General features: G+C 47.1%; 1 protein-coding gene across 2 annotated transcripts; it reads right to left on the bottom strand.

Moving 5' to 3' along the window:
• Positions 1–2,157: 2,157 nt before the first annotated feature.
• On the bottom strand, positions 2,158–103,672 carry TSPAN5 (tetraspanin 5). 2 transcript variants are annotated; one of them, XM_038769227.1, is made up of 8 exons: positions 103,585–103,672; positions 19,659–19,709; positions 17,048–17,194; positions 15,039–15,209; positions 9,061–9,122; positions 4,731–4,778; positions 4,482–4,598; positions 2,158–2,751 (listed from the first exon to the last, which is right to left on the bottom strand). In XM_038769227.1, the coding sequence occupies exons 1-8, from the start codon at positions 103,663–103,665 to the stop codon at positions 2,733–2,735; spliced, it is 696 nt and encodes a 231-aa protein (XP_038625155.1). In that variant the 5' UTR covers positions 103,666–103,672; the 3' UTR covers positions 2,158–2,732. The 2 variants fall into 2 exon arrangements, with proteins under 2 accessions (XP_038625155.1, XP_038625154.1); XM_038769226.1 differs by having other exon boundaries at positions 9,061–9,186.
• Between the last annotated feature and the right edge of the window lie 18,221 nt (positions 103,673–121,893).

The following is a 121,893-nucleotide window of genomic DNA, read 5'->3' on the forward strand; positions in this document are numbered from 1 at the left end:
TTACAAGGTGATCAGGTTGTCCCACGGGGGGCTCACCGTCTTCATCCCCATTTTCCAGAGGAGGGAACTGAGGCCCAGAGAAATGACTTGCCCAGTCACCCAGCTGACAATTGGTGGAGCCGGGATTTGAACCCACGACCCCTGACTCCAAAGCCCGGGCTCTTTTCCACTGAGCCACGCGGCTTCCCACTCGAGTCGGACACAGTCCCCGTCCCACGTGGGGCTCACGGTCTCCATCCCCGTGTGACAGATGAGGTGGTCGAGGCCCAGAGAAGTGACGTGACTCGCCCGAGGTCACGCAGCAGACAAAGGGGGCAGAGTCAGGATTAGAACTCAGGTCTTTCTGACTCTTAAGCCGGGCTGCTTCCGCAATTCGACCAATTTCCACCCAGGTACTCTCAGCAGAGCGCTCTGCACACTTTAGGCAGCTGATAATAATACTAATGATGATGGTATTTGTTCAGCGCTTACTATGTGCAAAGCACTGATAGGACCGCTGCCCTTCCTGCCCTACTCCCAGCCCCCGAAAGCAAGCTGAAGGAAGACAGGATCCCGGGGTCGGGTGGAACCAGCTTTATTACCCAGGGCCTCTAGACAAACACCTTCCACTTGTAAAAAAAGAACCGGTGGTTTAAAAACAGAAACTCACTCGCCTCCGCGGGCCTCGATTCTGCATCGGCCGAATTCCCCAAATCGGGTCGGGTGGAGGACCAGTTAAGAAACGGAAAAGACCAAAGTGCAACTGGAGATCCCAAGTTCTCCCGAAGACCGATCGACGCCAAGCCGGAGCCGGTGTTGGGATCCCCGAAACCATCCCGCCGGGCCGACGCCTCCTTCCCGTGACCCTCCCTTCCCTCGCGCGCCCCGAACGCGGATCAAGACGCCACCTGAGAGATGGAAGCGAAGGCCGGCCCCAGCCCCGGGGCCCCGCGGGAGTGGAAGATGGGCTCTGGGGGTCAGAGGCCATTGCGGTCATCCCCCTGGCCCAGCCCGCGGGCCCTGAAGGAGTGGGAAAAGGGCTCTATCAACCCCCTGCCAAAGCCCGAGGGCCCTGCAGGAGTGGGAAAAGGGCTCTGGCGGTCGGATCCCATTGCGGTCGTTCCCCTGGCCCAGCCCGCGGGCCCTGAAGGAGCGGGAAAAGGGCTCTGGGATCAGATGTCATAGCAATCAACCCCGTGCCGAAGCCTGAGGGCCCTGCAGGAGTGGGAAAAGGGCTCTGGGGGTCAGATCCCATTGCGGTCATCCCCCTGGCCCAGCCCGCGGGCCCTGAAGGAGCGGGAAAAGGGCTCTGGGGTCAGATGTCATGGCAATCAACCCCCTGCCAAAGCCTGAGGGCCCTGCAGGAGTGGGAAAAGGGCTCTGGGGGTCAGATCCCATTGCGGTCATCCCCCTGGCCCAGCCCGCAGGCCCTGAAGGAGCGGGAAAAGGGGCTCTGGGGGTCAGATCCCATTGCGGTCATCCCCCTGGCCCAGCCCGCGGGCCCTGAAAGAGCGGGAAAAGGGGCTCTGGGGTCAGATGCCATTGCGGTCATCCCCCTGGCCCAGGCCGCGGGCCCTGAAAGAGCGGGAAAAGGGCTCTGGGGTCAGACGTCATGGCAGTCAACCCCCTGCCGAAGAAGCCCAAGGGCCCTGCAGGAGCGGGAAAAGGGCTCTGGGGTCAGACGTCATGGCAGTCATCCCCCTGCCCAGCCCTCGGGCTTCACTCCCATGGGGGCAGTCTGGCGTCCGCAAGCAAGCGAGGTTTCTCTCCTCCCGACTGGACGGCTAATCCTGGACTGTGATTGACTCCACTCGGAGCGGGGGAACGGGATTGGGGTGGGAGGCGGGAGGGGAGGGGCCCTCTTGCTGGAACAGTTTCCCCCTGAAACTCCAAGGGCAGGAACCCCGCCTCGCCCCAGGTGGGTGCCTGTGAATAAATAACGGGGTGTTAGGAGGCCCTTTGGGCACGGCTGGTGCCGGGGGCACCTAGACGCTTCCAGGATTGAAATTCACAGTTCATGCAGAGAAGAAGATTGTAAAAAAAAGGAAGAGAAAAAAGGAAAGCCAAATTTTTAGCCGGAAAAGAACACCTCCGAAAAGAAATGGGAAAACCGGATCCCAGCCAGAGCCTTCTCCAGAGAAGTCCCCACCTCTCCCCCCACCCCAACCATGCCCTCCCATCCCAGTGGTCCAAGAGCTTCCAGGGAATCCGGCCAACGGTCCGGAAGGCCTAGGCGGCCACCGCGGCCCTCATCCGCATCCCGCCGGCACCTCGGCGGTCCCGGGCGCCGGCTCGGAGGCCTCCCCGAAGGAGGCCGTGTCCCGCCACGTCCCGGGTGGGAAACCGGCTTCGGCGGCTCGGCGCCAGTCCCAAAAGTCTCCCCCTCCCGCCCGTCCCCTCGTCCGAGTCGAAGGTCTCAGGTCCGGGCCCCCCGAGGCGGAGGGATCCGGATGGCTCCGCTCCCGGTCAGCCTGTCCGTCCCCGGGGGGAGGGGATGGCGACCCCCGTCCTGCCGAGGGATCCCACCGTGGAGGAGGAAGAGGCGGCCAGAGCGGGCAGGCGGCCGGCACCGGGAATCCCGTGGGCCGCTCCTCCTTCCCGTCGGGGCCCAGGAGAGGTCCGCGGCTGAGAGGTCCGGGGCGGGCGAGGCGGGGGGTCGGTCGGTCGGGAGGCCCGGGGTCTCGTCGGGCGGGCGAGGCAGTAGGTCTACCAGCTGGCTCGGACCGCCTCGATGTCGCTCACCAAGTTCTGGGCTAAGCAGATTCCGAAGATCTGCGGGAGGAGAGAGGGGGGCACGTAGTTCATCAGCAGGGTTTAGCCGCGGGCCGGCCTTGGGCCCGTCTGGTGGTCCATGGCAAGAGAAGCAGCGTGGCCTAGTGGCTACAGCCATTGTCGGGTAGGGACCGTCTCTATATGTTGCCGACTTGTACTTCCCAAGCGTTTAGTACAGCGCTCTGCACACAGCAAGAGCTCAATAAACACGATGGAATGGATAAGTACGATTGAATGAATGAAACAAATGAATATGAGCCCGTTGTCGGGTAGGGACCGTCTCTTTCTGTTGCCGACTTGTACTTCCCAAGTGCTTAGTACAGCGCTCTGCACAAGTAGGCGCTCAATAAATATGGCTGAATGGATAAGTACGATTGAATGAATGAAACGAATGTGAGTCCGTTGTCGGGTAGGGACTGTCTCTGTATGTTGCCGACTTGTACTTCCCAAGCGCTTAGTCCAGTGCTCTGCACACAGTAAGTGCTCAATAAATACGACAACGGATAAGTACGATTGAATGAATGAAACAAATGAATGTGAGCCTGTTGTTGGGTAGGGACCATCTCTGTAGGTTGCCGACTTGTACTTCCCAAGTGCTTAGTCCAGTGCTCTGCATAGTAACTGCTCAATAAATACGATTGAATGGATAAGTACGATTGAATGAATGAAACAAATGAATGTGAGCCCGTTGTCGGGTAGGGACTGTCTCTGTAGGTTGCCGACTCGTACTTCCCAAGCACTTAGTACAGCGCTCTGCACATAGTAAGCGCTCAATAAATATGATTGAATGGGTAAGTATGATTGAATGAATGAAATGGATGAATGTGAGCCCGTTGTCGGGTGGGGACCGTCTCTGTAGGTTGCTGACTTGTACTTCCCAAGTGCTTAGTACAGTGCTCTGCACACAGTAGGCGCTCAAGAAATACGACTGAATGGGTAAATACAATTGAATGAATTAAATGAATGAATGTGAGCCTGTTGTTGGGTAGGGACCGTCCCTGTATGTTGCCGACTCGTACTTCCCAAGCGCTTAGTACAGTGCTCTGCACACAGTAAGCACTCAATAAATATGACTGAATGGATAAGTAGAATTGAATGAATGAAATGAATGAATGTGAGCCCGTTGTCGGGTAGGGACCGTCACTGTAGGTTGCAGACTTGTACTTCCCAAGCACTTAGTACAGTGCTCTGCACACAGCAAGTGCTCAATAAATAAGATTGAATGGGTAAGTACGATTGAATGAATGAAATGGATGAATGTGAGCCCATTGTCGGGTAGGGACCGTCTCTGTAGGTTGCCGACTCGTACTTCCCAAGCGCTTAGTACAGTGCTCTGCACACAGCAAGCGCTCAGTAAATACGATTGAATGGGTAAGTACGATTGAATGAATGAAACAAATGAATGAATGACTGCACGCAGTAAGTCAATCAGTCATTCAATTGTATTTATTGAGCGCTTACTATGTGCAGAGCACTGTACTAAGCGCTTGGGAAGTACAAATTGGCAACATATAGAGGCAGTCCCTACCCAACAGTGGGCTCACAGTCTAGAAGGGGGAGACAGAGAACAAAACCAAACATACTAACAAAATAAAATAAATAGAATAGGTATGTACAAGATAAAGTAATAAATATGTACAAACATACATATATACAGTAAGTGCTCAATAAATACGACAATGAATGGATGAATGAAAGGGGCCTCCCTCTTCCCCCTCCGGGGGACTGACCTGCAGCAAGGCGATGCCGATGAAGACCCCGGCCACGATGGTGAGGTTGTCCTGAAGCCACTTCTCAAACTGGGGCACGCAGCCTTTCGTGTAGATGACCATCTGCTGGTCCACCTCCTACGCACAGGGAGAGAGGGGCCACGGGGGCCGAGGCCCGGGATCGCTCAGCATCCGGGGAGATCCCGGGGGCGGGCGGGAGGGCCGGCTTCGCCCCGGACGGAGCCCGGGAAAAAAAATAAATCCACCTACCGGTTTCTGCCGGGCGTCGTAGCCGCACTGCGTGTTGATGACATCTTCCTGACGGGCAGAGCAGAGACAAGATCAGGCCCCCATCGCTACGGCTCGTGGGGATCGTGGGAAAGTGGGGGGCTCACCAGGACTGGTGTTTCATTCATTCATTCATTCAATCGTATTAATTAATAATAATAATAATAATAATGATGGCATTTGTTAAGCGCTTACTATGTGCAAAACACTGTTCTAAGCGCTGGGGAGGATACAAGGTGATCAGGTTGTCCCACGTGGGGCTCTCAGTCTTCATCCCCATGTTACAGATGAGGTCACTGAGGCCCAGAGAAGTGAAATGACTTGCCCAAAGTCACACAGCTGACAATTGGTTCTATTTATTTTATTTTGTTACTATTTATTTTGTTAGTATGTTTGGTTTTGTTCTCTGTCTCCCCCTTTTAGACTGTGAGCCCACTGTTGGGTAGGGACCGTCTCTATAGGTTGCCAATTTGGACTTCCCAAGCGCTTAGTACAGTGCTCTGCACATAGTAAGCGCTCAATAAATACAATTGATGATGATGATGATGATTTATTTATTTTATTTTGTTAGTACGTCTGGTTTGGTTTTGTTCTCTGTCTCCCCCTTTTAGGCCGTGAGCCCGCTGTTGGGTAGGGACCGTCTCTAGATGTTGCCAACTTGGACTTCCCAAGCGCTTAGTCCAGTGCTCTGCACACAGGAAGCGCTCGATAAATACGATTGATGATGATGATGATGATGATGGTGGAGCGCTTACTGTGTGCAGAGCACTGGACTAAGCGCTTGGGAAGGCCAAGTTGGCAACATCTAGAGACGGTCCCTACCCGACAGCGGGCTCACAGGCTAGAAGGGGGAGACGGACAGCAAAACAAAACATATTAACAAAGTAAAATAGAATAAATATGTACAAATAAAATAGAGTAATAAATCCGTACAAACATATATACATATATACAGGTGCTGTGGGGAGGGGAAGGAGGTAAGGCGGTGTTTGTGAAGAAGCAGCGTGGCTCAGTGGGGAGAGCCCGGGCTTTGGAGTCAGAGCTCACGGGTTCAAATCCCGGCTCCGCTGGGTGACTTTGGGCGAGTCACTTCTCTGGGCCTCAGTTCCCTCATCTGGAAAATGGGGATGAAGACTGGGAGCCCCCCCGTGGGACAACCTCATCGCCTTGTAACCTCCCCGGCGCTGAGAACAGGGCTTTGCACAGAGTAAGCGCTTGATAAATGCCGTAAAAAAAAAAGTAGCGGTGTTCATTAAGCTCTCACTGGACGCCAGGCACTGTACTAAGCGCTGGGGTGGAAACCAGCAAATCGGGTCGGACACGGTCCCCGTCGTGGGGCTCGCAGTCTCCATCCCCATTTTACAGATGCCCTGAGAAGTGAAGTGACTTGCAGGCGAGTGGCGGAGGAGGATTAGAACCCATGACCTTCTGGCTCCCAGGCCCGGGCTCTATCTATTAGGCCACGCTGCTGGGCGCTCAGCACAGCGGGACACCGGAGGGGCTGCTCCGCTCTGCCTCTAGCCTGGGGTTTCTTCATTTATTTATTCATTTCTAGTCCTGTCTGTCTCCTTGTCTAGACTGTAAGGAGGCAGCGTGGCGCCATGGAAAGAGCCCGGGCTTGGGAGTCAGAGGTCATGGGTTCAAATCCCGGCTCCACCAATTGTCAGCTGTGTAACAAATACCATCAATATTATCAAGTCGCTTCACGTCTTTGTGTCTCTGTTTCCTCCACTGTAAAATGGGGATGAAGACTGTGAGCCCCATGTGGGACAACCTGATTATTTTGGATCTCCCCCAGTGCTGAGAACAGTGCTTGGCACACAGTAAGCGCTTAACAAATACCATTATTATTATCACCATTATTACTAAGTCGCTTCATGTCTTTTTTCCTCAGTTTCCTCAACTGTAAAATGGGGATGGAGACTGTGAGCCCCATGTGGGACAACCTGATTATCTTGGCTCTCCCCCACTGCTGAGAACTGTGTAACTTAGAACTTAGTTCCAACTCAGAACCCAGAATACAGTAAGCGCTTAACAAATACCATTATTATTATCACCATTATTACTAAGTCGTTTCACGTCTTTTTTCCTCAGTTTCGTCAACTGTAAAATGGGGATGAAGACTGTGAGCCCCGTGTGGGACAACCTGATTATCTTGGCTCTCCCCCACTGCTTAGAACAGTGTATCTTAGAACTTGGTTCTAACTTAGAAACCAGAACACATTAAGCGCTTAACAAACACCATTATTATTATCATCATTAAGTCACTTCACGTCTTTGTGCCTCAGTTTCCTCAACTGTAAAATGGGGATGAAGACTGTGAGCCCCATGTGGGGCAACCTGATTATCTTGGCTCTCCCCCAGTGCTTAGAACAGGGTAACTTGGAACTTGGTCTAACTCAGAACCCAGAACACAGTAAGCGCTTAACAAATACCATTATTATTATCACCATTATTACTAAGTCGCTTCACGTCTTTTTTCCTCAGTTTCCTCAACTGTAAAATGGGGATGAAGACTGTGAGCCCCGTGTGGGACAACCTGATTATCTTGGCTCTCCCCCAGTGCTTAGAACAGTGTAACTTGGAACTTGGTTCTAACTTAGAACCCAGGACACATTAAGTGCTTAATACCATTATTATTATCATCATTACTAAGTCGCTTCACGTCTTTGTTCCTCAGTTTCCTCAACTGTAAAATGGGGATGGAGACTGTGAGCCCCGTGTGGGACAACCTGATTATCTTGGCTCTCCCCCATTGCTTAGAACAGTGTAACTTAGAACTTGGTTCTAACTAAGAACTCAGAACACAGTAAGCGCTTAACAAATACCATTATTATTATCACCATTATTACTAAGTCGCTTCACGTCTTTGTTCCTCAGTTTCCTCAACTGTCAAATGGGGATGAAGACTGTGAGCCCCGTGTGGGACAACCTGATTATCTTGGCTCTCCCCCAGTGCTTAGAACAGTGTAACTTGGAACTTGGTTCTAACTTAGAACCCAGGACACATTAAGTGCTTAATACCATTATTATTATCATCATTACTAAGTCGCTTCACGACTTTGTTCCTCAGTTTCCTCAACTGTAAAATGGGGATGAAGACTGTGAGCCCCGTGTAGGACAACCTGATTATCTTGGTTCTCCCCCAGTGCTTAGAACAGTGTAACTTAGAACTTAGTTCTAACTTAGAACCCAGGACACAGTAAGCGCTTAATGCCATTATTATTATCATCATTACTAAGTCGCTTTACGGCTTTGTGCCTCAGTTTCCTCAACTGTAAAATGGGGATGAAGACTGTGAGCCCCATGTGGAACAACCTGATTATCTTGGCTCTCCCCCAGTGCTTAGAACAGTGTAACTTAGAACTTGGTTCTAACTCAGAACCCAGAACACAGTAAGCGCTTAACGAATACCATTATTATTATCACCATTATTACTAAGTCGCTTCACGTCTTTTTTCCTCAGTTTCCTCAACTGTAAAATGGGGATGGAGACTGTGAGCCCCGTGTGGGGCAACCTGATTATCTTGGCTCTCCCCCATTGCTTAGAACAGTGTAACTTAGAACTTGGTTCTAACTCAGAACTCAGAACACAGTAAGTGCTTAACAAATACCATTATTATTATCACCATTATTACTAAGTCGCTTCACGTCTTTGTTCCTCAGTTTCCTCAACTGTCAAATGGGGATGAAGACTGTGAGCCCCGTGTGGGACAACCTGATTATCTTGGCTCTCCCCCAGTGCTTAGAACAGTGTAACTTGGAACTTGGTTCTAACTTAGAACCCAGGACACATTAAGTGCTTAATACCATTATTATTATCATCATTACTAAGTCGCTTCACGACTTTGTGCCTCAGTTTCTTCAACTGTAAAATGGGGATGAAGACTGTGAGCCCCGTGCGGGACAACCTGATTATCTTGGCTCTCCCCCAGTGCTTAGAACAGTGTAACTTAGAACTTGGTTCTAACTTAGAACCCAGAACACAGTAAGCGCTTAAGAAATACCATTACTATTATTATTATTATTATTATTATTATTCAGGACAGCCTTCCGGCTCCACAGATGGGAGCAGGGTCCCGGCTGGGCCGATAGGCCCTGTGCCAGTCAAGCCCGCGGAGTCCCTCGTCCCCTCAGAGCGGGCACCCGGGGCGGGAGGAGCGCAGAGTTGGCACCTTCCAACTCCGCCGCGAGCGCTCAGCGCAGTGCTCCGCACCCCGTAGGCGGTTGCCCGGCAACCAGACGGCGGACGCGCCCCTCCCCGATGGGAGCCCCCTCCGGGCCCGGGGCGAGGGCCGGCGCCCGCGCTTACCGCGGGGTCTTTGGTACAGCACGAGAAGGGCACACCGCAGCGCTCCCGGCTGGCGTTAGAATCTGTGCAATTGAAGTAAATATTTAGGTTCCAGTCATCGGCTCCAAAAGCCCCGCAACACTGCCACTAGAGCGAGAGAAACAATATCAGGGCACGGAGGACGCTTCGCCAGGACCCCCAGGACCACCAGGAACCGCCCCCCACCCCCTGACATCAACCACCCCCAAACTCATCCTCCCATTCAACGTTTCTTTCGAAGACCGAGAGCTCCTACACGGCGGTGACAGGGAGCTGCTCTTCCTTCATTCTTTCATTCAACTGTATTTATTGAGCACTCACTCTGTGCAGAGCACTCAACTAAGCGCTCGGAGACTATGATTCAGCAACGAGTAGAGATAACCAGGGAGCTGCTCTTCCTTCATTCTTTCATTCAATTGTATTTATTGAGCACTCACTGTGTGCAGAGCACTCAACTAAGCGCTCGGAGACTACGATTCAGCAACAAGTAGAGACAATCAGGGAGCTGCTCTTCATTCTTTCACTCAATCGTATTTATTGAGCGCTCACTGTGTGCAGAGCACTCAACTAAGCACTAGGAAACTACAATTTGGCAACGAGTAGAGACAACCAGGGAGCTGCTCTTCCTTCATTCTTTCATTCAATCGTATTTATTGAGCGCTCACTGTGTACAGAGCACTCAACTAAGCACTCGGAGACTATAATTCGGCAACAAGTAGAGACAACCAAGGAGCTGCTCTTCCTTCTTTCATTCAATTGTATTTATTGAGCACTGACTGTGTGCAGAGCACTCAACTAAGCACTAGGAAACTACAATTTGGCAACGAGTAGAGATAATCAGGGAGCTGCTCTTCCTTCATTCTTTCACTCAGTTGTATTTATTGAGCACTCACTCTGTGCAGAGCACTCAACTAAGCGCTCGGAGACTATGATTCAGCAACGAGTAGAGATAACCAGGGAGCTGCTCTTCCTTCATTCTTTCATTCAATTGTATTTATTGAGCACTCACTGTGTGCAGAGCACTCAACTAAGCGCTCGGAGACTACAATTCGGCAACGAGTAGAGACAACCAGGGAGCTGCTCTTCCTTCATTCTTTTATTCAATCGTATTTATTCAGCGCTCACTGTGTGCAGAGCACTCAACTAAGCACTAGGAAACTACGATTTGGCAACGAGTAGAGACAATCAGGGAGCTGCTCTTCATTCTTTCATTCAATTGTATTTATTGAGCACTCACTGTGTGCAGAGCACTCAACTAAGCGCTCGGAGACTACAATTCGGCAACGAGTAGAGACAATCAGGGAGCTGCTCTTCATTCTTTCATTCAATCGTATTTATTGAGCGCTCACTGTGTGCAGAGCACTCAACTAAGCACTAGGAGACTACAATTTGGCAACGAGTAGAGACAATCAGGGAGCTGCTCTTCCTTCATTCTTTCATTCAAACGTATTTATTGAGCGCTCACTGTGTGCAGAGCACTCAACTAAGCACTCGGAGACTACGATTCAGCAACAAGTAGAGACAATCAGGGAGCTGCTCTTCATTCTTTCACTCAATCGTATTTATTGAGCGCTCACTGTGTGCAGAGCACTCAACTAAGCACTAGGAAACTACAATTTGGCAACGAGTAGAGACAACCAGGGAGCTGCTCTTCCTTCATTCTTTCATTCAATCGTATTTATTGAGCGCTCACTGTGTGCAGAGCACTCAACTAAGCACTCGGAGACTATAATTCGGCAACAAGTAGAGACAACCAAGGAGCTGCTCTTCCTTCTTTCATTCAATCGTATTTATTGAGCACTGACTGTGTGCAGAGCACTCAACTAAGCACTAGGAAACTACAATTTGGCAACGAGTAGAGATAATCAGGGAGCTGCTCTTCCTTCATTCTTTCATTCAACTGTATTTATTGAGCACTCACTCTGTGCAGAGCACTCAACTAAGCGCTCGGAGACTATGATTCAGCAACGAGTAGAGATAACCAGGGAGCTGCTCTTCCTTCATTCTTTCATTCAATTGTATTTATTGAGCACTCACTGTGTGCAGAGCACTCAACTAAGCGCTCGGAGACTACAATTCGGCAACGAGTAGAGACAACCAGGGAGCTGCTCTTCCTTCATTCTTTTATTCAATCGTATTTATTCAGCGCTCACTGTGTGCAGAGCACTCAACTAAGCACTAGGAAACTACGATTTGGCAACGAGTAGAGACAATCAGGGAGCTGCTCTTCATTCTTTCATTCAATTGTATTTATTGAGCACTCACTGTGTGCAGAGCACTCAACTAAGCGCTCGGAGACTACAATTCGGCAACGAGTAGAGACAATCAGGGAGCTGCTCTTCATTCTTTCATTCAATCGTATTTATTGAGCGCTCACTGTGTGCAGAGCACTCAACTAAGCACTAGGAGACTACAATTTGGCAACGAGTAGAGACAATCAGGGAGCTGCTCTTCCTTCATTCTTTCATTCAAACGTATTTATTGAGCGCTCACTGTGTGCAGAGCACTCAACTAAGCACTAGGAGACTACAATTTGGCAACGAGTAGAGACAATCAGGGAACTGCTCTTCATTCTTTCATTCAATCGTATTTATTGAGCACTCACTGTGTGCAGAGCACTCAACTAAGCGCTCAGAGACTACAATTTGGCAACGAGTAGAGACAATCAGGGAGCTGCTCTTCCTTCATTCTTTCATTCAATCGTATTTATTGAGCGCTCACTATGTGCAGAGCACTGGACTAAGCGCTCGGAGACTACGATTTGGCAACGAGTAGGGACAATCAGGGAGCTGCTCTTCATTCTTTCATTCAATGGTATTTATTCTATTTATTTTATTTTGTTAATACGTTTTGTTTTGTTCTCTGTCTCCCCTTTCTAGACTGTGAGCCCACTGTTGGGTAGGGATCGTCTCTATATGTTGCCAACTTGTACTTCCCAAGCACTTAGTACAGTGCTTTGCACACAGTAAGCGCTCAATAAATACGATTAATGAATGAATGAATTTATTGAGTGCTCACTGTGTGCACAGCACCCAACTAAGTGCTTGGAGACTACAATTTGGCAACGAGTAGGGACAATCAGGGAGCTGCTCTTCCTTCATTCTTTCATTCAGTCGTATTTATTGAGCGCTCACTATGTGCAGAACACTGAACCAAGCGCTCGGAGACTACGATTTGGCAACGAGTAGGGACAATCAGGGAGCTGCTCTTCCTTCATTCTTTCATTCAGTCATATTTACTGAGCGCTCATGTGTGCAGAGCACTGGACTAAGCGCTCAGACACTACGATTCGGCAGCGAGTAGCGACAATCCCTACCCAACAACGGGCTCACAGTCTAGAAGGGCTCTTGGATAATAATGATAACTGCAACCGTTGCGGTATTTGCTAAGCGCTTACTCCGTGCCAGGCACTGTACTAAGCGCTGGGGCGGACGCAAGTCAATCGGGTTGGACATAGCCTGTCTCATCTGAGGCTCCTGGTCTCCATCCCCATTTTACAGGTGAGGTAACTGAGGCCCATAGACTGTAAGCCCGCTGTTGGGTAGGGACCGTCTCTATATGTTGCTAAATTGGACTTCCCAAGTGCTTAGTCCAGTGCTCTGCACACAGTAAGCGCTCAATAAATATTTGGTTTTGTTCTGTCTCCCCCTTTTAGACTGTGAGCCCACTGTTGGGTAGGGACTGTCTCTACATGTTGCCAACTTGGACTTCCCAAGCACTTAGTACAGTGCTCTGCACACAGTAAGCGCTCAATAAATACGATTGATTGATTGAGCCCCTTCCTTCCTCTCCCCCTCGTCCCCCTCCATCCCCCCATCTTACCTCCTTCCCTTCCCCACAGTACCTGTATATATGTTTGTACATATTTATTACTCTAGTTATTTATTTATTTTACTTGTACATACCTATTCTATTTATTTTATTTTGTTAGTATGTTTGGTTTTGTTCTCTGTCTCCCCCTTTTAGACTGCGAGCCCACTGTTGGGTAGGAACTGTCTCTATATGTGGCCAACTTGGACGTCCCAAGCGCTTAGTACAGTGCTCTGCACACAGTAAGTGCTCAATAAATACGATTGATTGATTGATTGAGCCCCTTCCTTCCTCTCCCCCTCGTCCCCCTCCATCCCCCCCATCTTACCTCCTTCCCTTCCCCACAGCACCTGTTTATATGTATATATGTTTGTACATATTTATTACTCTAGTTATTTTACTTGTACATACCTATTCTATTTATTTTATTTTGTTAGTATGCTTGGTTTTGTTCTCTGTCTCCCCCTTATAGACTGCAAGCACACCGCTGGGTAGGGACTGTCTCTATATGTGGCCAACTTGGACGTCCCAAGTGCTTAGTACAGTGCTCTGCACACAGGAAGCGCTCAATAAATACGATTGATTTATTGATTGACTTGCCCCAAGCCACACAGCAGACGAATGGTGGAGCCGGGATTAGATGCCATGACCTTTTGGCTCCCGGGCCCGGGCTCTAACCACTCCGCCACGCTGGATCTTTATTGCGCGCCGTCTGAAGCACCCGGCCCGGTGGTCTGGGCCCAGACTCCCCGTCCTCCCCGTCCCCAAGGAGCACAGGCCTCCCCGAGACACTTTTGGCCGTGGAAAACCGATTTATCTCCCCCTGAGCCCCTCTGGGCCCACCCACGCTCTCCCCCCAAAACGCCGACCCCTCGCCCGCTCGGCTCTCTCACTCAACGGCCAGGCGGCCCCGACTCATCCTCGGACGAACCTCCGCTTACCCCCCGACCTCGGCGGGGTCGACCTCCCATCCGCCGCCCCCATCTATATTCCTAATCAAATCAATCGATGGCATTGATTGAGCGCTCGCCAGGCACGGAATACCATACAAAGCGCTTGGGAGGGGACAGGAGAGCGAGCCGACTGTGTCTCCCCCTTCTAAAAACGATGGCATTTATTAAGCGCTTACTATGTGCCAAGCACTGTTCTAAGCGCTGGGGAGGTTGTCCCGGGGGGGCTCAAAATCTTAATCCCCATTTTACAGATGAGGTAGCTGAGGCCCAGAGAAGTGAAGTGACTTGCCCAAAGTCACCCAGCTGACAATTGGCGGAGCCGGGATTCGAACCCATAAACTCTGACTCCAAAGCCCGGGCTCTTCCCACTGAGCCACGCTGCTTCCTTCTAGACTGTGAGCCCACTGTTGGGTAGGGACCGTCTCTATATGTTGCCAACTTGTACTTCCCAAGTGCTTAGTACAGTGCTCAGCACACAGTAAGCACTCAATAAATACGATTGAATGAATGAATGAATGAATCCCCGCCCTCGAGGATCTTACAATCTTACAGCGTGGCCCGGGAACTGTCAGGATACCGAGAACCCCCGGGTGGAGTGGACCGAACACAGGCCTGAGAGTCAGAAGGTCATGGGTTCTAATCCTGCACTTATCTGCTGCATGACCTTGGGCAAGTCACTTCACTTCTCTGGGCCTCAGTTACCTCATCTGGAAAAGGGGGATCGAGACTGTGAGCTCCACGGGGGACGGGGACTGTGTCCAACCCGCCTTGTTCGGATCCGCCCCGGCGCTTTAGTACGGTGCCCGGCACATAGTAAGCGCCTAATAAATACCCCACTCACTCTTCTTACTATTATTGCTTGCGCAAATCACTAGCACCGAAAGGTCTCGGAAAACCCAGTGGAGTTTTAACTCTCCGATCATACAGCAAGGAAAGCCGGCCGGCCGACGGATGCTCACGACCCCCCGAGACTCCTTCCCGGCTCTCCCCTAGCTTCTCGCCCACCGGAGAGTGGCCGGAAGCAATTCCCGCCCCTCCTGGGCCAAGCCGGGACACAGAACGGGATAGAACAGTGCTTTGCACATAGTAAGCCCTTAATAAATGCCATTAAAAAAATAATAAAAAAAAGGATGGACACGGGCCGGGGCTGGCTCCTCCAGAGGCCGGGAGCTCGGGGGACGCGGGATTTCGACTTACGTATTCCTGGGTGAAGTCTATGAGGTTCTGCAAATCAATATCGTCCCTGTAGGCTCGGATGTTGTTGTTGATGAAGAAATACAGCTGGTCTTTGATCCAGTCTTTGAAGACAAACGCCAGGACCCCGGCCGTCAGCTCCAGGAAGAAAATAATGCCCAGGAACACAGAGAACTAGGACAGAACACACATGCGCGTGGACACAAACACACACAAGCAAACACACACACACGTGGAGAACAGTCAGGAGGGCAATTCTGCATATCCACGGATGCGGTGTCCTTCCCTTTCCTCACAAATGGCAAGGATTAAGCACTAACTCCGGGACAAGCACTGGTAATCATGTCCGACCCGGCCTCTGGCCCACGTGGTCCATGGGGGAGAGATATTGGGCATCGAACCCCCATTTTATGGATGGGAAAAGGGTGTTGGTGTTTCCCAAAACCTCAGTTAGGGTGGACACTGAGAGGGCCTAAAATAGCATATAAATTATATTAATAACTGTGGTATTTAAGTGCTTTCTGTGTGCCAAGTACCGTAGTAGGAGCTGAAGTAGATGAAAGATCACCAGGTCCCACATGAGGCTCACAGTCTTAGTCAGAAAGAGAAAAAAAGTCAGCATCGCTCAGTGGAAAGAACTTGCACTTCCCAAGCACTTAGTCCAGTGCTCTGCACACAATAAGCGCTCAATAAATACGATTGAATGACTGAATGAAAGAGCCCGGCCTTTCGAGTCAGAGGTCGTGGGTTCAATTCCTGGCCCCGCCAATTGTCAGTTCTGTGACTTTGGGCGCAGCGTGGCTCAGTGGAAAGAGCCCGGGCTTTGGAGTCAGAGGTCATGGGTTCGAATCCCGGCTCCGCCACATGTCTGCTGTGTGACCTTGGGCAAGTCACTTCACTTCTCTGGGCCTCAGTTACCTCATCTGTAAAACGGGGATGATGACTGTGAGCCCCAAGCAGGACAACCTGATCACTTTGTATTCCCCCCAGCGCTTACAGCAGTGCTTTGCACATAGTAAGCGCTTAATAAATGCTATCATTATTATTCACTTCTCTGGGCCTCAGTGACCTCATCTGTAAAATGGGGATTAAGACTGTGAGCCCCCCGTGGGACAACCTGATCACCTTTAGCCTTCCTAGCGCTTAGAACAGTGCTTTCTTCCTCTCCCCCTCCTCCCCCTCCCTATCCCCCCCATCTTACCTCCTTCCCCTCCCCACAGCACCTGTATATATGGATATATGTTTGTACGGATTTATTATTCTATTTATTTTACTTGTACATATTTATTCTATTTATTTTATTTTGTTAATATGTTTTGTTTTGTTGTCTGTCTCCCCTTTCTAGACTGTGAGCCCGCTGTTGGGTAGGGACCGTCTCTATATGTTGCCAACTTGGACTTCCCAAGCGTTTAGTACAGTGCTCTGCACACAGTAGGCACTCAATAAATACGATTGAATGAATGAATGCTTTGCACACAGTAAGCGCTTAACAAATGCCATTATTATTATTGTTATTAAAAGGGACTGAGTCCCCGTTCTGCAGATGAGGGGACTGAAGCTCAGAGAAGTGGAGTGGGCTTGCCCAAGGCCACTCAGCAGGTACCTGGAGGGGCTGGGATTCGAACCCAGGACCTCAGAGCGCCCAGGCCTGGACTCTTCCCGCTACCTTCCCGTACAGGGGAAGGAGCTACAGGGGGGCGGTCCTTCTGCCTCTGGGGTCGGGCTTTGGAGTCAGAGGTCATGGGTTCAAATCCCGGCTCCGCCAGTTGTCAGCTGGGTGACTTTGGGCAAGTCACTTCACTTCTCTGGGCCTCAGTTCCCTCCTCTGTCAAATGGGGATGAAGACTGTGAGGCCTCCAGGGGACAACCTGATCACCTTGTATCCTCCCCAGCGCCTAGAACAGCGCTTTGCACATAGTAAGCGCTTAATAAATGCCATTATTATTATTATTATTATCTCCACGATGGGTCCACCCCCTCCCCGCCGCGGCCCCCGGCCCCGCAATCCTTACAAACTTGAGCAGGAAGGTGTTCTCCCGCAGGGCGCCGATGCAGCCGGCAAATCCCAAGATGAACATCACCCCTCCGACAACCAGGAACAGCCAGACGGGGTCGAAGCCGCCCAGGTCGGTGATGGACGAGATGTTGGACAGCACACCCTGGGAGGCAAAACCCGTCCGGCCCCCCGTCACCGGGGAGCACCGGATACCCACCCCTGGCCCCCACCAGATTCACATCCCTCGCCCCGCAACTCTATAAATGCCATTATTATTATTAGTATAACTCTAGACTGTGAGCCCACTGTGGGCAGGGACTGTCATTCTTTGGTGCGGCATTGGACTTTCCCAAGCGCTCTGCACACAGTCAGCACTCAATAAATAAGATCAGATGAATGACTGAACACACCACATCCAGGGCATCGGGGTGGCATCCATTTTTTATTTTAATCAATCAATCAATCAGTCGTATTTATTGAGCGCTTACTGTGTGCAGAGCGCTGTGCTAAGCGCTTGGGAAGTCCAAGCTGGCAACATCTAGAGACAGTCCCTACCCAACAGCGGGCTCACAGTCTAGAAGGGGGAGACAGAGAACAAAACCAAACATACTAACAAAATAAAATAAAGAGAATAGATAGGTACAAGTAAAATAAATAGAGTACTAAATATGTACAAACATGTATACATATATACAGGTGCTGTGGGGAAGGGAAGGAGGTAAGATGGGGAGATGGAGAGGGGGACGAGGGGGAGAGGAAGGAAGGGGCTATTTTAATGGTATTTATTACGCACTTGCTATGTGCAAAGCACCGTTCTAAGCGCTGGAATGATGGTACTTATTAAGCGCTTACTATGTGCAAAGCACTGTTCTAAGCGCTGGGGTAGATACAAGGTAATCAGGTTGTCCCGCGAGGGGTTCACAGGCTTCATCCCCATTTGACAGATGAGGTCACCGAGGCACAGAGAAGTTAAGTGGCTTACCCAAGGTCACACAGCAGGCTAGTGGCAGAGCCAGGATTAGAACCCATGTCCTCTGACTCCCAAGCCCAGGCTCTTTCCACTGTGAGCCCGCTGTTGGGTAGGGACCGTCTCTATATGTTGCCGACTTGTACTTCCCAAGCGCTTAGTGCAGTGCTCTGCACACAGTAAGCGCTCAATAAATACAATTGAATGAATGAGCCACATCCATTCCACACCCACCTTCCTCGCTGCCTTCTCTACGCTAGAAATGGGCATTCAAGCGCTTAGTAATAATAATAATAATAATAATAATAATAATGGCATTTATTAAGCGCTTACTATGTGCAAAACACTGTTCTAAGCGCTGGGGAGGTTACAAGGTGATCAGGTTGTCCCACGGGGGGCTCACAGTCTTCATCCCCATTTTCCAGATGAGGGAACTGAGGCCCAGGGAAGTGAAATGACTTGCCCAAAGTCATACAGCTGACAAGTGGCAGAGTCAGGATTTGAACCCACGACCTCCGACTCCAAAGCCCGGGCTCTTTCCACTGAGCCACGCTGCTTCTCTGCACACACTCAATAAATACGACTGAATGAATTTGTCTTATTCTTCTCAGACCAGCTGGAGAATGCAAGCTCGTTATGGGCAGGGAACGTGTCTGCTAATTCTGTTGGCTTCTAATAATGGGGGTATCTGTTAAGCGCTTACTATGTGCCAGGCACTGTACTAAGCGCTGGGGTGGATACAGGCAAATGGGGCTGGACACAGTCCCTGTCTCATGGGGGGCTCACAGCCTCAATCAATAAATACACCTGACTGACAGACAGCAGGAGCCCAAAGCAGCCACGGGGCCTAGTGTTAAGAGCACGGGACAGAATCGGGAGACCTGGGTTCCAATCCTGGCTCTCCTACTCGGGAAGGAAGGAAGGAAAGGAAGGAAGGAAAGGAAGGAGAGGAAGGAAAGGACAGAGAGGAAGGAGAGGAAGGAAAGGAAGGAGAGGAAGGAAAGGACAGAGAGGAAGGAGAGGAAGGAAAGGAAGGAAAGGAAGGAACGGAAGGAGAGGAAGGAAAGGACAGAGAGGAAGGAGAGGAAGGAAAGGAAGGAAAGGAAGGAGAGGAAGGAAAGGAAGGAAAGGAAGGAGAGGAAGGAAAGGACAGAGAGGAAGGAGAGGAAGGAAAGGAAGGAGAGGAAGGAAAGGAAGGAAAGGAAGGAAAGGAAGGAGAGGAAGGAAAGGACAGAGAGGAAGGAGAGGAAGGAAAGGAAGGAGAGGAAGGAAAGGATGGAGAGGAAGGAGAGGAAGGAAAGGAAGGAAAGGAAGGAAAGGAAGGAGAGGAAGGAAAGGACAGAGAGGAAGGAGAGAAAGGAAAGGAAGGAAGGAGAGGAAAGGAAGGAAGGAGAGGAAGGAAGGAAAGGAAGGAGAGGAAGGAAAGGACAGAGAGGAAGGAAAGGAAGGAGAGGAAGGAAAGGAAGGAGAGGAAGGAAAGGACAGAGAGGAAGGAGAGGAAGGAAAGGAAGGAAGGAGAGGAAGGAAGGAAAGGAAGGAGAGGAAGGAAAGGACAGAGAGGAAGGAAAGGACAGAGAGGAAGGAAAGGACAGAGAGGAAGGAAAGGAAGGGCATTCCAGACCCTCACCCCAAAGTGCACATCTAATGCTTTTTGACTTACTTTTTCATTCCACGCCCACAGTCCAATTCCCAGAAACGCAATGCCCAAAAACTGAAAGACACAAAGAAATCAGCGTAAGAACAGTATAGTCACGGGGACACAGCCCAACATCTCTCCCCGGTGGTGATCCTCTCTCCCTTTTCCTGGACGAATGCTCCCAAATGAGCTGTGTGGAAAGACCTGGGAGAGCGGCCAGGGTCCTGGGCCAGAGTCGGCGGGGAATTATCAGGAATTGGGGAAGAGGAGACCCTGATACTGAGTCCCTTTGGGGTACAGGTGGCCCCATTTCATTCAATCTTCCTTTGTTCCTCCTCCCCATCGCTCCTGCTCCCTCCCTCTGCTCTACCCCTTCCCCTACACAAAGCACTTAATAATTATAATGATAATGATGGTATTTGTTCATTCATTCATTCATTCAATCGTATTGATTGAGCGCTTACTGTGTGCAGAGCACTGTACTAAGCGCTTGGGAAGTCCAAGTTGGCAACATCTAGAGACGGTCCCTACCCGACAGTGGGCTCACAGTCTAGAAGGGGGAGACAGAGAACAAACAAAACATATGAACAAAATAAAATAAATAGAATGAATATGTACAAATAAAATAGAGTAATAAATACGTACAAACATATTTACAGGTGACACACATACAAACACAAACAGACAAACAACACACCCAAACACACAGAGGTCAGATAAATGTGGTGTGGGGTGTACCAGAAAAGAAACTCCACAGTGTGCAAGCTAACCGTCAGCTGGAAAAAGAAACGTTGTTAATGTTTCCACCTTAACTAGTAAAATTCTTCACACGCACACCACACAAACACAAACACACACACACGGTTGATAAATGTGATATGGTGTGTATTAGGAAAAAAAAGGGTCACAACGTCCATGCTCATCATCAATGGGGAGGGGAGGGAAATATGGTTAAATCTGTCATCTTAGATTCCCGCAGAATTCTTCACAAAAAACACAGTCACATACTCATAGAGGGTAGAGTAAAAATAATTTTTAAAACTATGATATTTTTTAAGCACTTACTATGTGCCAAACACTGTTGTAAGCGCTGGGGTAGATACAAGGTAATCAGGTGGTCCCACGTGGGACTCACGGTCTTAATCCCCATTTTCCGAATGAGGTAACTGAGGCCCAGAGAAGTGAAGTGTTAAGCGCTTACTATGTGCAAAGCACTGTTCTAAGCGCTGGGGGAGATACAAGGTCATCAGGTTGTCCCAGGTGAGGGCTCACAGTCTTAATCCCCATTTTACAGATGAGGGAACTGAGGCCCAGAGAAGTGAAGTGACTCGCCCAAAGTCGCAAGGCAGACAAGTGGCGGAGCCGGGATTAGAACCCAGGACCTCTGACTCCCAAGTCCCTGCTCTTTCCACTGAGCCACGATGCTTCTCTGTGTATATTTGTAAGCAGCATGGCTTAAGCGGCTAGAGCAGCGTGGCTCAGTGGAAAGAGGCCAGGCTTTGGAGTCAGAGGTCATGGGTTCGAATCCCAGCTCCGCCACTTAGCTGTGTGACTTTGGGCATGTCACTTCACTTCTCTGGGCCTCAGTTCCCTCATCTGTAAAATGGGGATTAAGACAGTGAGCCCCCAGTGGGACAACCTGATCACCTTGTAACCTCTCCAGCGCTTAGAACAGTGCTTTGCACATAATAAGCGCTTAATAAATGCCATCATTATTATTATTAGAGCCCAGGCCTGGGCGTCAGAAGGACCTGGGTTCTAATTCCGGCTCTGCCGCTCGTCTGCTGTGTGGCCTCGGGCAAGTCACTTCACTTCTCCGGACCTCGGTTCCCTCATCTGTAAAATGAGGATTAAGCACTTAGTACAGTGCTCTGCACATAGTAAGCGCTCAATAAATACGATTGATGATGATGATTAAGACCGTGAACCCCATGTGGGAGAGAGGCTGTGCCCAACCTCATCAGCTTGTACCCACTCCAGCGCTTAGAACAAGAACAGAATTGGGAGACCTGGGTTCTAATCCTGGCTCTCCTACTCGGGAAGGAAGGAAGGAAAGGAAGGAAGGGTAATTCCTGGCAGGGTAAGCATTTAATAAATACCATAAAACAGGGCAAGTTTTCCTTTCAGTCGTATTTACTGAGTGCTTTTGTTGGGCAGAGAACTGTACTGAGCGCTTGGGAGAGTACAACAGAATTGACGGAGCAGGTAGAAACTCCTTCAGCTGCACCCTACATCTACACTTTCATCACTACCGCTCATTCATCTTGTGTGCCGAACACTGGGCTAAGCACTGAGGTAGATACAAGAAAATAAGATCAGCCCCAGTCCCAGGGACTCAGAAAAATAACAATAATTACGGTATTTGTTCAGCACTTATTACGCGTCAGGCACTGTAGAAGAGTAGGCATTTTATCCCCATTTTACCAAAGAGGAAACTGAGGCCCAGAGAGGGCACGTGACCTGCCCATGGTCACAGAGTAGAGCCAGGACTAGAATGCAGATCCCCTGACATTTCCAATCCTGCGCTCTTTCCACCAAGCCAAATAAATAATGATGTGTTTTGTTAAGCGCTTATTACGTGCAAACCACTGTTCTAAGTGCTGGGTGATCAGGTTGTCCCACGGTGGGGCTCACAGTCGTCATCCCCATTTTACAGATGAGGGAACTGAGGCCCAGAGAAGTGAAGTGACTTGCCCAAAGTCACACAGCTGACAACTGGCGGAGCAGGGATTTGAACCCATGACTCTATTTTTACTCTATTTATTTATTTATTTTATTTATTTCTACATAGCTGTTCTATTTTATTTTGTTAGTATGTTTGGTTTTGTTCTCTGTCTCCCCCTTTTAGACTGTGAGCCCACTGTTGGGTAGGGACTGTCTCTATATGTTGCCAATTTGTACTTCCCAAGCGCTTAGTACAGTGCTCTGCACATAGTAAGCGCTCAATAAATACGATTGATGATGATGATGATGACTCCCCTTCTTCCCTGGACGGATGGGAGGGAGTGGGAAGTAAAAAAACAGGCCTATTTCAGTGAGGGGAGAACTGAAGCCCCACAGAAGTCGAGTGACTTGTCCAAGGTCACACAGTTAACCGAAGGCAGAACTAAAAGGAGAATTCTGGTCTTCCGGCTCCTATGTATCTGTTCTTTCTACTACTACCAGCCTCGTTACAACAAGGACTTTTCACGAAGCCATGAGTACCACCCCCCCAATTCGGAGAACAGACGATATTCTCGGACTTGAGGTAATTAAAATTTTCATCGTTCTTCCACAAAACGAAACAAAAAAAGGAGAGGAAATGGTTCAAACAAAACCAGTAAGACTCGGGCAGCCAAACTCTAACAAAGGCGTTGTCTTAATTTGGAGCCAGAAAAAAAAAATCAATTCACTGCAGCAACGTTTGTTTTCGGTTCATCGGGGGCTATATAAATATCCACTGGTGTGGAATTTGTGTAATGTGTTTGCTTAAGAAACACGGTAAAAGATGATTATTGTAGATAAAATATCACAGTACCCAGAAAAACCTCCTTGGGAACAGTAGAGTGGCAAACCTCGGGGAGTAAGCCGTTGTTGGGTCGGGATCGTCTCTATATGTTGCCGACTTGTACTTCCCAAGCGCTTAGTACAGTGCTCTGCACACAGTAAGCGCTCAATAAATATGATTGAACGAACGAATGAATGAAAATCTCTCTCGCAACTGGGTACTTTCACCCTGGGAAGATGAACCCCAGAGGGATTCCCAATTCCCAGACTTCCCATACCCACACCTCCCAAATGGTAGGACCTTCCCAAATCAGCTCTGTCCCCCAAAACCTCTAGTTAAGACGGGAAGCCCCAGGAGGGACAGGGGATAATCCTGCATTGCGGAATACACTCTCTCACGCAAGATAAGCTTAGTAAGTAAGCTTAGTACAGTGCTAAGCGCTTAGTACAGTGCTCTGCACACAGTAAGCGCTCAATAAATACGATTGATTGATTGATTGATTGATTAGCGCTTAACAAGGACTGCTTAAAAAAAAAACCAAACACACACAGAAAACCGCCTCCTCCCAGCATGGCCTAGTGGCAAGAACCTGTGCTTGGGAGTCAAAGGTCATGGGTTCTAATCCCGGCTCCGCCGCTTGTCTGCTGTGTGACCTTGGGAAAGTCACTTCACTTCTCTGGGCCTCAGTTCCCTCACCTGTAAAATGGGGATTGAGACAGTAAGTCCCACGTGAGACAACCTGATTACCTTGTATCTAACCCAGCGCTCAGAACAGTGCTTGGCACACAGTAAGCGCTTAACAAATACCATCATCATCATCATCAATGGTATTTACTAAGCACTTGATTCATTCAATCGTATTTATTGAGCGCTTACTGTGTGCAGAGCACTGTACTAAGTGCTTGGCAACATCTAGAGACGGTCCCTACCCAACAACGGCTCACAGTCTAGAAGGGGGAGACAGACAACAAAACATGTGGACAGGTGTCAAGTCATCAGAATACTGTACTAAGCACTGTACTAAGCGCTTGGAGAGGACAATACAGCGGAGTTGGCAGACCCGACACCTGCCCACATCGAGTTTACAGTCTAGAGGACGAGCTGATCTCTGGGGAACGATCTCAGAGTCAGCCCAGCCTCGATCGGCAAGTTTATGGAAGGGGTAAAATGACCGATAAGGCGTTTAAGCGCTTATTATTCATTCATTCAATCGTATTTATTGAGTGCTTACTGTGTGCAGAGCACTGTACTAAGCGCTTGGAAAGTACAGCTCGGCAATAAAGAGAGGCAATCCCTGCCCACAACGGGCTTACAGTCTGGAAGCTTATATTGCGCCAAGCACTGTGGAAAGTACAGGGGAAGACCCAAGGCAATCAGATCGGACACCACGCCTGGCCCAACTGGGGCTCACAGTCAAAGGGGGAGGGAGAACCCCCATTTTACAGATGAAGGAACCGAGGCCCAAAGAAGTTAAGTGACTTGCCCGAGGTCACACAACAGGCATAATCCCTAACTCGAGGAATTTACCCCAGGCATGAACATAGAAGAATTAAGGGTCTGAGAAGCGATATCAATCATAAAAACATAAGGAAGAAAGAACCAGGAGACGTCCCATCGGGTGGATGACGGCACGACACGAATAAGATGGACTAATCCAGGAAGGCCTCCCGGAGGAGGTGTTTCAAAGGTGGGACGGGCCACACCGAAGAGGGAGGACTTTCCAGGAAAAGGAAGGGGGTTTCAGAAAACGCATCTGTCACTCCAGGTCACCATTCTGTGACTTATTCTGAAAGCGTAGACGTCCCAGGCTCCAGCATCGTCCGAGCCTGCCCACGGAAAACGGAACGGACTTCGTCGCAACCCAAAACATCGCCGCTAAACACGGAGAAGGAAAGAATTTGGTTTCTATAGAGCCCCCCACAAGCCACTAAGTATCAACTTGCTCTCGGATTCTCTCCAGGAGAAAATGAGTTTGGACAAATACGTCTCGTATACAACAGTTCAGGGCATAGACTCCTGGGAAACGAATTTACAAACAGGACTACGTCCAAAACCACTCAGAGCGTCACGGTAATCTGCCGGGTCTCCAAAGCAGAGAGCTTCTCCTTCCCGGCTTGGCTCCCTTTGTCCTCTGGAACTTTCCTTTCCTGTTTTAAGGAGCCTCTTGATGACTAAGTCGGAACCACCAGAACGAAGAGTGGTTAGACTTTATCCCTTCCAGACCTGAGGAGGGTGGCTTTGTTTCTTGCTTCTGAAGAAAAACCAGGCCTTGATCATTGCCCCAACATTTTAGTTCTGTACAAACTTAAATAACTCACATGTTCAATGTGTCACCAAATCCTGTCACAACGTCGCTGAAATCCACCCTTTCCTCTCCCTCTTAAACTGTTACCACGCTAATCCACGCACTCATCCTATCCTGCCTTGATTATCGCATCGGACTCGTTCTCACCTCCCTGCCCCCCGTCTCTCCCCACTCCAGTCCATACTTCATTCGGCTGCTCGGGTCATTTTTCTACAAAGTTTTCTACAAAGTCCATGTTTCCGCACGCCTCAGTGGTTGTCAATCCACCTCCACACCAAACGGAAAGCCGTTACCACTGACTCAAAAGCCCTCTATCACCTCGCCTCCTCCAACCTCACCTCTCTGATTTCTGATTACAATCCAGCCCACACACTTCACACCTCTAACGCCAACCCACTCGCTGTACCTCGATCTCATCTATCTCACCTCCTGCCTCTGGCCTGGTCACTCTCCCCACCTTCAAAGACTCCAAAACCCATCTCCTCCAAGAGGCCTTCCCTGACGAAACTCTCATTTCCTCCTGTCTCATCCCTTCTGCGTCGCCCTTGCGCTTGGATTTGTACACTTTATTCACCGCTCTCTCCTCCCCCCAGCATTTACGTATAGATCCATAATTTATTTATTTCGATTAGTATGTCCCCACAGTCTTCCCTTCTAGACTCCAAGAGCACTATGAGCAGGGAATGTGTCTACCAACTCTGTTGTGTTGTACCCTCCCCAAAAGTTCAGTACGGTGCTCTGCACACAGCAAATAATAATAATAATAATGGCATTTATTAAAGCACTGTTCTAAGCACCGGGGGGGGGGGGGGGGGGGGGGGGTTTACAAGGTGATCAGGTTGTCCCACGGGGGGCTCACAGTCTTCATCCCCATTTTACAGATGAGGAAACTGAGGCCCAGAGAAGTGAAGTGACTTGCCCAGAGTCACACAGCTGGCAATTGGTGGAGTCAGAAATTGAACCCATGACCTCTGACTGCAGAGCCCGGGCTCTTTCCACTGAGCCACGTTGCTTCTCTGATGAATGCTAAATAAATGCTAAGTAAATCAGATTGATTGCCCTGTGGAATCACAATGGTCAAGGTCTTGGTCCACCTTTTTCCGCTCTTTCCACTAAGCCACACTGCTTCTCTGATAAATGCTAAATAAATGCTAAGTAAATCAGACTGATTGCCTGGTGGAATCACAATGGTCAAGGTCTTGGTCCACCTTGTTCGCTCTTTCCACTGAGCCACGGTGCTTCTCTGATAAATGCTAAATAAATGCTAAGTTAATCGGATTGATTGCCTTGTGGAATCACAATGGTCAAGGTCTTGGTCCACCTTTTTCCCTCTTTCCACTGAGCCACGCTGCTTCTCTGATAAATGCTAAATAAATGCTAAGTAAATCAGATTGATTGCCTCGTGGAATCACAATGGTCAAGGTCTTTGTCCACCTTTTTCGCTCTTTCCACTGAGCCACGCTGCTTCTCTGATAAATGCTAAATAAATGCTAAGTAAATCAGATTGATTGCCCGGTGGAATCACAATGGTCAAGGTCTTGGTCCACCTTTTTCGCTCTTTCCACTGAGCCACGCTGCTTCTCTGATGAATGCTAAATAAATGCTAAGTAAATCAGATTGATTGCCCGGTGGAATCACAATGGTCAAGGTCTTGGTCCACCTTTTTCGCTCTTTCCACTGAGCCACGCTGCTTCTCTGATGAATGCTAAATAAATGCTAAGTAAATCAGATTGATTGCCTTGTGGAATCACAATGGTCAAGGTCTTTGTCCACCTTTTTCTCTGATCTTTCCCTCTGCCTAGGCCTGCTTCGCTAGTTTGGGTGGGCCTGATGACTCAGTTTGACTCAAATTGAGTAGCCAAGGTCACTCTCAGCCCAGCAAAATACAACATGATAAAACCACGCCCTTGAGCCAATCAAGCCCCTGGCCCTACTTTATCACCTTATCAAACAGGACTAATCAGCATTCCCCTCCCCACAGCACCTGTATATATGTTTGTACAGATTTATTACTCTATTTATTTTACCTGTACATATTTACTATTCTATTTATTTTGTTAATGATGTGCATCTAGCTTTACTTCTATTTATTCTGGTGACTTGACACCTGTCCACATGTTTTTGTTTTGTTGTCTTTCTCCCCCTTCTAGACTGTGAGCCAGCTGTTGGGTAGGGACCATCTGTATATGTTGCAAACTTGTACTTCCCAAGCGCTTAGTACAGTGCTCTGCACACAGTAAGCGCTCAATAAATATGATTGAATGAATGATCAGAAAACTCCCCCAGGGACTCACTACTTTCTATCCTAAAGTATTTCTCCTAGTGTATTGTTCTGATCATTATGAATGCTTTACTAATGGAATATAAAGAATCTCCGTATTGCTTGAAATTGAGCTGGCCTTGACTAGCGGGGGGAATCTCTGCCGCTCAACGCCGCTTAGAGAAGCAGCGTGGCCCAGTGGAAAGAGCCCGGGCTTTGGAGTCAGAGGTCGTGGGTTCAAATCCCGGCTCCGCTACTTGTCAGCCGTGGGACTTTGGGCAAGTCCCTTCACTTCTCTGAGCCTCAGTTCCCTCATCTGTAAAATGGGGAGTAAGAGTGTGAGCCCCCCGTGGGACAACCTGATCACCTTGTAACCTCCCCAGCGCTGAGAACAGTGTTTTGCACATAGTAAGCGCTTACTAAATGTCATTATTAATTATTAATCAACGCCTCCCTACTAATGCCAGATGAAGCACGAGTAATAATAAAACTTATCTCTGACATACCTTTTCAGAACAGTGCTTTGCACATACTAATAATAATAATGATGGCATTTATTAAGCGATTACTATGTGCAAAGCACTGTTCTAAGCGCTGGGGAGGTTACAAGGTGATCAGGTTGTCCCACTTGGGGCTCACAGTCTTAATCCCCATTTTTACAGATGAGGTAACTGAGGCCCAGAGAAGCTAAGTGACTTGCCCAAAGTCACACAGCTGACAAGCGGCGGAGCCAGGATTTGAACCCACGACCTCTGACTCCAAAGCCCGGGCTCTTTCCACTGAGCCACACTGCTTCTCTAGTCAGATGATTCTGATCAGAATCAAATGAAGAGAATGGGTTTAATGGTATTTTTGCATTCAGTCTGAGGAAGAAAAACTTTACAGACTCGGCGTTGTGTTCAGAAAAGGATAGCAATAATGGCATTTATTAAGCGCTTACTAGGAGAAGCAGCATGGCTCAGTGGAAAGAGCCCGGGCTTTGGAGTCAGAGGTCCATCATGATTTGTACTTCCCAAGCGCTAAGTACAGTGTTTGCACACAGTAAGCACTCAATAAACACGACTGAATGAATAAATGAATATTATTATTCTACTTTTCACAAGCTCTAGACAAGAAGCCTGTTGTTGGGTAAGGACCGTCTCTATATGCTGCCGATTTGTACTTCCCAAGCGCTTAGTACAGTGCTCTGCACACAGTAAGCGCTCAATAAATACGATAAATGTCAATGAGACATTTTAATGTCCATCTCCCCCGGTAGACCATCAGTTCCTTATTATAGGGATTGCCTCTCCCACCTCTGATGTATTGAACTCTCCCAAGTGCTTAATACAGTGCTCCGTACACAGCATTATGTGTTATTATTATTATATTAATAATTATTAATTATTATCAGTAGTAACAGTATTATTATCATTCAATAAATGCCATGGAAAGATTGCTAACAGAAAAGCAATAGTAGTGGTATTTGTTGAGCACTTGGAGGCCAAGCGCTGTACCAAGCGCCAGGGTAGATGAGATCATACAGTGCTCAGAAACCAAGGATTTCCTAATCCTATCCAATTCATTTGGGAACGCCAATCACAAGAAGAGGGAGACTAGAGGGAAGATATTAAAACAGCTTTCTCTCTCTCTCTCGAAAAACTTTACCATTTCAGCAAAATATTTCATTTAAGCTGGTTAACAGCGAGGAGATCCACTGGGAATCAAATCGCTGACAGCATACATCGTGTTCCTATAAAATGAAAGATGTAACAATGTGAAAGAAAAACGGGCTGGCAGGAATTTGATTAATCCCTACCCCACAGGGGGCTCACAGTCTAGAAGGGGGAGACAGAGAACAAAACAAAACATATTAACCAAATAAAATTATTAGACTCTGTACAAATAAAATAGAGTAATAAATACGTACAAACATATATACAGGTATATATTTATATATCTCTTCAATCCTTCTCTTCAATGCTAAGCACCCAAAGCAGTCAGGGAGAATATGTTAAAGGGATAAATGCACCCCCAAATAATACAGGTAAAAAGCAGACTTCAGAGTGGACATTTTAGAATAAATCAATAAACTAGTCAGTAGCCAATATCAACAGTCCATCGCCTCTCTAATAGCCCAGCATCGTCCAAACTGCTGTGTGAAGGCATTAGAGGAAAGTTAATGGAAATCTCAAGCTTTTCACAGAAAAAAAGAGGACAGGATTTCTGCCATCATATAAATCTGCAAGAGGCAAACAATTCAGGTCCAGGGCTAAAAACGTGGAGTGTTTTAACTGTTGCCTTTTAATGAGAGTCCTGAGTGTTCATTAAAATCACAGGGAATGACATCACATACTGAAGTTAATGTTGTGCCCATTAGACGCAAACTTTTATAACAATAAAGGCTCTGCCTCCCGTAGATGCTCAATCAATACTGCTAATCTAGAGCATTTAATAATAATAATAATAATAATAATAATGGTATTTGTTAAGCGCTTACTATGTGCAAAGCACTGTTCTAAGCGCTGGGGAAGTTACAAGGTGATCAGGTTGTCCCACGGGGGGGGCTCACAGTTTTAATCCCCATTTTACAGATGAGAGAAGTGAAGTGACTTGCCCAAAGTCACACAGTTAATGAGCACTCACACCCTCCTGAGGTAATTTTTGGTACTTGTTAAGCGCTTACTATGTGCCAGCCACTGTACTAAGCACTGAGTAGAGAGAAGGTAATCAGGTTAGACACAGTCCCTGTCCCACATAGGGTTCACCCTCTTAATCCCCATTTTATGGGCGGGATAACTGAGGCACAGAGAAGTGACATGGTAAAGAGCGGAAAAAAAAAAATCTCCAGGAAATCTACACTAAATCCTTCCTGCTGTCGTTGAATCTTATTTTCCCTCTTTCATTCAATCATATTTATTGAGCACTTACCGTGTGTAGAGCACTGTACTAAGCGCTTGGGAAGTACAAGTTGGCAACATATAAAGACGCTCTCTACCCAACAACAGGCTTACAGTCTAGAAGGGGGAGGCCGATAACAAAACAAAACATGTAGACAGGTGTCAAAATCGTCAGAACAAGTAGAATTAAAGCTATAATTATAATCCCTCTCAAGGGACCCTCCCAAAGCACTAGTAGTTTCAGCGACTTCCAAAATAAAAAGACAGATCTGGTAGGGAGAAAAAAAAGGAATATTTAGGCTTGGGAATTTCTTGATTGCTTTTTCATTTGCTAGCTGCAGTAAAAAAAATGTGAACGGCATTTGTTTATGGGTCACTCATTCATTCATTCAACCGTATTTATTGAGCGCTTACTGTGTGCAGAGCACTGTATTAAGTGCTTGGGAAGTACAAGTTGGCAGCATATAGAGACGGTCCCTACCACGGGCTCACAGGCTAGAAGGGGGAGACAGACAACAAAACAAAACAAATTAACAAAATAAAAGAAATAGAATAGTAAATATGTACAAGTAAAATATATAGAGTAATAAATCTGTACAAGCATATATACAGGTGCTGTGGGGAGGGGAAGGAGGTAGGGTGGGGGGGATGGGGAGGGGGAGAGGAAGGAGGGGCTCAGTGGAAAGAGCCTGGGCTTTGGAGTCAGAGGTCATGGGTTCAAATCCTGGCTCCGCCAATTGTCAGCTGTGTGACTCTGGGCAAGTCACTTCACTTCTCTGGGCCTCAGTTACCTCATCTGAAAAATGGGGATTAGGACTGTGAGCCCCCCGTGGGACAACCTGATCACCTCGTGACCTCCCCAGCGCTTAGAACAGTGCTTTGCACATAGTAAGCGCTTAATAAATGCCATTATTAAGGGGAGTTGGATGGCTCTATCTGAAAGAGATAGAGGGCAAGGTGGAGAGAGTTGAAGCTTAAAAACTCAAAAGAATAGTGCATTAACTCTTTCTGTTAACCACTGATCACAAAAAAATTCCCAACCGTTCCAAGCCTCCATCCCGTCTGAGCAGTACGTGCTGGCGTCTCTTCTTCTCCTTTTTTGTCACCCGTTTACCGAGTTATAAACTACACTTTCTTCTCCTGGTAAGTCGTTTTGATGCAAAGTTTCCGCACAGCAAATAAGCCCCTCTTCCCCTGGAAGCAGCATGGCGGAGTGGATAGAGCAAGGACCTGGGACTCAGAAAGTCGTGGGTTCTAATCCCGGCTCTGCCACTTGTCTGCTGTGTGACCTCGGGCAAGTCACTTGACTTCTCTGCCGTCAGTTCCCTCTTTGAAAATGGGGATTAAGACTGTGAGCCCCATGTGGGACAGGGACTGTGACCAACCTGATTTGTTTGTATCAATCAATCATATTTATTGAGCGCTTACTGTGTAAGCCCCACTTTTCCTCATCTCTCACTCCCTTCTGTTTTCCCCCTGACTTGCTCCCTTAATATTCCTCCCTCCCAGCCTCACATCGCTTATGCCCATATCTGACAAGCAGAAGCAGTGTGGCTCAGTGGAAAGAGCCCGGGCTTTGGAGTCAGAGGTCATGGGTTCAAATCCCGGCTCCGCCAATTATCAGCTGGGTGACTTTGGGCAAGTCACTTCACTTCTCTGGGCCTCAGTTCCCTCATCTGTAAAATGGGGATTAAGACTGTGAGCCCCTCATGGGGATGTAACCTCCCCATCGCTTAGAACAGTGCTTTGCACATAGTAAGTGCTTAATAAATGCTATCACTATTATTATTATATCTGTAACTTATTTATTTATATTAATGTCTGTCTCCCCGCTCTCCAGTCTGTAAATTTGTTGTGGACAGGGAATGCCTGTTTATTGTTAAATTGTACTCTCCTAAGCTCTTAGTACGGTGCTCTGCACACAGTAAACGCTCAATAAATAGGATTGATTGAATGAATGAATGAATGAACAAAACGTAGCATGGCCTAGAGGGTACACAGCACAGGCTTGGGAGTCAGAAGACCTGGGTTCATTCATTCAATCGTATTTATTGAGCGCTTACTGTGTGCAGAGCACTGGACTAAGCGCTTGGGAAGTCCAAGTCGGCAACATCTAGAGACGGTCCCCACCCAACAACGGGCTCACAGTCTAGAAGGGGGAGACAGACAACAAAACACGTGAACAAGCGTCAAGTCGTCAGAACAAATAGAATTAAAGTTAGATGTGCATCATTAACAAAATAAATAGAATAGTAAATATGTACAAGTAAAATAAATAGAGTAATAAATCTGTACAAACATCCAATTGCAGCTGCTGTGTGACTTCTCTTCTGCCATGCCTCGGTTACTTCATCTGTTATAATAACTTGCATTTGTTAAGCGCTTACTCTATGCCAAGCACTGTTCTAAGCGCTGAGGTAGATACAAGGTAATAGGGTCCCATCTAAGTAGGAGGGAGAATAGGGTCCCTTCCCCACAGTACCTGTATATATGTTTGTACATATTTATTACTCTATTTATTTTACTTGTACTTATCTATTCTATTTATTTTATTTTGTTAATATGTTTGGTTTTGTTCTCTGTCTCCCCCTTCTAGACTGTGAGCCCACTGTTGGGTAGGGACTGTCTCTATATGTTGCCAACTTGTACTTCCCAAGCGCTTAGTACAGTGCTCTGCACACAGTAAGCGCTCAATAAATACGATTGATTGATTGATTGATCCCCTATTTTGCGGATGAGAGAACTGTAAAATCGGGATGATGACTGAGAGTCCCATGTTGGACAAGCACTGTGTCCAACCTAATTATCTTGTATCTACCCCAGCGCTTAGTACAGTGTCTGACAGATAGTGCAAGCTTGTTATGGGCAGGGAACGTGTCTGCTAATTCTGTTGTATTGTCTCTCTTCAGTGCATAGCGCAGTGCTCTGCACATAGTAAGCGCTTAACGGACACCACAATCATCGCCATCTGCCCCCGTCCAGGGCCTAATCCAGGGCACCGCATGCCTTCGTGTCCAGAATTTTTATGCTACGCCTTTTTATTACATTTTCCATTCTACAATGGACTCCTAGAATATTAAGTATTTTATTATAAGCACCCGACTTTCATCCTCCACAGCTTCCCGAGGCCAAGTTCCACGGTTTGGCAGCAGCAGCCGTGTTCACGGGGACCCGGTAAAGAAAGCCGGTCAGCGGTGCTCCCATTCCTCTCTCCAGGAAAGAAACTCTCTTAGAACAGTGCTTTGCACATAGTAAGCGCTTAATAAATGCCATCATTATTATTATTTATTTTATTTTGTTAATATGTTTTGTTTTGTTGTCTGTCTCCCCCCTCTAGACTGTGAGGCCGCTGTTGGGTAGGGACCGTCTCTGTATGTTGCCAACTTGTACTTCCCAAGGGCTTAGTACGGTGCTCTGCACACAGTAAGCACTCAATAAATACGACAATGAATGAATGAATGAAATTATTATTATTGAAACATCCCCCACCCCCTGAAAAATTCCTCTCTTCTCCAACTCCTTCTCCACCCTCTCCATCTTATTCTTCTCTTCCCTCGTTCCTCTTTAATCCCTATCTGATCCCTCTGAAGGGTATTAATTACCCAGTCACAATGAAATTACACCACAACAAGGCCCTGCGCAACAAAGGCCAAAATGTGATTATCTTTTCATCTATTGTACAGCCGGCATTAGGACGCCGTAATTGCGTTATTCTGTACTTTCTGTTGCTGATGAAATGTATTTCTTTTTTATCCTCGGCTTAATGAACAGTGGGATAAGGGACACTAGTTCTAAGTGAATTGGAAACGTGGAACACATCCATAAGAATGGATCCTCCTGGATTCAAGGGCGACGGTGCAGAGACTCTAAAATTCCCACTTCCCAAGGTTGGAAGCCAGTAAGTCAGTCAATCAAATTTATCAAGTGTTTACTGTGTGCTGAACACTGAACTAAGCGCTTGGGAGAGTACAATAAAACAATAAACAGACACCAAACCCGATCTGCTGGCTCAAAGTTAGGTTCCATGAATGGCTAGAGGCCGGGCCCGGGAGTCAGAAGGTCATGGGTTCTAATTCCGGCTCCGACACTCGTCTGCTGGGTGACCTTGGGCAATTAGTACAGTGCTTTGCACATAATAAGCGCTTAATAAATGCCATCATTATTATTATTATTATTCTTGGGGCCTCAGTTCCCTCATCTGCAAAATGGAGATTGAGACTAGGAACCCCACGTGGGGCAGGAACTGTGTCCAACCGGATTTGCTTGTATCCACCCCGGCGCTTAGTACAGTGCCCGGCACATTGTAAGCGCTTAACAAATACCATAATCACTATTTATTATTCCAGCCAGAGGATTGCAAAATGAACCGAAAAACGCTGTTCACAAATTCAGAAGGCAATGTAAATGTTTGAGGATGATGTCTACCAACTCCGTTGTATTCTCCCAAACACTTAGTACAGCGCCTGACACATGGTGGGTGTTCAATAAATACCAAACTTCTGTCACCATAATGAATTCCACTTGTCTGGAGTAGAATAGGCTCGCAGTTTCACCCAGTGAAATCTAACAATCCTCTAGACTTTCAGCTCCATGGGGGCAGGGAACATGTCTAGCAAATCTGTTATATTGGACTCTCCCAAGAGCTTAATACGGGGCTTTGCACACAGCGAGCATTTAATAAATATTCATATATATATTTATATTAATAAATTTATTAATGTAGAGAAGCAGCGTGGGTCAGTGGAAAGAGCGCGGGGTTTGGAGTCAGAGGTCATGGGTTCAAATCCCAGCTCCGCCAATTGTCAGCTGTGTGACTTTGGGTAAGTCACTTCATTTCTCTGGGCCTCAGTTCCCTCATCTGTAATATGGGGATTAAGACTGTGAGCCCCCCTGTGGGACAACCTGATCACCTTGTAAGCTCTCCAGCGCTTAGAACAGTGCTTTGCACATAGTAAGCACTTAATAAATGCCATTATTATTATTATTAAATATCACTGATGATAGAGAAGCAGCATGGCTCAGTGGAAAGAGTACGGGTTTTGGAGTCAGGTCAGGTTCAAATCCCGGCTCTGCCAATTGTCAGCTGTGTGACTTTGGAGAAGTCACTTAACTTTTCTGGGCCTCAGTTCCCTCATCTGTAAAGTGGGGATTAAGACTGTGAGCCCCACGGGGGACAATCTGATCACCTTGTATCCCCCCAGTGCTTAGAACAGTGAACATAGTAAGCGCTTAACAAATACCATCATTATTATTATGATGATGATGACATCCTGAACTTATAATGAGCTCCATTTGTGGGGTAGACTAGGCTAGGAGTTTCACCCAGTGAGCTCTAGCAATCCTCAACACTGTCAGCTCCTTGTGGGCAAGGAACACGTCTACCAAATCTGTTGTATTTTACTCTCCCAGGCACCCAAGCGCTTAGTACAGTGCTCTGCACACAGTAAGCGCTCAATAAATATGATTGATTGCTATGTCCACAGCAGGCGCTCGATAAGTACCACATGTGGGACAGGGATTGTGTCGGACCCAATCGATTTGTATCCATCCCAGGCTTAGAACAGGGCCTGACACATAGAAAGCGCTTAACAAATACCATTTCTTTTTTTAAAAAAAAAAAGGAACCAGGAGGCTTTCCTTGTTTCCCCTCGCCTCTCGCTGAGCCTCAATGGAGGCATTTTGGGACAGACCCCCAAGTGTTCCCGGCCTCTCAGAAACAAAAGAACAATTCTCCGGCCTTGCAGAAGCTGTCACACAATCCCAGTTTTCCCATTACCCCGGGGGGCATCGGTTTCCTAGGTAACCTGAAAAACCCCCCACAAAAATGTCTAGCACATTTAATATGCAAATGAATGGGTCCCACCAGTCATATTTCACCCGCAGAAGAGGCCATAAGACATCCTCGCTTTCTCCCAAAGGCCCTGGGCAGGATTCGATTCGCGGCGATTGACGTCAGCCCTGATGTTTCCGCTTGGACCACGGACTTACCCAAATGCAAAATGCCAAGGACTTTGTTGTTACCGTCCATCAAGAGGAAAGTGGTTTGGGACCGACTCGAAGTCTAGCTGGCGGGATTCGGGCTCGTGACGGAGGGCTGAAAACTCACCCGCGCGAATCCTGAGCAGATTAGGCGGTTCAAATATTACAATTCTTCTAACAATGTTGATAATAATAATAGTATTTAAGTTCTTTCCCCAATGCCAAGTACGGTGCTAAGCCCTGACGTAGTTACGAGAAAACCAGAACTGAACCAATCCCTGGCGCAGGCTAAAGGAGAGGGAGAATGGATATTTATTGTTATTATTATTATATTAATATTCACTCATTCAATCGTATTTATTGAGCGCTTACTGTGTGCAGAGCGCTGTACTAATCGCTTGGGAAGTACAAGTTGGCAACGTATAGAGACGGTCCCTACCCAACAGTGGGCTCACAGTCTAGAAGGCTGTGATTATTATGATTATTATAATATGATTATTATGGTATTTCTCAAGCGCTTACTATGTGCCAAGCACTGTTCTAAGCGCTGGGGTAGACACAAAGTGATCAGGTTGTCCCACGTGGGGCTCACAGTCTTCATCCCCATTTTACAGATGAGGGAACTGAGGCACCGAGAAGCTAAGTGACTTGCCCAAAGGCACACAGCGGTCAAGAGAAGCAGCGTGGCTCAATGGAAAGAGCCCGGGCTTGGGAGGCAGGGGTCATGGGTTCAAATCCAGGCTCCGCCAACTGCCAGCTGTGTGACTTTGGGCAAGTCGCTTCACTTCTCTGAGCCTCCGTTCCCTCATCTGGAAAATGGGGATGAAGACTGTGAGCCCCACGTGGGACAACCTGATCACCTTGTATCCTCCCCAGTGCTTAGAACAGTGCTTGGCACATAATAATAATAATAATAATGATGGCATTTATTAAGCGCTTACTATGTGCAAAGCACATATTTACATATTTACATATTTATTACTCTATTTATTTATTTTACTTGTACATATCTATTCTATTTATTTTATTTTGTTAGTATGTTTGGTTTCGTTCTCCGTCTCCCCCTTTTAGACTGAGAGCCCACTGTTGGGTGGGGACTGTCTCTATATGTTGCCAACTTGGACTTCCCAAGCGCTTAGTACAGTGCTCTGCACACAGTAAGCGCTCAATAAATACGATTGATTGATTGATCAGGCCTCTAGACTGTAAGCTCATTGTGGGCAGAGAATGTGCTTGCTTACTGTTGTACTGCACTCTCCCAAGTGTTTAGTACAGTGCTCTGCACCTACGTGGCTCAGTGGAAAGAGCCCGGGCTTTGGAGTCAGAGTTCACGGGTTCGAATCCCGGCTTCGCCAATTAGCACTGTACTAAGTGCTTGGAGAGTAATAATAATAACTGTGGTATTTGTTAAATGTTTAGAACAGTGCTTGGCACATAGTAAGCACTTAACAAAAACCATCATTATTATGATTATTATGAATATTGACAATGCCAACTGCCCTAACAGAACTTACAATCTAATGGGGAAGGTGCCACAAACTGTCAAATATCAACTTGGTCTGTCAATCAATGGAATTTATTGAGCACCTACTGTGTGCAGAGCACTGTACTATACAATAGATATCTAACATCCAATATCCTTGTGCCAGGCATTGTTCTAAGCACTGGGGTAGATCCGAGATTGGACGCAGACCCTGTCCCACCTGGGGCTCCCGATCTTGATCCCCATTTTACAGATGAGGGAACTGAGGCACAGAGAAACGAAGTGACTTGTCCAAGGTCACACAGCAGAGAAGTGGCAGAGCCGAGATTAGAACCCAGGTCCTTCCGACTCCCAGGCCTGTGCTCAATAAATACGATTGATTGATGATTGATTGACTGATTGAAGAACATCAGTCCGTCAGGACCTGAGCCACAGAGAGGGCAGGATCCTGGCGAGCTGGGCGATAAAGACAGCGGGATTTCTGGCTCTCGGACCGCCGGACAAAGCCGGATTGTGCTTTCACGGGCCCCAGGGCCACTGGCATTCCTCACACTGCGCGGAGATGCCACCCGCCTCCACTTCTCCCCGGTCTTCCGTCCTGGGCGACGAGCGGGCCGCCTCCAGCCGACACGCAACTCGCCGTCTGAATCGGCCAGGCCGGGCTGGAGACAAAAACCTGGGCCATCTGGATCCCAGCGGGCCACGAAAATCACCGAACGAGAACGTGTTGGGAGTCTGCCCGAGGAACGCTCTCCGCTTCGTGATGCCCTTTAACCTCAACCGTTGGCCGAAGGGATTGGTCCTACTGGTTCCAAGTGCCCTGACCAACTGAAACCAATCAATCAATCAATGGTATTTACTGTGCGCTTGGTAGAGTGCAATGCAACAGAGTTAATAATAATAATAATGATCAATCAATGGTATTTATTTATTGAGAACTTACTGTGCACAGAGCACTATATTAAGCGCTTGGTAGAGTACAATGCAACAGAGTTAATAATAATAATAATAATAATGATCAAACAATCAATAATAATAATAATAATAATGGCATTTATTAAGCGCTTACTATGTGCAAAGCACTATTCTAAGCGCTGGGAAGGTTACAAGGTGATCAGGTTGTCCCACGGGGGGCTCACAGTTTCCATCCTTATTTTACAGATGAGGTAACTGAGGCACAGAGAAGTGAAGTGACTAGCCCAAAGTCACACAGCTGGCAATTGGCAGAGTCGGGATTCGAACTCATGACCTCTGACTCCCGTGTTCTTTCCACGGAGCCACGCTGCTTCTCTAAGGTCTTGCTCAGGTCTTGTAACAGACAGTGCAAGAACCCCTCGGTCTTCTAATAATAATTAGAATAATTATGGTATTTCTTAAGCGCTTACTACGGGTGAAGCACAGTTCTAAGCGCTGGGGGGAGGGATACAAGGTGATCAAGTTGTCCCACGTGGGGCTCACAGTCTTCATCCCCATTTTACAGATGAGGTAACTGAGGCACAGAGAAGTGACTTGCCCAAAGTCACACAGCTGACAATTGGCGGAGTCAGGATTAGAACCCATGACCTCGGACTCCCAAGCCCGGGCTCTTTCCACGGAGCCACGCTGCTTCTCTAGCAAGGCCGACCCTTCCATCTCTGGATGCCCTGGAGTAGTAGTATTTATTAGGCACTTATTGAGCACAGGGCACTGCACTGAGCGCTGGGGAAACACACCCATTTGGGGGAAATTGGATATGCCCTCCAAGGCACCCAAATTGAGAATAAGGGAGGGGAAACTTAAGACACTTAAGGAAGGATGAAACAATAAAAACACCGACACTGTAAAGAGACGAGGACATGAGAAACTGGGCACTGTGATTAGGTGGGAGGGCTTGTGTCCCAGCTAAACCAATTAGAAGGACCTGGGTTCTAATCCAGCTCTGCTACCTGCCTGCTGTGTGACTTCGGGCAAATCGCTTCACTTCTCTGGGCCTCAGTTACCTCCTCTGTAAAATGGGGGTGAAGAGCGGTAGCCCCCTGTGGGACAAGGGCTGTGTCCAGCCGGAGTAACTTGGATCCACCCCAGCGCTTAGAACAGTATTTGCCACATCATAAGCACCTTATTAGGTGCTTACTTATTTGTAAGTAATAAGTGATACTTATCATCATCATCATCAATCATATTTATTGAGCGCTTACTATGTGCAGAGCACTGTACTAAGCGCTTGGGAAGTACAAATTGGCAACATATAGAGACAGTCCCTACCCAACAGTGGGCTCAATTCATTCAATCGTATTTATTGAGCACTTACTGTTTATTTTACTTTTACATATCTGTTCTATTTATTTTATTTTGTTAGTATGTTTGGTTTTGTTCTCTGTCTCCCCCTTCTAGACTGTGAGCCCACTGTTGGGTAGGGACTGTCTCTATATGTTGCCAACTTGGACTTCCCAAGCGCATAGTACAGTGCTCTGCACACAGTAAGCGCTCAATAAATACGATTGATTGATTGATTGCTAAGCACTGTATTAAGCGCTTGGGAAGTACAAGTTGGCAACACATTAGTATTATTAGATACTTATTAGTATCACAGCAATTATTATTATTAAGGGAGGCTCACAGGCCAGAATCAAATTCAGGTACAATCATTAGTCTAGAGCCTATTGAACTTCCCTTTCCCCCGGTTCCCATTAGACACCATTTCCTCAGCATACAATCGCAAAGTCAGGGCGACTAGCACACCATTTTTTAAAAAAAATTCTTTGCGAAGCACCTGTTACTTCTCAGACACCACTGAGCTCTGGAGGAGATAAAAGATTATCCCGTTGGACACAGTCCATGTCCCACATGGGGCTTCAGGTCTTAATCCCCATTTCACAGATGAGGTAACTGAGGTACATAGTGGTTAAGTGACTTGCCTAAGGCCCCACAGCAGAGAAATGGCGGAAGCAGAATTAGAACCCAGGTCCTCCGACTGCCAGGCCTGTGGTCTTTTAGACTGTGAGCCCACTGTTGGGTAGGGACCGTCTCTATATGTTGCCAGCTTGTACTTCCCAAGCGCTTAGCACAGTGCTCTGCACACAGTAAGCACTCAATAAATACGATTGATTGATTGATTGGTCTACTCACTACACCATGATGCTTCACCATTAGACAGTTCACAGTCTACATCAGTGAGTCCACTGTTGGGTAGGGACCGTCTCTATGTGTTGCCAACTTGTATTTCCCAAGTGCTTAGTACAGTGCTCTGCACACAGGAAACGCTCAATAAATACGACTGATTGATTGATTGATTGAGATACACAGTAAATTCGAGGAAATGAAAACACGACTGAATGAATAAGGACCGTGAAAGGAGAGCTCATAGGGGCTTCTTAAGATAGGACTGGGATTTCAGGAAAACTGTGAATGAACAAGGGAATTTCCAAATCATCTCCTTCATTGCATGCATCCTAGAAAGTCCCTCTCTATTAAATCCACAACAATGGCACAGGGGGAGATCTAGTGAATTCCTTTAAGCTATCTACCCAAACTGCTCAAACCCACAATGTAGATTCCAGTAAAATAGCAGTCTACCTACCTCCCTCCCCCACCACAAAAACACCCAAAAAAATCAAATTTTCTTCAGGAAAATCATTTCAAAACAACACTGCCCATGAAGATCCACTTCACTTCTCTCTGCCTCAGTTTCTTCATCCTTAAAAAGGGGATTCAACACCTGTCTTCCCTAGGTTGTGAGCCCTACATGGAACAGAGACTGGTTCTGATCTAGTTATTTGTATCTATCCCAGTGCTTAGTACAGTACTTGGCACCTCTATCCCCCTCCTCCCCATCCCCTTACCTCCTTCCCCTCCCCACAGCACCTGTATATATGTATATGTGTTTGTACACATTTATTACTCTATTTATTTTACTTGTACATATTTATTCTATTTATTTTATTTTGTTAACACATTTTGTTTTGTTGTCTGTCTCCCCCTTCTAGACTGTGAACCCGCTGTCGGGTAGGGACCATCTCTATATGTTGCCAATTTGTACTTCCCAAGCGCTTAGTACAGTGCTCTGCACACAGTAAGCACTCAAAAAGTACGACTGAATGAATGAATGAATAAAGACCACAGTCACCTTTATCCTGGGAATAGTTTAGTTAGTGGAGGACTGAGCCAAGACTCCCGCAAGTAAGAAATATCACCATTATCACCAGTGGTATTTATTGAGCACCCATGTGCAGAGCACTATACTAGGTGCTGGGGAGTATACACACACACAACAGTAGTAAGGGAAACAGTCCTTGCACTCAATAATAATAATAATAGTGACGGCATTTATTAAGCACTTACTATGTGCAAAGCACTGTTCTAAGCACTGGGGAGGATACAAGGTGATCAGGTTGCCCCACGTGCGGCTCACAGTCTTAATCCTCATTTTACAGAGAGGAAACTGAGGCCCAGAGAAGTGAAGTGACTTACCCCAAGTCACCCAGCTGACGATTGGTGGAGCCGGGATTTGAACCCATGACCTCTGACTCCAGAGCCCGGGCTCTTTCCACTGAGCCACGCTGCTCCTCAATCAACTTGGAATCTCGTCAGGGATACAAACAAGTTACCAGCAGGCAAACGGGTAGTGGGTAAGAGAATAAGGCCAGTGCCAGTAGCGGTTGCGGCGGACAAAATCCCAACGAATTAGGAGAAGCAGCGTGGCTCAGTGGAAAGATCCCGGGCTTCGGAGTCAGAGGTCATGGGTTCAAATCCCGGCTCCGCCAATCGTCTGCTGTGTGACTTTGGGCAAGTCACTTCACTTCTCTGGGCCTCAGTTACCTCATCTGTAAAAGGGGGAATAAGACTGCGAGCCCCCTGTGGGACAACCTGATCACCTCACCAGCGCTTAGAACAGTGCTTTGCACATAGTAAGCGCCTAATAAATGCCATTAAAAAAAAAAACGAACATGCCTAGGATTGTGGCGGAAATCGAAAATGACCTTCCAGTTGGTTCCCGCCCTGGCCACTTTCCCAACCGCTAATGCTTCCGGAAGGACGTTAAAGCCTCTCTCTGCTCCCTAATCACTTTACGGAGGCCCCAACTTAACCACCTCTTAAGAAAGGCCTTCCTTCCTTCCGGAATCACTCCCGCCGCCCCTTCCTGAGGAACCACGGCTCTCGTCTCCCTTCCGCTGGCTCCTCCGATCCTTAGTTCTTCCCGACACAGCCAGGGAGAGGGCAGGAGAGGTGGTCGGCAGGAGAGCGGCCCAAGGTGTCGGCTGGGAAAGAGCCAGAGCCGTTGGCTTGGCTTCCGCAGAGGACTTTTAGACTGTGAGCCCACTGTTGGGTAGGGACTGTCTCTATATGTTGCCAACTTGTACTTCCCAAGCGCTTAGTACAGTGCCCTGCACACAGTAAGCGCTCAATAAATATGATTGATTGATTGATTGTTGGGTAGGGACTGTCTCTATATGTTGCCAACTTGTACTTCCCAAAGCGCTTAGTACAGTGTTCTGCACACAGTAGGCGCTCAATAAATACGATTGATTGATTGACTGCGGTGGCTTTGGCTGGCAGCGTCCCAGATGGGCAGAACGGAAGATGGAGCCGCGACACACTTTTCCACCCGCCGCCCTTCCGAAATGGAGAAGAGGGGGACACGGGCCTGGGCTGAGGAGAGATCGCTTGACCCTCCCGCAGCGACGGAGGAGAAAAGGCACCGTGGCCGCCCCCCAGATCAGTTCCGGGAAAGAGAATCCCCCCGCTTCTCCCAAATCCAGACCCTCGACCCTGGCTCAAACTCCAGAGGAGCAGCGCGGCCTAGCCGAAAGAGCGCGAGCCTGGCACTCAGAGGACCCGGGTTCTAATCTCAGCTCGATCCCATCTACCCCCACCCTTCTTTTTTTTTTTTAATGGTTTTTGTTAAGCACTTACTATGTGCCGGGTACTGTACTAAGTACTGGGGTAGATACAAGCTCATCAGGTTGGACACAGATCATTTAATTCTATTTGTTCTGATGATTTTGACACCTGTCTATATGTTTTGTTGTCTGTCTCCCCCTTCTAGACTGTGAGCCCGTTGTTGGGTACGGACCGTCTCTATATGTTGCCGACTTGTAGTTCCCAAGCGCTTAGTACAGTGCTCTGCACACAGTAAGCGTTCAATAAATACGATTGAATGAATGAATGAATACCACCACCATCATATGAATGAACGAATGCCGCGTGACCTTGGGCAAGTTACTTCTCCGGGCCTCCGCTCCCTCATCTGTCACATGGAAGTTAAACGCCGATTCTCCCTCCCTCTTCCACCGTGAGCCCTATGTGGGACGGGAACTGTGTCTGATCTGATCCACCTCAAGGTGTGTCACATTATAAAATCTTAACAAATACAGCAATTATTCTTCTTTTGGACATACATGCTACGGTGGGAAGAGGCGAAGAGAAACATAGGTTGAAGGGATTCCAATCGGGGAGGTCTTCCTCGTCTCTCTTCTCTCACTCCCTTCTGTGCCATCCTTGCATTTGTTTTGCACCCTTTATTCAGCCCCACAGTGCATATGTATGTATCCACAATCTAATTCATTTATATTAATGCTTGTCTCCCCATCCAGACTGTATGCTCATGGTGGTCAGGGAACACATCTCCCAACTCTTATATAGTACTCGCCCAAGTGCTTCAGTGCAAAGTTCTGTACACAGTAAGCACTCAATAAATATGATTGATTGATTGATTCCAGGCTGTTCTGAAAGTATTACCTTGAAGGTTCAGATTGACATTCTACAGTACATAAAGCGACTCATCTATCCCTCATCCCCCTCCTCAAATCACCACACCACAGCCCCAATTCCCCAATCTGCCAATCTTCCTTTTAAATCATCCCCTCAAAGAATTGTTCCCTGATCAATCCTGTCTGCTCAAGTCATTCCATTCCCCCCCCGCAAGAGGCACGTTTTAGTTTTTTTAATGGTCTTCGTTGGGCTTTTACTATGTGCCAGGCACTGTACTAAGCGCTGGGGTAGATACACACTAATCAAGTTGGACACAATCTCTGTCCCACATGGGGCTCACAGCAGGGACTTGGAAATCAGAAAGGCCTGGGTTCTCATCCTGCCTCCACCACTTCCCTGCTGGGTGACCTCAGGCAAGTCATTTGCTTCTCTGGGCCTCAGTTTCCTCATCTGTCAAATGGGGATTAAGACAATCCCATGTGGGGCAGGGACTCTGTCCAACCTGACTGTCTTGTACTTACTCTGGCGCTTAGTACAGTGCCTGGCACGTAGTAAGAGCCTGACAAATACCATTAACAACGACATTTTCCAGATGAGGTAACTGAGGCCCAGAGAAGTGAAGTGCGTTGCCCAAGGTCACACAGCAAACCTGGATGAAGAGGGAGTTGGCCGGAGGCCATCCGCCTCTTCTCCAGCTCCTTTTAGACTGTAAGCTCATCCTCTAGACTGTCAGCTCTTTGTGGGCAGGGAATGTGTCTGTATATTGTGGCCTTATCCTCTCCCAAGCGCTTCGTACAGTGCTCGAACACACAGTAAGCGCTCAATAAATCTGACTGAATGAACGAATGGAATGAACTGCGGGCGCTTTCCTTCCGATGACCGCTGACACCCTTAGGGCTCGAGGAAAGCCGGGTGGAAGTGAAGCGATTATAGCCCGTTTGGAAAAAGCAGTGATTGCTCAGACTGTTCGGATAAAGCCGCTTCCAAAACGTCAGAGACGTTTATTCCACCAATTCTGCTGCGCTGGGGAGGCTTTGTCGAAATGCTCTCATTTGTAAAGACTTTGGAAAAAGATGCAGGCCCAGCTCTCAGGAAGAGCCTGGGCCTGGGAATCAGAGGACCTGGGTTCTAATCCTGGCTCTGCCACGTGTCCGCTGTGTAACCCTGGGCAAGTCTCTCCACTTCTCTGGGCCTCAGTTCCCTCATCTGTAAAATGGGGATGGGAGCCCCATGTGGGACAGGGACTGTTTGACTTGTATCTACCCTAGCGCTTAGAACAGTGCTGGACACATAGTAAGCGCTTCACAACTACCACAATTATTATTATTATTTATTATTATTAGGTCCGAAAGGCAGCAGGCTTTCCCCTGGGGCTGGGAATCAGGGGACAGAAACCGGCAGAAGCCCAGTGGGGTGGAAATCCAGTTTGCCCTCCGACCCTTTGGATGGTGGGCCCCAGTACGGGACTGGGATTGAGTCTCGTGGGATTCTCTTGTGCTTCCCCCAGCGCTTGGCACAGCGTTTGGCTCCCGGTGAGCTTTTCATCATCGTCGCCGTATTTTGTTAAGTGCTTACTAGGTACCGGGCACTGTGCTAAGCACAAATTAATCAGGTGGGACACAGTCCCTGTCCCACCCGGGGCTCACAGTCTAAGGGGGAGGAATTGTTGGCATTCTGAGTCTCCCAGTCCTGTCTGCCCCTGCCCCGCTGGGAGACTCTATTTATTTATTTATTTTACTTGTACATATCTATTCTATTTATTTTATTTTGTTAGTATGTTTGGTTTTGTTCTCTGTCTCCCCCTTTTAGACTGTGAGCCCACTGTTGGGTAGGGACTGTCTCTATATGTTGCCAATTTGTACTTCCCAAGCGCTTAGTACAGTGCTCTGCACATAGGAAGTGCTCAATAAATACGATTGATGATGATGATGATGATGATGATGGGAGCCAGGAGTGCCAGGCTCCCTCCCTGCTTCCCCAAATTTCCCTGGAGGGGGGTCTGTGCTTCCCAAGCGCTTAGTACAGTGCTCTGCACACAGTAAGCGCTCAATAAATACGATTGATTGGTTGATTGATTGATTGATTGGAACTTCAGGGGGAGGGGACCCACCTCTCTACCCTCAGGCCCCCAGCAAGAGGCACTCAAGACAGAGCTGGCATCCAGGAGCCTTCTGTGTTTGTTGCTTTGTTATACTGTCCTCTCCCAAGAGCTTAGTCCAGTGCTCTGCATCATCAATCGTATTTATTTATTGAGCGCTTACTATGTGCAGAGCACTGTACTAAGCGCTTGGGAAGTACAAATTGGCAACATATAGAGACAGTCCCTACCAGTCCCGAGTCATTACAGAAAGAGCTCAATAAATACCCCTGAATGGTTGGATCCTCCCATCTCTCAGGTGGTCACGTCCCTTCACCTCAGTGAGTGCTGTTTACTAAGCACCTACCACGGAGGGGGAAAGCATTAATAATAATCATGACGGCATTTATTAAGTGCTTACTTTGTGCAAAGCACTGTTCTAAGCGCTGGGGAGGTTACAAGGTGATCAGGTTGTCCCACGTAGGACTCACAGTCTTCATCCCCATTTTACAGATGAGGTAACTGAGGCACAGAGAAGTGAAGTGACTTGCCCAAAGTCACACTGCTGACATGAACCCATGACCTCTAACTCCAAAGCCCGGACTTTTTCCACTGAGCCACACTGCTTCTCTAAGCATTGCACTAAGCGCCTGAGAGAGGGCTGCAGACACAATACCCACAACCACTAATAATAGTAATGGTATTTGTTAAGCACTTACTATGTGACAGGCACTGTACTAAGCGTTGGGGAGGATACAGAAAAATCGAGTTGGACACAGTCCCTGACCCATGTGGGGCTCAGAGACTCAATCCCCATTTTACAGTTGGGGGAACTGAGGCCCAGAGAAGTGAAGTGACTTTCCCAAACTCACCCGGCAGACAAGTGGCGGAGCCGGGATTAGACTCCATGGCCTTCTGAGTCCCAGGCCCGGGATCTAGCCACTATGCCATGCTGCTTTCCACTTTGCCATGCTGTTTCCTTAGTCATCAGGGCTCTCTCAAAATAATAATAACAATAATAATAATAATAATAATAATAATGGTATTAAGCGCTTACTATATGCAAAGCACTGTTCTAAGCACTGGGGAGGATACAAGGTGATCAGGTTGTCCCCAGGGGGGCTCTCAGTTTTCAGCCCCATTTTACAGAAGAGGGAACTGAGGCCCAGAGAGGTGAAGTGACTTGCCCAAAGTCACACAGCTGACAATTGGCGGAGCCGGGATTTGAACCCATGACCTCTGACTCCAAAGCCCGGGCTCTTTCCACTGAGCCACGCTGCTTCTCTAAAATCAATGTCTTCACCAGCCCATCGGCCAAGCGTTCTGATCGTCATTCAGTCAGTCCATTGTATTGATTGAGAGCTTACCATGTGCAGAGCACTGTATTAAGTGCTTGGGAGAGTACGATATAACAATCAGATACATTCCCTGCCCACAAGGAGCTTACAGTCGAGAGGGCACAACCCTGTTGTACTGTATTCCTCCAAATATTTAGTACAGGGTGATTTTAATTAAGCCTTAATGTGCCAGCCACGCACTGTACTAAGCGAGAAGGACCTTGGCCGGGCGGATAGAGCCCCGCACTGGGGCTCTAATATAAACAGTCGACTTCCGGACCGGAAGTCGGAAGGATTTAGGTTCTGATCCCAGCTCCGTCACTTGTCTGCCGTGGGACCTTGCCTCGGTTGCCTCATCTGTAAAATGGGGCTCAAGACTGTGAGCTCTATGTGGGACGGGGAATGGGTCCAACCTGATTATGTCCCAGCACTTAGAATGGTGTCTGGCACTTAGTAAGCACTTAAAAACCGTTATCATTATTACTATTATCATTATTATCACCACGAAGCACTAGGATAGATACAAGACCGTCAGACTCCCATGGGGTTCACAGTCTAAAGGGGAAGGAGAACTGGTAGTTCATTTATTCAATTCATTCAATCGTATTGTGCGAAGCACTGTACTAAGCGCTCAGTTCATCCCCATTTTACAGGGGAGGAACCTGAGGCACAGAGAAATCAACTTGGCCGAGGTCACCCAGCAGGGAAGTGCTAGAGCTGGGATTAGAGCCCAGGTCCTCTGCGTCTCAGGCCTGGCATTTTCTTACCCCTACTCTTTCCCCATCCCTGCCTTCAAGGAGTTTGCAGTCTAGCCAGCGACGGACACTAAAATAAATTATTGGTAGAGGAAAGCAACCAAGTAGAGAGATAAGGAAACCAAACTGCCTCGGAGACAGCGCTTCTGACAAGTCGACGCCTCTGGATTCAAACCAAACATCATAATTCCCCCTAAACAGGCACGTCTGACAGGATGCTTTGAAAAGAACCTCGTTCTGCACGTAACAAGTTTCCATTGTCTCACTTGAGCGGATCTGAGCATAAAACCCTGAGTATAAAGCCCGGGGAAAACAGTTGGATGATACTTCAAAGTAGCGTTTGGGAAGCAACAAAGATGAAAGTAATCTTGGAAGAACCTGGCAGCCCCTCGCAGGTCTATCAATAAACAGATTCAATTAAAGCCCCTCACAGCACAGAGCGGCTGGGAAAATCCTGTGTTTGGTTAAAAAAAAAAAACACGTCTCTCTGGGATCCGTGTATCAATGAGGGAAATGGGGGGCTCGGGATCTTGAGGTCTCGGATTCGGGGAGGTGTTTTTTTCCCAATAGTTTGGCGACCATTTAAGAGCAGCCCGAAAACGTGGATGGAAGGGGAGAGACACAGTCCTGCTGACATCTGTCTCTCCTAATCCTTGTTCTCCTCCTGTTGGGACTCTTCCCGATTCAATCGTATTTACTGAGCACTTACTGTGTGCAAAGCCCTATCCTAAGCGCTTGGGAGAGCACAATATAGCAGAGCTGGTAGACATGGGCCCTGCCTACAAGGAGTTTAAGCGTATTTCTGCCTTACATGAGAAGCAGCGTGGCTCAATGGAAAGGGCCTGAGCTTTGGAGTCAGAGGTCATGGGTTCAAATCCCGGCTCTGCCAACAATTGTCAGCTGTGTGACTTTGGGCAAGGCACTTAACTTCTCTGTGCCTCAGTTACCTCATCTGTAAAAAATGGGGATTAAGACTGCGAGCCCCCTGTGGGACAACCTGATCACCTTGTAACCTCCCCAGCGCTTAAAATGCCATTATTATTCTGCCCCAATTCTCTTATCAATCAATCAATCGATCGTATTTATTGAGTGCTTACTGTGTGCAGGGCACTCTACTAAGAGCTTGGGAGAGTATAACACAACAATATAACAGATACATTCCCTGCCCACAACAAGCTCACTGTCTAGAGGGGGAGATAGACATTAATATTCATAAATATATTACAGATATGGAAGTGCTGTGGGACTGTCAGGGAGGATGACTAAAGGGAGCAAGTCAGGGTGACGCAGAAGGGATAGGGCGAAGAGGAAATGAGGGTTTAGTCAGGGAAGGCCTCAGAGGAAATATGCCTTCAGTAAGGCTTTGAAACAAATAGGGCTTAGTAGAGTGCTTGCACACAAAAAATGCTTAATAAATACGATAGAATGAATGAATGAATTAATGGCTGGAAGACTACAGCACTACAGTATGACAGCCACGTTCCCAGCCTACAACGAGCTTACGTGCTAGAGGTGGAGACAGACATTAAAATAAATAAAATATGGATATTTACATAAGTGCTGTGGGGCTTGGGGGTAGGTGATTAATAAAGGGAGCAAGTCAGGGCAAAACAGAAGGGAGTGGGAGAAGAGGAAAGGCGGGCTTAGTCGGGGAAATCCTCTTAATAATAATAATAATTATGTTTTTTGTTAATTGCTTACTATGTCTAAGCGCTGGGGCAAGGTAATCGGAGAACACAGGAGAAGCAGCGTGGCTCAGGGGAAAGAACCCTGGGCTTTGGAGTCAGAGGTCATGGGTTCAAATCCCGGCTCCGCCAACTGTCAGCTGGGTGACTTTGGGCGAGTCACTTCACTTCTCTGTGCCTCAGTTCCCTCATCTGTAAAATGGGGATTAAAACTGTGAGCCCCCCGTGGGACAACCTGATCACCCTGTAAGCGCCCCGGCACTTAGAACAGTGCTTTGCACATCATCAATCATATTTATTGAGCGCTTACTGTGTGCAGAGCACTGTACTAAGCGCTTAGTAAGTGCACATAGTAAGTGCTTAACAAACACCATCACTATTATACCAAATACCATCATTATTATTATTATTAATCGGACTGTGTCCAACCCGATTAATAATAATAATAATGATGATGGTATTTGTTAAGCACTGAAGACAGTCCCTGTCCCATGTGGGGCTCACATTCTAAATCCCCATTTTAGAGATGAGGGAACTGAGGCATAGAGAAGTGCAGTGACTTGTCCAAGGTCACACAGCAACAAGTGGCAGAAGCGGGATGAGAATCCATGATCTTCTGACTCCCATGCGGTTCCAGGCTTGAGGCGATGTGCCTTCAATAAGGCTTCCCACCTCCAATTTTCATGTCTGTCATCCCCCACACTCATTTCTAAGTTCCTAAAGGGAAGGGACCAAGTCTACAAACTCTCCTGCATGCTCCCAATGACTGAAGACAGTGCTCTCCACAGAATAAAGTGCTCAACAAATACGACTGATTGACTTGGGAAGGCAGGAGGGGGCAACTGGGTTACACTCAGCTGTAGATGTGGGAAGAGCAAAATTCAGTTTCTGGACCTCCTGGCTTCACAAAGGCTCGGGTCAGACCAGGGAGAAAATTAGCATCCAAAAAGCCCTTAGAAATCCCCTTCCTTTCAGATGGAAATGATTTTCCTCCACCAATCTTTCTCCCAGCTTCATTGTTCCACTACTCGATTCTGGCCAATTAATCCATCAGTGGTATTTATTGAGCATTTGCTGTGGGCAGATTAATCGACCGTATTTATTGAGAGGTTACTGAGTGCAGAGCAGTAATGAATCAGTGGTGTTTATCGAGTGCTTGCAGCGCACAGACCCATCGAACTTATCAATGGTATTTATGGAGGCCTTTCTGTGTGCAGAGGACTGTACTAGGAATAATAATAATAATGATGGCATTTATTAAGTGTTTACTATATGCAAAGCACTGTTCTAAGCGTTGGGGAGGTTACAAGGTGATCAGGTTGTCCCACAGGGGCTCACAGTCTTCATCCCCACTTTACAGATGAGGTAACTGAGGCCCAGAGAAGTATTCGATTGAATGGATTGAATGAATGAATCCATTTATTCTGATGACTTGGCACCTGTTCACGTTTTGTTTTGTTGTTGCGTCTCCCCCTTCTAATAATAATAATAATGGCATTTGTTAAGCGCTTACTATGTGCAAAGCACTGTTCTAAGCGCTGGGGGGGAACAAGACGATCATGTTGTCCCACATGGGGCTCACATCTTCACCCCCATTTTACAGATGAGGGAACTGAGGCTCTGAGAAGTTAAGTGACTTGCCCAAGGTCACACAACAGACATGTGGCAGAGTCTAGACTGTGAACCCGCTGCTGGGTAGGGACCGTCTCTATATGCTGCCAACTTGTACTTCCCAAGCGTTTAGTACAGTGCTCTGCACACAGTAAGCGCTCAATAAATACGATTGAATGAATGAAAAGTGACTTGCCCAAAGTCATGCAGCTGACAATTGGTGGAGCCGGGATTTGAACCCATGACCTCTGACTCCAAAGCCCGGGCTCTTTCCACTGAGCCAAGCTGCTGCTCTGCTACTTGCTTCTTTTCTCCTAAGCATTTGGGAGAGTACAGTACAGAATTGGTAAATACATTCCCTGCTCACAAGGAACTGACAGTTTAGAGGGGGAGACGGACAATAAAATTAATTATGGATATGGATATAAGTGCCGTGGGGCTGAGTGTGGGGTGAACAGCAAGTGCTTTAAGGGTTCAAATCCAAATTCACAGGCCAAGGCCAGGGTGATTATAACAAATGTCACCTCCAAGGTGGCACACAGCAAGTGCTTTAATACCATTAAAAAAAACCAACAAAGATCCCTCTAATAATAATCGTAGATGGGGTACTGGTTAAGTGCTCACAGTACTAAACATTGGGGTAGATCATCATCATCATCAATCATATTTATTGAGCACTTACTGTGTGCAGAGCACTGTACTAAGCGCTTGGGAAGTACAAGTTGGGTAGATCCAAGATAATCAGATTAAAAACAGTCCCCGAGCGGGGCTCACAATCTAAGGAGGAGGCAGAAGAGGCATTAAATCCCCATTTTACAGATGAGGTAATCGAGTCACTATGAAGTTAAGTGACCTGCCCAAGGTCACAAAACAGGCACATGGAAGAAACGGGGATTAGAACCCAGGTCTTCTGACTCCCGGGCCCGGTCTCTTTAATACCACTATTATTATTATTGAGAAGCAGCGTGGCTCAGTGGAAAGAGCCCGAGCTTGGGAGTCAGAGGTCGTGAGTTCTAATCCCGGCTCCGCCACTTGTCAGTTGTGTGACTTGGGGCAAGTCACTTCACTTCTCTGTGCCTCAGTGACCTCATCCGTAAAATGGGGATTAAGACTGTGAGCCCCACATGGGACAGCCTGACGACCACGTATCCACCCCAGTGCTTAGAACAGTGCTTGACACATAAGTAAGCTCTTACCAAATGCCATCATTATTATTATTATTTTTATTATCACTAGGTCACGGTGCTCTCTGTCTCAACTTTAATAGCTCAGACACAGTTCGTCTCACATAATAATAATAATGATGGCATTTGTTAAGCACTTACTATGTGCCAAGCACTGTTCTAAGCACTAGGGAGGATACAAGGTGATCAGGTTGTCCCACGTGAAGCTCACAGTCTTCAACCCAATTTTACAGATGAGGGAACGGAGGCACAGAGAAGCTAAGTGACTTGCCCAAGGTCACACAGCTGACAGCGTGGCTCAGTGGAAAGAGCCTGGGCTTGGGAGTCGGAGGTCGGAGGTTCAAACCCCAGCTCTGCCAATTGTCAGCTGTGTGACTTTGGGCAAGTCATTTATCTTCTCTGTGCCTCGGTTATCTCATCCGTAAAATGGGGATGAAGACTTTGAGCCCCACGTGGGTCAACCTGATCACCTTGTAACCTCCCCAGTGCTTAGAACAGTGCTTTGCACATAGAGGCAGCGTGGCTCAGTGGAAAGAGCCCGGGCTCTGGAGTCAGAGGTCATGGGTTCAAATCCCGGCTCTGCCAATTGCCAGCTGTGTGACTTTGGGCAAGTCACAACTTCTCTGTGCCTCAGTTCCCTCATCTGTAAAATGGGGATGAAGACTGTGAGCCCCCCGTGGGACAACCTGATCACCTTGTAATCTCCCCAGCGCTTAGAACAGTGCTTTAATAATAATAATGGCATTTATTAAGCGCTTACTATGTGCAAAGCACTGCTTTGCACATAGTAAGCGCTTAATAAAATGCCATTAAAAAAAAACAAATGCCATCATCATCATTATTATTATTATTTATTGGCAGAGCTGGGATTTGAACCCACAACCTCTGACTCAGAAGCCCAGGCTCTTACCAAAGAGCCACGCTCGTAGGCCGCATGGGACTCCCCGTCTAGGGGGAGGAGAACAGGCATTGAATCCCCATTTTACAGATGAGCATACTGAGGTCCAGAGAAGGGAAATGACTTGCGCAAGGCCACACAAGCGTAGCACTGGGTCCCCTGACTCCCAGCCCTGGATTCTCTCCACTGGGCCACACTATCGGTCCCAGAAGTCACTTTTTTTTTTTTGGAGTCGCGATGCCTGTCAACCATCTTAAAAACTAGTTTCCCCAGGGAAGAGAGGATGAGGTTATTAGTGCAATAATCCAGTGCTACTTGAAAGAGGGCACATGAACGACTAATCCTAATTAGTCCTTAATGGAGGAGAGCTGTAAACATAAATTAATTAATCACTCTTGCTCCTAACCCTCTCCTGAGAAGGGAGGGCTCTTGAAGAGAGGATGAAGGAGAGGCAGCGTGGCTCGGTGGAAAGAGCCCGGGCTTTGGAGTCAGAGGTCATGGGTTCAAATCCCGGCTCCGCCACTTGTCAGCTGTGTGACTTTGGGCAAGCCACTTCACTTCTCTGGGCCCCAGTGACCTCATCTGGAAAATGGGGATTAAGACTGTGAGCCCCCCCATGGGACAACCTGCTCACCTTGTAACCTCCCCAGCACTTGGAACAGTGTAAGCACATGGTAAGCGCTTAAGAAATACCATTATTATTATTATTATTATTATTATTGATAGAGTGGAGAAGGTAGGGGAGGAGGGTGATTCCCCAGAAGCTCATGGGAAATTCGTGTCTAAAGCCCAGAACTCCCACATCCTCAGCTGGGACCTCTAATAATGATGCAAATAAGCCCTCTTTACCTCTGACCACAACTTAAGAATCGCAACGCAAAACCTGAATGTGACCGGAACGTAGATTTGGGCATTAAGTTTCTGAAATGCTCTCAAGTTTGCTGCTGGCCAAGCCATTTTGTTTTGCTTTTTTCCCCCCCTACGTTTCCGGCTCTTACCGAAGTCATGAACAGAGGCAGGATGCCGGCACTTGGAGGCGGGGAGGGTGGGATGAAGGGACAACCTAAAGAGCCATTTTTTCTTCATTCGCCAACAACTATTTCCGGTATTTAACTCCCCTCAGGGTTACATCTCCCAATTTGTGGGTTACACATTCGTTAAAGTCGACTGTGGGCCCGTTGTTGGGGAGGGACCATATATACGTTGCCGACTTGTACTTCCAAAGCGTTCAGTACAGTGCTCTGTACCCAGTAAGCGCTCAAGAAATACGATTGAATTAATTAAAAAGGTAGAAGTTTTCATTTTGCTTAAGCAGTATGGCCTAGTGGAAAGAGCAGGGGCCTGGAACTCATCAGACCTGGGTTCTAATGCCGGCTTCACCCCTTTCTTTTTGCGTGACCTTGAGTGGGTCACTAAACTTATCTGTGCCTCAAAATGGAAAATAAACAATTAGTCAATTGTATTTATTGAGCACTTACAGTGTGCAGAGCACAGTACTAAGTGCTTGGGAGAGTACGATCCAACAGTAAACAGATACATTCTACATTCCACAGTAAGTTTACAGTCTAGAGGACTGTATTACTAACTATTAATAATTACTACTAAAATACAATAGTATTTGTTAAGCACATACTACGTGCCAAGCATTTTTCTAAGCACTGGGGTAGATCATCAGGAAGGACACAGTCGCTCTCCCACATGGGGATCACGGTCTAAAGAGGAGGGAATCCCCATTTTACAGATGAAACAACTGAGATACAGTTAATCCCTGTTCTTCCTCCCCCTTAGACTGTGAGCCTCATGTGGGATGGGAACTCTGATCTGATTATCTAGTATCCGTCCACCCCGGTATTTAGTAAAGTGCTCAGTATATAGTCAGCGCTTAACAAATGCCACAGTGCTTATTATTAAAATCAAACTGGACTATTAAAAATAAGCACCGCATTTTTTAAACTGGACCAGTTACCGCTCCCTCAAATGAGGATGAGAATGGTATTTAAGCACTTACTATGTGCCATGGATGTCAATCAGAGGTATCAATCAGTGGCATTTATTGAGTACTTACTCTATACAAAGCACCATACTAAGTACCCGGGAGAGTATAGTATAGAATTGGTAGACATATTCCCTGCCCACAAGGGAAGCGAAGCATGTAAAACCTTTCAAGTAAATAAACCATGTTTTCACTGGAGAGGACCCAGAAATATGAAAATAGACAAGGTTTTAATGGCAGCAAAGAAACTCTCCTCCCTCCTCCTCGTATTTTCTCACAAAAATCATTACATTCCCACAGACACCCTAACACAGAGTCCCAAACTGGGGGGACAAAATCTAACATAACCCCCTTTCTAGACTGTAAGCCCGTTGTTGGGTAGGGACCGTCTCTAGATGTTGCCAACTTGTACTTCCCAAGCGCTTAGTACAGTGCTCTGCACGCAGTAAGCGCTCAATAAATACGATTGAATGAATGAATGAACTGCTTTGGGCAGACATTACAGAATAAATACCCCAGCTGATCTACAGAATTTACCAAGTTATATTTCTTCAGGACAACTCCAGCACCAGGAAAGATGGCAGGCTTGAATAAAATACATTTCACCGCCCATCAATTTCAAGCATAAGCTTGTCTCATTTGACATACGGAGCTAAATGGCTTCTTTCATATTCCCAGTTCTGAAACTCCCTTCTCTTGGGCCCCGGCTTACAGAAAGAAACACTGTCCATTTTAATGCCTTCCCATGCAAAGTACATTCCATTTGTTTTCATCTGAGAAACAAGATGAAATGGTTTCATCTTGTTCAAGTCCAGAAACCATTAATAAAACGCGACGATTTCTCTTGTGGTTCACGGTAAACCGCGGGAGTGGTTACTTAACGGAGAAAAACTTACTCTACACGGCATCCGAATGGTGAAAACTTATCCCGAGAATTCAGAAAAAAATATTCTTCAGTAAAGAATAATTGCGGAATTCAGAAACGCAGCCTGGTGTTTCCACGGGCCTGGGTGTTAAAGGACCTGGATTCTAATCCAGGCTCTGCCGCATAACTGCTGTGTGACCTGGGGCAAGTCACTTCACTTCTCTGTATCTCAGTTTCCTCAACTGTCAAATGGGGATTAAATCCTCCTTTCTCCAATTTGGACTGTGAGCCCCATGTGAGACAACCTGATAAGCGTGTATCTACCTCAGTGCTTATTACTCTATTTATTTTACTTGTACATATTCTATTTATTTGATTTTGTTAATATGTTTTGTTTTGTTGTCTGTCTCCCCCTTCTAGACTGTGAGCCCGCTGGTGGGTAGGGACCGTCTCTAGATGCTGCCGTCATATATACCTATATATATGTTTGTACATATTTATTACTCTATTTTACTTGTGCATATTAATTCTATTTATTTGATTTTGTTAATATGTTTTGTTTTGCTGTCTGTCTCCCCATTCTAGACTGTGAGCCCGCTGGTGGGTAGGGACCGTCTCTAGATGTTGCCAACTTGGACTTCCCAAGCGCTTAGTCCAGTGCTCTGCACAAAGTAAGCGCTCAATAAATACGATTGAATGAATGAATGAATGAACAGAGCTTGACGCATAGGAAATGCTTAACAAGTACCATTTTTTAAAAAAGTGCTTACTGTAGGCCAAACGCTGTGCTAAACCTAGGGTGGGTACAAGAAGCAGCGCGGCTCAGTGGAAAGAGCCCGGGCTTTGGAGTCAGAGGTCATGGGTTCTCTCCCCGGCTCCACCACTTGTCTGCTGTGTGACCTTGGGCCAGTCACTTCACTTCTCTGGGCCTCAGTTACCTTATCTGCAAAATGGGGATTAAGACTGTGAGCCCCCCTTGGGACAACCTGATCACCTTGTAATCTTCCCAGCGCTTAGAACAGTGCTTTGCATGTAGTAAGCGCTTAATAAATGCCATTATTATTATTATTATTATGGGTTCAAATTCCGGCTCCGCCAACTGTCAGCTGTGTGACTTTGGGCAAGTCCCTTAACTTCTCCATGCCTCAGTTACCCCATCTGTAAAATGGGGATTAAAACCGTGAGCCCCCCGTGGGACAACCTGATCACCTTGTAACCTCCCCAGCGCTTAGAACAGTGCTCTGCACATAGTAAGCGCTTAACAAATACCACCATTATTATTATTATTAGACACCTCTCCTGTTCCACATGGGGCTCACAGTCAAAGTTAAAGCTGCTGAAGGAAACCTGAATTTGTTCAAAACTTCAGTGGAGCACGTTTAGTTTATTTTTTTAAAGAAAAAACTTGGGTCATAAGCATTTAGAAACTGTGTTTTTGCACTTGTACAATCTTGTAATAACAGTGAGAAAAGGCAAACAAATTTGCAATAACATTTTCTCTCAAAACATCCTTATCTTTAATAAAAGTGTTTTGAAAGGCCACATTTTGCTTTTTTTTTTTAATGGCATTTATTAAGCGCTTACTATGTGCAGAGCACTGTTCTAAGCACTCTGCTCTTGCTTCCACCCTACAGGTGACACAGTCTGCCAGAGGCCAAGGAAAGGACATTTCAGACATATGACATGAGAAGCAGCGTGGCTTCGTGGAAAGAGCGCAGGCCTGACAGTCAAAAGACCTGGGTTCTAATCCAGCTCCATCATTTTGCCTGCCGTGTGACCTTGGGCAAATCGCTTCCCTTCTCTGGACCTCAGTTTCCTTACATTTGAAATGGGGATAAAATGCCTGTCCTCCCTCCCGCTTAGACTGTGAGCTGCGTGGGAGACAGAGCCGATATCTGATCTGATGCTATTTGCTCCAGTGCTTAGCACAGTACTTGCACTTATTGGGCGCTTAAAAGTAAGCGGAAAGAGCATGGGCCCGGGAATAAAAGGATCAGGGTTCTAATCCCGGCTCTACTGCTTACTTGCTGTGTGATTTTGGGCATGTTACTTCACTTCTCTGTGCCTCAGTTCCCTCATCTGTAAAATGGGGATTAAGACTGTGAGCCCATGTGGGAGAGAGACTGTGACCAATCTGATTATCTTGTATCTATCCCAGTGATTAGAACAATGCCTGGTACATAGTAAGCGCTTAATACAGCAATTATTATTATTATTATTACTAATAACGAATGACTGGGCACTCAGCCAGACCTGTGGAGGCATCAAGTTTGAAAGATTAAAAATTTAAAAAAATTTCCCTCTACATTATCCTTAAAGCCTCTTAATATGATTCAAGAAGCTACAAGCTCCTCAATCAATCAATTCTCACAGTAACACTTATTTTTTTTTTCTACCACTCCAAAAAAAAAAAGTATTAAGGGAATGTTTCTACCAAAATACTAGGGCTCCTCAAGAAAATTGGAAAGGCCTAAACTCCAACCTGATCCATAGACTATTTGGAGAGTACTACAAAAAAAAATGGAAGAAAAGGTACAGATAGCTCAGTAATAATAATGATAATAATAATGGTGGTATTTGTTAAGTGCTTACTATGTGCAAAGCACTGTTCCAAGCGCTGGGGAGGTTACAAGGTGATCAGGTTGTCCCACGTGGGGCTCACAATCTCAATCCCCATTTTACAGATGAGGTAACTGAGGCACAGAGAAGTTAAGTGACTTGCTCAAAGTCACATAGCTGATAAGTGGCAGAGCTGGGATTCAAACCCATGACCTCTGACCCCCAAGCCCGGGCTCTTTCCACTGAGCCACGCGGTACAGTGTGCTTAGTACAGTGCTCTGCACACAGTGAGCGCTCAGTAAATACCAGTGATTGACCAACTGTGTTCACCTGAGCAGATTTCCACATGTGAAGCAGTGCGGCTCAGTGGAAAGAGCCTGGGCTTTGGAGTCAGAGGTAATGGGTTCAAATCCCTGCTCCACCAACTGTCAGCTGTGTGACTTTGGGCAAGTCACTTCACTTCTCTGGGCCTCAGTTCCCTCATCTGTAAAATGGGGATGAAGACTTTGAGCCCCATGTGGGACAATCAGATTCATTCATTCATTCATTCAATCGTATTTACTGAGCACTTACTGAGTGCAGAGCACTGTACTAAGCGCTTGGGGAGTACAACCAGATCACCTTGTAACCTCCCCAGTGCTTAGAACAGTGCTTTGCACATAGTAAGCACTTAACAAATACCATCATTATTATGTGTGTTGTGATGTCGTAAAAATGTGTTGCCTCCATAATAATTGTAATACTTCACTGAATCCCCATTTTGCAGATGGGGCTGACAGAACACACAGGATATAATAATAACAATGTTGGCATTTGTTAAGCGCTTACTATGTGCAAAGTATTGTTATAAGCGCTGGGGGGGATACAAAGTGATCAGGTTGTCCCATGTGGGGCTCACAGTCAATCCCCATTTTACAGATGAGGTAACTGAGGCTCAGAGAAGTTAAATGACTTGCCCAAGGTCACACAGCAGACATATCTCCCTGCTACACCCACAGGCCCTCCACATAGCCCAGGAAAACTGTCTTTGTGGATGAATTGTACTTTCCAAGCGCTTAGTCCAGTGCTCTGCACACAGTAAGCGCTCAATAAATACGATTGAATGAATGAAAGGCCCAAAGGATTTGTTTTCCTAATGCCTCGCCCTAAGCAAACAAGGACGGAGGATTTCCCTGGAATGGGACCAGGCCCGGACCGGAGGAGGGGCATGGAATTCCCTTCCAGAAAAAATATCCAAAGGAAGACAAATAGCACATCTGAGCATTTGGAAAGGATGAAACGCCGGCGAGCCAAAGTGTGACCGCACCCCGAGCAACTCTCTTGCGTGAGAAAGTTGTCCATCTGGGAGACATTTGGGAGGGAGGAAACCAAGGGTTGGAATGATTAATCGCCCCAGAGGAGGTGCTTTCCCAATCAATCAATCGTATTTACTGAGTGCTTACTGTGTCCAAAGCACTGTACTGAGCGCTTGAGAAAGTTGTCCATCTGGGAGACATTTGGGAGGGAGGAAACCAAGGGTTGGAATGATTAATCGCCCCTGAGGAGGTGCTTTCCCAATCAATCAATCAATCAATCGTATTTATTGAGCGCTTACTGTGTGCAGAGCACTGTACTGAGCGCTTGAGAAAGTTGTCCATCTGGGAGACATTTGGGAGGGAGGAAACCGAGGGTTGGAATGATTAAGCACCCCAGAGGGGGTGCTTTCCCAATCAATCAATCAATCATATTTACTGAGCACTTACTGTGTGCAGAGCACTGTACTGAGCGCCTGGAAAGTACAAGATACCCACCGCCCGCTCCCATAGTCCTCTTTGCTTCCCCAAGGAATTGACCATTATTTTCTGGTGAGCTCAGTTCGGGTGGGGAGGCCCGAGACCCAGAAAGTCTGCTAATGATAAAGATAATTGTGGTATTTGTTAAGTACTCTCTACATGCACACGCCATTTCCAACCCCAGGAAGCTGGGCAGAACAATAATAATAATAATAATAATAATAATGGCATTTATTAAGCGCTTACTATGTGCAAAGCACTGTTCTAAGCGCTGGAGAGGTCACAAGGCGATCAGGTTGTCCCACGGGGGGCTCACAGTCTCCATCCCCATTTTCCAGATGAGGTCACTGAGGCCTAGAGAATAATAATGATAGCATTTATTAAGCGCTTACTAGGTGCAGGGCACAGTTCTCAGCGCTGGAGAGATTACAAGATGATCAGGTTGTCCCACGGGGGGCTCACAGTCTTCATGCCCATTTTCCAGATGAGGTCACTGAGGCCTAGAGAATAATAATGATGGCATTTATTAAGCGCTTACTAGGTGCAGGGCACAGTTCTCAGCGCTGGAGAGATTACAAGGTGATCAGGTTGTCCCACGGGGGGCTCACAGTCTTCATGCCCATTTTCCAGATGAGGTCACTGAGGCCCAGAGAATAATGATGATAGCATTTATTAAGCGCTTACTATGTGCAAAGCACTGTTCTAAGCACTGGGTCAGGGGTGTTTAATTGAGCACTTGCTATGTTCAGGGCACTGTACTAAGCATTTTCTAGACTGTGAGCCCACTGTTGGGTAGGGGCAGTCTCTATATGTTGCCAACTTGGACTTCCCAGGCGCTTAGTCCAGTGCTCTGCACACAGTAAGCGCTCAATAAATACGACTGGATTGAACTGAATGAATAAATACGATTGAATGAATTTGGGAGAGAACGTACGATTGATTGATTGATTGATTGATTAATTGGCCCAGCTGGTGTTAGACCCCAAGTCCTCTGCCACCCAGTCTCCTTCCACTACGCTCCTCCGTTAAGGCCAACCGAACCACTCAGATTCACCGCAGCCCCTATTTAATTCATCCATTCAGTCGTATTTATTGAGCGCTTACCGTGCGCAGAGCCCTGTACTAAGCGCTTGGGAAGTACAAGTCATTAAATTCAATGCATTTATTTAATTAATGAATTAATGATGGCCTTTGTTAAGCGCTTCCTAGGTGCAAAGCGCTGTTTATTTCCTTGCAAACTTGAAGCCCAGACTGGCTGGCCCGCAATTCTCCCGCAGGTGAAGGGATATGAGGCCGTTTGGTAGCGGGGAAATGCAGAAATAGAAAACCTTCCAGCTCAGGAAACTGAAATGCAAATGGCAATTACTTTCCAGGAAAATGAATCTCTCCCCGGCCTGCGAAAAGAATTGGGCCATTGTGTCGCTCCCTCAAGAGGAGGCCACAAAGGAGGGGTTCAGATTTGCTATTTTGGCTCCTTCAACCAGGATGCCGGTAACGGTTGCGGAGGGGTTAGCCTTGAGTGCAGGCTGCTACTGCCTCTGCTCCCTCAGCGAGGAAATAATAATAATAATAATAATAATAATAATGATAATAGCATTTGTTAAGCTCTTTCTTTAACGCAAAGCGCCTCGCACAGAGGTCTTAGGGGAGATGGCAGGGAAATAACCAGTGAGGGGAGGTCATAATAATAATAATTTTGGTATTTGGGAAGCAGCGTGGCTCAGTGGAAAGAGGCCGGGCTTTGGAGTCAGGGGTCACGGGTTCAAATCCCGCCTCTCCCGCTTGTCAGCTGGGTGACTTTGGGCAACCTACTGCGCTTCTCTGGGCCTCAGTTGCCTGCTCTGTAAAATGGGGGTGAAGACTGTGAGCCCCCCGTGGGACAACCTGATCACCCTGTAACCTCCCCAGTGCTTAGAACAGTGCTTTAATAATAATAATGATGGTATTTGTTAAGTGCTTACTATGTGCAAAGCACAGTTCTAAGCGCTGGGGAGGTTACAAGGTGATCAGGTTGTCCCACGGGGGGGCTCACAGTCTTAATCCCCATTTTACAGATGAGCCAACTGAGGCACGGAGAAGTTAAGTGACATGCTGAAAGTCACACAGCTGACAGTTGGCGGAGCCAGGATTTGAACCCATGACCTCTGACTCCAAAGCCCGGCCTCTTTCCACTGAGCCACGCTGCTTCTCCGCTTTGCACATAGTAAGCGCTTAATAAATGCCATCATTATTATTATTATTATTACAGTGCTTGGCAGATAGTAAGTACTGAACAAATACTACCCCAGTGCTTAGAACAGTGCTTTGCACATAGTAACAAATACCATCATTAATATTATTATTAAATACTACAATTATTATGATTATTGTTCAACTGCACTGTCCTGTGAAGAAATCAGGACCATCCAAACGTAGCAAGGTCATTTAAACTTTGGACGCTAACTCGGAAAAGTGTCCAGTCCAGGACCATTAAAAGCATCGGAGTAAAAAAATCAATCGCATTTATTGAGCGCTTACTGTGTGCAGAGCACTGTACTAAGCGCTTGGGAAGTACAAGTTGGCAACATTAGAGACAGTCCCTACCCAGCAGTGGGCTCACAGTCTAAAAGTCTAAAAAAGTCTAAAAAAAAAAAAAAAGTCTAAAAAAAGTCTAAAAAAGTGCTTAGAACAGTGCTTTGCACATAGTAAGCGCTTAATAAATGCCATTATTATTATTACTATTATTAGAAACTGACCCCTACTACGAGCTGGTACTTGGGGAGCCCGCTACTCTGCTAAACCCTCTGGTCTGAACCTTCCCCCAGCTGAGCCCAAGAGGTGTAGCTACAAAACCCGGCCAGCAGATTAGAGAATAACAATAATAATAATAATAATGGCATTTATTAAGCGCTTACTATGTGCAAAGCACTGTTCTAAGCGCTGGGGAGTTTACAAGGTGATCAGGTTGCCCCACGGGGGGCTCACAGTCTTAATCCCCATTTTACAGATGAGGTAACTGAGGCCTCATCGAAATCTAAATTTTATTAGACAGAGCAGAGGTCATTTTTGTGGTAGAAAAAAGAACGTCAATTCCTCATTCTCTCATGCCTCGTGTCTTCGAAGGCCGCTGAGCCGCTACTGGAAAAACACCGGGGCAGAGGCTTTAAAGAGAAGCAGCGTGGCTCAGTGGAAAGAGCCCGGGCTCGGGAGTCAGGGGTCGTGGGTTCTAATCCTTGCTCTGCCACTTTGCTGTGTGACTCTGGGCAAGTCGCTTAACTTCTCTGGGCCTCAGTTACCTCACATGGAAAATGGAGATGGAGACTGTGAGCCCCACGTAGGACAACCTGATCACCTTCTATCTACCTCAGCGCGTAGATTATGGTGCCAACTTGGACTTCCCAATCAATCGTATTTATTGAGCGCTTACTGTGTGCAGAGCACTGGACTAAGCGCTTGGGAAGTACAAGTTGGCAACATAAGCGCTTAGTCCAGTGCTCTGCACACAGTAAGCGCTCAATAAATACGATTGAATGAATGAATGAATGAATGAATGAATAGAACAGTGCTCGGCACATAGAAAGGGCTTAAAAATACCATCGTTATTATTATATTTAAATAAAAATCAAATAAAATAAATCTAAATTAAGTACCACAAAGTCGCCTAAAACCTGATTGTTCGGACTGCTCTGGACTAGATATGAACAGTTCCGGCGAAGCGGTATTGCGAAATTGGATAGAGCATGGGCTTGGCACTCGGAAGGACCTGGGTTCTAATCCTGGTTCTGCCATCTGTCTGCTGGGTGACCTTGGGCAACTCACTTCACTTCTCTGGGCCTTAGTTACCTCATCTGTAAAATGGGGATTATAAAACCGGGAGCCCATATGGGTTCAAACTGATTATCCACCCCAGCACTTAGTCCAGTGCCTGGCACAGGCTCAGGGGAAAGAGCTTGGGCTTTGGAGTCAGAGGTCATGGGTTCAAATCCCGGCTCCATCAACTGTCAGCTGTGTGACTTTGGGCAAGTCACTTCACTTCTCTGGGCCTCAGTTCCCTCATCTGTAAAATGGGGATTAAGACTGGGAGCCCCCCGTGGGACAACTTGATCACTTGTAACCTCCCCAGCGCTTAGAACAGTGCTTTGCATGTAGTAAGCGCTTAATAAATGCCAGCATTATTATTATTATTATACCACAGGGGAAGCAGCGTGGCTCAGTGGAACGAGCCCGGGCTTTGGAGTCAGAGGTCATCGGTTCAAATCCCGGCTCCGCCACTTGTCAAGCTGGGTGACTTTGGGCAAGTCACTTCACTTCTCTGGGCCTCAGTTCCCTCATCTGTAAAATGGGGATGAAGACTGTGAGCCCCCCGTGGGACAACCTGATCACCTTGTAACCTCCCCAGCGCTTAGAACAGTGCTTTGCACATAGGAAGCGCTTAATAAACGCCATCATCGTTATTATTATTATAACAAAATGCCCCAAAGCACCTACACCCTCAAGCTTAACGTTTCCAATGTGCAGTTGGCAATAGGCACTTTTTTTTTTTATTTACAAAAGAGGACCATCTACAAGTCACATATGGAATCCATATGAGCCTCATTCCAAAGCAGACGAGTCATACGTAATAAATAGCCGAGTTTCCCCTGCAGCTCATGGAACACGGCTGGTCGTCGGCTGGGCTGAGCCAGAAGTGTTAGGAACCAAACGGGAGGGAAGGGAAATCTTCGGAATTTGGAAACGGGGGTAATACACGTGTCAAGCCGCAAACACAAGCGAAACACTGATTTTGCTTCAACGCGGTGTGCAAATGTGAAACAGATTCACCCTCCCTCTTCTCCTTCTAAGCTCCTGCATCCCTGATCCAGCATGCAGGGGGAAGAAACCTCAAAGACTCAATCAGTCATATCTATTTTATTTATTTTATTTTGTTAGTATGTTTGGTTTTGTTCTCCGTCTCCCCCTTTTAGACTGTGAGCCCACTGTTGGGTAGGGACTGTCTCTATACGTTGCCAATTTGTACTTCCCAAGCGCTTAGTCCAGTGCTCTGCACACAGTAAGCGCTCAATAAATACGATTGATGATGATGATGATTTATTGAGCGCTTACTGTGTGCAGAGCACTGTACTAAGCGCTTGGGAAGTACAAGTTGGCACCATATAGAGACGGTCCCTACCCAACAGTGGGCTCACAGTCTAAAAGGGGGAGACGGAGAACAAAACCAAACATACTAACAAAATAAAATAAATAGAATAGATATGTACAAGTAAAATAGAGTAATAAATATGTACAGACATATATACATATATACAGGTGCTGTGGGGAAGGGAAGGAGGTAAGATGGGGGGGATGGAGAGGGGGACTCCTGGCGCTTATACAGTTCATGACTTCCAACAAATCTGGGTGCTCAGGTGGACTTCCCATTAACCGGAAAACTACAGTCAGGGCAAGCTAACGCTCAACCAGGTCGCTTGAGATGGCCGGGAGAATCAAAAAACTCATTTTCCATTGGGTGGGCGGGCACTTTCCCAAATGATTTAACCCACCAAACCACCCAACTTGTACTTCCCAAGCGCTTAGTACAGTGCTCTGCACACAGTAAGCACTCAATAAATACGACTGACGGATTGATTTTCCCTTTAAACGTCCTCTGTTCAACTCAGTGGGGTTTTTTTACGGTATTTAAGCGCTATGTGCTCAACACTGTTCTGATAATAATAATAATAATGGCATTTGTTAAGCGCTTACTATGTGCAAAGCACTGTTCTAAGCGCTGGGGGGGATACAAGGTGATCAGGTTGTCCCGCGTGGGGCTCACAGTCGTCATCCCCATTTTACAGATGAGGTCACTGAGGCTCCGAGAAGTTAAGTGACTTGCCCAAGGTCACACAGCAGACATGTGGCGGAGCCGGGATTCGAACCCATGACCTCTGACTCCAAAGCCCGGGCTCTTTCCATTGAGCCATGCTAATCACTGGGATAGATGCAATAATAATGTGTGATATTTGTTAAACGCTTAGTATGCGCTAGGCGCCGGGGTGGATCCGAGCAAATCGGGTTGGACACGGTCTCTGTCCCACGGTCTTCATGTCCGTTTTACAGACACGGTGATGGGCCCAGAGAAGTTAAGCGATTGGCCCAAAGTCACACAGCAGCTATGTGGCAAAGCCGGGATTAGAACTCAGGTCCTTCCCCCAGACCCGTGCTCTATCCATGAGGCCACGCTGCTTCTTAGGTTAGACACCGTCCCTGTCCTGCATGGAGCTCACAGTCTAAGTAAGAGGGATGACAGAAGAACCGAGGCACGGAGAAGTGAAGTGACTTGCCTAAGGTCACACGGCACACAACTGTCAGAGCTGGGACTGGAACCCAGGTCCTTTGGCTCCTAGGCCCCTGTTCTTTCCACTAGATCACACTAGATCTAGTGTGGCTCAGTGGAAAGAGCCCGGGCTTTGGAGTCAGAGGTCATGGGTTCGAATACCGGATCTGCCAATTGTCAGCTGTGTGACTTTGGGCAAGTCACTTGACTTCTCTGTGCCTCAGTTCCCTCATCTGTACAATGGGGATGAAGACTGTGAGCCCCCTGTGGGACAACCTGATCGCCTTGTAACCTCCCTGGCGCTTAGAACAGTGCTTTGCATATAGTAAGCGCTTAATAAATGCCATTAATAATAGTAATAATAATAATAATAAATCTAGTGTTCTTTCCACTAGATCACACTGCTTCTTTTCAGGGAGTTCCCTGAAGAAACGCTTCTTGCCTTTAAGGTGCTGATAAGCAGAAATTCACGTGGGACAACCTGATCGCTTTGTAACCTCCGCAGCGCTTAGAACAGTGCTTTGCACATAGTAAGCGCTTAATAAATGTCATTAATAATAATTATAATAGATCTAGTGTTCTTTCCATTAGATCACACTGCTTCTTTTCAGGGAATTCCCTGAAGAAACGCTTCTTGCCTTTAAGGTGCTGATAAGCAGAAATTCACATGGGACAACCTGATTGCCTTGTAACCTCCCCAATGCTTAGAACAGTGCTTTGCACATAGTAAGTGCTTAATAAATGCCATTAATAATAATAATAATAATAATAATAAATCTAGTGTTCTTTCCACTAGATCACACTGCTTCTTTTCAGGGAGTTCCCTGAAAGAAACGCTTCTTGCCTTCAAGGTGCTGATAAGCAGAAATTCACGTGGGACAACCTGATCGCCTTGTAACCTCCCCAGCGCTTACAACAGTGCTTTGCACATAGTAAGCACTTAATAAATGCTATCAATAATAATAATAATAATAACAGACCTAGTGTTCTTTCCACTAGATCACACCGCTTCTTTTCAGGGAGTTTCCTGAAAGAAACGCTTCTTGCCTTTAAGGTGCTGATGAGCAGAAATTCACGTGGGACAACCTGATTGCCTTGTAACCTCCCCAGCGCTTAGAACAGTGATTTGCACATAGTAAGTGCTTAATAAATGCCATTTATAATAATAATAATAATAGATCTAGTGTTCTTTCCACTAGATCACACTGCTTCTTTTCAGGGAGTTCCCTGAAAGAAACGCTTCTTGCCTTTAAGGTGCTGATAAGCAGAAATTCATGTGGGACAACCTGATTGCTTTGTAACCTCCCCAGCGCTTGGAACAGTGCTTTGCACATAGTGAGCACTTAATAAATGCCATTATTATTATTAATTATTATTATTATTAATAATAATAATAGATATAGTGTTCTTTCCACTAGATCACACTGCTTCTTTTCAGGGCATTCCCTGAAGAAACGCTTCTTGCCTTTAAGGTGCTGATAAGCAGAAATTCACGCGAGGCGACGGTTTAAGTCAAAATGAAACGAGTCAGCCGGTTACCCCTGATCCGCACCTGGTACGTCTGATCGCTAGATAGTGTGTTTGTTCTGGTTTATAAGTTTCAAAATTTCGAAAGATCGCGTTATACAGTCAAGCCTTAATCATTCTGGAGGCAGAAAGCAGCAGTAAAAATACTAAAATAAAAAACAGTATTTGTTAGGCACTTCCTATGCGTCAAGCACTGTACTAAACGATGGAGCCGATACAAGATAATCGGGGAGGACAGTTCTCATCATATAGAGGCCTCTATATGTTGCCAACTTGTACTTCCCAAGCGCTTAGTACAGTGCTCTGCACATAGTAAGCACTCAATAAATACGATTGATGATGATGATGATGTTGTACGGTTTGGTGGAAAGAGCTCAGGACTGTGATTCCCAACTCTGCCCCCGGGGCCTCCTGTGTGACCTTGGGCAAGTTAGTTAATAATAATGATGGCATTTATTAAGCACTTACTATGTGCTAAGCCCTGTTCTAAGCACTGGAGAGATTACAAGGTGATCAAGTTGTCCCACATGGGGCTCACAGTCTTAATCCCCATTTTTACAGATGAGGTAACTGAGGCCCAGAGAAGTGAAGTGACTTGCTTCATTCAATGAATGAATGAATATTATCTCCTCAATCAATCAATCAATCGTATTTATTGAGCATTTACTGTGTGCAGAGCACTGTACTAAGTGCTTGGGAAGTACAAGTTGGCAACATATAGAGGCCTCTCTAAAATTTGACCATCCCCTACTCCAAAAAAGCATTAGTTCCCTTATTCCTCAGGCTTAAGGTAATAAAGATTGAATTTTAAAACTCTGCTTTCTATTTCTTCATTGAACAATAGGGTGGTTTTTCCCCTCCCCTTCTAGATCCTTGGGGGCAAGGATATTAGATGTTAGATATCTACTGAATTTTAAAACTCTGTTTTCTATTTGTTCATTTAACAATAGGGCGGTTTTTCCAGCCCCTTCTAGATCCTTGGGGACAAGGATATTGGATGTTAGATATCTATTGGATAGTACAGTGCTCTGCACACAATAGGCGCTCAATAAATTCCATTGATTGACAGACCAATTTGATATTTGACAGTTTGAGTCATTTACTTTCCCCATTCGATTGTAAGTTCTGTTAGAGCAGTTGGCATTAAGTCAATATTCATCATCATAATAATAATAATGATGGTATTTGTTACGCTCTTACTATGTGCCAAGCACTGTTCTAAGCACAGGGGTAGAAACAAGGTAATCCGGTTGTCTCACGTGAGGCTCACACTCTTCATCCCCATTCTACAGATGAGGGAACTGAGGCACAGAGAAGTGAAGTGACTGACCCAAAGTCACATAGCAGACAAGTGGCGGAGCCAGGATTAGAACCCATGACCTCTGACTCCCAAGCCTGGGCTCTTTCCACTGAGCCACGCTACTTCTCATCATCTTTACTGAATGCTTATTGTGTGCAGAGCACTGTACTAAGCACTTGGGAGAGCACAATACAACAGCATCATCATCAGTGGTATTTATTGAGTTCTTACTGTGGGCAGAGCATTCATTCATTCATTCATTCGTATTTATTGAGTGCTTACTGTGTGTACAGCACTATACTAAGCGCTTGGGAAGTACAAAACAGCAACATATAGAGATGGTCCCTACCCAACAATAGATATATACACATCAAAACAAGTAAACTGGCACCCATAGAAATAGAATTATAGATATGTACATATACAATGTTAATAATAATGGTGGCATTTGTTAAGCTCTTAATATGTGTGAAGCACTGTTCAGAGTGCTGGGGGGGGATACAAGGTGATCAGGTTGTCCCACGCGGGGCTCACAGTCCCAATCCCCATCTTACAGATGAGGTAATTGAGGCACAGAGACGTGAAGCGACCTGCCCAAAGTCACACAGCTGACAAGTGGCGGAGCCGGGATTAGAACCCATGACCTTCGGACTCCCAGCCCCGGGCTCTTTCCACTCCGCCACGCTTTCCCGTGCTCTTCCATTTAAGCCCACTCCCTTGAACAACAGCAATAACGATGGTATTTGTTAAGCACTTACTATGGGCCGAGCGCTCTTCTAAGCGCTGGCAGAGATACAAGGTGATCAGATTGTCCCATGTGGGGCTCACAGTCTTCATCCCCATTTCACAGATGAGGTCACTGAGGCTCAGAGAAGCGAAGTGACGCTTCTTGAATCATTCATTCATTCATTCAATGGTATTTGGAGCGCTTACTGTGTGCAGAGCTCTGTACCAAGCGCTTGGGAAGTACAAGTTGGCAACATATAGAGACGGTCCCTACCCAACAGTGGGCTCACAGTCTAGAAGGCATTCGTTCACTCACATGCCTTTAATTACCTGTGATTACCTGTGTAATTACTCTATTTTACTCGTACATATTTATTCTATTTATTTTATTCTGTTAATATGTAATAGAATAGTATAAATAATTTATATTTATTTTATTTTGTTAATATGTTTTGTTTCGTTGTCCGTCTCCCCCTTCTAGACTGTGAGCCCGCTGTCGGGTAGGGACCGTCTCTATATGTTGCCGACCTGGACTTCCCAAGCGCTTAGTCCAGTGCTCTGCACACAGTAAGCGCTCGATAAATACGACTGAATGAATGAATGAAAATTACCACCTCTATGTGGATGACAGAATGCCAGGCACTGTACTAAGTGCTGGGGTAGATACAAGCTTACCTTGTTACCTTGTAACCTCCCTAGGGCTTAGAATCAATCAATCAATCGTATTTATTGAGCGCTTACTGTGTGCAGAGCACTGTACCAAGCGCTTGAGAAGTACAAGTTGGCAACACATAGAGACGGTCCCTACCCAACAGCGGGCTCACAGTCGAGAAGGGGGTGACAGACAACAAAACAAAACATATTAACAAAATAAAATAAATAGAATAGATATGTACGAGTAAAATAGAGTAATAAATATGTACAAACATATATACATATATACAGGTGCTGTGGGGAAGGGAAGGAGGTAAGGCAGGAGGGATGGACAGGGGGAGGAGGGGGAGAGGAAGGAGGGGGCTGAGTGTGGGAAGGCCTCCTGGAGGAGGTGAGCTCTCAGTAGGGCCTCGAAGGGAGGAAGAGAGCTGGCTTGGCGGATGGGCGGAGGGGGGGCATTCCAGGCCAGGGGTTGTATGGTGGACGTGTAGCGGGCCAAAAGCGAGTAAAATGGGGGAGCTGGATGTTCCCCAATACTGCAGGTGCCAGATCCAATTTTTCTTCATCAAACCGAGTAACTAAGCAGAAGCCAGCATGAGGCCAAAATGAAAGGGTTCTGCTGAAGCGGTAGCAAGCCGAGACTAGATGGCTCCATCTCTATATGTTGCCAACTTGTACTTCCCAAGCGCTTAGTACAGTGCTCTGCACGCAGTAAGCGCTCAATAAATACGATTGATAATGATGCCATTTGTCTGCAACATGGGGATAGGGCACGGGCCTGGGAGTCCCAAGGTTTGCTGCCATTTGTCTGCTGCATGGGGATAGATCACGGGCCTGGGAGTCACAAGGTTTGCTGCCATTTCCCCTTTTAGACTGTGAGCCCACTGTTGGGTAGGGACTGTCTCTGTATGTTGCCAACTTGTACTTCCCAAGCGCTTAGTACAGTGCTCTGCACGCAGTAAGCGCTCAATAAATACGATTGATAATGATGCCATTTGTCTGCAGCACGGGGATAGGGCACGGGCCTGGGAGTCCCAAGGTTTGCTGCCGTTTGTCTGCTGCATAGGGATAGGGCATGGGCCTGGGAGTCACAAGGTTTGCTGCCATTTCCCCTTTTAGATTGTGAGCCCACTGTTGGGTAGGGACTGTCTCTATATGTTGCCAACTTGTACTTCCCAAGCACTTAGTACAGTGCTCTGCACACAGTAAGCGCTCAATAAATACAATTGATAATGATGCCATTTGTCTGCTGCATGGGGTTAGGGCAGGGGCCTGGGAGTCACAAGGTTTGCTGCCATTTGTCTGCAGCATAGGGTTAGGGCACGGGCCTGGGAGTCACAAGGTTTGCTGCCATTTGTCTGCTGCTTAGGGTTAGGGCACGGGCCTGGGAGTCACAAGGTTTGCTGCCATTTCCCCTTTTAGATTGTGAGCCCACTGTTGGGTAGGGACTGTCTCTATATGTTGCCAACTTGTACTTCCCAAGCACTTAGTACAGTGCTCTGCACACAGTAAGCGCTCAATAAATACAATTGATAATGATGCCATTTGTCTGCTGCATGGGGTTAGGGCAGGGGCCTGGGAGTCACAAGGTTTGCTGCCATTTGTCTGCAGCATAGGGTTAGGGCACGGGCCTGGGAGTCACAAGGTTTGCTGCCATTTGTCTGCTGCTTAGGGTTAGGGCACGGGCCTGGGAGTCACAAGGTTTGCTGCCATTTCCCCTTTTAGACTGTGAGCCCACTATTGGGTAGGGACTGTCTCTATATGTTGCCAACTTGTACTTCCCAAGCGTTGAGTACAGTGCTCTGCACGCAGTAAGCGCTCAATAAATACGATTGATAATGATGCCATTAGTCTGCAGCATGGGGATAGGGCACGGGCCTGGGAGTCACAAGGTCTGCTGCCATTTGTCTGCTGCATAGGGTAAGGGCACGGGCCTGGGAGTCACAGGGTTTGCTGCCATTTCCCCTTTTAGACTGTGAGCCCACTCTTGGGTAGGGACTGTCTCTATATGTTGCCAACTTGTACTTCCCAAGCGCTTAGTACAGTGCTCTGCACACAGTAAGCGCTCAATAAATACAATTGATAATGATGCCATTTGTCTGCTGCACGGGGTTAGGGCAGGGGCCTGGGAGTCACAAGGTTTGCTGCCATTTGTCTGCAGCATAGGGTTAGGGCACGGGCTTGGGAGTCACAAGGTTTGCTGCCATTTGTCTGCTGCATAGGGTAAGGGCACGGGCCTGGGAGTCACAGGGTTTGCTGCCATTTCCCCTTTTAGACTGTGAGCCCACTCTTGGGTAGGGACTGTCTCTATATGATGCCAACTTGTACTTCCCAAGCGCTTTGTAGAGTGCTCTGCACACAGTAAGCGCTCAATAAATACGATTGATAATGATGCCATTTGTCTGCTGCATGGGGTTAGGGCAAGGGCCTGGGAGTCCCAAGGTTTGCTGCCATTTGTCTGCTGCATAGGGTTAGGGCACGGGCCTGGGAGTCACAAGGTTTGCTGCCATTTGTCCTTTAAGACTGTGAGCCCACTGTTGGGTAGGGACTGTCTCTATATGTTGCCAACTTGTACTTCCCAAGTGCTTAGTACAGTGCTCTGCACGCAGTAAGTGCTCAATAAATATGATTGATAATGATGCCATTTGTCTGCTGCATGGGGATAGGGCACGGTCCTGGGAGTCCCAAGGTTTGCTGCCATTTGTCTGCTGCATGGGGTTAGGGCACGGGCCAGGGAGTCAAAAAGATTTGCTGCCATTTGTCCTTTTAGACTGTGAGCCCACTATTGGGTAGGGACTGTCTCTATATGTTGCCAACTTGTACTTCCCAAGCGTTTAGTACAGTGCTCTGCACGCAGTAAGCGCTCAATAAATACGATTGATAATGATGCCATTTGTCTGCAGCATGGGGATACGGCACGGGCCTGGGAGTCCCAAGGTTTGCTGCCATTTGTCTGCTGCATAGGGTTACAGCACGGGCCTGGGAGTCACAAGGTTTGCTGCCATTTCCCCTTTTAGACTGTGAGCCCACTGTTGGCTAGGGACTGTCTCTATATGTTGCCAACTTGTACTTCCCAAGTGCTTAGTACAGTGCTCTGCACGCAGTAAGCTCTCAATAAATATGATTGATAATGATGCCATTTGTCTGCTGCATGGGGATAGGGCACGGTCCTGGGAGTCCCAAGGTTTGCTGCCATTTGTCTGCTGCATAGGGTTAGGGCACGGGCCTGGGAGTCACAAGGTTTGCTGCCATTTGTCCTTTTAGACTGTGAGCCCACTATTGTGTAGGGACTGTCTCTATATGTTGCCAACTTGTACTTCCCAAGCGTTGAGTACAGTGCTCTGCACGCAGTAAGCGCTCAATAAATACGATTGATAATGATGCCATTTGTCTGCAGCATGGGGATAGGGCACGGGCCTGGGAGTCCCAAGGTTTGCTGCCATTTGTCTGCTGCATAGGGTTAGGGCACGGGCCTGGGAGTCACAGGGTTTGCTGCCATTTCCCCTTTTAGACTGTGAGCCCACTGTTGGGTAGGGACTGTCTCTGTATGTTGCCAACTTGTACTTCCCAAGCGCTTAGTACAGTGCTCTGCACGCAGTAAGCGCTCAATAAATACGATTGATAATGATGCCATTTGTCTGCTGCATGGGGTTAGGGCACGGGCCTGGGAGTCCCAAGGTTTGCTGCCATTTGTCTGCTGCATAGGGTTAGGACACGGGCCTGGGAGTCAAAAGGTTTGCTGCCATATCCCCTTTTAGACTGTGAGCCCACTGTTGGGTAGGGACTGTCTCTATATGTTGCCAACTTGTACTTCCCAAGCGTTTAGTACAGTGCTCTGCACACAGTAAGCGCTCAATAAATACGATCGATAATGATGCCATTTGTCTGCTGCATGGGGTTAGGGCACGGGCCTGGGAGTCACAAGGTTTGCTGCCATTTGTCTGCTGCATAGGGTAAGGGCAGGGGCCTGGCAGTCACAAACTTTGCTGCCGTTTGTCTGCTGCATAGGGTTAGGGCAGGGGCCTGGGAGTCACAAGGTTTGCTGCCATTTCCCCTTTTAGACTGTGAGCCCACTGTTGGGTAGGGACTGTCTCTATACGTTGCCAACTTGTACTTCCCAAGCGTTTAGTACAGTGCTCTGCACACAGTAAGCGCTCAATAAATACGATTGATAATGATGCCATTTGTCTGCTGCATGGGGTTAGGGCACGGGCCTGGGAGTCACAAGGTTTGCTGCCATTTGTCTGTTGCTTAGGGTTAGGGCAGGGGCCTGGGAGTCACAAGGTTTGCTGCCATTTCCCCTTTTAGACTGTGAGCCCACTGTTGGGTAGGGACTGTCTCTATATGTTGCCAACTTCTACTTCCCAAGCGCTTAGTACAGTGCTCTGCACGCAGTAAGCGCTCAATAAATACGATTGATAATGATGCCATTTGTGTGCTGCATGGGGTTAGGGCACGGGCCTGGGAGTCCCAAGGTTTGCTGCCATTTGTCTGCTGCATAGGGTTAGGGCACGGGCCTGGGAGTCACAGGGTTTGTTGCCATTTCCCCTTTTAGACTGTGAGCCCACTGTTGGGTAGGGACTGTCTGTATATGTTGCCAACTTGTACTTCCCAAGCGCTTAGCACAGTGCTCTGCACACAGTAAGCGCTCAATAAATACGATTGATAATGATGTCATTTGTCTGCTGCATGGGGTTAGGGCACGGGCCTGGGAGTCCCAAGGTTTGTTGCCATTTGTCTGCTGCATAGGGTTAGGGCACGGGCCTGGGAGTCACAAGGTTTGCTGCCATTTGTCCTTTTAGACTGTGAGCCCACTATTGGGTAGGGACTGTCTCTATATGTTGCCAACTTGTACTTCCCAAGCGTTTAGTACAGTGCTCTGCACGCAGTAAGCGCTCAATAAATACGATTGATAATGATGCCATTTGTCTGCTGCATGGGGTTAGGGCACGGGCCTGGGAGTCACAAGGTTTGCTGCCATTTGTCTGTTGCTTAGGGTTAGGACACGGGCCTGGGAGTCAAAAGGTTTGCTGCCATATCCCCTTTTAGACTGTGAGCCCACTGTTGGCTAGGGACTGTCTCTATATGTTGCCAACTTGTACTTCCCAAGCGTTTAGTACAGTGCTCTGCACGCAGTAAGCGCTCAATAAATACGATTGATAATGATGCCATTTGTCTGCAGCATGGGGATAGGGCACGGGCCTGGGAGTCCCAAGGTTTGCTGCCATTTGTCTGTTGCTTAGGGTTAGAGCACGGGCCTGGGAGTCAAAAGGTTTGCTGCCATATCCCCTTTTAGACTGTGAGCCCACTGTTGGGTAGGGACTGTCTCTATATGTTGCCAACTTGTACTTCCCAAGCGTTTAGTACAGTGCTCTGCACGCAGTAAGTGCTCAATAAATACGATTGATAATGATGCCATTTGTCTGCTGCATGGGGAGAGGGCACGAGCCTGGGAGTCACAAGGTTTGCTGCCATTTCCCCTTTTAGACTGTGAGCCCACTGTTGGGTAGGGACTGTCTCTATATGTTGCCAACTTGTACTTCCCAAGCGTTTAGTACAGTACTCTGCACACAGTAAGCGGTCAATAAATACGATTGATAATGATGTCATTTGTCTGCTGCATGGGGTTAGGGCACGGGCCTGGGAGTCCCAAGGTTTGTTGCCATTTGTCTGCTGCATAGGGTTAGGGCACGGGCCTGGGAGTCACAAGGTTTGCTGCCATTTGTCCTTTTAGACTGTGAGCCCACTATTGGGTAGGGACTGTCTCTATATGTTGCTAACTTGTACTTCCCAAGCGTTTAGTACAGTGCTCTGCACGCAGTAAGTGCTCAATAAATACGATTGATAATGATGCAATTTGTCTGCAGCATGGGGATAGGGCACAGGCCTGGGAGTCCCAAGGTTTGCTGCCATTTGTCTGCTGCATAGGGTTAGGACACGGGCCTGGGAGTCAAAAGGTTTGCTGCCATATCCCCTTTTAGACTGTGAGCCCACTGTTGGGTAGGGACTGTCTGTATATGTTGCCAACTTGTACTTCCCAAGCGTTTAGTACAGTGCTCTGCACACAGTAAGCGCTCAATAAATACGATTGATAATGATGCCATTTGTCTGCTGCATGGGGTTAGGGCACGGGCCTGGGAGTCCCAAGGTTTGCTACCATTTGTCTGCTGCATAGGGTTAGGGCACGGGCCTGGGAGTCACAAGCTTTGCTGCCGTTTGTCTGCTGCATAGGGATAGGGCACGGGCCTGGGAGTCACAAGGTTTGCTGCCATTTCCCCTTTTAGATTGTGAGCCCACTGTTGGGTAGGGACTGTCCCTATATGTTGCCAACTTGTACTTCCCAAGCGCTTAGTACAGTGCTCTGCACACAGTAAGCGCTCAATAAATACAATTGATAATGATGCCATTTGTCTGCTGCACGGGGTTAGGGCAGGGGCCTGGGAGTCACAAGGTTTCCTGCCATTTGTCTGCAGCATAGGGTTGGGGCACGGGCTTGGGAGTCACAAGGTTTGCTGCCATTTGTCTGCTGCATAGGGTAAGGGCACGGGCCTGGGAGTCACAGGGTTTGCTGCCATTTCCCCTTTTAGACTGTGAGCCCACTCTTGGGTAGGGACTGTCTCTATATGATGCCAACTTGTACTTCCCAAGCGCTTTGTACAGTGCTCTGCACACAGTAAGCGCTCAGTAAATACGATTGATAATGATGCCATTTGTCTGCTGCATGGGGTTAGGGCAAGGGCCTGGGAGTCCCAAGGTTTGCTGCCATTTGTCTGCTGCACAGGGTTAGGGCACGGGCCTGGGAGTCACAAGGTTTGCTGCCATTTGTCCTTTTAGACTGTGAGCCCACTGTTGGGTAGGGACTGTCTCTATATGTTGCCAACTTGTACTTCCTAAGCGTTTAGTACAGTGCTCTGCACACAGTAAGCGGTCAATAAATACGATTGATAATGATGTCATTTGTCTGCTGCATGGGGTTAGGGCACGGGCCTGGGAGTCCCAAGGTTTGCTGCCATTTGTCTGCTGCATAGGGTTAGGGCACGGGCCTGGGAGTCACAGGGTTTGCTGCCATTTCCCCTTTTAGACTGTGAGCCCACTGTTGGGTAGGGACTGTCTCTGTATGTTGCCAACTTGTACTTCCCAAGCGTTTAGTACAGTGCTCTGCACGCAGTAAGCGCTCAATAAATACGATTGATAATGATGCCATTTGTCTGCTGCATGGGGATAGGGCACGGGCCTGGGCGTCCCAAGGTTTGCTGCCATTTGTCTGCTGCATAGGGTTAGGGCACGGGCCTGGGAGTCACAGGGTTTGCTGCCATTTGTCCTTTTAGACTGTGAGCCCACTGTTGGGTAGGGACTGTCTCTATATGTTGCCAACTTGTACTTCACAAGCGTTTAGTACAGTGCTCTGCACGCAGTAAGCGCTCAATAAATACAATTGATAATGATAATGATAATCTTCACGCCTCCTAAAGATGATTTCTTCCTTTGTCACGGGCAGCCACTGACTGAAAACGTTTGTCTGTGGGGTGTGACGAAACCAATCCAATAACCTGTTTTGAACGCCCAACTCCTCCTCTAAACTCCTTGTGGGCAGGGGTCCCATCGACCAACTCTGTTGGAGTGGACCCTCCCGAGCATTTCGTGCGGGGCTCTCCACAAAGCAAGCGAGCGCTCAGTACATAGCAGAGATCAATAACTAACCATCAACAGATAAGCAGTATGGCATGGGGTTCAGGCACGGGCCTGGGAGTCGCAAGGTTTGCTCCCATTTGTCTGCTGCGTGACCTTGGGCGAGTCACTTCACTCCTCTGTGCCTCAGTTCCCCCATCTGCAAAATGGGGATGGAGACTGTGAGCCCCACGTGGGATAGGGAGAGGGTCCGACCCAATTTGCTGGTTTCTACCCCAGCTCTTGGAATGGTGCCTGGCACATGGTAAGAGCCTAGCAAACAAATAATAATAATAATGATAGCATTTATCAAGCGCCTACTATGCGCAAAGCACCGTTCCAAGTGCTGGGGAGGTCACAAGGTGATCAGGATGTCCCACGGGGGGCTCACGGTCTTCATCCCCATCCCACAGGTGAGGGTACTGAGACACAGAGGAGCCAAGTGACTCGCCCAAAGTCGCACAGCCGACGAGTGGCGGAGCTGGGATTCGAACCCGTGACCTCCGACTCCAAAGCCCGGGCTCTTTCCACTGAGCCACGCTGCTTCTCATCCAGGTACCACAGTTATTATCATTATTATTAGTATTATCATTAATTGGGCTGCCCCTTGAATTCATTCAGTCCCAGCAGGAGGAAGGTAAGGATCATCACGCCAAGCCCGTTTCACAGATGGGGAAACTGAGGCTCAAGGGATCCGAAAACCCCAGATCGGGCTAGATCAGACTCAAGCTTTCCCCTGAATCGAACCTCCCCAATTGCTGCTGCTGCTGCATATTCCCCTCGGAGCCAAGATGCCAGCAATCCCCGCTAGAACAGTGCATTGCACATAGTAAGCGCTTAAATACCATCATTATTATTATTATTAAGCTCATCAGGCTGGACACAGTCCCTGTCCCACATAGGGTGCACAGTCTTAATTCTTATTTTACAGATGAAGGAACTGGGGCCCAGGGAAGCCAAGTGACTCACCCAAGGTCACACAGTAGATTAGTGGCGGGGCTGGGATTAGATCACTGTGCCCTGGTCCCCGTCACTTATTCGGTCCCCATCCTCATTGGATCTCGGAGAACGCTCAGGAGACGTTGCCTGATTCCCTCCTTCCCCTTTTCCCTTCTCCTCTTTGCTCTCTCGGCTTTTGGCTTGGACCTTCCTCCGCGCTCCCGGATTGCCGGCTTCCTTCCAGGGAACGGCGTGGGATTTGGCCTCAAAAGCCCTGGTGTTCTTGGGATCGGCGCTCCTGACCTGCCGGCTGGAGGAATTCGAGTGAGCCGGAGGAAAGGGATCACTCGAACGTACGCTCCGAGACGGCAGGGACTGTGTCTTCTGGTGTAAATTCAAGCAGCCCTATCGGCCCTCTAAACCTGGAAGCGCTCAGTATGATAATGATAATGATATTTGTTAAGCACTGGGGTAAAGATAATCAGGTCCCACACTCGCGGCCTAAGTAGTGGCCTCCTCTGTGCCTCAGTGACCTCATTTGCAAAACGGAGGTGACAACCGTGAGCCCCATATGGGGCATTAACGGTGTCCAATTTGATCAGCCACTGTTGGGTACGGACTGTCTCTATATGTTGCCAACTTGTACTTCCCAAGCGCTTAGTACGGTGTTCTGCACACAGTAAGCGCTCAATAAATACGATTGATTGACTGATTGATCAGGCCTCTAGACTGTAAGCTCATTGTGGGCAGAGAATGTGCTTGCTTATTGCTGTATTGCACTCCCCCAAGTGTTTAGTACAGTGCTCTGCACACAGTAAGCGCTCAATAAATACGATTGATTGAGTGATCAGGCCTCTAGACTGTAAGCTCATTGTGGGCAGAGAATGTGCTTATTGCTGTATTACACTCTCCCAAGTGCTTAATACAGTGCTCTGCACCTACGTGGCTCAGTGGAAAGAGCCCGGGCTTTGGAGTCAGAGTTCATGGGTTCAAATCCCAGCTTCGCCAATTAGCACTGTACTAAGTGCTTGGAGAGTAGTAATAATAACTGTGGTATTTGTTAAATGCTTAGAACAGTGCTTGGCACATAGTAAGCACTTAACAAAAACCATCATTATTATTATTATGAATATTGACAATGCCAACTGCCCTAACAGAACTTACAATCTAATGGGGAAGGTGACACAAACTGTCAAATATCAAATTGGTCTGTCAATCAATGTAATTTATTGAGCACCTATTGTGTGCAGAGCACTGTACTATACAATAGGTATCTAACATCCAATATCCATGTGCCAGGCATTGTTCTAAGCACTGGGAAGGTCAATCCGAGATTGGATGCAGACCCTGTCCCACCTGGGGCTCAGAATCTTGCTCCCCATTTTACAGATGAGGGAACCGAGGCACAGAGAAACGAAGTGACTTGTCCAAGGTCACACAGCAGAGAAGTGGCAGAGCCGAGATTAGAACCCAGGTCCTTCCGACTCCCAGGCCTGTGCTCTAACCACTAATAATAATAATAATAATGGCATTTATTAAGCACTTACTACGTGCAAAGCACTGTTCTAAGCGCTGGGGGGTTATAAGGCGATCAGGTTGTCCCACGGGGGGCTCACAGTCTTAATCCCCATTTTACAGATGAGGGAACTGAGGCACAGAGAAGGGAACTGACTTGCCCAAAGTCACACAGCTGACAATTGGAAGTGACGGGATTTGAACCCATGTCCTCTGACTCCTCCAAAGCCCAGGCTCTTTCCAATAGGCAACACTGCTTCTCTTCTGTTACAACAGAGGCAGTAGGCACGTTCCCTGCCCACAACAAACTTGTGGTCCAGAGGGATGATGACGATCACGATGACTAAATACCCAACATTTCCGGTAGTCCGTCCAAATAGATGTTAAATGATGGACTGTGAGCCCACTGTTGGATAGGGACCATCTCTATATGTTGCCAACTTGTACTTCCCAAGCGCTTAGTACAGTGCTCTGCACACAGTAAGCACTCAATAAATACGATTGAATGAATGAATACCATTTTTCAAGACTGTGAGCCCGTTGTTGGGCAGGGAATAGACTGTCTCGATCTGTTGCCTTCCCAGACTGAGCCCCTTCCTTCCTCTCCCCCTCGTCCCCCTCTCCATCCCCCCCATCTTGCCTCCTTCCCTTCCCCACAGCACCTGTATATATGTATATATGTTTGTACATATTTATTACTCTATTTATTTATTTATTTTACTTGTACATATCTATTCTATTTATTTTATTTTGTTAGTATGTTTGGTTTTGTTCTCTGTCTCCCCCTTTTAGACTGTGAGCCCACTGTTGGGTAGGGACTGTCTCTAGATGTTGCCAATTTGTACTTCCCAAGCACTTAGTACAGTGCTCTGCACATAGTAAGCGCTCAATAAATACGATTGATGATGATGATGTTGCCGCCGAGCTGTACTTTCCAAGCGCTTAGTACAGTGCTCTGCACACAGTAAGCGCTCAATAAATATGATTGAATGAATGAAAACCTGTTCACAATGGGAGCATTTCAGCACTTTGGGTCTGTAGGTAACAGTTGTGGACATTAAACACGAGTCTACTTAGAAACAACTGTCAGGAGATATGTAAACATCCTAAGGAAAACTACATAATTCTCAAAAAATGTAAATTGCCCCTTAGACCTCTCCCTAATGTCTCTTCCTCTCCCCTTTTGAATATTCATGAGTAATTCTTGACCAAAATAGCCCCCTCAAGTTCTTCTTGCCTCTTGGGAAGATGTTGAGAGCAGTGAAATCTGAAGGGATAACCCGAAAGGAATTAGCAAACTAGCTATGTGCGGTACTTCGTTAAAAGGCTTCCGATGGGCCGAACCCTGTGCTAAGCGCCAATCCCTGCCCTTCGCGAGCTCGCCATTCATTCATTCAATCGTATTTATTGAGCGCTTACTGTGCGCGGAGCAGTGGACTAAGCGCTTGGGAAGTCCAAGTCGGCAACATCAAGAGACGGTCCCTACCCAACAGCGGGCTCACAGTCGAGAAGGGGGAGACGGACAACAAAACAAAACATATTAACAAAATAAAATAAATAGAATAAATATGCACAAGTAAAATAGAGTAATAAATATGTACAAACATAGATACAGGACAATTAAAGATAGAGACTGTGAAAAGAAAGAAAGATTAAGACCGTGAGCCCTCTGTGGGACAACCTGATCGCCTTGTAACCTCCCCAGCACTTACAACAGTGCTTTGCACATAGTAAGTGCTTAATAAATGCCATCATTATTATTATTATCCCCCCCACCCCAAGCCCTCTAAAGAGAGGAGAGAGCGGGCATCTTAACTCCATTTTACAGATAAGAAAACTGAGCTCAGGGAAGCATAGCGAAGCAGCGTGGCTCAGTGGAAAGAGCCCGGGCTTTGGAGTCGGAGGTCATGGGTTCAAATCCCGGCTCCGCCAACTGTCAGCTGTGTGACTTTGGGCAAGGCACTTCTCTGGGCCTCAGTGACCTCATCTGTAAAATGGGGATGAAGACTGTGAGCCCCCCGGGGGGGACAGCCTCATCACCTTGTCACCTCCCCAGCGCTTAGAACAGTGCTTTGCACATAGTAAGTGCTTAATAAATGCCATCATTATTATTATTATTATTATTGTGACTCGCCTACGGTCACGCAGCAGGACGGTGGCTCAGAAAGTCCTTAGCCGCCTCCGTCGGCCACGCTGGCAGGGTGGAAAAACCGTCGGGAGAGTGGCTCGGGAGAGGCGGTGACCTGCTTTGTTGACCTCGGGCCCTTCAACTGAGGGATCTTACTGATTTTTCTCCCCATCCTGAGAAATTGAGGCCGTCCTCAATACGGTTTCTCCGCGTGAACACTGAAACGCCGGGGACACACCGCTTTGAGGGGCTGGTCGGGAAAATGGATGCTCTTGTCAAAGAAACCGACCCTAGGCCACCTGGAAGCCAATTTTTCACACTGAGGGGTGGGATAAACTGGAGACAGGGCTTCTGAGGCGGGGTGGAGCTGGGGAAAAAAAAATGACACCCTAAAGGAAGGGAGGTGAGCATGTAGACAATCAATCGTATTTATTGAGCGCTTACTGGGTGCAAACACTGAACTAAGCACTTGGGAGTGGACAACAGAACAATGAGCAGACACAGTCCCTGCCCAAAACAAGCTGACAGTCTAGACAGAGAGACAGACATTAATAGAAATAAATAATCGATCAATCGTATTTATTGAGCGCTTGCTGTGTGCAGAGCACTGTACTAAGCGCTCGGTAAGTACAAGTTGGCAACATATAGAGACGGTCCCTACCCAACAGTGGGCTCACAGTCTAGAAGGGGGAGAAATAAGTGATGGATATGGGCACAAGTTTTATTTGTACATATTCATTCTATTTATTTTATTAATATGTTTTGTTTTGTTGTCTGTCTCCCCTTTCTAGACTGTGAGCCCGTTGTTGGGTAGGGACCGTCCCTATATGTTGCCAACTTGTACTTCCCAAGCGCTTAGTACAGTGCTCTGCACACAGTAAGCGCTCAATAAATACGATTGAATGAATGAATGAATAATAATAATAATAATGATGGCATTTATTAAGCGCTTACTATGTGCAAAGCACTGTTCTAAGTGCTGGGGCGGTTACAAGGCGATCAGGTTGTCCCACAGAGAGCTCACAGTCTTAATCCCCATTTTTACGAATGAGGTCACAGGCATAGAGAAGTGACTTGCCCAAAGTCACAAAGCTGCCAATTGGCAGAGTCGGGATTTGAACCCATGACCTCTGACTCCAAAGCCCGAGCTCTTTCCACTGAGCCGCGCGGCTGGATGAATAAAGGGAGCAAGTCAGGGCGACGCAGAAGGGAGTGGGAGAAGTGGAAAGGAGGTTTTATGCAGGCACAGCTAGAAATGGATCCTCTCAGCCATATACTGCTGCTTCTTTTGTGTTCTCCCATGTGCTTAGTACAGTGCTCTACCCAGAATAAACCCTCAATAAATACCACTAGTGTATTTATTGAGTGCTTCCTCTAGGCAGAGTGCCCTACTGAGAGAGTAAGTAGATCCAATCCTTGCCCTCGAAGAATTTACAGCCCAACAAGGGAGAGAGACACTAATTACAGACAGGAGGAAATAGAGAATAAAGATGTAAGTTTAAATACTCTGAGGGGAGGTGCCTAGCGCATGGGGAAGGATGGAGAGGAGGAAATTCTGGTTCCTAAAGTATAAAGATGTAAGTTTAAATGTTCTGAGGGGAGGTGCCTAGCACAAAGGGAAGGATGGAGAGGAGGAAATTCTGGTTCCTAAAGTATAAAGATGTAAGTTTAAATGCTCTGAGGGGAGGTGCCTAGCTCATGGGGAAGGATGGAGAGGAGGAAATTCTGGTTCCTAAAGTATAAAGATATAATTTTAAATGCTCTGAGGGGAGGTGCCTAGCGCATAGGGAAGGATGGAGAGGAGGAAATTCTAGTTCCTAAAGTATAAAGATATAAGTCTAAATGCTCTGAGGGGAGGTGCCTAGCACATAGGGAAGGATGGAGAGGAGGAAATTCTGGCTCCGGCCAAGCTTCCTCCCTTCAAAGCCCTACTGAGAGCTCACCTCCTCCAGGAGGCCTTCCCAGACTGAGCCCCCTCCTTCCTCTCCCCCTCCCACACAGCACCTGTATATATGTTTGTACAGATTTATTACTCTATTTATTTATTTTACTTGTACATATTTATTCTACGTATTTTATTTTGTTATGGCACCTAGTATGCACTTAATACCACAATTTATTATTATTATAATAAGATGAAACTAGATCGCAGCAGGTCAACAACCATCTGTGGCATTTATTAAGTGCTTACTGTGTGCAGAGCACTGTACTAAGTGCTTGGAGAGTAATAATAATAATAATAATGATAATAAATTGTGGTATTTGTTAAGCGCTTATTATGTGCCAGACTGTGTCCAACCGATTTGTTCATATCCACCTCAGAATTTAATACAGTGCCTGGCACCTAGTATGCACTTAAATACCACAATTTATTATTATTATTATTATTATTATTATTATTACAAGATGAAACTAGATACTTACTCCAGAGGTTCCAATGCCCACATGCTGATCCAGCCACCAAGAAGTGAATTTCATGGGGAGAATAAATAAGGGAAATTCAAGCTATAGCAATGGAAGAGCACAAATCTGGTAGTAAGACAGGACCTGGGTTCTAATTCCGGCTCTGCCACTTGTCTGCTGTGTGACCTTGGACAAGTCACTTCACTTCTCTGCGCTTCAGTTCCCCATCCGTGAAATGGGGATTAATAATAATAATAATAATAATAATGGCATTTATTAAGCGCTTACTATGTGCAAAGCACTGTTCTAAGCGTTGGTGAGGTTACAAGGTGATTAAGACTGCGAGCCCCACGCAGGACAGGGCCCGTTTCCAACCTGCCAAACTTGTATCTACCCCAGCTTAGTACAGTGCGCTTAACAAATACCATTACAAAAAAAACGGTGCCAAGAACCATCAATAAGAAATTGTGTTCCTACCCTTTCTGGTATCCAGGGCCGGGCAAGCAACTGGAGGAATATTTGTGACGGGCCTTTTATTTATTTGGTGAATGCACATTTACATGGGCAGAATGTGGCAGGGACAAAAGGTCTTTTCTGTGATGGGGGATACGGAAACAAAACGAGAGAAATTAAGACAAAAGGAGGAAAAGGAAAGATGGGGAACTGGGGGAGGGGAACAGACGGGAAAAGACAGCATAATTTAATGACTGGCTAAGGGCGAAACAGCTCCCAGAATCCCCCGGGGAAGTCGATGATGCTTAGAGCCAAAGACAATGGCAGGTTTGAGTCTCGGGACATAGAAACAAAAATCCTAAAAAAAATGGGACAACGCGTTTCTCACGTTTGGACCTTGCAGAATTACCGTTTAGAGGTGCTCAGGGAAAAATATTCGCTGTTTAGGGGGGGATTTTATTTTCAGGCAAAACCTCACCCTTAGTCTGTTTTACTGGGACTAGCTACTTGGGGACGAAATATTAAAACAGCAGTCCTGAATTTTGACTAGGGCGTTAGCTGCTTCGTCCATATTTTCAGAAATTCTAGGCTCCCGCCGAGCATAACTTATAAAAGATTTTCAGAAGATTTTTTTGTTTCTTTTATTGCTTCTCTTACCATCTCTTGGGGGGCTCTGCAGAACAGCAAACGAATGGCGGTTTCCCAGAATTTCACTGCACCTTTTCACAGATCGGGAGTTGGAGAGTCTCACCACCTAGTTGGCTGAATTTCCTAGCGCAATCTTGTGGAGGTTCTTAAACAGGGAACCCCATATTAGCCTTGTGATTCAGGGCTAAACTGACAAGGAAAAAGTCCTAGATCTGCTGAAGTATCTTGTAGAGAGCATTGGATTGGCTTTTTCTAAGAGAAAACTGGCCATTAAATTTTGGGAAAACTGTCACAAGGCCGGTTGCCGTTGAGGAATTGAGAGAGTGTTTACCCAACACAAGTGTGTCTGGAAACAGCAAGGTGCAGTGTCAGAAGAAGTGTCAGAATTGTGCCCTAGCAATCAACACATTTGTCCTGTCGTCTGATTTTTTTTTCTTCAGTCTTTGAAGAACTGACTTTATTTCCAGGGCTGCTCATTAGAGGTTGAGGGGGGGAAATGTTCTCAAAAGAGTAACCTGCCAATCTGTTTATGTTGTAACTTTGTGCTTGACCTGATAACTGGGATGGACAGCCCTGGATTTTTGACTGCCATCTTGACGCAGATAATAATAATAATAATAATGGTATTTGTTAAGCGCTTACTATGTACGAAGCACTGTTCTAAGCGCTGGGGGGGATACAGGGTGATCAGGTTGTCCCACGGTGGGGCTCAGAGTCTTAATCACCATTCTACAGATGAGGTCACTGAGGCCCAGAGAAGTGAAGTGACTTGCCCAAAGTCACACAGCTAAGTGGCGGAGCCAGGATTTGAACCCATTACCTCTAACTCCAAAGCCCGGGCTCTTTCCACTGAGCCACGCTGCTTTTCCAAAGGATTCCCAAATCTACATCTCCAGCCCTGATCTCTCTCCTCTTCCATCGTATTTCCTCCTGCCTTCAGGACATCTCTACGACACTTAATATGTCCAAAACTGAACTCCTTATCTTCCCCCACAAAACCTGTCCTCCTCCTGACTTCTCTCTCACTGCAGACAGTACCATTATCCTCCCTATCTCACCACCTTGGTATTGCCATTCAATAGCCTTTTCTGAGCGCTTACTATGTGCAGGGCACTATACTAATCGCTTGGGAGAGTACAATAAGAGAGAATCAGCAGACAAGCTCCCTGCCCACAATGAGCTCACAGTCTTGAGGGGGAGACAGACATGAAAATGATAAAGAAGTCATTCGTAATATATAATTTAAAGATATCATCATCATCATTCGTATTTATTGAGCGCTTACTATGTGCAGAGCACTGTACTAAGCACTTGGGAAGTACAAATTGGCAACATATGTATGTACATAATAATAATATAACAATAATAATGGCATTTATTAAGCACTTACTGTGCAAAGCACTGTTCTAATAACAATAATAATAATAATGATGGCATTTATTAAGTGCTTATTATGTGCAAAGCACTGTTCTAAACACTGGGGAGGTTACAAGGTTATCAGGTTGTCCCACGGGAGGCTCACAGTCTTACTCCCCATTTTATTCATTCATTCAATCGTATTTATTGAGCGCTTACTGTGTGCAGAGCACTGGACTAAGCGCTTGGGAAGTACAAGTTTGACAACAGAAAGAGACGGTCCCTACCCAACAGCGGGCTCACAGTCTAGAAGGAGGAGACAGACAACAAAACAAATTAACAAAATAAAATAAATAGAATAGATATGTACAAATAAAATAGAGTAATAAATACGTACAAACATATATACATATGAGGTAACTGAGGCGCAGAGAAGTGAAGTGACTTGCCCAAAGTCACACAGCTGACAACTGGCGGAGCCGGGATTTGAACCCATGACCTCTGACTCCAAAGCCCGGGCTCTTTCCACTGAGCCACGCTGCTTCTCCTAAGTACACAAGTGCTTTCGGGGTGGACGCATCTCTCTCATACAACCCACATATTCAACTGTCACTAAAGCCTGTTGGTTGTACCTTCACAACAAGAGAAATGATGTCAGTTATTCAGCAGTTCCCATGAGCCAAGTTCTGTGTTAAGCTCCCAAACACACCCATTCTCTCTCCCTCCCTCCCCCTGAAGGAAGATTTAGGTTCAACTTTGGCAAGTTAAACTTTAGATAAGCGAAGAAGTCAAAGTTTGGGGCCACTGGCTGATTTTCCAGAGGTTTGAAAGTCAAAAGCCCCGCCTAGCCTCAATAATTCGCCAACAAAATATTCTTCTAAGAAATAACTGGAAATTGAGGCCAGAAAATAACTGACTCGGGTAGATACAGCCGGAGTCATTTTTACCATCCCTGCTGCTTAAGATGTAAAACCCAATGTGATCAGCGGCGGTATTATTTGCAGAGCGATGTATGAGATTTGTGAATATCAATGAACCGAGTTAATTATTCATAGTTATGAGTTCTCAATTTCCTGCCCAGTTTTCTAGTTTTTCCCTTTCTAATACTGGCCGGTGTCAAAACATGCCATGTTTATTTTCCGTTACTAACAAACGCAAATACTAAGATGTAAGTTACTTCAAACTACTTCAAAGTAACTGACACCTTAACTTTTATCAAGTTTTACCCCGAAATAAATTGCATCAGTCACTCCACAACAAGACTTTAAAAAAATCCTAGTTTCTGTTGCTGGTCCAGGGACTGACTTTCTGTGGTTTTGTGTTTGTTTTGGGTTTTTTTCTTTTAGGTATATGTTAAGCACTTACTATGTGGTAGACACTGTACAAAGCACTTCCAAAACAGTCAAACTTTTTTTCCTTCTTTTTTTAAGTAGTATATGTTGAACGCTTCCTATGTTCATTCATTCAATCGCATTTATTGAGCACTTACTGTGTGCAGCACTGTACTAAGCGCTTGGGAAGTACAAGTTGGCAGCATATAGAAATGGTCCCTACCCAACAGCGGGAGGCTAAGTGCTAGGGTTAGACACAGTCCGTGTCCCACAAGGGGCTTACTGTCTTATTTCCTGTTTACAGATGAGGAAACTGAGGCGCAGAGAACTCGACTTGCCCGAGGTCACAGTCAGGGTTAGGGTTAGTGCCTTTAAGTGCTAGGTTAGACACAGTCCGTGTCCCACAAGGGGCTTACTGTCTTATTTCCCGTTTGCAGATGAGGAAACTGAGGCGCAGAGACTTGCGCCTTGCCCGAGGTCACAGTCAATCAGCCAGTCGTATTAATTGAGCGCTTACTGTGTGCAGAGCACTGTACTAAGCGCTTGGGAGAGTCCAACGATAATACGGCAGACAAATAGCAGTGCTGGGGCTAGAAGCCAGGTCCGTGCTCTAGCCACTGGGCCATGCTGCTTCTCTGAAAGACTCATTCAACCTCTCTGGGCCTCAAGGAAAGATACAACGTGTGTTTGCCCAGGACTTGGAGATGTTCAGATGAACGGAAAAGCCTTCTCTCCTCTAATCCCGCAGACAACCACTCTCCCCCCACCCCAGCTTCAAAGCATATTGAAGGCCCATCTCCTCCAAGAGGCCTTCCCAGACTAAGCCCCGCTTTTTCCCAGTTCATTCATTCATTAATCGTATTTACTGAGCACTTACTGTGCACAGAGCACCGTACTAAGCGCTTCCTACTCCTTTCTGCATCGCCCTGACTTGCTTCCTTTGCTCTTCCCGCCTCCCAGCCCCAGTCCCTATCTGTCATTTTATTTATCTCCTTGCTCTTCCCCTCTTTCAGCCCCTAAGCACTTATGCCCATTTATGTCATTTTATTTATTCATATTGATGTCTGTCTCTAGACTGTGAGCTCACCGCGGTCAGGGAACGTCACTGTTTATGCTCATTTATGTCATTTTATTTATTCATATTGATATCTGTCTCTAGACTGTGAGCTCACCGCAGTCAGGAAACGTCACTGTTTATGCCCATTTATGTCATTTTATGTATTCATATTGATGTCTGTCTCTAGACTGTGAGCTCACTGCAGTTAGGGAACGTCACTGTTTATGCCCATTTATGTCATTTTATTTATTCATATTGATGTCTGTCTCTAGACTGTGAGCTCACCGTGGTCAGGGAATGTCACTGCTACGGTTGTATTATACTTTCCCAAATGCGCAGTACAGTGCTCTGCACACGGTAAGCGCTCACTAAATACAATTAAATGAATGAAGGTAAACGGTTGCTTTCCCTTTTTGCCAGGGACTGGTGTCACATTCAGATCAAACGGTCTGGCTAAATTCAGTCGACTTAGAAATTTTACAGAATATAGGGAAAGAGAGGGTTTCCTTCACTCTTCCCCTTGTGCCCCATTTCAATCTGTCAATGAATCGTTAAGAGAAACCTCCCTGTGACCCAGGAATCAATCAATGGTATTTACTGAATGTTTACTGTGCGCCAAGCCCTGTACTAAGCTCTTAAGATGGTAGAATAAACAGAGTTAGTAATAATATTAATAATTATGGTATTTCTTAAGGGTTTACGATGTGCCAGGCACTGTACTAAGCGCTGGGGTGGATACAAGCTAATTGGGTTGGACATAGTCCCTGTCCCACGTGGGGCTCACAGTCTCCATCCCCATCTTACAGAACAGTGCTTTGCACATAGTAAGCGCTTAATAAATGCCATTATTATTATTATGTGGTTACACTCTGTAGCCTCCCCAGCGCTTAGAACAGTGCTTTGCACTTAGTACGTGCTTAATAAGTGCCATTATTATTATTATTATGAGGTCACTGAGGCCCAGAGAAGTGAAGTGACTTGCCCGAGGTCACACAGCCAACAAGTGGGGAAGCTGGATTAGATCCCGTGAAACAACTGTGAGCCCACTGTTGGGTAGGGATTGTCTCTATATGTTGCCAACTTGTACTTCCCAAGTGCTTAGTACAGTGCTCTGCATGCAGTAAGCGCTCAATAAATATGATTGATTGATTGATTCCCTGCCCGCAAGGAGCTTAGAAGGGGAGACAGACATCAATATCAATAAAGATTTTCCCGACACGTCCGTAAGCGGCGTGAGAAGGGGTGAAGTCCGCACACCTTTCCTCCGCTTCTCCCAGATGACGCTTACACGACCGTATTTTTAGCTTCCCTCCTACTCCCTCCCCGTCGTTCAAAAGACAATTTAAGCTCCCATACGGTGGCCGCTGAAGCCAACAGATGCCGAGCACAGCACAGCCAAGATTATCACTCGGAAAATGCTGCGGCCTCATCGTTCCAGCACGTCTTACCAGTTCCAGCGAAACAGAGGCTGCGCCGCCTTGATGGCCCCCAGATTTCCCCTCACTCTCCTCTGACAACTGAGGCCCCGTGGAAACCAAATTCGAGGCTCCCACTTAAAAAAAGGACAGGGAGAACCGGCTGGACGTTGAACCAGTAGAAGCTCTAGACTGGACGCTCCTTGAGAGCGGAGAACACGCCTACCGACTCTGTTGTACTGTATCCTCCCAAGTGGTTAGTACAGTGCTCTGCACACAGTAAGTGCTCAAACACCATTGATTCATTCATTCAATCGTATTTAACCTTTCTTTGTATACCCTCCTGCAAAGACAGAATCAATCGTATTTATTGAGCGCTTACTGTGTGCAGAGCACTGTACTAAGTGCTTGGGAACTACAAGTTGGCAACATATAGAGACGGTCCCTACCCAACAGCGGGCTCACAGTCTAGAAGATTGACGGGACATCCGAGACCGAATACAACCAGAAGGAAGCAGTACAGTGCTCTGCACACAGTAAGCGCTCAATAAATACGATTGAATGAATGAATGAATGAATGAAAGAAAAGCAGCCTGGCCTATCAATCAATCAATTGTATTTATTGAGCGCTTACTGTGTGCAGAGCACTGTACTAAGCGCTTGGGAAGTACAAGTTGGCAACATATAGAGACAGTCCCTACCCAACATTGGGCTCACAGTCTAAAAGGGGGGGTGGGGGAGGGCCTAGTGGAAAGAGCAAGAGGATCTGAGTTCTAATCCCAGTTCCACCACTTGTCCGCGGAGTGGGCTTGGACAAGTTCATTAACTTCTCTGTGCCTCAGTTACTTCATCTGTAAAATGGGGATTAAGACCGTGAGCCCCACGTGGGCCATGTACCATGTCCGACCTGATTATCTTGTATCTACCCCAGTGCTCAGTACAGTGTTCGGAACGTAGTAAGTGCCCTGCGTCGCAAGAGCTCAATTCAACACGACTGATATCAAATATCTAAAAAAAAAAAATAAGGAACAAAACAGAGGCCGTCCCAAAAGTGGTAACCTCTCCAGCGCTTAGAACAGTGCTTTGCACATAGTAAGCGCTTAATAAATGCCATCATCATTATTACCCCAAGATACAGCCTTCATGCAGTCTCTAAAGCGGGTGCATTGTGAACGGCTCTATCACGAGGCCCGCTTTCCCCTTGATAATAATGATGGTATTTATTGAGCGCTTACTATGTGCACTGTTCTAAGCGCTGGGGGGATACAAGGTGATCAGGTTGTCCCACGTGGGGCTCACAGTCTTCATCCCCATTTTACAGATGAGGGAACTGAGGCCCACAGAAGTGAAGCGGCTTGCCCAAGGTTACACGGCTGACAGGTCCTTCCCTTCCCCACAGCACCTGTATATATGTATATATGTTTGTACATATTTTTTACTCTATTTTATTTGTACATATCTATTCTATTTATTTTATTTTGTTAGTATGTTTGGTTTTGTTCTCTGTCTTCCCCTTTTAGACTGTGAGCCCACTGTTGGGTAGGGACTGTCTCTATATGTTGCCAATTTGTACTTCCCAAGCGCTTAGTACAGTGCTCTGCACATAGTAAGCGCTCAATAAATACGATTGATGATGATGATGATGACAGGTGGCGGAGCTGGGATTCGAACCCATGACCACGACCCACTGATGTCCCCGTTCCAACTAGGGATCTGTTCCAAAACTTCAGAAAAGAAGATCCCTTACGTGCTATTTACTGTTACACGAGGCAGCGCTAAATTATTGTTTCGTGTCAGGGAAAGTAATGACCTCACAACGTTAAATGAGGAGGTGGAGGGTGGTTAGAGATCTTCGCAGGAGGCAGCCAAAGCAGAAGCTGGTTGTGGTGACCGGGGTAATGATTTTCCACCCTTAGCCTATACTTAGGCTTCTTCTTGCCTTCATAAAGTCCTCGGAAACAGGCCAAGCCATTCCGAAGACCTCCGCACATCCCCTGAGCTGTTTTCCCCATCCGGGATCTTTGATCACTCTTTAGAAATCCGGCTGCTTGCCTTCAAAAAAATCGGTGCGAGCTTTCTTTATCCCCAAACTTGTGCTGGTGGCAGAGGAGCCGTGAGGATACCCGCTTTTTCATTCATTCATTCAACCGTATCTGTTGAGCGCTGACGGCACTCAATTTTGCAAGATGAGGAAACTGAGGCAGGGAGAAATTAAGTCACTTGCCCACGGTTGCACAGGAAGCAAGTGGCAGAGCGGGAATTAAAACCTCCCGGGCCCACGTTCTTTCCATTTTTCGGGTTCGATTGGGTGGTAGGGACCGTCTCTATATGTTGCCAACTTGTACTTCCCAAGCGCTTAGTACAGTGCTCTGCACACAGTAAGCGCTCAATAAATACAATTGAATGAATGAATGAATGACGGGCTACCATTCACAAACCCTGGCCAAGGTGAAAGGCAGCAAGCTCACAATTCCTTGCACGTATTATGATATAGAGAAGCAGCGTGGCTCAGCGGGAAGAGCCCGGGCTTTGGAGTCAGAGGGCATGGGTTCAAATCCCGGCTCCGCCAACTGCCAGCTGGGTGACTCTGGGCAAGTCACTTCACTTCTCTGGGCCTCGGTTCCCTCATCTGTAAAATGGGGATGAAAACTGTGAGCCCCCCGTGGGACAACCTGATCACCTTGTAACCTCCCCAGCGCTTAGAACAGTGCTCTGCACATAGTAAGCACTTAATAAATGCCATTATTAGTATTATTATGATATGATAAGCTCCCACTGACTAGGATGGCCTCAAGATATTCCCAGTGCAAACGGAGGGGGACGTGTGAGACTGCCGAGGAAGGGGATCTCCAGAGGAAGCGTCCAGTAAATACCACCAATCGACTGGGTGCCGGTTCATTAAAGAACCTCCCCACCCATCCCAGCAGGGCATCCGCAAGATGATTTCCTGGTCCCAGAGATTCCCAGAGCCGATCCCAATCCTCAGCCAGAGAAAAACTCTGGGCCACCCCACCCCTAGCGGAAGGTGACCGCGCTCTGCCCGTGATTCATTCATTCAATCATATTTATTGAGCGCTTACTGTGTGCAGAGCACTGTACTAAGCGCTTTCCAGCTGGATCTTGAGGCCGAGGACTCCTCTGCCTAATGGGCAAACCAGAGGATGCTTCAGGTCCCCATAACGGAGACGTTGAGAAGCAGTGTGGTTCAGTGGAAAGAGCCCAGGCTCGGGAGTCAGAGGACATGGGTTCTAATCCCGCCTCCACCGCTTGTCCGCTGCGTGGCCTTGGGCAGGTCGCTCAACTCCTCTGGGCCTTCCTTAGTTACCATACCTATAAAATGGGGATTAAGTGTCCAGCACTTAGTGCTCCATTGCTTCACACTTATAGTAATAATAATAATAATGATGATGGTATTTGTTAAGCGCTTACTATGTGCAAAGCACTGTTCTAAGTGCTGGGGAGGTTGCAAGGTGATCAGGTAGTCCCACGGGGGGCTCACAGTCTTCATCCCCATTTTCCAGATGAGGTCACTGAGGCCCAGAGAAGTGACTTGGCCAAAGCCACACAGCTGACAGTTGGCGGAGCTGGGATTTGAACCCATGACCTCTGACTCCAAAGCCCGGGCTCTTTCCACTGAGGCGCTTAACAAATGCCATTATTATTAATGAGCCCCATGTGTCCAGCTCGATTATCTTGTATCCACCCCAGTGTTTAGTACAGTACCTGGCACATAGCAAGCGCTTAACAAATACCATAAAAAACATTTTTTAAAAATTAACGGGACATAAACCTTGAAAGAGCCCGGGCTTGGGAGTCAGAGGACATGGGTTCTAATTCCTGCTCTGCCAACTGTCAGCTGCATGACTTTGGGCCAGTCACTTCACTTCTCTGGGCCTCAGTTCCCTCATCTGTAAAATGGGGATTAAGACTGTGAGCCCCACGTGGGACAATCTGATTACTCTGTATCTCTGCTGGCGCTCAGAACAGTGCTTGGCACATAATAAGCGCTTAATAAATACCACCATATGTAGCGCAACGGATATGTGGATGCCAGTTACTCTCTTTCCAAATTATGTTTCTACGTAAACTCTGTCCCTTCCAGAGCGGGATTTTGAGGTGTGTGGGAGGGGAGAAGAGGAAGAAGTGACTAGGTAATGACGGCATTTATTAAGCGCTTACTATGTGCAAAGCACTGTTCTAAGCGCTGGGGAAGTTACAAGGAGATCAGGTTGTCCCACGGGGGGCTCGCAGTCTTAATCCCCATTTTACAGATGAGGGAACTGAGGCTCAGAAAAGTTAAGTGACTTCTTAACTTAGGTAGAGAAACACTTGCCAGAAAGGTAAAAAATGGGTGAAAGGGGCCTTTTTTAAATGAAAACCTTCTTTTAGGAATACTGAACAATTAAATCATCATGCCTCATTCCAAGCTGTAAAGAACACTGGATCGCCCATCTGACAAAATGTCATGGTAACAGGCAGCTATTTCCATATGTTAATGTCCCTTCTGTGATATTTCAGAACTTGATAATTTTTCATTCTTCCAGAACACTCGCACTTTCCTTTCTATTTCCAAGTCTGAAATGGAAGCTGTTGACTTTTTTCACCCCCCGTCCTCCATCCATTATTCAAATAAATCAAACGGCAGGGCCGATGCCCGTTCTGAGAAGTTTTCGGCAGCCAGAGTCCCAGATTTACTAGGATCGCCTAATAATAATTCAGAGTCCCAGATTTACTAGGATCGCCTAATAATAATTGTCGTATTTGTCAAGCGGATCAAGTGCAGGCGCCTGTTTACGGATGAGGAAATCGAGGCCCAGTGAAATGAAGCCACTCGTCCAGGGTCACAGAGCGGGTGAGTGGCGGCTCGAGAAGCAGCGTCACCTAAAGTGGATAGAGTACGGGCCCGGGGGCCAAAAGGATCTGGGTTCGAATCCCGACTCTGCCATTTGTCTGCTGGGTGACCTTGAGCAAGTCACTTCACTTCTCTGGGCCTCAGTTCCCTCATCTGGAAAACGGGAATTAAGACTGTGAGCCCCTGACGCAGGATGGGGACTGTGTCCAAACCAATTTGCTTGTATCCACCCCAGCGTTTAGTACGTTCATTCAGTTGATCGTATTTATTGAGCGCTTCCTATGTGCGGAGCACTGTACTGCCCCACCCCAGCGTTTACTACATTCATTCATTCGCTCGTATTTATTGAGCGCTTCCTGTGTGCAGAGCGCTGTACTAAGCGCTTGGGAAAGAACAACAGAGCAATAGAGACAATCCCTGCCCACAATGAGCTCACGGTCTGGGGAGGAGGGAGACGGACATCAGTACAAATAGACATCAATATATATAAGATGAATTATAAATAAACCGACATCACTACAAAGAAATAAATGACAGATATGGACATAAGCGCTTTGGAGCTGGAAGGGGGAAGAGCAAAGGAAGCAAGTCAGGGCGGCGCAGAAGAAAGTGGGAGATGAGGAAAAGCGGGGCTTAGTCTGGGAAGGCCTCTTGGAGGAGATGGGCCTTCAGGAAGGCTTTGAAGGAGGCGGGGAAAGAGTGGCACATAGTAAGCATTTAAACATATCATTTATTCATTCAATCATATTTATTGAGCGTTTACTGTGTGCAGGGCACTGCACTAAGCGCTTGGGAAGTACAAGTTGGCAACAATCATCATTTTAAGAAGTGACTAAACTGGGATTAGAACTCAGGTCCTCTGGCTCCCGGGCCCAAACCTGCTATTTCTATAGGATTTCCAGCCCAACACTAGCCCTTGGGACAAGTTTCTCCCTCGCTTGGAACTTTACCCTGAATTTAATAATAATAGTAATAATAATAATGATGGCATTGATTAAGCGCTTACTACGTGCAAAGCACTGTTCTAAGCGCTGGAGAGGTTACAAGGTGATCGGGTTGTCCCACGGAGGGCTCACAGTTTCCCCCTCCCCCCACCCTTTTAGACTGTGAGCCCACTGTTGGGCAGGGACTGTCTCTATATGTTGCCAATTTGTACTTCCCAAGCGCTTAGTACAGTGCTCTGCACACAGTAAGCGCTCAATAAATACTATTGATGATGATGATGATCCCCATTTTACAGATGAGGTAACTGAGGCCCAGAGAAGTTAAGTGACTTGCCCAAAGTCACCCAGCTGACAGTTGGCGGAGCCGGGATTTGAACCCATGACCTCGGACTCCAAAGCCCGGGCTCTTTCCACTGAGCCACACTGCTTCTCACCGTCCCCAAATTCTCCGAGAGACAGCGGAGAGTATTGAATCAAGGCAACTTCCCCCAACCCTGTCTGGAGAAAAGGGCCACATCCCTCTCCTGTGAGGCGGCGAGGGAGCGTCCAAAATCAAGGCTGGATATTTTTTGGGGTGCAAGGCTCAGTGGACTCGATGACTTGACACCCGTCCACATGTTTTGGTTTGTTGTCTGTCTCCCCCTTCTAGACTGTGAGCTGTTGTCGGGTAGGGACCATCTCTATGTGTTGCCGCCTTGTCCTTCCCAAGCGCTTAGTACAGTGCTCCGCACACAGTAAGTGCTCAATAAATACAATTGAATGAATGAATGAAATTGACCAACGCCTGGACAATCACCACCCAGGACCTGCCATGGGTTTCTCCTAATCCTCCAGGGGAATAACAACAACTGTGGAAATAATAATAATAATAATAATAAAGATGGTATTTGTTAAGCGCTTATTATGTGATCAGGTTGTCCCACGGGGGGCTCACAGTCTTAATCCCCATTTTCCAGATGAGGTAACTGAGGCACAGAGAAGTTAAGTGACTTGCCCAAAGTCACACAGCTGAACCCATGACCTCTGACTCCAAAGCCCGGGCTCTTTCCACTGAGCCACGCTGGTATTCGTTAAGTGTTTACGCAACTTCGAGTGCTATACCGAGGGTAATCATCATCATCATAGTAATAATGATGATGGCATTTATTAAGCGCTTACCATGTGCAAAGCACTGTTCTAAGCGCTGGGGAGGTTACAAGGTGATCATGCTGTCCCGCGGGGGGCTCACAGTCTTCATCCCTATTTTACAGATGAGGGAACTGAGGCACGGAGGGCAGATATAAGATAATCAGGCCCCACGCAGGGCTCACACCCTAAGAGGGAGGACAAGTATCGAAGATCCATTTTGCAGATGGGGGCTCCGCAGCCGGCCCGCGTTCACATAGCAGGCAAGTGGCAGAGCCAGGATTAGAACTCGGGTCCTCCCGGGCCCAGGATCTCTCCACAAGGCCACGGCCGTTTCTCCGGCTGGAATTTCCAACCTGAACATTGGTACACGTTCCGATGTACCATTTTGCATAAAATGGTAAAATTTTACCATTTTGCAGAGGGTCAAACGACCCTCCGCATTTGTGAATCGCGCAGGACGAAGGGCCCCGTGAAGGGGGCAGGAGAAGCAGTGTGGCTTAGTGGAAGCCACTTCATCCATTCATTCAATCGTATTTATTGAGCGCTTACTGTGTGCACAGCAGGGTACTAAGCGCTTGGGAAGTCCAAGTTGGCAACGTATAGAGGCAGTCCCTACCCGACAGCGGGCTCACAGTCTAGAAGGGGGAGACAGATGACAAAACAAATTAACAAAATAAAATAAGTAGAATATGTACAAGTAAAATAAAGAGGGTAATAAATACGCACAAACATATATACACTTGTCAGCTGTGTGACCTTGGGCAAGCCACTTAACTTCTCTGGGCCTCAGATACCTCATCTGTAAAATGGGGATTAAGACTGTGAGCCCCACGTAGGACAACCTTGTATTCCCCCCAACACTTAGAATAGTGCTTCGCACATAGTAAGAGCTTAACAAATACCATCATCATCATCATTATTATTATTATTATTATTATTATTATTATTAACTGAAGACATGAGCCAGGTTGGGTTCAAATGCAAGGGGCGAGCTCTCCCCTCCATCCCAGTTTCCACTCCACTGGCTGATCCAAAGCCACCATGATGGGATATTTAGCCGCTCTCCATAATTTCTCAGCTCCAGGGCCAGATGGCACGACGGACTGGAAAACCTCTTCCAACCCGCTCTCTTTCCTCGGCACCGACAGCCGTACGCCGGTAGGTCGGAGTAAAATAAAAATCCTTTCAAAGTGGAGCGGAGGAAAAAGGAAAATCCTCCCCCGGAAACAGGGCGGCTCGTACAAAGGGAAAATTAAAAGAGCGGCATTAAGCTGAATTCATTTGGCTTGAACCGTCGCCTGGTATCGCCGGGTCCTCTGGCACTGATTATCACATTTCTCCGCTGTAAAAAAAGATGCTTCGGAACCTTAAACAGCAACATAAAGAAGAATTTCCTCCTGTCTTTGCCAGTCACTTGGTGACAGGGGGTCTCTGAAGCCCTCTTCTCTCCACCCCCTGTCCCGGCTATCTCGGGTGGCCTTTGGAAGATGGGGAGAAGCCAACGCGAATCCCCAAACCCCGCTCTCCACCTCATCCCCAATCTCAAGACCCCAGGCCGGATTTCGTCTTCCATCCCCCTCCTCTTCCAGAACCAGCACCACTGGAAACAGCCCTTAAGGGTCCTTTCTCTTTGGCATTTCTGGAAAACGTCACCCATCCGAGAGGGATCATGGAGCAGCTGTTTCGCTGCCGGAGATCAAGTCGAGGTGGACGGCCAGAGTCCCTCCATCCCTTGGGGGGGGGGGGACGACACCCCCTCCCCCAGGTCCATCCGTTCGCCTTTTGGGGACCAGATGGTGGGAAGGGAATGGAGCAGACGGGATGGGCTGGGGGATGGGACGAAAGGACACACACACAAAAAAAAAAACCCCTCCCCACTCCCAGCAACCCCAGCTGGACCTAGGAGGAGGATGAAGGGGAGGAAGGAGAAGGTTTTCAGGGTGATACGACCCCCCAAAATCCCAGGAAGCTTGAGCTACTGCTCCTCCCCAATTCCAACAGACCAAGGCCTTGGCCTTCCCCTCTGGCCTTCGGCTTTCCCTGGAAAATCCAAAAGGAAGCCTGTGGAGGCCGGCTGGGCTTGGGGGAGAGGACGGGAGGCGGCTAACGTTTTGGGGAGTTGGTGAAAAGGAAATGAAATCCTTTGACCAACCGGCCCGGTCCAGCCCCAAGCTCAGCCCCAGCTCAGGACCAGTCCAGCCCCAGTTCAGTCTCAGCTCAGGACCATCCCAGTCCAGCCTCAGCTCAGAACCAGTGCAGCCCCAGTACAGGACCAGTCCAGCCCCAGTCCAAGCTCAGGACCAGTCCAAACCCAGTCCAGCCCCAGCTCAGAAGCAGTCCAGCCCCAGTCCAGTCTCGGCTCAGGACCATCCCAGTCCAGCCTCAGCTCAGAACCAGTCCAGCCCCAGTACAGGAGCAGTCCAGCCCCAGTCCAAGCTCAGGACCAGTCCAAACCCAGTCCAGCCCCAGCTCAGAACCAGTCCAGCCCCAGTACAGGACCAGCCCAAGCTCAGGACCAGTACGAACCCAGTCCAGCCCCAGCTCAGGACCAGTCCAGTCCCAGCTCAGAACCAGTCCAGCCCCAGCCCAAGCTCAGGACCAGTCCAAACCCAGTCCAGCCCCAGCTCAGGACCAGTCCAGCTCCAGTTCAGGACCAGCCCAAGCTCAGGACCAGTCCAAACCCAGTCCAGCCCCAGCTCAGGACCAGTCCAAACCCAGTCCAGCCCCAGCTCAGGACCAGTCCAGCCCCAGCTCAAGCTCAGGACCAGTCCAAACCCAGTCCAGTCCCAGCTCAGAACCAGTGCAGCCTAAGCTCAGGACCAGTCCAAACCCAGTCCAGCCGCAGCTCAGAACCAGCCTAAGTTCAGGACCAGTCCAAACCCAGTCCAGTCCCAGCTCAGAACCAGTGCAGCTCAGGACCAGCCTTAGCTCAGGACCAGTCCAAACCCAGTCCAGCCCCAGCTCAGAACCAGTCCAGCTCCAGCTCAGGACCAGTCCAAACCCAGTCCAGCCCCGGCTCAGAACCAGTCCAGCCTAAGCTCAGGACCAGTCCAAACCCAGTTCAGCCCCAGCTCAGGACCAGCCCAAGCTCCAGACCAGTCCAAGCCCAGTCCAGCCCCAGCTCCGGACCAGTCCAAACCCAGTCCAGCCCCAGCTCAGGACCAGCCCAAGCTCAGGACCAGTCCAAACCCAGTCCAGCCCCAGCTCGGAACCAGTCCAGCCCCAGCTCAGAACCAGTCCAGCCCCAGTCCAAGACCAGCCCGGCTCCAGGTCAGGACCAGTTCAACCCCAGCTCAAAACCAGTCCAGCCCCAGTCCAGGACCAGCCCAGCTCCAGGTCAGGCCCAGTTCGACCCCAGCTCAGAACCAGTCCAGCCCCAGGCCAGCACCAGTTCGACCCCAGCTCAAAACCAGTCCAGCCCCAGTCCAGCTCCAGCTCAGAACCAGTCCAGCCCCAGGCCAGCACCAGTTCGACCCCAGCTCAAAACCAGTCCAGCCCCAATCCAGGACCAGTTCAACCCCAGTCCAGCCGCAGTCCAGGACCAGTCCAGCCCCAGGCCAGCACCAGTTCGACCCCGGCTCCAAACCAGTCCAGCCCCAGTCCAGGACCAGTTCAACCCCAGTCCAGCCCCAGTTCAGGCCCAGTCCAACCCCAGTCCAGCCCCAGCTCAGAACCAGTGCGGCCCCAGTCCAGGACCAGTCCAGCCCCAACCCCCCGGGCCCGGCCCCGGCTGAAAACCAGTCCGGCCCCAGTGCAGGCCCAGTCCCGGCCCCCAAACCAGCGGAGAGGACTCACCCAGAAGATGACGTTGAAGCCGAATATGAAATATTTGATACAACAGCTGACTTCAGGCCCCTTGTAGTGTTTCCCAGACATCCTCCGGGGTCACCTCCCGACGGCCCCGCTCACCCGACCCCCACCCCCCCCACCCCACACTCCACACACACACACACACACACACACAAGGACCCACACGCTCAGACACACAAACACACACACACACACACACACCGAGGGACTCCCAGCTCTGCACGGGGGGAGGAAGGGGAGGAGAAGGAGGAGCACGGGGGGAGGGGACCAACCGGCCTCCTGCCCCCGCAAGCCCCTCCCCCTCACACACAAATACACACACCACACGCACACACAGCTGTCGTCCCCTGCCCTCGTCCGGGGCGGGACACACAAATAGACAAACACACACACACTCAGCTGTTCTCACTCCCAACCGCCCTGTTGTCCCTTGTCCTCGTCCGGGGGCGGGGGGGAAACACACAAATACACACTCACACAAATACACACTCCCACACAACCGCTCCAGCTCCTGCCCCCCTCTCTGCGGCGCTGTCCGTCCTCCTGTCCGCTGCCCTCGCCCAGGGCGGACACACAAACGCGCAAACACACACACACACACACACACACACAGCTGTTCCGCCTCCCAACCTCCTTTCTGTCCCCTGCCCTCGCCCAGGTGGGTAACACACACACACACAAACACACTCACAAATACACACAGAGATACACACTCACAAATGCACACAAATACACACACACACACACACACACACTCAGCTGTCCCGGCTCCCAACCGCCCTTCTGTTCCCTGCCTTCGCCCGAGGGGGGGGGGGGGGGGCACACAAATACACACTCACAAATGCACACAAATACACACAGAGGTACACACAAATGCACACAGAGACACACACTCACAAATGCACACAAAGACACACACTCACAAATGCACACAAATATGCACAGAGATACACACAAATGCATACAAAGACACACACACACACTCAGCTGCCCCGGCTCCCAACCGCCCTTCTGTCCCCTGCCCTCGCCCGGGGGGGGGGGGGGGGGGGGACGACGACACACAAACACACACAACACACACAAATACACACTCACAAATACACACCAATAATACACACTCACAAATGCACACAAATGCACGCACCTAAATGCACACAAATACACACTCACATAATGCACTCACACACACACACAAATAATGCACTCACAAATGCCCACAAATACACACTCACAAATGCACTCACACACACTCCCAAATGTCCACAAATACACACTCACAAATGCACTCACACACACTCACAAATGCGCACAAATAATGCACTCACAAATGCCCACAAATGCACTCACACACACTCACAAATGCGCACAAATAATGCACACTCACAAATACACACAAATACACACTCACAAATGCTCACAAATACACACTCACACAGCTGTTCCGACTCCCAACCGCCCTTCTGTCCCCTGCCCTCGTCCAGGCGGGACCCCCAAATACACACACACACACACACACACACACACACACAAATACACACACACACACTGACACACAGCTGCTCCAGCTCCTGACCCCCTTTCTGCAGCGCTGTCCGTCCCTCCGTCCAGGTGACTCATCCATTCATTAGGTCATTCAGTCCATCCTACATACTGAGCGCTTCCTGTGGGCAGAGCACTGTACTGAGCGCTTAGAAAGTACAATTCTGTTTATGGATTTATTTTACTTGTACATATCTATTCTATTTATTTTATTATGTTAGTATGTTTGGTTTTGTTGTCTGTCTCCCCCTTCTAGACTGTGAGCCCACTGTTGGGTAGGGACTGTCTCTATAGGTTGCCAACTTGGCCTTCCCAAGCGCTTAGTACAGTGCTCTGCACACAGTAAGCACTCAATAAATACGATTGATTGATTGATTGATTGATTGCCCAACAAGGGGCTCACAGGCCTAAATTCAGCCCAGCTGAACCTCATCCATTCATTTGTTGGTTCATTCTTTCATTCGTTGCAGCTGCTTTCTCCCCCCACCTGCTTCCCAATCCCCCCCTAAGAAACCACAACCTCCCTGCAGAGTGTGTCGCACAAGTTGTGTATCATCATCATCATCATCATCAATCGTATTTATTGAGCGCTTACTATGTGCAGAGCACTGTACTAAGCACTTGGGAAGTACAAATTGGCAACATATAGAGACAGTCCCTACCCAACAGTGGGCTCACAGTCTAAAAGGGGGAGACAGAGAACAAAACCAAACATACTAACAAAATAAAATAAATAAATTTGTACATATCTATTCTATTTATTGTATGCGTGCAGGTCTCTTTTTTCTACACCGAGACGGCCCTCCCCTTCTGCACTGAAGCTTGTTGTGAGCAGGGAATGTGCCTACCAACTCTGTTGTAGTGGACTCTCCCAGGCACTTAGTACAGTGCCCTGCACGCGGTATGTGCTCAATAAATACCACTGATCGACAGGCAGTCATTTAGGGGTCCCATCACTGCAACAACTCTGTTGTAGTGGACTCTCCCAGGCACTTAGTACAGCGCTCTGCACGCGGTATGTGCTCAATAAATTCCATTGATCGACAGGCAATTATTCAGGGGTCCCATCAGCTCAACAACTCTGTTGTAGTGGACTCTCCCAGGCACTTAGTACAGCTCTCTGCACGTGGTAGGTGCTCAATAAATACCACTGATCGACAGGCAATCATTCAGGGGTCCCATCGGCGCAACAACTCTGTTGTAGAAGACTCTCCCAGGCACTTAGTACAGCTCTCTGCACGTGGTATGTGCTCAATAAATACCACTGATCGACAGGCAATCGTTCAGGGGTCCCATCAGCGCAACAACTCTGTTGTAGTGGACTCTCCCAGGCACTTAGTACAGCGCTCTGCAGGCGGTATGTGCTCCATAAATACCATTGATTGACAGGCATTCATTCAGGGGTCCCACTGGCGCAACAACTCTGTTGTAGTGGACTCTCCCAGGCACTTAGTACAGCGCTCTGCACGCGGTATGTGCTCAATAAATACCACTGATTGACAGGCAATCGTTCAGGGGTCCCATCGGCGCAACAACTCTGTTGTAGTGGACTCTCCCAGGCACTTAGTACAGCGCTCTGCACGCGGTATGTGCTCAATAAATACCATTGACTGACAGGCAATCATTCAGGGGTCCCATCAGCGCAACAACTCTGTTGTAGTGGACTCTCCCAGGCACTTAGTACAGCGCTCTGCACGCGGTATGTGCTCAATAAATACCATTGACGACAGGCATTCATTCAGGGGTCCCATCGGCGCAACAACTCTGTTGTAGTGGACTCTCCCAGGCACTTAGTACAGCGCTCTGCACGCGGTATGTGCTCAATAAATACCACTGATCGACAGGCAGTCATTCAGGGGTCCCATCAGTGCAACAAATCTGATGTAGTGGACTCTCCCAGGCACTTAGTACAGCGCTCTGCACGCGGTATGTGCTCAATAAATACCACTGATTGACAGGCAATCGTTCAGGGGTCCCATCGGCGCAACAACTCTGTTGTAGTGGACTCTCCCAGGCACTTAGTACAGCGCTCTGCATGCGGTATGTGCTCAATAAATACCATTGACTGACAGGCAATCATTCAGGGGTCCCATCAGCGCAACAACTCTGTTGTAGTGGACTCTCCCAGGCACTTAGTACAGTGCTCTGCACGCGGTATGTGCTCAATAAATACCATTGACGACAGGCATTCATTCAGGGGTCCCATCGGCGCAACAACTCTGTTGTAGTGGACTCTCCCAGGCACTTAGTACAGCGCTCTGCACGTGGTATGTGCTCAATAAATACCATTGATCGACAGGCAATCATTCAGGGGTCCCATCAGTGCAACCCCGCACCCACTCTCCCACCACCTCCAAACCTGGTCATACACTTTATTCATTCATTATTTATGTATTTATTTATTATTATTATATTTATTTATATGCATAATAAATACTAATTATTTATTATTTGTTTATTATTTATATATAATAGATATTGTGTATTTATTTATTTATTTAGCATTCATTCATTTATTCATTATTCATCATTTTTATTGAGCGCTTGCTGTGTGCAGAGCACTGTACTAAGCGCTTGGAAAGTGGAAAGAGCCCGGGCTTTGGAGTCAGAGGTCATGGGTTCCAATCCCGGCTCCGCCAATTGTCAGCTGTGTGACTTTGGGCAAGCCACTTCACTTCTCTGGGCCTCAGTTCCCTCATCTGTAAAATGGGGATGAAGACTGGGAGCCCCCCGTGGGACAGCCTGATCACCTTGTAACCCTCCCCAGTGTTTAGAACAGTGCTTTGCACAAAGTAAGTGCTTAACAAATACCATCATTATCTATTATAATGATAATATAATAATACTCATTCATTCAATCGTATTTATTGAGCACTTACTGTGTGCAGAGCACTGTACGAAGCGCTTGGGAAGTACAAGTTGGCAACAATATAATAATATAATATAATATAATACAATATAATATAATATAATATAATATAATATAATATAATATAATATAATAATATAATATAATATAATATAATATTAAAGAGAAACAATCCCTGCCCATACCAGGCTTACCGTCTAGAAAGGGGGAGAAAGACATCAAAACAAGTAAACAGACATCAGTATAAATAAATAAAATTATAGCTATATACACAGCAAAATAAGTAAACAGGCATCAGTATAAATAGAATTATAGTGATATACACAGCAAAACAAGTAAATGAGCAGTAATATAAATAAATAGGAGAAGCAGCGTGGCTCGGTGGAAAGAGCCCGGGCTTTGGAGTCAGAGGTCATGGGTTTGAATCCCAGCTCTGCCAACTGTCAGCTGTGTGACTTTGGGCAAGCCCCTTCACTTCTCTGTGCCTCAGTTCCCTCATCTGTAAAATGGGGATGAAGACTGTGAGCCCCACGTGGGACAACCTGATCACCTGGTAACCCCAGCGCTTAGAACAGTGCTATGCACATAGTAAGCGCTTAATAAATGCCATTATTATTATTATTATTATAATTGCTCAGTGGAAAGAGCCCGGGCTTTGGAGTCAGAGGTCATGGGTTCGAATCCCGCTCTGCCAATTGTCAGCCGTGTGACTTTGAGCAAGTCACTTCACTTCTCTGGGCCTCAGTTCCCTCATCTGTAAAATGGGGATGAAGACTGTGAGCCCCACGTGGGGCAACCTGACCTCCTTGTATCCCCCCCAGCGCTTAGAACAGTGCTCTGCACATAGTAAGCGCTCAATAAATACGACTGAATGAATGAATGAATGCTTAGAACAGTGTTTGGCACATAGTAAGCGCTCAACAAGTACCATAATGAGTATTTTGGTCCTTCTGCATCACCCAAACACTTGGTACTCACACTTACCCCACATTGTGGCACACATGTCCATTTCTTTAAACTCTGCTGACTTCCCCTACCTATAATTTATTTTAGTGTCCGTCTCCCCGAATAGATCGGAAGCTATTTGAGGGCAGGTATCGGATCTGATAGTAACTGAATTGTACTCTCCCAAGCGCTTAGTACAGTGCTCTGTACTGTTGTTTGACTTTTTTCTCACCATATGCGCCTGCTTTGCTGTAATACCGCTTTTGTTTCTTCATGTTTCTGTGTGTTTTTCTCCTATTTTTAATAATTGTGGTATTTGTTAAGCGCTTACTATGTGCCAGGCACTGTACTAAGTGTTGGGGTGGTACACAGTAAGCGCTCAATAAATACGATTGAATGAATGAATGAATGAATGCCCTGAACAAATTAATGATTGGGGTATTTGTAAGCATGTGTTTTTGTCCTATTTTTAATAATTGTGGTATTTGTTAAGCGCTTACTATGTGCTAGGCACTGTGCTAAGTGTTGGGGCGGTGCCCTGAACAAAGTAATGATTGTGGTATTTGTTAAGCCTGTGTGTTTTTGTCCTATTTTTAATAATTGTGCTATTTGTTAAGCACTTACTATGTGCCAGGCACTGTGCTAAGTGTTGGGGTGGTGCCCTGAACAAAGTAATGATTGTGGTATTTGTAAGCGTGTGTTTTTGTCCAATTCTTAATAAATGTGGTATTTGTTAAGCACTTACTATGTGCCGGGCACTGTGCTAAGTGTTGGGGTGGTGCCCTGAACAAAGTAATTACAGTGGGATTTGTAAGCGTGTGTTTTTGTCCTATTTTTAATAATTGTGCTATTTGTTAAGCACTTACTATGTGCCAGGCATTGTACTAAGTGTTGGGGTGGTGCCCTGAACAAAGTAATGATTGTGGTATTTGTAAATGTGTGTTTTTGTCCAATTTTTAATAATTGTGGTATTTGCTAAGCACTTACTATGTGCCAGGCACTGTACAAAGTGTTTGGGTGGTGCCCTGAACAAAGTAATGATTGTGGTATTTGTAAGCGTGTGTTTTTGTCCTATTTTTAATAATTGTGCTATTTGTTAAACACTTACTATGTGCCAGGCACTGTGCTAAGTGTTGGGGTGGTGCCCTGAACAAAGTAATGATTGTGGTATTTGTAAGCGTGTGTTTTTGTCCTATTTTTAATAATTGTGCTATTTGTTAAGCACTAACTATGTGCCAGGCACTGTGCTAAGTGGTGGGGTGGTGCCCTGAACAAAGTAATGATTGTGGTATTTGTTAAGCGAGTGTGTTTTTGTCCTATTTTTAGCACTGTACTAAGTGTTGGGGTGGTGCCCTGAACAAAGTAATGATTGTGGTATTTTGTTAAGCCTGTGTGTTTTTGTCCTATTTTTAATAATTGTGCTATTTGTTAAGCACTTACTATGTGCCAGGCACTGTGCTAACTGTTGGGGTGGTGCCCTGAACAAAGTAATGATTGTGGTATTTGTAAGCGTGTGTTTTTGTCCTATTTTTAATAATTGTGGTATTTGTTAAGCACTTACTATGTGCCAGGCACTGTGCTAAATGTTGGGGTGGTGTCCTGAACAAAGTAATGATTGTGATATTTGTAAGCGTGTGTTTTTGTCCTATTTTTAATAATTGTGCTATTTGTTAAGCACTTACTATGTGCCAGGCACTGTGCTAAGTGTTGGGGTGGTGTCCTGTATAAAGTAATGATTTTGGTATTTGTTAAGCGCTCACTATGTGCCCAGCGCTGTATAAAATGCTGTATAAAATACAAGATAATCAGGTCCCACATGGGGCTCAGAGGAAGGAGAACAGGTGATGAATCCCCATTTTCCTGGTAAGGAAACTGAATAATAATAATAATAATAATAATAATAATAATGGCATTTATTAAGCACTTACTAGGTGCAAAGTACTGTTAAGGGAACTGAATAATAATAATAATAATAATGGTATTTATTAAGCACTTACTAGGTGCAAAGCACTGTTAAGGGAACTGAATAATAATAATAATGGCATTTATTAAGCACTTACTAGGTGCAAAGCACTGTTAAGGGAACTGAATAATAATAATAATGGCATTTATTAAGCACTTACTAGGTGCAAAACACTGTTAAGGGAACTGAATAATAATAATAATAATAATAATAATGGCATTTATTAAGCACTTACTATGTGCTTAAGTCATCAGAATAAAGAGATAATAATCATGTTATTTTTTAAGAGCTTGTTATTCATTCATTCATTCGATCGTATTTATTGAGGGCTTACTGTGTGCAGAGCACTGTACTAAGCACTTGGGAAGTCCAAGTTGGCAACATCTAGAGACGGTCCCTACCCAACAGTGGGCTCACAGTCCATTCATTCATTCAGTCATATTTATTGAGCGCTCACTGTGTGCAGAGCACTGTACTAAGCACTTGGGAAGTCCAAGTTGGCAACATCTAGAGACGGTCCCTACCCAACAGCGGGATCCCAGTCCATTCATTCATTCAGTCGTATTTATTGAGCGCTTATTGTGTGCAGAGCACTGTACTAAGCGCTTGGGAAGTACAAGTTGGCAACAAATAGAGACAGTCCCTACCCAACAGTGGGCTCACAGTCCATTCATTCAATCAGTCATATTTATTGAGCACCTACTGTGTGCAGAGCACTGTACTAAGCGCTTGGGAAGTACAAGTGGGCAACAAATAGAGACAATCCCTACCCAACAATGGGCTCACGTCAGGCACTGTCCTAAGCGCTGGGGCAGAGCAGATTTGGTGGACACAGTGACCTCAAGGAGCTTAATATATCCTGGGAGAGAGGTTTCTACCGACTTGTACCCCCTAAGCTCACCTCCTCCAGGAGGCCTTCCCAGACTGAGCCCCCTTTTTCCTCTCCTCCTCCCCATCCCCCCCGCCCTACCTCCTTCCCCTCCCCACAGCACCTGTATAGATGTTTGGACAGATTTATTACTCTATTTGACTGGTACATATTGACTATTTGATTTATTTTGTTCATGATGTGCATCTAGCTTTATTTCTATTTCTTCTGACGACTGGACACCCGTCCGCATGTTTTGTTTTGTTGTCCGTTTCCCCCTTCTAGACTGTAAGCCCACTGTTGGGTAGGGACCGTCTCTATATGTCACCGACTTGGACTTCCCAAACGCTTAGTACAGTGCTCTGCACACAGTAAGTGCTCAATAAATATGATTGAATGAATGAATAAATGATAGCTCACCTCCTCCAGGAGGCCTTCCCAGACTGAGCCCCCTCCTTCCTCTCCCCCTCCTCCCCCCGCCTTACCTCCTTCCCCTCCCCACAGCACCTCTATATATGTATATATGTTTGTACACATTTATTACTCTATTTTATTTGTACATATTTATTCTACTTATTTTATTTTGTTAATATGTCTTGTTTTGTTGTTTGTCTCCCCCTTCTAGACTTTTAGCCCACTGTTGGGTAGGGACCGTCTCTATAGGTTGCCAACTTGGACTTCCCAAGTACTTAGTACAGTGTTCTGCACACAGTAAGCGCTCAATAACTACGACTGAATGAATGATTATGTTTGTACATATTTATTACTCTATTTTACTTGTACATATTTATTCTATTTGTTTTATTTTGTGAATATGTTTTGTTTTGTTGTCTGTCTCCCCCTTCTAGACTGTGAGCCCGCTGCTGGGTAGGGACCGTCTCTAGGTGTTGCCAACTTGGACTTCCCAAGCGCTTAGTACAGTGCTCTGCACACAGTAAGCGCTCAATAACTACGACTGAATGAATGATTATGTTTGTACATATTTATCACTACTTATTTTACATGTACATATTTATTCTATTTATTTTAATTTGTTAATATGTTTTGTTGTCCGGCTCCCCCTTCTAGACTGTGAGCCCGCTGTCGGGTAGGGACCGTCTCTATATGTCGCCAACTTGGACTTCCCAAGCGCTTAGTACAGTGCTCTGCCCACAGTAAGCGCTCAATAAATACGATTGAATGAATGAATGAATAAATACGATTGAAAGAATGAATTGTTTACAGTCGGAGGGAGCAGGAGGGCAAGTATTGAAGCAAATGGTAAGAGCTAGAAAAGGGAAAGTGGAAAAAATGATTAATGTACAAACACTGGACAGCTTTTGGTTGCCAACTTGGACTTCCCAAGCGCTTAGTACAGTGCTCTGCACACAGTAAGCGCTCAATAAATACGATTGAGTGATTGATCGCGGGGCCAGAGTTCAGGATTCATGGAAACCGGGCCCCTATCCCTGACCCATGTGGCAGATAACAACGCTCAGCTCACTGTTTCTCTTGGCCAAGATGAAGTCACTGATTGGGAGCAAAGTTGGGAGGCTCCATGGACTGCTTTCAAACCCCAGGGCCCTTTTCCCCTTTTCCCGGTTGCTTTTGTTATCCTTTCTTTCCTGGCATCACCAAGAGATTTGTCATTTCCCCGATGGGGGGGAAAACAATGGAATTTGGGCCAACCGGGAGAGCTCAGCCAGGAAAAAGGAAACGGAGGTGGTCGACAGAGTTGATTGGGAAGCGGGAGGATAGAAATGAGGAGGGAAGAGGAGGAGATAAAGAAAAATAGAAGGAGGAGGAGGAGGATGAAGGAGAGGAGGAGGTGGAGGAAAAAGAGGAAAAAAAGAGAAAAAGGAGGAGGAGGAAAAGAAAGAAAAGGAGGAGGTGGGAAGCAAAGGGAAAGAGAAAGAGGAAGGAAGTAGGGAACATCCCCCCTTCTCTAGCTCCAGAAAGCCTTTTTTTTTTTTTTTTGGTGGCATTTGTTAAGTGTTTACTATGTGTCAAACACTATTCTAAACACTGGGGTAGATACAACTGAGTTAGGTTGGACACAATCTTGTTCTGCACGGGGCTCACAATCTAACTAGGAGGGAGAACTGAGATACAGAGAAAAAAAAATGATGGCATTTCTAATAGTAATAATCATAAAAATGATGGCATTTATTAAGCGCTTACTATGTGCAAAAACACTGTTCTAGGCGCTGGGGAGGTTGCAGGGTGATCAGGTTGTCCCACGTGGGGCTCACAGTCTTTATCCCCATTTTACAGATGAGGGAACTGAAGCACAGAGAAGTTAAGCGACTTGCCCAAAGTTACACAGCTGACAATTGGCAGAGTCAGGATTTGAACCCATGACCTCTGACTCCAAAGCCCGGGCTATTTCCACTGAGCCATGCTGCTTTTCCGTTGGGTAGGGACCGTCTTCATATGTTGCCAACTTGTACTTCCCAATCGCTTAGTGCAGTGCTCTGCACACAGTAAGCGCTCGATAAATACGACTGACTGAATGAATGAATGTTAAGCGCTTACTATGTGTACAGCACTGTTCTAAGCCCTGAGGGGGCTACAAGATGATTCATGCGTTCATTCAATCGTATTTATTGAGTGCTAGCTGTGTGAAGAGCTTGGGAGTCAGAGGTCGTGGGTTCGAATCCCGGCTCTGCCACTTGTCAGCTGGGTGACTTTGGGCAAGTCACTTCACTTCTCTGGGCCTCGGTTCCCTCATCTGTAAAATGGGGATTAAGGCCGTGAGCCCCATGTGGGACAGGGACTGTGTCTAACTCTATTACTCTATTTATTTGTTTATTATTCTATTTATTTATTTTACTTGTACATATCTATTCTATTTATTTTATTTTGTTAATATGTTTGGTTTTGTTCTCTGTCTCCCCCTTCTAGACTGTGAGCCCGCTGTCGGGTAGGGACCGTCTCTAGATGTTGCCAACTTGGACTTCCCAAGTGCTTAGGACAGTGCTCTGCACACAGTAAGCGCTCAATAAATATGATTGATTGATTGATTGATTGACCTGACCGGCCTGCATCTACCCCAGCGCTTAGAACAGTGCCTGGCGCCCAGTAAGTATGCTGCTTCTCTCCACGGCCAAGCAGGGTTTGGGCATCTGAATAATTGGGAAAATCAAGAGATCAGGCCATTTCTCACGCAGAAGCTCTTGACCTCCTCTTCCAGGAGGCCTTCCCAGACTGTGCCCCCTCCTTCCCCTCCCCACAGCGCCTGTATATATGTTTATATCAATCAATCAATCAATCGTATTTATTGAGCGCTTACTGTGTGCAGAGCACTGTACTAAGTGCTATATGTTTGTACGTATTTATTGCTCTATTCATTTACTTTATTTGCACATATTTATTCTATTTATTTTATTTTGTAAACCCCCTCCTTCCCCTCCCCACAGCACCTGTATATGTGTATATATGTTTGTACGGATTTATTACGCTATTTATTTTATTTGTACATATTCTTTCTATTTCTTTTATTTTGTTAATATGTTTTGTTTTGTTGTCTGTCTCCCCCTTCTAGACTGTGAGCCCACTGTTGGGTAGGGACCGTCTCTATATGCTGCCAACTTGGACTTCCCAAGCGCTTAGTACAGTGCTCTGCACCCAGTAAGCGCTCAATAAATACGATTGAATGAGTGAATGAATGACCCGTAATTCTAGCGCAAACATCCGCTTACCACAGAGCCCCCAAATATCAGTTGGACGCCCAGTCAAATCGCTCTCTCAGTCGACGGTATTTACTGAGCGCTTACCGTGAGCACAGCACCGTACTAAGCGCTTGGGAGACTTCGATATAACAGAGTTGGTCAAGTTCTCTCCCCCGATGCTTGTTTTGCCCAATTTCCATTCATTCTGCTGTCTTGTTGATGGCATTTGTCAAGCGTCTACTATGTGCCAAGCACTGTTCTAAGCGCTGGGGGAGGTACAAGATACGTTGTCCCACGTGGGACTCGCACTTTTAATCCCCATTTTACAGATGAGATAAATGAGGCCCAGAGAAGTGAAGTGACTTGCCCAAAGTCACTCAGCTGACAAGGGGCGGAGCCGGGATTAGAACCCACGACCTCTGACCCCCGTGGACTCTCAATTTGGTTTTCCATGTCCTCTTTCCATCTATTTGGCTAGAAAACCCAGCCGTAGGCATTGGCTACATGGAAGGGCAGTTGTGTAGGGCAAGGGGGTGTGCTTGTGTGTGTGTGTGTGTGTGTGTGTTGTTTTGAACCTGGTGCTTTTTTCCACCACTTTGTGTCATTTTGGGCTCTAAGAGCCCAAGCGCTTAACAGTGCTCTGCACAGAGTAAGCGCTCAATAAATATGATTGATGATTGATTGTCTCCCCCTTCTAGACTGTGAGCCCACTGTTGGGTAGGGATCATCTCTGTATGTTGCCAACTTGGACTTCCCAAGCGCTTAGTACAGTGCTCTGCACACAGTAAGCGCTCAATAAATACGATTGAATGAATGAATAAGAGTGTGTTTGTTACAGCACCTGGGCCCGTGGCAACAGGAGCTTTATAAATACCCCACGTTTCCCCGTTAAATTCACCAAAGCGTAAGAAATCTTTTGTTCAAACGTCAGCAGGCCCGAAAGGCGGTTGGGCTGGATTACAGCCCCCTCTGTCTCCGCTAAATAATAATAATAATAATGGCATTTGTTAAGCGCTTACTAAGCAAGCGCTTAGTACAGTGCTCTGCACACAGTAAGCGCTCAATAAATACGATTGATTGATGGATTGATGTGCAAAGCACTGTTCTAAGTGCTGGGGGGATACAAGGGGATCAGGTTCTCTCGCGTGGGGCTCACAGTCATCATCCCCATTTTACAGATGAGGGAACTGAGGCTCCGAGAAGTTAAGTGACTTGCCCAAGGTCACACAGCAGCTGTGGCGGATGTCATCCCGCCTCCGCCACTTGTCTGCTGTGTGGCCTTGGATAAGTCATTTCGCTTCTCTGGGCCTTGGTTGCTTTGCCTGGAAAATGGAGGATTAAGACTGTGAGTCCCATGCGGGACAGGGCCTGTGTCCAACCCGATTTGCTTATAATAATAATAATGGCATTTATTAAGCACTTACTATTCATTCATTCATTCATTCAATCGTATTTATTGAGCGCTTACTGTGGGCAGAGCACTGTACTAAGCGCTTGGGAAGTACAAGTTGGCAACATATAGAGACGGTCCCTACCTGACAGTGGGCTCACAGGCTAGAAGGGGGAGACAGACAACAAAATAAAACATATTAACAAAATAAAATAAGTAGAATAACTATGGACAAGTAAAATAAATAAATAAATAGAGTAATAGACTAGACTAGAATAGAATAGACTATGTGCAAAGCATTGCTAAGAGAACTGAATAATAATAATAGTAATAATAATGATGGCATTTATTAAGCACTTACTATTCATTCATTCATTCATTCAATCGTATTTATTGAGCGCTTACTGTGGGCAGAGCACTGTACTAAGCGCTTGGGAAGTACAAGTTGGCAACATATAGAGACGGTCCCTACCTGACAGTGGGCTCACAGGCTAGAAGGGGGAGACAGACAACAAAATAAAACATATTAACAAAATAAAATAAGTAGAATAACTATGGACAAGTAAAATAAATAAATAAATAGAGTAATAGACTAGACTAGAATAGAATAGACTATGTGCAAAGCATTGCTAAGAGAACTGAATAATAATAATAGTAATAATAATGATGGCATTTATTAAGCACTTACTATGTGCAAAGCACTAAGGGAACTGAATAATAATAATAATGATGGCATTTATTAAGCACTTACTAGGTGCAAAGCACTGGTCTAAGCGCTGGGGAGGTTACAAGGTGATCAGGTTGTCCCACGGGGGGCTCACAGTCTTATGGATGAGGGAACTGAGGTACAGAGAATAAGAAGAAGAAGGATGGCATTTATTAAGCGCTTACTATGTGCAAAGCACTGTTCTAAGCACTGGGGAGGTTACAAGGTGATCAGGTTGTCCCACGGGGGGCTCACAGTCTTCATCCCCATTTTCCAGATGAGGTAACTGAGGCACAGAGAAGTGAAGCGAGTGCTTAGTATGTGCAAAGCACTGTTCTAAGTGCTGGGGGGATACAAAGTGATCAGGTTGTCCCACGGGGGGCTCACAGTCTTAGTCCCCATTTTCCAGATGAGGTAACTGAGGCACAGAGAAGTGAAGCGAGTGCTTACTATGTGCAAAGCACTGTTCTAAGTGCTGGGGGGATACAAAGTGATCAGGTTGTCCCACGGGGGGCTCACAGTCTTAGTCTCCATTTTCCAGATGAGGGAACTGAGGCCCAGAGAAGTGAAGTGACTTGCCCGAGGTCACCCAGCAGACACGTGGCAGAGCCGGGATTAGAACCCAGCTCCTTCTGATTCCCAGGCCCGTGTCCTTTCCACTAAGCCACAGGAAGGAGGAGGTCTAGGAGGGTAGCAGCCTTGTGGGAAGGGGGATTAAGAGAAGCAGCGCGGCTCAGTGGAAAGAGCCCGGGCTTTGGAGTCAGAGGTCATGGGTTCAAATCCTGCCTCTGCCAACTGTCAGCTGTGTGACTTTGGGCCAGTCACTTCACTTCTCTGGGCTTCAATTCCCTCATCTGTAAAATGGGGATGAAGACTGTGAGCCCCACGGGGGACAACCCGATCACCTTCTACCCTCCCCAGTGCTTAGAACAGTGTTTTGCACATAGTAAGCGCTTAGCAAATGCCATCATTATTATTATTAAGACCGTGAGCCCCACGTGGGACATGGACGATGTCCAACCTTATTAGCTTGTTTCTATCCCTGCTCCGCCGCTTGTCAGCTGTGTGACTTTGGGCAAGCGTGGCTCAGTGGAAAGAGCCCGGGCTTTGGGGTCAGAGGTCATGGGTTCAAATCCTGGCTCCGCCAACTGTCAGCTGTGTGACTTTGGGCAAGTCACTTCACTACTCTGTGCCTCAGTTCCCTCATCTGTAAAATGGGGATTAAAACTGTGAGCCCCCCGTGGGACAACCTGATCGCCTTGTAACGTCCCCAGCGCTTAGAACAGTGCTTTGTACATAGTAAGCACTTAACAAATATGATCATCATCATTATTATTATTATTATTAACTTCTCTGTGCCTCAGTTCCTTCATCTGTAAAATGGGGATTAAAACTAAGCCCCCCGTGGGACAACCTGATCGCCTTGTAACCTCCCCAGTGCTTAGAACAGTGCTTTGCACATAGTAAGCGCTTAATAAATGCCATCATCGTTATTATTATTATTTAACAAATACCATCATTATTATTATCTACTCCAGCGCTTAGTACAGTGTCTGACACATAATCATTATGAGAAGCAGCGTGGCGCCAGTGGAAAGAGCCCGGGCTTGGGAGCCAGAGGTCATGGGTTCAAATCCCAGCTCTGCCACATGTCTGCTGTGTGACCTTGGGCAAATAACTTAACTTCTCTGTGCCTCAGTTCCCTCATCTGTAAAATGGGGATTAAAACTGTGAGCCCCCCGTGGGACAACCTGATCGCCTTGTAACCTCCCCAGCACTTAGAACAGTGCTTTGCACATAGTAAGCGCTTAATAAATGCCATCATCATTATTATTATCTACTCCAGCACTTAGTACAGTGTCTGACACATAATCAGCATGAGAAGCAGCGTGGCTCAGTGGAAAGAGCCCGGGCTTGGGAGCCAGAGGTCATGGGTTCTAATCCCAGCTCTGCCACATGTCTGCTGTGTGACCTTGGGCAAGTCACTTCACTTCTCTGAGCCTCAGTTCCCTCATCTGTAAAATGGGGATGAGGACTGTGAGCCCCCCGTGGGACAACCTGATCACCTTGTAACCTCCCCAGTGCTTAGAACAGTGCTTGGCACATAGTCAGCGCTTAACAAATGCCATCATTATTATTATTATTATTATTATCCCAGCTCTGCCACGTCTGCTGTGTGACCTTGGGCAAGTCACTTCACTTCTCTGAGCCTCAGTTCCCTCATCTGTAAAATGGGGATGAAGACTGTGAGCCCCCCGTGGGATAACCTGATCACCTTGTAACCTCCCCAGCGCTTAGAACAGTGCTTGGCACATAGTCAGTGCTTAACAAATGCCATTATTATTATTATTATTATTATTATTATTATTATTATTATCCCAGCTCTGCCACGTCTGCTGTGTGACCTTGGGCAAGTCACTTCACTTCTCTGGGCCGCGGTTTCCTCATCTGTAAAATGAGGATTAAGATTGTGAGCCCCCCGTGGGACAACCTGATCACCTGTAACCTCCCCAGCGCTTAGAACAGTGCTTTGCCCACAGTAAGCGCTTAACAAATGCCATCATCATTATTATTATTTAACAAACACCACCCCCGCACCCCCACAGATTTCTGGGCAAAGGGTGGACTGTAAAACTGACTTGTTAATGGCTGCACTCTTGACCCCCAAATCAATCAGTGGTATTTACTGAGCGAGCCCCTGCTGTGTGCAGAGCAATTTATTAAACACCTGGGAGTCGGCGATGGAGGTGGAACTACAAAATCCCTGCTGGCAAAAGAGTTTTCAACTTAATGGGAGCGACAGGCACAAAAAAGAATGTATTCCGAGGATGGGGAAGGGGGCAGGGATTGTATTTACCGACTCTGTCGTATGGGAGTCTCCCAAGTGCTCTGCACAGAAGAAAGCACTCAATAAATGAGCTCAAGTACATAGTGATTGATTGAGATGTGCGAAAACCAGGGTTTAAATAGTACAGAGTGTCTGTTTTGTGTGTTTTTGTGTGTCTGCAAGAGGGCCTCAGGTGGCTTTGTGTTGGAAAAGCAGCACGGCTAGTGGATAGAGCAAGGCCTGAGCCTCAGAGGTCATGGGTTCTAATCCCGGCTCCGCCACCTGTCTCCTCTGTCACCTTAGGCAAGTCACTTCACTTCTCTGGGCCTCAGTTTCCTCATCTGGAAAATGGGGATGAAGACTGGGAGCCCCCCGTGGGGCAACCTGATCACCTTGTAACCCCCCCCCCAGCGCTTAGAACAGTGCTTTGCACATAGTACGTGCTTAACAAATGTCGTTATTATTATTTTATTATGGGTTCAAATCCCGGCTCTGCCAATTGTCAGCTGGGTGACTTTGGGCAAGTCACTTCACTTTTCTGGCCCTCAGTTCCCTCATCTGTAAAATGGGGATGAAGACTGGGAGCCCCCCGTGGGGCAACCTGATCACCTTGTATCCTCCCCAGAATTTAGAAGAGTGCTTTGCACAGAGTAAGTGCTTAACTAATGTCATTATTATTATTATATTATGGGTTCAAATCCCAGCTCTGCCAATTGTCAGCTGTGTGACTTTGGGCAAGTCACTTCACTTCTCTGGCCCTCAGTTCCCTCATCTATAAAATGGGGATGAAGACTGGGAGCCCCCCGTGGGACAACCTGATCACCTTGTAACCTCCCCAGCGCTTAGAACAGGGCACATAGTAAGCGCTTAACAAATGCCATCGTTGTTATTATTATTTTATAATGGGTTCAAATCCCGGCTCTGCCAATTGTCAGCTGGGTGACTTTGGGCAAGTCACTTCACTTCTCTTGGCCTTAGTTCCCAGTAAGTGCTCAATAAATACGATTGATTGATTGATTGATCCCGATTGACCGAAACAGTGAGCGCGGAGGAAATTAAAGACCTTTACGGTGGGATGTTTCATTTTCAAGACTGTGAGCCCCCCGTGGGACAACCTGTCCACTCTGTAACCTCCCCAGCGCTTAGAACGGTGCTTTGCACACAGTAAGCGCTTAACAAACAATCCTTCTAGACTGTGAGCCCACTGTTGGGTAGAGACTGTCTCTAGATGTTGCCAACTTGGACTTCCCAAGCGCTTAGTACAGTGCTCTGCACACAGTAGATCCTGATTGACCGAAACAGTGAGTGCAGAGGAAATTAAAGACCTTTACGGTGGGATGTTTCGGACTGTGAGCCCCCCGTGGGACAACTTGATCACCTTGTAACCTCCCCAGCGCTTAGAACGGTGCTTTGCACATAGTAAGCGCTTAATAAATGCTATTATTATTATTATTATTGTTTTTATAAACCCACTTTTGAGTCCGAGGGCCGGAGGAATTACCTCTTGTGGGACACCAAGCCCCCATCTCCCCCTTTT

This window comes from Tachyglossus aculeatus, chromosome X5, assembly GCF_015852505.1.
Source record: "Tachyglossus aculeatus isolate mTacAcu1 chromosome X5, mTacAcu1.pri, whole genome shotgun sequence".
NCBI classification, from domain to species: domain Eukaryota; kingdom Metazoa; phylum Chordata; class Mammalia; order Monotremata; family Tachyglossidae; genus Tachyglossus; species Tachyglossus aculeatus.

Coding starts and splice junctions, on each gene's coding strand:
- TSPAN5 (XM_038769226.1), bottom strand. CDS start 103,665: ATGTCTGGGAAACACTACAAGGGGCCTGAAGTCAGCTGTTGTATCAAA. Junction 4,599..4,730: donor ACGACGCCCGGCAGAAACCG/GTAGGTGGATTT, acceptor CCCTGTGCGTAG/GAGGTGGACCAGCAGATGGT. Junction 2,752..4,481: donor TCGGCATCGCCTTGCTGCAG/GTCAGTCCCCCG, acceptor CTCCTCCCGCAG/ATCTTCGGAATCTGCTTAGC.